The 118,215-nt window shown below is 37.0% G+C and overlaps 15 protein-coding genes, 1 long non-coding RNA gene and 3 other non-coding genes across 25 annotated transcripts; 12 read left to right on the top strand and 7 right to left on the bottom strand.

Annotated features, from left to right (window-relative positions):
- Window positions 1-1,709: 1,709 nt before the first annotated feature.
- Window positions 1,710-3,590, top strand: LOC147296353 (putative protein phosphatase 2C 25). Its single transcript, XM_086243185.1, has 4 exons — window positions 1,710-2,319; window positions 2,519-2,857; window positions 2,976-3,155; window positions 3,266-3,590. Exons 1-4 carry the CDS (start codon window positions 1,825-1,827, stop codon window positions 3,422-3,424), a joined length of 1,173 nt encoding a protein of 390 aa, XP_086099311.1. The 5' UTR covers window positions 1,710-1,824; the 3' UTR covers window positions 3,425-3,590.
- An 8,865-nt stretch (window positions 3,591-12,455) lies between these two features.
- On the top strand, window positions 12,456-13,943 carry LOC147296352 (mitogen-activated protein kinase kinase kinase 18-like). The gene has a single exon (XM_086229059.1). It carries the CDS (start codon window positions 12,489-12,491, stop codon window positions 13,941-13,943), a length of 1,455 nt encoding a protein of 484 aa, XP_086085185.1. The 5' UTR covers window positions 12,456-12,488.
- Window positions 13,944-16,810: 2,867 nt separating this feature from the next.
- On the top strand, window positions 16,811-27,470 carry LOC147296351 (clathrin heavy chain 2-like). Of its 2 annotated transcripts, XM_086230245.1 has the most exons (30): window positions 16,811-16,915; window positions 17,181-17,385; window positions 17,577-17,665; window positions 17,796-17,874; window positions 18,004-18,131; window positions 18,478-18,576; window positions 18,680-18,788; window positions 19,021-19,100; window positions 19,184-19,411; window positions 19,492-19,557; window positions 20,214-20,330; window positions 20,500-20,697; window positions 20,852-20,968; window positions 21,172-21,231; window positions 21,393-21,479; window positions 21,705-21,788; window positions 21,868-22,002; window positions 22,090-22,152; window positions 22,227-22,331; window positions 22,418-22,530; window positions 22,645-22,897; window positions 23,016-23,152; window positions 23,235-23,513; window positions 23,606-24,608; window positions 24,829-25,314; window positions 25,418-25,588; window positions 25,668-25,853; window positions 26,027-26,149; window positions 26,247-26,357; window positions 26,858-27,470. In XM_086230245.1, the coding sequence occupies exons 1-30, from the start codon at window positions 16,871-16,873 to the stop codon at window positions 27,008-27,010; spliced, it is 5,109 nt and encodes a 1,702-aa protein (XP_086086371.1). In that variant the 5' UTR covers window positions 16,811-16,870; the 3' UTR covers window positions 27,011-27,470. The 2 variants fall into 2 exon arrangements, with proteins under 2 accessions (XP_086086371.1, XP_086086370.1); XM_086230244.1 differs by having other exon boundaries at window positions 21,868-22,152.
- Window positions 27,471-30,303: 2,833 nt separating this feature from the next.
- On the top strand, window positions 30,304-33,036 carry LOC147296350 (ran-binding protein 1 homolog b-like). Its single transcript, XM_086246729.1, has 4 exons — window positions 30,304-30,604; window positions 30,735-30,886; window positions 30,979-31,104; window positions 32,449-33,036. The coding sequence occupies exons 1-4, from the start codon at window positions 30,456-30,458 to the stop codon at window positions 32,688-32,690; spliced, it is 669 nt and encodes a 222-aa protein (XP_086102855.1). The 5' UTR covers window positions 30,304-30,455; the 3' UTR covers window positions 32,691-33,036.
- A 3,083-nt stretch (window positions 33,037-36,119) lies between these two features.
- Window positions 36,120-45,558, top strand: LOC147296349 (potassium transporter 1). Its single transcript, XM_086234620.1, has 9 exons — window positions 36,120-36,229; window positions 41,871-42,114; window positions 42,455-42,700; window positions 43,023-43,073; window positions 43,176-43,436; window positions 43,528-43,580; window positions 43,702-43,816; window positions 43,920-44,174; window positions 44,254-45,558. The coding sequence occupies exons 1-9, from the start codon at window positions 36,185-36,187 to the stop codon at window positions 45,261-45,263; spliced, it is 2,280 nt and encodes a 759-aa protein (XP_086090746.1). The 5' UTR covers window positions 36,120-36,184; the 3' UTR covers window positions 45,264-45,558.
- A 1,562-nt stretch (window positions 45,559-47,120) lies between these two features.
- Window positions 47,121-50,122, top strand: LOC147296348 (pyruvate decarboxylase 2-like). The gene is made up of 6 exons (XM_086236289.1): window positions 47,121-47,732; window positions 47,915-48,078; window positions 48,298-48,948; window positions 49,302-49,419; window positions 49,532-49,720; window positions 49,933-50,122. The coding sequence occupies exons 1-6, from the start codon at window positions 47,208-47,210 to the stop codon at window positions 50,101-50,103; spliced, it is 1,818 nt and encodes a 605-aa protein (XP_086092415.1). The 5' UTR covers window positions 47,121-47,207; the 3' UTR covers window positions 50,104-50,122.
- A 2,036-nt stretch (window positions 50,123-52,158) lies between these two features.
- Window positions 52,159-54,290, top strand: LOC147296347 (CHUP1-like protein). 4 transcript variants are annotated; one of them, XR_015124235.1, is made up of 5 exons: window positions 52,159-52,841; window positions 52,922-53,238; window positions 53,342-53,457; window positions 53,930-54,061; window positions 54,138-54,262. XR_015124235.1 is itself a non-coding variant. In XM_086257154.1 (5 exons), exons 1-5 carry the CDS (start codon window positions 52,212-52,214, stop codon window positions 54,234-54,236), a joined length of 1,290 nt encoding a protein of 429 aa, XP_086113280.1. In that variant the 5' UTR covers window positions 52,159-52,211; the 3' UTR covers window positions 54,237-54,290. The 4 variants fall into 4 exon arrangements, 2 of the variants coding, with proteins under 2 accessions (XP_086113280.1, XP_086113287.1); XR_015124236.1 differs by having other exon boundaries at window positions 54,145-54,218; XM_086257154.1 differs by having other exon boundaries at window positions 53,342-53,453; window positions 54,138-54,290.
- Window positions 54,291-54,633: 343 nt separating this feature from the next.
- LOC147296346 (uncharacterized) lies at window positions 54,634-55,153 on the bottom strand. The gene is made up of 2 exons (XR_015124238.1): window positions 55,028-55,153; window positions 54,634-54,857 (listed from the first exon to the last, which is right to left on the bottom strand). It is a non-coding gene; the product is annotated as an uncharacterized LOC147296346 (long non-coding RNA).
- Window positions 55,154-56,064: 911 nt separating this feature from the next.
- Window positions 56,065-63,272, top strand: F2KP (fructose-2,6-bisphosphatase). 2 transcript variants are annotated; one of them, XM_086247053.1, is made up of 23 exons: window positions 56,065-56,393; window positions 56,489-56,552; window positions 56,667-56,962; window positions 57,094-57,306; window positions 57,529-57,747; window positions 57,852-57,947; window positions 58,210-58,308; window positions 58,420-58,449; window positions 58,797-58,850; window positions 59,598-59,651; window positions 59,735-59,812; window positions 59,926-60,017; window positions 60,091-60,148; window positions 60,240-60,314; window positions 60,654-60,701; window positions 60,859-60,956; window positions 61,292-61,367; window positions 61,984-62,046; window positions 62,191-62,282; window positions 62,402-62,470; window positions 62,565-62,628; window positions 62,725-62,790; window positions 63,020-63,272. In XM_086247053.1, the coding sequence occupies exons 1-23, from the start codon at window positions 56,193-56,195 to the stop codon at window positions 63,095-63,097; spliced, it is 2,283 nt and encodes a 760-aa protein (XP_086103179.1). In that variant the 5' UTR covers window positions 56,065-56,192; the 3' UTR covers window positions 63,098-63,272. The 2 variants fall into 2 exon arrangements, with proteins under 2 accessions (XP_086103179.1, XP_086103189.1); XM_086247063.1 differs by having other exon boundaries at window positions 56,067-56,393; window positions 57,538-57,747.
- A 1,346-nt stretch (window positions 63,273-64,618) lies between these two features.
- On the top strand, window positions 64,619-65,685 carry ATL63 (TOXICOS EN LEVADURA 63). Its single transcript, XM_086229469.1, has one exon. The coding sequence runs from the start codon at window positions 64,716-64,718 to the stop codon at window positions 65,511-65,513; it is 798 nt and encodes a 265-aa protein (XP_086085595.1). The 5' UTR covers window positions 64,619-64,715; the 3' UTR covers window positions 65,514-65,685.
- Window positions 65,686-68,218: 2,533 nt separating this feature from the next.
- TRNAI-UAU (transfer RNA isoleucine (anticodon UAU)) lies at window positions 68,219-68,292 on the bottom strand. Its single transcript has one exon. It is a non-coding gene; the product is annotated as a tRNA-Ile (tRNA).
- Window positions 68,293-69,390: 1,098 nt separating this feature from the next.
- On the bottom strand, window positions 69,391-72,222 carry ZIP6 (ZIP metal ion transporter family). The gene is made up of 2 exons (XM_086228732.1): window positions 71,460-72,222; window positions 69,391-69,924 (listed from the first exon to the last, which is right to left on the bottom strand). The coding sequence occupies exons 1-2, from the start codon at window positions 72,162-72,164 to the stop codon at window positions 69,610-69,612; spliced, it is 1,020 nt and encodes a 339-aa protein (XP_086084858.1). The 5' UTR covers window positions 72,165-72,222; the 3' UTR covers window positions 69,391-69,609.
- A 4,261-nt stretch (window positions 72,223-76,483) lies between these two features.
- On the bottom strand, window positions 76,484-78,232 carry LOC147296341 (Acyl-CoA N-acyltransferases (NAT) superfamily protein). Its single transcript, XM_086229429.1, has 2 exons — window positions 78,034-78,232; window positions 76,484-77,881 (listed from the first exon to the last, which is right to left on the bottom strand). Exons 1-2 carry the CDS (start codon window positions 78,208-78,210, stop codon window positions 76,856-76,858), a joined length of 1,203 nt encoding a protein of 400 aa, XP_086085555.1. The 5' UTR covers window positions 78,211-78,232; the 3' UTR covers window positions 76,484-76,855.
- A 6,351-nt stretch (window positions 78,233-84,583) lies between these two features.
- Window positions 84,584-87,124, top strand: LOC147296340 (BAG family molecular chaperone regulator 4-like). Its single transcript, XM_086227942.1, has 4 exons — window positions 84,584-84,943; window positions 85,486-85,742; window positions 85,818-85,964; window positions 86,699-87,124. The coding sequence occupies exons 1-4, from the start codon at window positions 84,751-84,753 to the stop codon at window positions 86,894-86,896; spliced, it is 795 nt and encodes a 264-aa protein (XP_086084068.1). The 5' UTR covers window positions 84,584-84,750; the 3' UTR covers window positions 86,897-87,124.
- Window positions 87,125-94,656: 7,532 nt separating this feature from the next.
- TRNAE-CUC (transfer RNA glutamic acid (anticodon CUC)) lies at window positions 94,657-94,729 on the top strand. Its single transcript has one exon. It is a non-coding gene; the product is annotated as a tRNA-Glu (tRNA).
- Window positions 94,730-94,950: 221 nt separating this feature from the next.
- Window positions 94,951-96,992, bottom strand: LOC147296338 (SAGA-associated factor-like protein). 2 transcript variants are annotated; one of them, XM_086229080.1, is made up of 4 exons: window positions 96,916-96,992; window positions 96,653-96,709; window positions 95,579-95,890; window positions 94,955-95,413 (listed from the first exon to the last, which is right to left on the bottom strand). In XM_086229080.1, the coding sequence occupies exons 2-4, from the start codon at window positions 96,683-96,685 to the stop codon at window positions 95,228-95,230; spliced, it is 531 nt and encodes a 176-aa protein (XP_086085206.1). In that variant the 5' UTR covers window positions 96,686-96,709; window positions 96,916-96,992; the 3' UTR covers window positions 94,955-95,227. The 2 variants fall into 2 exon arrangements, with proteins under 2 accessions (XP_086085205.1, XP_086085206.1); XM_086229079.1 differs by lacking the exons at window positions 96,653-96,709; window positions 96,916-96,992 and adding an exon at window positions 96,155-96,590 and having other exon boundaries at window positions 94,951-95,413.
- Window positions 96,993-97,142: 150 nt separating this feature from the next.
- TRNAE-UUC (transfer RNA glutamic acid (anticodon UUC)) lies at window positions 97,143-97,214 on the bottom strand. The gene has a single exon. It is a non-coding gene; the product is annotated as a tRNA-Glu (tRNA).
- A 2,042-nt stretch (window positions 97,215-99,256) lies between these two features.
- Window positions 99,257-102,648, bottom strand: FOLK (Phosphatidate cytidylyltransferase family protein). Its single transcript, XM_086247171.1, has 6 exons — window positions 102,237-102,648; window positions 101,166-101,233; window positions 100,955-101,086; window positions 99,992-100,107; window positions 99,706-99,820; window positions 99,257-99,614 (listed from the first exon to the last, which is right to left on the bottom strand). Exons 1-6 carry the CDS (start codon window positions 102,588-102,590, stop codon window positions 99,437-99,439), a joined length of 963 nt encoding a protein of 320 aa, XP_086103297.1. The 5' UTR covers window positions 102,591-102,648; the 3' UTR covers window positions 99,257-99,436.
- An 11,021-nt stretch (window positions 102,649-113,669) lies between these two features.
- Window positions 113,670-116,552, top strand: LOC147296335 (pentatricopeptide (PPR) repeat-containing protein). Its single transcript, XM_086254247.1, has 2 exons — window positions 113,670-114,837; window positions 115,404-116,552. The coding sequence occupies exons 1-2, from the start codon at window positions 114,109-114,111 to the stop codon at window positions 116,175-116,177; spliced, it is 1,503 nt and encodes a 500-aa protein (XP_086110373.1). The 5' UTR covers window positions 113,670-114,108; the 3' UTR covers window positions 116,178-116,552.
- The last annotated feature ends 1,663 nt before the right edge of the window (window positions 116,553-118,215 follow it).

Below are 118,215 nucleotides of genomic sequence, written 5' to 3'. Positions count from 1 at the left end.
ATTCTTGAGTAAAGATAGGATACATATGTGCATTGACATATTATTGGTGAGTAATAACAGTTTTAACTCCAAGAATTTATTTGTTTTATAAACATAATTGTAGTTGAAGATACAATAACAAATATGAGTTCTTTATTAATAAGTCACAACATACAATATTTTTTAGTTATAAACTTAAACTTATAATCTATTTATTTTTAAGCCACAATAAATATTTTTAAACCACAATTCAAGAAAAATCAAGTATTGAGCATTCAATACTATTCAAACTCAAGCATATCTAAATAAGGTATTCAATTATACCAAAGTTTTAGTTTAATTTTGTTTGAATTCTTTTAAAAGTTTAGGGTTTATAATATATTATTTAGAATTTAAAGTCCTAAAACCCTAAATATAAAGTCATAAAACTTAAACTCTAAATGCTTAAACCTTAAAACAATACTGCATCATTCAACAAAGTGTAATTATATACGAAATTATAAAGTGTACAAGAGTTATATACTGAATCATAACAAATTAAAATATAACTTATTACATACTGTATCAAAACAAAATAAAGTGTAACTCTGTGAGGGTTACATACGGCATCAGAAAAAAAAAATAGTTTTAAGTCACTCATTGTGGCTTAAAAATAAATAAATTTTTTATATAAGTTTATGAGTAAAACTTACAATTTTTTGTAGTTTGTTACTAATTTAATTAATATAGTAATACTTGTAATCTTAAACATTTAAATAATTAATGTAGTAAAGTGGCAAGAAGTTTATATAGACTATACCACTACAATTCTATCAGAACTAGTAGATAACAATGCAAGAAGGAAAATGCTTATTGCCTCAACTATTTGTAGAGTTTAATGTATAAATACCATAAAAATTAGTAAAGAATAGTTGAAAAAATGCTTGGGCAAATAGCATAGGCTTAATTGTGTTTTTACCACCCAAAGTTTGGGGTGATTCTCACTTTACCCAAAACTTTATTTGTCTCACTTTACCACCCAAAGTTTACATTGATTCTCACTTTACCACCCAGAACTTTATCTGTCCTACTTTACCACCCAAAGTTTACATTGATTCCCACTTTACCACCTAAAGTTTACATTGATTTCTACTTTACCCCCTGAATCTAGAGTGACAGAATAGACGGAAAAAGGTTAACTGGGACATGAAAAATAGTTTTGGGTGGTAAAGTAGGAATCAATGTAAACTTTGGGTGGTAAAGTGGGACAAATAAATTTCTGGGTGGTAAAGTGAGAATCAATGTAAACTTTGGGTGGTAAAGTGGAACAAATAAAATTCTGGGTGGTAAAGTGGGAATCAATGTAAACTTTGGGTGGTAAAAACACAATTAAGCCAATAGCATATTCCATTAAAGAACTGTGTTTTATAATTTTCAAAATAGTTATTACAAGAAAATTGTATAACAATATTTTATGCTAACAAATTGTTAAACTGTTATTGGGATAAACTCTTTTTTTTTTTTAACGAAATTGGAAGAAATTTCTAGAAACAAAACTAATTCAAAACAATCCCAACCCAAAGCGATAGAGTCAGGGGCAGATATGACTTTCTAGAATGAGTGTCCCAAATCAATGGTCAAGGCTGTGTTAAAAATAACCCAACGTGGGCCCTACAAACACGGGAAAGGCTTGAACCCACTCTGAACGCGCCCATTTATAAACACTTCTCTCTTCTTTTTTGTTCATAGAAAAGTAGAAAACATAGAGAACACAGAAAGTGGAAAGAGGAGAAGACGACGAAGCTCAAACTCGAACACTTTGGTTTATGAAAGTTGAAAATAAAGAGGAAAAAATCAAAAAACGACATGTCGTGCTCCGTCGCGGTTTCCAATTCGCCGGTGTTTTCACCGCCGTCGTCTCTGTTCTTCAACACGGTCTCCATGATCTCTCAGTCCCCAGAAACCCTAACACTAGCGCACTTAAAACAGCCCTCACAACAATCTTCTTCTTCTTCGAGTTCATCGACGGCGGCGACTTCTTGTTTGTCTCCGTCTCCGGCTTCGCCTTCATCGCCGTTTCGGCTTCGGATTTCAAAGCCTCTGAGCGGGCTGTCGGGATCGGGTCCGGGATCGTCGCCGACGGGAACGCAGTTGAAGAGGAAGAGGCCGGCGAGGCTTTGTATTCCGGTGGGATCGTCGAGCTTCGGTGCTGCTCCGATGGCTCCGTTGACGGCGGAGAGCAGGGAGGTGGTGGAGGCAGATAGAGAAGGGCACTACTATGTGTACTGTAAGAGAGGGCGGAGAGAGGCTATGGAGGACCGGTACTTAGCCACTCCTAATATTCAAGGTGATCCCAAACAGGTAACGTTAAAGTTCCACTCTTTTATATTCTTCTTAACTGGGATTAATTCGTTTTAGTGGTAATTAAAGTGTTTTAGGAGCTGAAAGCTTTGTATGGAATTAAGTGTAGTCAAATAAGCAGGGCATTGGGAATTTGTGATAAATTGAATATAGAGCACATGATCTGTTTGAGAATAATGGTGTGGCTTCAAATTTGCAGGCGATTTTCGGTGTATTTGACGGGCATGGAGGTGCAAAAGCTGCTGAGTTTGCAGCAGGGAACTTGGGGAAGAAAATATTAGATGAAGTTGTGAGCAGTGATGATGATGAAATTGAGGAAGCAGTGAAGCATGGTTACCTGAGTACAGATTCTGATTTTCTTAAAGAGGAGTTGCGCGGTGGATCGTGCTGTGTGACGGCTTTGATCCGGAACGGCACCCTTGTTGTGTCCAATGCTGGTGATTGCCGTGCTGTCTTGAGCAGAGCTGGTGCTGCTGAGGCTCTCACATCTGATCATCGCCCGTCGAGGGAAGACGAAAAGGCCAGGATTGAGAACCTGGTAAGTCTTAAGCTTTTTGCCTCTGAATTCTTATACATTATGGTTAATTCAGATGAATTGAATCATGAGGCCTCATTCGAATTTGAGATTGATTGTTGTGGTGAATTTCTTTTTGTAGGGTGGCTATGTTGATTTATGCCATGGTGTTTGGAGAATTCAAGGATCTCTAGCTGTGTCTAGAGGAATTGGAGATAGGCACCTTAAACAATTTGTAACAGCAGAGCCAGAGAGCAAAGTCCTTAGAATCACAGCCGAGCACGAGCTCTTAATCCTGGCTTCAGATGGATTATGGGACAAGGTATAATAATCCCCTTATCATAATCTTGCTTTTGAAGCCATACACTTCATACCCTTTGGATCAAATTCGTTCCAAATTAATTCAATTAGATTCTCTTTGTTTGGTTTCAGGTTGGTAACCAGGAAGCAGTGGATATTGTTCGTCCTCTGTGCATAGGCATTGATAGGCAGCCATTGTTGGCCTGTAAAAAGCTTGTAGAACTTTCTGCATCACGGGGCTCTTGCGATGATATTAGTGTGATGGTAATCCAATTGGGGTGCTACATATGATTCAAGGCAAGGCTCTACCGTTGGTAATAGTGTTTGTTGACCAGAATTTGTGAGGATGGGAGGGTGGGACTTCAATATGTTTGGGGACTTTGGGAGTAGCCAGATCTAATGCTAATATATTAACCATTCTTAATTAGCGGTAATTCTTTTTCTAATGCTAATATATTAACTATTCTTAATTAGCGGTAATTCTTTTTAACACCCGTAGAAGAGAGATCCAACTGGGTTATACACCTGATTATCTAATATTCTTGTATTCTTTGTACTTGACTTAACTTAATTTATTGATTAATTTATTCTTTATTATATTTTTCTCTGTAATTAATGGGGGTGATAATAATAAGCATGGGGATGATAATAATAAGCATGGGGATTATGGTTGCTTCAGGCCTTCAGCTTCTTGTAAGTTGTAAGTACTACATTAGAATTTTATAGACTCGTGTACTTTTTCTCCTCATTTGTTGGAGAATGAGTTTGGTACTATATGGGAAATTTTAACTTGATAATACATGGCCATCGGAAAAAACTCATTGTCTCTACGTCTTTCTTTTATCACGTGACCGGTTACATTAAAATTTATTCCACAGTCATCAGATTAACGCGGTATCATATCAATATTAAAACCAACTTTGATGTAGTACATAAACAGGTTGGATTTGTTATGTAAATGACTTGTGATGATTAATTTTCTTTCTTATCTTTTGCGCGAACAACAGAAAGAGCAGAAGATGCATAATTAGTTGGTAGTGCATTTTGTCCCCCACTCTCCTATAAGACGCCGAGAGTCACAGATCCATTTGGGCATGAATGGTTTTCAATCTAGAGATTTAATTAATATTGTTAAATTGTTTGATTAGAGTATTAAAATGCATAACTATTTACATTTGTTAAGAAGAATAAATAGAAAACACATAGATTTTAAAACGATTCATCGTATATGGATTATTTCAAATAACAAAGTTATTTGAAATAATATCTCAAATATATTTTATGTAGCTGGCTAAAATGCATTTTATCTATGAGATAAATATTATTTTGTTCTTTAGATTATATATTGCATTTGTATCAGTTTGCTCTTCACATTTTCAATTTGGAAAATTAAGGCAGTTGCGTACTTGACTTTTTTCAATTTTATCAATTGAGAGAAAAATGATAGTTACGTGCCCATCACTTATATCAATTTACTGAGTAAATTGGCAAAATTATCTCAATTAACAAAATTAAAAAAGTTAAGTACCTTAATTTTCTAAATTAGAATACAAGTGCAATAGTTAGGGAGCAAAATTACATTCATCCCTTTTATCTAGTATTTGTATAGTTTTCATTTGGGAAATTCTATACATACCAAAAAATCTTCTTATTTTACCCAACTTCTCAATTTACCTAATCATTACTTTTTTAAAATGAATATTTTCTCATTTTACCCAACCCAAATTACTATCATACCCTTATTAATAATACCCAACCTCCCTCCCTCCCAAACTTACCTTCAACCTCACTCTCATAACTAAACTTCAAACTCTAAATTAATTTTTGTCCTCATATCATCCAATCAAGGTTGTTTGACGAATAAAGAGTCAAATCGTCATTTGGGAGCCTTCAAACGAGGGTTGTGTGCAAATTTTTGTGTGTTCTGAACGCCATGAATGAGTCTGGGTTTGCGCAATGTTCGGTGGACCAGTGCCGAACATTTGCATTATGTTCGGCAGATGCCTGCTGAATATTTTCATTTTATTCGGCAGGTGCCTACCGAATAATGATAGGATGTTCGGCATATGCCCACCGAACGATGGTTGTGTGATAATTTTAGATATTTTTGCACCATTTGGTGAACACCTGCCGAACATCCTATCATTATTTGGTGGGTACCTGCCAAATATAATGCAAATGTTCAGCAGACACTTGCCGAACATAATGCAAATGTTCAGCACTAGTTCACCGAACACTGCGCGAGCCCAGATTTGCTCAAGCTTTAAATACTCATGAAAAAATGCAAAAAATTGTCACACATACCTCATTTGGAGCCTCGAAAATAATGATTTGGCTCTCCATTCGGATTAAAATACTTGATTGAATGATATGAGGTCAAAACTTTGGTTAGGATTGGAGTTTGGTTATGGAAGAAGTTGAAGATGAAGATATGATGTTGGGTATAGAAAGAAACAAAGTTTTTTTTTTGTTTTTAAGTTGCATTTGTCCTCAATGGTTATTTCATCATGGGACATAATTGTTCATTCATGGTTAAAAATTTTATTGGATTAAAATAAGAAAAATTAGCTAGTACTGTTTCTACCTATAGTGAGCATCAGCTTCTTCTCTCCACCGCACATCAGCATCAGATTGGTCTTAGCCCACAGGTTCATGCTTCCTGTTTTTTCTTGTTGCGCTTTGTTGTTGTAGAGCTGCTACTACTGGTGTGCGGTGGTTGACGGTGGTTGTGGCGGCGGTTTGGATTTTGCTTGGGTTTTCTGGTTTTGGGATGGTGGTTGAGTGTGCTTTTTGTTGTAACATAATTTGGAGTCGTTTTATGTTGTTTTTATGAGTTGTGGGCCAGATTGGACCGTGAGTTTGTTGGCCCAATACGAATCAATCATAGTTTGTTGGCCTTCCTTGTGTTGTCTTTTTTTTTTTTTAAATCTGAAACTTCAACATTTCTTTAATATTGTGTAAAGAAATATTCTTACCAATAATTAGTTGGTAGCCTTTATGTCTTTATTTATGAATGTTTTTGTTCTAATGACAAAATAAAATTGCTTTTCTTTTTCTACAATTTAGCTTTAGGGTTAAAATCTAAATTCATCATTTAACTTTATGATTCACATGTAACAAAAAAATATATTTATAATTGACATATTTGTCGTTAATGCATTTAAATGGTGAGTATTTTTTGTTAAACATTCAAATAAAGTATAGAAAACGTAAGAACTTCTAACTCCAGTGACTGACAAGTCAGATACTTATCTCCGTAGCCACGACAAAAGTTGTCGTACATATTACTTTCCATTTTCGTAAATAAAGAAAAAAGGAAAGAAAAAATAATAGAAAAATTAGTGAGGGCGTTCCCCAAATCTTTATAATAACATAGATGAGATTTAACGATGTGCATTCCTGCCGACTACTATGCCCCCACTCAACATATATATGGTTGTCATTAGAGGATTTTAAATTTTGCATATCTTCCATTTAATTATCTTTATCAGATCGAGAACAATTAACCAAATAAAAACAGAGCATGTACATGATCGTTGTCCACAAGAGACCCCCCATCATTAAAATTGACCACAAAAAGAGCACATGAAGAATCAGACCAAATGCCTTTGAGTCTACCCACATCGCATGTTCTTAATCATTAATGCTGCAGTGCCTTGCGTAGAAAGACCAAGTTGGCTTTCTCGGACTTCCAGTACTGTTGTTTGTACCAATTATTATGTCTTTTTTGTCCGTCACTTCCACCAACAATTCCTAATTGCATGCATTGTATATGGCTATTTAATTATGTAGCCAGCTCAATCATAAGATCATGTTTAATTATTTTTTATATGTTTGTTTTAAATCGTGACCAAATTAAAGAAGAGGAGGGGAGGAGGTACTAAAATACTAATTGTGAGTTGTGAGGTTTGCATGTCAGCCGCAAAAGATGGAACGTCTTGGTTCATGCATCTTGGATTGTCGACCGTCCGATTAACGTTGCTCTTCTTTTGTCTTCCTCTTCAGCGACATCGGTCCGAACCACCGCAAACCAACAACAACTTAATAAACCTCGTATGTACATCAAGTTATCAACCACCCAAAACAATTTAATTAATTTAAACATAAACCAAATTTGTTTTAGGGTTATTTTAATTGTATCATTCTAGGCTACAGAAGCATAACTTCAATAATCTTTGACAAAGTTTTTTTTTTTTATTATCAAAGTTGGCATTTTTTGAGTTACACAATAATGGGTACGTAACAAACACTTCCTTCTTAGCCTAAAATATTGCACTATAAATTAACATACGGTCTACAAGATTTGACCTGTAATACATATACTTCAATAAAATGGAAATTGATATTAATAGACCATATGATCATTGATTACCAGTGAAGTTGAGAATTACAAATTAATGATTTATGAAAATTGAATTAAGTCACCTAATTGTATTTTGGGTAACTTTTCTTACTTAGGTACATATGTATATATGGATCGGTTGGAGTTTTAGCAATGGACCTAATTAATTGTACACGTGGGTAGTACCATGAAGCAAAGGACAATGATAGTGACTCTTTTATGCATCTTTCTCTGTTTATGGTAAGTACCGAATTGATGAATCGTTCGTCTTTATCTTACCCACCTCGATCTTTTAGTTTTTGGCTTTGGCCCTTTGCCTAACGAAGCATTTGTAGATTGTACGTGGACAGCCTCATCTCTCCCCTTGCCTAAAAAATTGGTCCAACGACCTATCCCATTCAAGCATCCCCTTGTATATATTTACCAACTTGTAGTACACGTGGCTGCAAACACTCAATTCTCAATGTAAAGGGATTAACAAGCTTGAAAAGCAACCCACGAGATTGACCACGAAACTTCTTCGGTTCTTCCTACATACATATCATAATCAACATCATCTAATTCCAAAAAAGTTCAACATCCAACTCCGTACGTAGATTTCTACTATGTTTCATTACTAAGTTTTTGAAGCTTCCTTTGGCCGGCCAAAAACAAAAGTTTTTGAAGCTTCCCCAATCTGTCAACCTAATATTTTAACTTTGTCCATAAATTCGACCTGTGTAGTTGCACCATAAAAATCGGTCACTTATATACACTCATATGTATATATATTTTACTAATAATAGTGTGATCCATATATATATATATAATGGTTCTATATATGAGAATCTCACTTATATTAAAAATATATTATATAAGATAATCAATTAAGACGATGCAAACAATTTTACTTTTTAACTCTTAGAACAAAAAATATGAATTCTTTTATAGTACGAACATGAAAAAACATATAAATAAATCTAAAAATTTAGAAATCTATATCGTGGAATAAAAATGTAAAATGGTCAAAATATAAACATTACAAGTTGACAAATGTATATCCTATAAATATTGTCTGTCCCAACTCCCAACTCCCAACTGTTAAGTTAGGACATGTGAACTATGAACTGCCAAAATCCAGAATGTGTTTCATGTTAGGGGTGTCCATATATCTTTCACAATATACGAATATATATACACCCGGGTTGCCAATTTGTCATGCACACCAATTTGTCAATATTTTAACATTTTTCTGATGGACGCTACTAATGACACGTCACTACACTTCTCACTTCTCACTCCAACTCTCTCTCTTTCTTCCTCTCACTACAAAAGAAGCCACCCACAAGTAGGGCTCACCAAATAGCCCAAGGCCCGAAGCCCACCCAAAGCCCGCCCGGCCCATTGGGCCCGAAGCCCGATTTGGCCCGACATTTGGGCCGGCCCGGCCCGGCCCGAAAATTTCTTGGGTTGGGTTTGGGCCATCCCCTTGAAGCCCACGGCCCGCCCAAAGCCCGGCTCGCTTAGGCCCGCCCAAAGCCCGGCTCGCTTAGGCCCGCCCAAAGCCCGGCCCGAAGCCCAAAGCCCAAAGCCCGTTTAATATCTTCAATAAAAAAAAATATAGGATTTTGGCTATGTTATGAATTGAACTTGAGACCTCATAGAACAAATTTCAACTCTCAACCAACTGAGCTGACTAGTTTATTTGTCTAATTTGTGAATCATAACATATTTAATAGGTTTTTCGTTTGTTTACTCTAATAAATTATTAATATGCTTATTAAGTTATTATATAATTCTATAATATTAGTAAATAGTAATAGTGTAAAGTGTAAACTATACTATGTAATACCATAAATAATAAACTTTGAAAATTATATACAACATTACAAATTTACAACTATAATAAAACATAAATGTATATGTATATATACAACTTTTATAATACAACTATAATTAAAGTTATTAAACCATGATTGTTCATTAATTTAATAATTTGAACCGTTCATTTTATATGTTGATAGTCAAAGATTATCCTTACAAAAAATCGGCCAAATCGGAATTCATTTACCCATTCGATTATCATTAAAAAAACCATGATCATTCATTAATTCGACCATCGTTACGTCACTTTTACATATAAATACACTTGAAGAGTTGAAGAGTATAATTCTAATAACTTTCTCGTTGAAACCTTATTGTTTTCATAATTGTGAAGACCACAACGTGATTTCAACAATCTGAGCCGTTCATTTTCTATATTCATAGTCAAAGATCATCCTTACAAAAAATCAGCAAAATCAGAACTCATCTACCCATTCGATTATCATTAGAAAAATCACGATCGTTCATAAGTTGGACCACCATTATCTAATTTCTACATTTCCAATTGAACTAATTTTTTGCAGGGATGATCTTTGAGTGAAAAACTAAAAAATGAACGGTTCGGATCATTGAAAACTTGGAAACACGATCGAGATGTGAGCTTCTACATATAAATACACTTGAAGAGTTGAAGAATATAATTCTAATAACTTTCCGGTTGAAACATTGTCATTTCCATAATTGTGAAGACCACAACGTGATTTTAACAATCTTAGCCGTTCATTTTTTATGTTAATAGTCAAAGATCATCCTTACAAAAAATTGGCTATATCGGAATTCATCTACCCATTCGATTATCATTAGAAAAACCACAATCGTTCATTAATTCGACCACCGTTATGTCACTTTTACATCTCCGATTAAGCTAATTTTTTGCAAGAATTCTCTTTGAGTGGGGAACTAAAACTTGAACGATTCGGATCGTTGAAAACACGATCGATATGTGAACTTCTACATATAAATACACTTGAAGAGTATAATTCTAATAACTTTCCCGTTGAAACCTTGTTGTTTCCATAATTATGAAGACCACAACGTGATTTCAACAATTTGACCCGTTCATTTTCTATGTTCATAGTCAAAGATCATCCGTACAAAAAATCGGCTAAATCGACATTCATCTACCCATTCGATCATCATTAGAAAAACCACGATCGTTCATTAATTCGACCACCATTATGTCACTTTTACATCTCCGATTAAGCTAATTTTTTGCACGAATTATCTTTGAGTGAGGAACTAAAATTTGAACGGTTCGGATCGTTGACAACACAATTGCATCGTTTGTTTATAAAAATATGTAATAAAATATATAATAAAACATATGTACATTTATGTTTTATTATAGTTGTAATGTTGTATATAATTTTAAAAGTTTATTATTTATGGTATTACACTATTACTAACATAATAGTATTATAGAATAACTTAATAAGCATATTAATAATTTATTGAAGTAAACAAACGAAAAAGCTATTAAATATGTTATGATTCACAAACTTAACAAATAAACTGGTCAGCTCAGTTGGTTGAGAGTTGAAGTTTGTTATGTGAGGTCTCATGTTCAAATCACAACATAGCCAAAATTCTATATTTTTTTTTAACATATATATGTGTCTAAACAGGCTTTGGGCCTATTTGGGCCGCCCGTTTGGGCCTAGCCCGGCCCGGCCCTCCAAGCCCGCAAGCCAAAGCCCGATGGGCGGGCCTTGGGCTTGTGTATTAAAGCCAAAGCCCGATGGGCGGGCCTTGGGCTTGTGTATTAAAGCCCAAGCCCGGCCCGGCCCGGCCCGAAAGCCCTATTGGGCTTCTATCATTCAAGCCCGAGCTTGGCCCGAACCCGAAAAATTTGGGCCGGGCTAGCCCGGCCCGGCCCATTGCCGACCCCTACCCACAAGCATCGTCGTGGGTAGCCCAGACATCCAAGGCATCTTCTTCCTTCCAGTTCTCTCGCGCCGACGTGGGCCTACCAATTCCTGCCACGTCATCGGAGTGGACCCCACCAACAGTTGTTTTGTTTCTTCCCCCTCTTCCAGCCTTCCCCATGTGTTGCACTCCCACCCGCTTCCTATATTTGGCAACCAATTTTCCACCTCCATTGCAAAATTGACAATTATACTTATTTATCATTATCCTCTGTGGCACGTCCGCATCAAGGCCCATGCAACCTCATCAAATATTAACAACGGATATTCTTCTACTTACTATAGAGCCAGCGAGAGTGCAACAGCAAGACCATGAGAATATAATAAAGTCAACGAATCAAGGGTCCGGATCTTGTTGCCCACCTAACAAGAATGCTTCTACCTCCCCAGCGGCCCAGCCTTTCAGTTTCAGCCACATGTACAAAAATTCGGTTGGCACAAAGCTCCGTAGCCACGAACCTAATAACAATAACGAATTAGTTAATTCATCAATTAAATCATATCTTTATATGACTGTATGTTTTTTACTAATTTAAAATAAATTTAAATAAACTAAATACTGTAATATCACAACAATACTCACGAAATATTGACAGTGAATACTTGATAAAAAAGTGAATCCAACTTTTAATTGCATTATCCACCATTTGTTTCTGAATCTGATATGCAATGTATCTATGATTTGTATTTGAATTTAAGTCTGTGACATAGCTCTAATAACATGTTTGATGAACAAATATAATGGTCATAGCTACTCTAAGATATATTGATACCCTCATTTGGACAAGTTTAAAAAAATATAAAAATAAAAATCCTTGGCAAGGCCAAGTCAAGGGTCCAGATGAAACCGGAACTCGGTGATTGGATAAGGATAAAACCAGTATCTGCTTCCCCACTCCAATATCCAATTCCAATATCCATCCTTCTTTACTTGCTTGCGTGAACACAAGCCAAGAGGCAAGAGGCAAGGTGTCGTCAACTCGTCACCCCACACCTTTTCGCAGATTATCCATTTGGAAATTCCAGGTCGGACCCACAAAACAAAACAAGTAAATTAAAGATTTCAAAAGTTGCGCTTGGCCAAAAAAAAAAAAAGATTTCAAAAGTTGCGAACTTTCACACTTGACACATATATATGCCCAGTTGGACCCTGGAAAAGGAACCACACCACACCATAGCCAAACACAAGCAACTCAGAGACGCCTAGTTTCAGACAATTTCGGAGATGGAAAAACTCAACAACCTTCAATTTCAACACTCTCACTCCCACACGCTTTCTTGGCTTAGAGGCAAGTGTATCGGCAAGGGGTCCTTCGGCACTGTCAGCCTCGGAGTCAGCAAATCGGCTGGTCACGTCTTCGCCGTCAAGTCGGTGGATCGTGCCACGTGTCTTCCCACTCAGGCGGAGGCTCTGGAGAACGAAATTCGGATTCTCCGGTCGATGTCCTCGCCTCACATCGTCAAGTACCTCAGCGATGACGTGTCGTACGAGCCTTCTGCTTCAACGACGTCGTTCCGGAACTTGCACATGGAGTACTTGCCAGGTGGCACCGTCGCTGGTGATGCTGTCGTGGACGAGGGGACCATACGGTCGCGCACTGGGTGCTTGGTCTCGGCGCTTAGGTACGTGCACTCGAGGGGCATTGTTCACTGCGACGTCAAAGGGAAGAATGTCCTCGTGGGCCCCGCTCCCGACCAAGCCAAGCTCGCCGATTTCGGCTCGGCTATTCCCCACGCCACGTGTAGGGGTCCGATCGCGCCACGTGGAAGCCCGCTGTGGATGGCACCGGAGGTAATTCGGCGGGAGTATCAGGGGCCGGAGTCCGACGTCTGGTCCTTGGGCTGCACGGTGATCGAGATGGTCACCGGAAAGCCCGCGTGGGAGGATGAAGGGATCGACACGCTGACTCGGATCGGGTTGTCGGGCGAATTGCCTCGGTTTCCGACCTGTTTATCCGAAACGGGTCGCGATTTTCTGGACAAGTGTCTGAGAAGAGACCCCAAGGAGCGGTGGAGCTGTGATCAGCTTCTACAACATCCATTTTTGGCTTCCGTTTCGCCCAATGCGGTTACCGACTCGTCGCCTCGCTGCGTGCTCGACTGGGTCAACTCAGACTTCGACGATCACGAGGGTTTTAGTCTCGAGGAGGAGTACGACGTTTCTGCTAGGGAGCGGATTGGTAAATTGGCGACGAAAGCAGGGGCAATTTGGGAATCCGATGGGTGGACGGCGGTTAGGGACTCGGGTTGTAATGTACAAGTAGAAGTAGAATTACAAGCAGCAGGTCCGAGTTCGCCGAGTTGGCGTAATGAAGGGACAAGTTCGAAATATTCGGAATCTAGATGGACATTTTTGGAATTCGAAAATTTTGGTGGCGGTGATTTGGTAGAGTGGTGGGGAAGTAATTACTGCGATGGCGGTGGGTACGTTGTTGGCTCCAGCCTTTGGTGTCGGTGTGAAGAGGATTTGGCGGTGGTGAGAGTAGGAATAAGAAACTCTTGGTACAGCTTGTGTTTGTGTAGAAACTGTTTGTTATTTTCGTGGTCTTTGAGAATATTCTCGAATAAAATATTGTTCTTTATTATTTGTTATATACTCTACCCTTTATTACATTGGCCTAGAGATATGGTTGCGACTAACACAATTCAATTATTACCGACATTTTCATGTTGGTCCTAATTTTGGGTACTGTCATATATCCTAATAGAGTAAATATGGACCGTGGACAGTGACTCATTAAGCAAATCTGATCATTGTACAAAGTGCATGATTCAATTTTTGGTACATCCTATGCTATTTTGAGGTGAAGAATTTACATAATTGTTATTAATACTCGTCATATTATATTATCATTACGGTGGGTTGTGACTGAAATACAAGAGTTTCTTTTATGCAGATGCCTTGTATCATACATCCATCATCTAATGATGAAAACTATATCCTATTAATGGTATATCTTTAAAACTCATCTAAAGATTTCAATTGTGTTTGCATCACATGCGAGTCAACACTATTGCACAATTCTTAAAGTTTGGCATAAATATGTCGGCCGGATATGTTGAAGAATTAATTAAGTACATACATTTAATTTGTGAAGTAAGAGATGATGTACATTGCACTGTTGGCCTGGTGGACAAGGAAGGCATGCAAAGGGGATCGGTTCAGTTGGCAAGTTGTGCAAATTGGAGCAATATATGTTTCTTTTTCAAATGCGATAAGATCAAAAGTGATTTGAGTGGCAATTTGCTAAAATATCGTAAATAATCGATCGAAGTAGGCCTCAAGGAACTCAAAACAAGGGGAAAACAATGTAAGCTCATGTGTCTGCCCTGCCTTCAATGTCTCATGCATAAAAAACAAACGACATAATTTTAAATTGGATCGTAACTGATTGTTTGTAAACATATGAAATACTTGGTGGGCTCTGTTTGAAAGCTTAGTTGGGACGTGAAGCTTCCTTTGACTCAACCAATATTAAAGTAATGCGACATATGGATTATATTTCTAATTGTCTTTTAACATTTAGTACCTCAACAACACATAATCACAAGTGAATAATCCTAATTTTTTTGTCTGTGTGTTTCAAATGAAGCCTAATACTTCAAGAAATATAGTTGCCAAAATCGAATTTTGACCATGAATATGAGGGTAATTATAACTACATGCTTGAATCTTTAACACGTGCTCTTAATGGTTCTAGTCCATTAGCTCATGTGATTCCAAACAGTGTTATAACTGCAAAAATTTCAAGTCTAGTAGTTTGGCGGGTTAAATCAAGAGGTCAACCATTGGCCCAATGAGCTCGTTAAAAGGCCCAAGTCCTAACTTAAGCTAATAGAAGTCCCATATAGCTCGAAAGGATGTAAAACTATTATTTTTTATAGTTGGAATGGGGCCCAAGACCAAGAAACAAACAAAACTAGCTAAAAAATAAGGCATAAATTCAATTTAAACACATAACTATATATGCTATTTCAACGAGGTTCATGAACTTTCAAATATTTCAAATATACACCTGTTTTATTATGTAAATTGAAAAATGAAATTCCGTCCATCAATTTATTGAGAGATCAGTTAAATGTCAGCTTAACTTTTGCTAACGGGGATTAATTGGCAACGTGGCACTAACTCAGCATACATTTTCCGCCAAATGAGCAACACATGTCCACTTGACACGGGCCCACACACCCATCACCTCCTTTCCGCTCGTCGAACGCTCTTCTGACCATTTAGTCTCCAAAAAACATCACGTTTTCTCCCAAATTTGAATATAAATCTTTCACTTGTGTTCAACGAGTGAGAAATAGATGATGAGTTTGTGGACCCATGTTAGGGGTTAGGTAGACCTGTGTCGCTCATTTGGCGGGAAATGAGCGACACGGGTTCACCCAACCCCTGACACGGGCCCACAAACTCTCACTTTCTCTATTATTATTAAATTGTGGGCTCGTGTTGCTCATTCGGCGGGAAATGTTTGCTGAGATAGCGTCACGTCGTCAAGTAATCCCGGTTAGCAAAAGCCAAACTGTCATTTAACTAATCTCTTAACGAATCAATGGACAAAAATTCATTTTTCAATTTAGATAATAGATCGGGTGTATATTTGAAATATTTTAAAGTTCATAGACCCCGTTGAAATAACTTATATAGTTATGTGTCTAAATTGAATTTATGCCAAAAAATAATGAGAGAATTCATTCACTCTATATATATGCCCATTAATCGTTAAATTTAAAAATAATTGAAAAATAACATTAAGGCAATGTTTGGTGCGCGAAGAATGTTATTTTCATATTCTTATGTTTGGTTTGTACTTTCTACATGGATTGGAAACAAAAATAGTTAGTTTTTCAATTATACCCCTATTTATTATATATATATATATCAAAAAAAAAGAATGCCAATAGTTTCTTATGGATAGAATTGGTATTTTTAATTATTAGAAGGGTTATTATGGTATTGAGAAGATGTCATTAATACTTTCCCATGGGAAGAGAAAACTAAATTCAAGCTACAAGGAGAGTTTCATTTTCCACCTTTTGGGGCATCAATTTTCCATGAACAATAAATTTTTATTTTTTCATTCCCGACTCCCAAGCTTCCAATCCGCGAGCCAAACGTGAAACGAGCCTAAATAAGGTAAAATGAGAAAGTGAAATAAAATTAAATTTTGGAGGAATGAGATATGGAGACTTGGAGAGCAAGAGAGTAATGTATTGGATGTGGATAGAGCCACATAGACAAAAAGGGCATTGAAATGGTTCCTATACTTCTCTACCTTAATGCTCTAATTTACATGCAATCATAAATTGTACATCGACTTGTTAACAAATCATATTCTCCACGTACAACCCACGCAGCAGTCGATTCACAAATATTGCTTCAGAAAACGCAAACCAGAGCTCGTTAGTTCGTCGAATAGACCTCCCTCCCTCCCTCCCTCCCTCCCTCTCTTCTCTAATACATTCATACACTACTAGATCTGCAGATTCTCTCTCTCTCTCTCTCTCTCTCTCTCTCTCTGCAATTCAAAAGCGAAGGTTCTGCAGTGCCACATTCTTCTCCGCCTATCGGGTTCCTCCTATTGAAGCCCCGATCCAGACACCATGGCCGCTGCTAATGCCCCCATGATCATGAAAGAGGCACTAACGGTAATTAATTTCATCCTCGTTTTCAACCTAATTATTTCATCGTAAATATTTCTGGGCATTCGTCGTTTAATCCAATGCCTCATTGGATCCACCCAGATCCTATACTACACTGCACTTTCACTGCGTTTCCCAGTGGCCCATTTGCGAAATATGTCCATTCCTGCATTCATTCGAATTTTTCTTGTTGGTTTTGAGCAATGTGTGTGGTTGATAATTCAGTGTGACTGTTATGGTGATGTTGGTTTTGAATTCGTGTGGTTTGCAGTTGCCGAGTGTTGGGATTAATCCCCAATTCATTACGTTTACGCATGTGACTATGGAATCGGACAAGTATATTTGTGTCAGGGAAACATCGCCGCAGAATAGCGTCGTTATCATCGACATGAACATGCCCATGCAGCCTTTGCGACGACCCATTACGGCCGATTCGGCTTTGATGAACCCCAATTCTAGAATTCTCGCTCTCAAAGGTAAGATTCAATTCTTCACATTACTGTAATCAGAAATTATTGGTCATTAGCATATATGAAGTAATTGAAATTTTTGTATTATGGAATATAAACTGCTATAATTTGCACTAAATTGTTTTTTTTTCTTTTATTATTTGTTGTTCTGGTGAATGTGATTGCCTCACTGATGGATGGCTGAATTCAATTTGTAGCTCAAGTTCAAGGAACTACTCAGGACCATTTACAAATATTCAACATTGAAATGAAAGCAAAAATGAAATCGCATCAGATGCCTGAGCAGGTGATGATCTTGCCCCATTTTGGGCCATTCAAAATGTTGAATTTGAAGTTTATGAACTTTTGAATTTGAATTTGTTAAGTGGTTGTAATCCTACTTTTTATTTTTTCCCCTTTTTCTTGGTTCTTTCTAGATTGTCTTTTGGAAGTGGATCACTCCAAATATGCTGGGACTGGTCACACAGACCTCAGTTTATCATTGGTTAATTGAAGGTAACATGTCTTTACACTTCCCTGAATCTGGTTTATTTTATTTTATTTTTCTTCTCATTAGCTCATCTTTTCCATATTACGTTTTTTTGCTTAGTTTGTGCACATGCTCTTAATCTATCATACTTATAGGTGATTCTGAGCCCAAGAAGGTGTTTGAGCGGACAGCTAATTTGGCAAATAATCAAATAATCAACTACCGTTGTGATCCTTCTGAAAAGTGGTTGGTCTTAATTGGAATTGCTCCTGGTTCACCTGAGGTGAGTGGCTACCTTGTTGTTTGCAAGTTTTGCTCTTGTGCTGCTTCTATAATCCTGTTGATGGATTCCAAAATCTGGGAGAGTGTGCGAAGCGGCACCTCTATAATTGTTGATATCTGTATGAATATAATTTGTTTATTAGATGTTTAATATGTTTGGATATGACATTTGCACATTATCGATTTTTTATTTTTTTTCATTCTTTGTTTTTTAGGAAATTGCTAGAAAATTTTTTTTTAGAAGTGTGGTCAAAATTTTGTTCTCTTGACGCTATCAATGACAATTTGCCAGATTTGATGACGTCTTTGACAATTAACATTGTGCTTTTTCCAAAAATTGATTGTAGAGGCCACAACTGGTCAAAGGAAACATGCAGCTTTTCTCTGTGGAACAGCAACGCAGTCAGGCTCTTGAAGCACATGCTGCATCATTTGCCACATTTAAAGTGCGATTTCATACTTCTTACTCAATTTCTTTTGATATCTGAAAGATATACAGTTTACTGCTGTGCTGTTTTAAATCCTTACTCATTTTCATGTTACATACAGGTTCCAGGCAACGAGAATCCGTCAATTCTTATTTGTTTTGCCACAAAGTCCTCCAATGCTGGACAAATTACATCAAAGATGCATGTAATTGAACTTGGGGCCCAGCCAGGTACACTGATTCTTAATTAGCATCTTTTTTAAAATATAGATGAATACATTGGCCCACATCACACAGATCTAAGACTTATTTTCTGTTTGGCTCTGAGACGCAATGTTCCCTTGTTACATGGAATTGCAAGCAAGCTGTTTTAAATCCTTTTTTGAGTCTCATGCATCTTTACATGCTTTATTCTGCTTCAGGATTAATTCCTGGAACTGATTTATAGTAAAATTGTCATCAGGAAAACAATCATATACTAAGAAGCAAGCAGATCTATTCTTTCCTCCAGACTTTGCTGATGACTTTCCTGTATCAATGCAGGTCTTACTATAGCCTATCATTGCTTTTCTTCATCCGATATATGTTGCTTTCAATTAAACTACATTTTCATTTTTGAATTTCAGATATCAGAAAAGTATGGGTTGATATATGTAATCACAAAGCTTGGACTTCTATTTGTATATGACCTAGAGACAGCAACTGCAGTTTATAGAAACCGAATCAGTCCAGATCCTATATTTTTGACAGCTGAAGCTTCATCTGTTGGGGGTTTTTATGCAGTCAATAGGCGAGGCCAGGTCTTACTTGCCACTGTAAATGAGCAAACAATTGTATCTTTTGTTAGTGGTCAGGTATGCTTTTGAATTGTTTTGTACTTTTGGATGCTGGAGAAAAGAAAATGTATCTGAATTGTTGCTTGGTGATTTTACAGTTAAACAATTTGGGACTCGCAGTTAATCTTGCGAAAAGAGGAAACCTTCCTGGTGCTGAAGACCTGGTAATAATTGCAGTTGCTTTTGATTTCATATATTACAATGGTCATAACTTTCTGAGAATTAATCTCTGTTGTTGTCAATCCTTTTTTATGTGGAAGGAAGGAAGGGAGGGGGAGAGAGAGAGGGAGGGAGGGAGGGAGGGAGGGAGAGAGAGAGAGAGAGAGAGAGAGAGAGAGAGAGAGAGAGAGAGAGAGAGAGAGAGAGAGAGAGAGAGAGAGAGAAAGAGAGGTTACTCTTTATGAATAGAGTGGAGCTTTATTCGTTCAATTATAGTCTTCCTAAATAGAATGAAATTCAACCTCCAAGAGTGTTATAAGTATAAAATTTTATATAGATATCTAATGAGTCCACAGTAAGCCATGATGTGACTATCTTATTTCTTCTGAAAAATGTTTTGAAAGTGTGGTGAATGCAAGGTGTGGTGTTTTTGTATTGTTTGTATTTTTTCTCCTTATGCAGTGGAGATGAGTATGTAGAGATGTGTAGAAACTGCATTTTTCCCTATGGAAACAACCTTTTCCTTGGAGTTCCAGTGGTACAATCTGTAATTTTAATTGTTTCTGGGTGTTTGACAAATATGAGAATATGAAGACATAATTGTTTGCAGTTTGCACTTTGGTGATATCTTAAAACTACATTACATGGTTGTTGTTCTCAGGTTGTCCAGCGGTTCGAAGAATTGTTTTCTCAGACAAAGTATAAGGAGGCTGCAGAGCTTGCTGCAGAATCTCCAATGGGAATACTCCGTACTCCTGATACTGTTGCTAAATTTCAGGTATAGTGTTTTAGTATTGCATTCTTCTGTACATATATTCCCATGTTTGATAGTTCTTGTTCTTCTCAGTGTTTCACCTTTATATTAGCCTTGGAAACATTGTTCTTCTATAAGAACATGTAGTCTTTGTAGGAAGGTCTAATTTGCCCGTGTTGTTCATTTGTCGCAGAGTGTTCCTGTGCAAGCAGGCCAAACACCACCATTGTTGCAGTACTTTGGAACTTTGTTAACTAGAGGAAAACTCAATGCTTATGAATCATTGGAATTGTCACGTTTGGTTGTAAATCAAAACAAAAAAAATCTTTTGGAGAATTGGCTAGCGGAGGACAAGCTTGAATGTAGTGAAGAGCTTGGAGATCTTGTGAAGGTCTGATATGAAACTTATCAGAAAAAAAAAAAAAAATCTATTTAACTCTCATTCAACAATTGCTTCTGAGTGTTCTGCCGTTTTTTTTCCCTATTATTCTATTGTTATTTTTATTTTTTTCCTTCTAATATTATGAAACATATATCCAATGCAGACGGTGGATAATGACCTTGCTTTGAAAATATACATCAAAGCCAGGGCAACTCCAAAAGTTGTTGCAGCCTTTGCTGAGAGAAGGGAATTTGACAAGATTTTAATATACTCAAACCAGGTTACATCGATTTGCTTTTCTTTAAACAACTACAATGTGTATGACATGCATTTGTTCAAATTCTATTATTTTGAACAGCAATCATTAGGTTTTCTGAAACTAGTATTGTCTCACTTTTGTTATTATGATTGTAATATTATGGGTTCATATATAATGGATCTTACTGGATGTTTTTTATTAATATGATCTTTTCATTGTTTCAGGTTGGTTATACACCTGATTATATGTTCCTTCTGCAAACAATTTTGCGGTCAGATCCGCAGGTACGTCCATTCTTCTACATACAAGTTTGAGGCACTTTTTGTCTTTGCAAGGATTTTGTAGCTATGTGGTTGCATAGCTATCATCTGTTAAAAACCGTTTCTTCTTACAAGTTGAGCTAAATTGTCTGATACGGAAACAACTACAACTATCTTGATGGCAGGGGGCTGTTAATTTTGCTTTAATGATGTCTCAAATGGAGGGAGGTTGCCCCATTGACTACAATACCATTACTGATCTGTTCCTTCAGGTTTGAGATAAAGATATACTTCTATGTTGTTTTAAAACCTTTTTTCAAAAATTGTTCTTTGTTTTGTTGTTTTTTAAGAATACTAATTGATATTTTGGCCTAAAAGTTTTAGCTGTAAGAAAATATTGCTGTCTCCTTGTAAAGAAATTTTATATTCTCATTGTAGTTTTAAACTGAAGATAATGAAATTTGGGACTTCTTATTATTGTGTATTTTCTTCTTCAGAGGAACTTGATCCGCGAGGCAACAGCCTTTTTGTTGGATGTGCTGAAGTCAAATCTACCTGAGCATGGACATCTTCAGACAAAGGTTCATATTGTTTTTCCTCTCTTAAACTTTGATTTTTTTTTTCTTTTCACATATCAGCTCCATAATATATTTTGTTCAGGTTTTGGAAATCAATCTTGTGACTTTTCCAAATGTTGCGGATGCTATATTGGCCAATGGAATGTTTGGCCATTATGACCGCCCACGCATTGGACAACTCTGTGAAAAAGCTGGTTTGTATTTGCGTGCCCTACAGGTATGGTACCTCTTGAATTCTGATGACAATATCCCTTATAAAGATGGTAATTTGTTTTCTGGAGTAAATAGTATGTTTGATGTGCAGCACTATTCTGAGTTGCCTGATATTAAACGTGTCATCGTGAACACACATGCAATTGAACCTCAGGTTGGTACTTAAAAGTCTATATAACTTCAACCTATGTAAAGCAGTATATTTTCTAACTACAAGGTGCATTATAGGCTCTTGTTGAGTTCTTTGGAACTCTTTCCATAGAATGGGCTCTTGAGTGCATGAAAGATCTTCTACTGGTCAATCTTAGGGGCAATCTTCAGATTATTGTGCAGGTAATATACTCATTTTTATTACTTTTACGGGTTGTTTCTCTTTTTTAGTTTGTAAAGTTGAGTTTTACCTGTTTATTTTTGTACAGGCAGCCAAAGAGTATTCTGAGCAACTGGGTGTAGATAAATGCATAAAATTATTTGAGCAGTTCAAGTCCTATGAGGGGTTGTACTTTTTCTTAGGCTCGTACTTGAGCTCCAGGTATCTGTTTCTTTTCTGGGGAAGAGAGGTTGAAAGATGACATTAATTTGCTGCATGAGTGTTGTGGGATTCTCTTTGTTTTTTCTGTTTCATTTACTAATTATCTCTGGACAGTGAGGATCCTGATCTCCACTTCAAGTACATTGAAGCAGCTGCAAAAACTGGACAGATTAAGGAGGTGGAACGTGTGACTCGGGAATCCAACTTTTATGACGCTGAAAAGACTAAGAACTTTCTAATGGAAGCAAAGCTTCCAGACGCACGTCCTCTGATTAATGTCTGTGACCGTTTTGGATTTGTTCCAGATCTCACCCATTACCTATATACGAACAACATGCTTCGTTACATTGAAGGTTACGTTCAAAAGGTAATCATATTTTGAGGCTTTATATCAATTTCGTATATTTTCCAATTGAAGGTCATGCTTTGTCAATGTTATGATGAAATTGACCATTGAACGTAATAGATCTTATTTTGCTTGCTAGGTCAATCCAGGAAATGCTCCTTTAGTTGTAGGGCAGCTATTGGATGATGAATGCCCTGAAGATTTCATTAAAGGTCTTATTCTATCAGTTCGTTCTCTTCTACCAGTTGAGCCCCTTGTCGAGGAATGTGAAAAGAGGTGCAATTCTCTTCATGGCCCTGTTTTCCCTTCGTTGTCATTCACATTAATTTCTTATCCTTTCTGTGATTTCTATTTGCAGGAATCGTCTTCGCTTGCTCACTCAATTCTTGGAGCATCTTGTGAGTGAGGGAAGCCAAGATGTACATGTCCACAATGCTCTGGGTAAAATCATCATAGATAGTGGCAATAATCCGGAGCATTTCCTCACAACTAACCCATATTATGATTCTCGTGTTGTGGGCAAATATTGTGAAAAACGGGATCCCACCCTTGCTGTTGTTGCTTATCGTAGAGGGCAATGCGATGATGAACTTATTAATGTAACGAATAAAAATTCCTTGTTCAAACTCCAGGCCAGGTTTGTGTTTTTCTGTTTGCTACCAAGATGTTATTGGATCATGCTTCTCTAATTGGCTCTCTAATACTATTTTATTGATGTATTCATATCAGATATGTTGTGGAAAGAATGGATGATGACCTCTGGGCTAAGGTCCTTAATCCGGAGAATGAATATAGAAGGCAACTAATTGACCAAGTTGTATCTACTGCTTTGCCTGAAAGCAAGAGTCCTGATCAAGTTTCAGCAACCGTTAAAGCATTTATGACTGCAGACCTTCCGCATGAGTTGATCGAGCTTCTTGAAAAGATAGTGCTCCAAAATTCTGCTTTTAGTGGGAACTTCAATCTGCAGAACCTGTTGATCCTGACTGCCATCAAGGCTGATCCATCCAGAGTCATGGATTATATCAATAGATTAGACAACTATGATGGACCTGCAGTTGGATTAATGGCCGTAGAAGCGCAATTATTTGAGGAAGCATTTGCAATCTTCAAGAAGTTTAATTTGAATGTTGATGCTGTGAATGTCCTGCTGGATAACATTCAGAGCATTGACCGAGCTGTAGAGTTTGCATTCCGGGTTGAAGAAGATGCTGTTTGGAGCCAGGTGGCCAAGGCTCAACTACGGGAGGGACTAGTGAGTGATGCAATTGAGTCATTCATCCGTGCAGATGATGCCACCCACTTTTTGGACGTCATACGTGCTGCTGAGGATGCAAATGTGTATCACGACTTGGTAAGGTACCTTCTGATGGTTAGGCAGAAGGCCAAAGAGCCCAAGGTCGACAGTGAACTTATTTATGCATATGCCAAGATTGATCGGCTTGGTGATATTGAAGAGTTCATTCTTATGCCAAATGTTGCTAATCTTCCAAATGTTGGGGATCGCTTGTATGATGAAGCCCTATATGAAGCAGCCAAGATCATATTTGCATTTATTTCGAACTGGGCTAAGCTGGCATGCACTCTGGTGAAGCTAAAGCAGTTCCAAGGTGCTGTTGATGCTGCTCGGAAAGCTAACAGCTCAAAAACATGGAAGGAAGTTTGCTTTGCATGTGTTGATGCTGAGGAATTCCGCTTAGCTCAGATTTGTGGACTCAACATCATCATCCAGGTAGTATTCTTGTATATTGTATTCATGAAGTTATATCTGATGCTTTTGTCTATTTAGATGCTTGGGAAAATGGGAGGGGGTGTATTCTATAATTTGTCTTTAAATACTTGTAGGTTCTTAAGATTGGTGCACCCAGTGTATGGGTCATTCAACACAATTAATTGGTTGCTCTTTTATAATGTAGTTTGATTTCTCTTTAATCCTGCATGCTCTATTTTAGGTGGACGATTTGGAAGAGGTCAGTGAGTATTACCAGAACAGGGGATGCTTTAATGAGCTCATTAGTCTCATGGAGAGTGGACTAGGATTGGAACGTGCACATATGGGCATCTTTACTGAGTTAGGGGTTCTTTATGCAAGATACCGTCCTGAGAAGCTTATGGAGCACATTAAACTGTTTTCTACCCGTCTCAATATTCCCAAGCTTATACGAGCCTGTGATGAACAGCAGCACTGGAAGGAATTAACATACTTATATATCCAATATGATGAATTTGATAATGCTGCAACCACTATAATGAACCACTCTCCGGACGCATGGGACCACATGCAATTCAAGGATGTGATAGTCAAAGTTGCGAGTGTTGAGCTCTACTATAGGGCTGTGCACTTCTACTTAGAAGAACACCCTGATCTTATTAACGATGTTCTTAATGTGCTTGCACTTCGTGTGGACCATACCCGAGTGGTGGATATAATGCAAAAGGTTTGCTTCTCTCTTATGAAGTCATTAATATTGATCTCTGCTGCAACATTTCCCTTCGGGAGAGTTCTGTCCTGTTTACGTTTTCGATCCTTTTGGGTTTCAGGCTGGTCAAATCCGTCTTGTAAAGCCATACATGGTTGCAGTTCAGAGCAACAATGTGACTGCTGTAAATGAAGCTCTAAATGAAATATACGTAGAGGAGGAAGACTATGACAGACTTCGTGAATCAATAGATTTGCACGACAGCTTTGATCAGATAGGTCTTGCACAAAAGGTGAGATTGAAGTTTCTCATTTGTTGAAAGTAATTGGTTGAAACTTGTATTTATTATTGTAAATGATGCATATGAGCAGCTTGAGAAACATGAGCTTCTTGAGATGAGACGTGTTGCTGCGTATATTTATAAGAAAGCAGGGAGATGGAAGCAGTCCATTGCATTGTCAAAGAAAGACAAGCATTACAAAGATGCCATGGAGACATGCTCACAGTCTGGTGATCATGAACTTTCAGAGGAATTGCTGATCTATTTCATTGAGCAGGTGTGTGTGTTTTATATGCTTTAGTTTTTTGAGAGCTCATGCATGCCAAGCAAGGAGATGTCTACTTAAACATGCTCAGTTATTCTTTCCCTCTTCCCACCCCATGAGTTAAATTTTAAAGTATTCTTCTAGATGTGGTTTGGTAATAATCTACTTCTCTAATGTATGTGTAGGGAAAGAAAGAGTGTTTTGCGTCATGCCTCTTTGTTTGTTATGATATAATCCGGCCAGACATTGCTCTTGAGCTTGCATGGATCAACAATATAATAGATTTTGCCTTCCCATACCTCCTGCAGGTAATGTTTTTATTTCTGTTGTTCTTATCCATTGGTTACCATTCAATTGTTCCTCACTCTCTCTCTCTCTCTCTCTCTCTCTCTCTCTCTCTCTCAGTTTATTCGAGAGTACACAGGCAAGGTGGATGAACTTGTCAAGGACAAAATTGATGCTCAAAAAGAGGTGAAAGCCAAAGAGAAAGAGGAGAAGGAATTAGTTGCCCAGCAGGTATTGCTATTTGCTTTATCCTTTATTGTCATTGAGAGCCTTTTTTGTCTTTGAGGAGGAATGAGCCTTTGTTTTACACATTTTCTGTCTCCAAGAAATATATCATTCATTTGCAAGACTTGGTTTTTGGACCCTTGTTCTCACCACCTCTTTCCAAAATATGTATTCTTCTTCTTCTTCTTTTTTAATAGGATATTTCTCAAGTATATCTTGAGCAGTAGTTCTTATATTAAAATAAGTGTTTTTTATTGGTTACTTTATTATGCTCTTGGAGTGAACCTAACCAACTATTTGATTTGGATACCTTGAAGATGAGTTAGAAGCCTGCAAACTTGCCATAAGCACAAGAATGTTGTCTTAATTTAATTTACTTCACAATGAACTTGAATTTTTACAAAATATTAGGCTTTCGATTTTATTTTCTTAACATATTTTTTACTTGTTGACTAAACAATTAGAAAATAAAAGAAAAATAACTTATATTCTTTTATGATCTGCAGAATATGTATGCTCAGTTGTTGCCAGCTTTGCCTGCACCACCAGGAATGGGTGGAGGTTTTGCTCCGCCACCAATGCCAATGCCAACAATGGGTGGGATGGGGATGCCTCCAATGCCACCTTTTGGAATGCCACAAATGGGTCCCTCCTACTGATCTTTGGAATGCCACAAACGAGTGTTCTAACAGTTTCTTCAGGGTGAAGCTGGAATGTCGGGAATTTTCCTGTTATACTGAAGGTGATTCGATTTCATTTGTGGATGTGGGAAAATGAAGAAAGGTTGGGGCAAGTATTCTCCCACTTTCTTGCCAGTACATCTTCTTATGCCGGACTATGATCATATTTTTTGAAATTTTTTTGGGTCACTATGGTAGCAATTCTTTCCTTTTGGCTCTCAAGTCTGAGCCGAGTAGGCATTTTTGAGTAAAATCTTAATGAGGCCTATGATGGCAACCAAGCCTGCATTTGGTCATGGCTGTGGTTGTGGCAACTTTACCACATGTATAGGTAAATTTCATTGAACTTCCTCTTGTTCAAGAAACTTCTAAGTGGTAAATTTTTTTTTGTACAAACATCTTGTCCTTGATACGTGACAAATATCTCTGTCCTTCAATTTGGAAAGGCTTAATTATCGATTTACCACCCAAAATTGTAACTCATTCCCACTTTACCACCTGAAATTTTTTTGTCCCAGATTACCACCTGTAACTTACATCCGTGTCCCATTTTACCTTGTTCCGTCAACAATTCCGTTAATGCTGACGTGGCGCGCTGGATGTGCGCCACGTGTCACATCTTTTTTGTATTTTTTGATTTTTTTGATTTTTCTATTTTTATAAACTTTGAAAATTAATTAAAAATAGCTCCGAACTTAGAAAAATACACGGAAAATTCCTACCGACTTGTCTTAACTAGTATTAATTTACTATGGGGTCAAAATGCCAATTTTCCCTCTAAAAATTTCCAAAAAATTTGGAAAGTCCAAATTTATTTCTAAAAAATTAAAATACTCTAGACTCTTTGAAAATTCATAGAATAATCTCCCGAACTCCAAAAAATATGAGGTCTGCACCGTTAGTCTTCTAAAAACTAACAATACCTTTCTCGTGAACACTTGCTACCCAAAAGACCTCTCGGTCTTAGAGAAAAATAAAATTCTCTATAAAATAAATTCTAGAAAATTTCTAAAATTTCTGTAAAGTCTCGAAATAATTCTCTAAAACAAGCTTTTGGTAATTTTTCAAAATATTTTTGAGAATTTGTCCAAGAGTTTACGAAAATTCTAGAATTTATTTAATAGAGGAAAATTTATTTTAATTTTTTAGAAATAAATTGGACTTTCTAATTTTTTTGAAAATTTTTAGAGGGTAAATTGGTAATTTAACCTTATAGTAAATTAGTGCTAGTCAAGACGAGTCCGTAGGAATTTTTTTTGTATTTTTCTGAGTTCGGAGCTATTTTTAATTAATTTTCAAAGTTTATAAAAATAAAAAAATAAAAAAATGCAAAAAAATAAAAAAAAAATGTGACACGTGGCGCACATCTAGCGCGCCACGTCAGCATTAGCGGCCAGATCGTCAGCATTAACGGAATTGTTGACGGAACAAGGTAAAATGGGACACGGATGTAAGTTACAGGTGGTAATCTAGGACAAAAAAACTTTCAGGTGGTAAAGTGGGAATGAGTTACAGTTTTGGGTGGTAAATCGATAATTAAGCCATTTGGAAATTACCAATTTTTACTCACCAAGTGCAATTCAAAATCCTGTTTCTCATTTTTTTTTCTTTTTGTTTGCTACGAGAATTCGGCTCCCCATGATTGCATATTTGCAAATAGAACATGTAGATCAATGCATGGGTCTGTCTATTCCAACTATATCGTTATAATGAGTGGATCAATGGCGGACCTCTGTAGTTGTTTTAGGTCTCTTTTGGTTAATACGAAATTGAACTTAAGATCTACTTATGATCCCATGTCACTTAGACAAATTTCTAAGTATGTTTCCAGCATGCAATCTAACTTCTTTTATAAAAGATTCGTTGAGTAGACTGGGAAATGAAAGATCATACATTTTAGTTTAACGTTAATTAATAAACACAACAAAGTGTGTAAATTGATGCAATTTCAAAACTATAAGATTAACATGATTAAAATTAGGAATATAAAAGACCAAATTAAAATATTTAATGAGAAAGAAAAATAATAAATTTACTATTAAAAGTTTTGGTTTTCACTCGTAAATACGGATAAAACATTTTTCATTTGACGGTTTCAGTGCATGACATCACACATAGTCGGTCAATTGGTTACTTTTTGTTTTACTCATGACTTAAAAAAAAACATTTTTCATTAGACGGTTTTTGTGTACACTAACGTCACAGTGTCACACACAATCAGCCTATTGGTCATTTTTCTTAAAAATTAATGGAATATTTTTACCTCTAAGTTTTAGTCAACTTCTTTCCCAATAAGTTTTTTTTTCCCTTATCACATTAATTTCAGATTAATTCACCACAGTAGCTATTTAGGTTCATTAATTTTAACTATTAAATTTTAATAACTTTTTAGTTTATATATCAAAATTAAATAGCATTTTAGATTAAGTACTAGTTGAAAAGTCAAACAAATTAATAAAGTAAAAAGTATTAGAATTTACAAATATTACATCACATGCCACTACAATAAAAAAAATAAAAATAATATTACATCACAAATATTACATTAATTTATACTATATTGTATTATAAAAAATAAAAAAATCAATCCAGTCACAACTTAATTGTGACTGTCTTGGTAAATTGAAAGAGACAACTTACACCACTATACTATATATTATTTTGAGTAAAAATATTGTTTTGACCTCTATTTATACTATATTGTAGTATAATTTCTCTAAAAAAATTCAATTAAGTCACAACTTAACTGTGACTGTCTCACAACTTAGATGTGACTATCGTTTAGTCACAACTAAATTTGAAGTTGTGAGTATCGTACAATCACAACTAAATGTGAAGTTGAGATTAAATTAGCAAATTTTCAAAATAATATAAAAGCCTCAAAGACAATTTTGTCAAAACTTTATAAATTTTAACTAACACTCATCATATGTGGGCCAAAGGATAAAAATGTTAAATAAAAAAAGCTCAAATCAAAGGGGCCAACATATTTGTGACCTAATCTAAAAACTACATTTAAATTTGATAGTTCAATTGAAATATTATATGGTATTCATGATATACAAAAAAATTATTGAAATTTGATATTTAATTATAATTTTCTATAACTATTTATCATCTCTCTTTTTTACACTTATTTTAAATTAAACTGCAATAATCGCCGCCGTTTTATTTTTTAATCGGAATCACCGTTTAATCTTTGGGAGCCAAAAATTATAAGAAAAAGGAAAAAAAATAAAAAACAATTAGAAAAAAAAAAACCCTGCGCGAACTGACGCTCAGCGTAAACCTCACGATCTCACTCCTGCTACTATATAAACCTAGTTTCCCTGATATCTTCGCATCCCAGGCTTCCCAATTCTCTCACAAATCCCTCTCTCCAGTCTCCACTACTCCTTCTACTAGTTTCTTTCTCTCGCTAAATATGTCGAGCGCCGATCCCGAGCACAGAGACGACGAGGAGGCCCACGCCGCCGACGATGAAGACACCGGAGCTCAGGTTGCTCCGATCGTCCAGCTCGAGGAGGTCGCCGTCACCACCGGTGAAGAAGACGAAGATGCCATCCTCGATCTGTATGTTTCTCTTTCTCTGATTCGTTTCTCATTGAATACTAGGGTTTCTCAGATTTGCAAAATCTAGGGTTTGGCGTTGATTCGCTCACTTTCACTTTTTATTTTATTTTTTATTTCTGATTGTTTTTAGGAGAGCGAAGCTATATCGTTTTGATAAAGACGGAAATCAATGGAAAGAACGAGGTGCTGGTACTGTCAAGCTTCTCAAGCACAAAGAGTCGGGCAAGGTTCGCCTTGTTATGCGACAGTCCAAAACCCTAAAGATCTGCGCCAATCACCTCAGTGAGTTCTTCATATTATATCTACTTATTTAGCGTATAAATCTTAGTTTTATAGGGTTTATGGTTTTGAATTTCTATGCGTGCTCTTTGCAGTTATACCGACAATGTCGGTCCAGGAGCACTCTGGGAATGAGAAGTCATGTGTTTGGCACGCGACTGACTTTGCTGATGGCGAATTGAAGGATGAGCTTTTCTGCATTAGATTCGCATCAATTGAGAGTGAGTATTGTTTATCTGCATCTTTAAGTGATCAGTTTTTAGACAAATAGCCGTTGGATGCTACAATTGATTATGCAACCATATTGCATTGTCTTTCTTTTATGTACATAGATAAGGGTTGCACAATTTTTTCAATGGAGAAACTAGGAATTTACATGAAATATGTTTTTGGACTTATGAAATACACAAATTTAATAAAATTTATTTGCTTATAATGTTGCAAGATAAATTCTTTGTCATTTTTATGGTTAAGTTTTGAATATTTTGGAGATAAGCTAGCTGATTGTGTGCATCATACCGAGGAATGAATTTCATTACTGATTCCCATTCCCATTCGCCACTTTTATCATTTAAATGTTAATTTCTAATGAATACAGGGATATGTATATTTACTCAATGCATGTGATGAACAAACTTTTGATGAATTACAAGGGATATATACACACACACACACACACACATATATATATTATATTAGATATTATATGACAATGTACTTTTTGATGCTGTCCAAAAGTGACTGTAACACAACCAAAATTCTAGTATAGATATGGTAACTTTGAAAAGATGTACTGGGTGGATATTTTTAAATACATAAGTGGCACACCACCTATGTTAGGATGTGACTTGCTTAAGCTTGCAATTGGTATCTAATGACATTACAAGATTTTATACCATTGAATGTAGGTCTAGCCTTTTTGTATGAATGATATTTTTTGTTCATTGTCATGTGGGAATAATTTGCAGAAACTTGAAATGGAAGTCACTTTTGAGTTGTGTTCTGTTGATGATTAATCATATATTTAATGTGCTTTGATTACTCAAGCAGTGCTGCTTCATAATGTAGACTTATCTGCGGTAGTGAGTTAATACGTATAAACCATGTTTCCCATTCTGTTCTGAAATTTTTGAAAGAATACATATTGGTTAACATTAAAAACTCCTTGTTTCTGTTCGTTATAAAATAACTCATAGGTTCTGCTTATATTGTAAGTTGTGCTTGATTAAGCTCTAAAGTGTACTTACTATTTCAAAACTCTACTTATATCTTGTAAGTTGTAACGTGTCTAAGAATACATAAATCTTTTGGTTTATTTGTTCTGATTTTGCACAACTAATTGAAGAGGGATGGAATTTAGTGATTTTGAAGTCAGCATTGGACCATATTAAGTCAAATAGAATAGGTTGTTAAGATTTTAGTGATTGTATTCAAATTTCAACTACAGCGATTGTTTATAACACACTGCTACTAGATCCCAAGCATCTTCATGAAATGCCACATTCATGTGTCAGTTCATATTCTGTGTAGTTTATTGATATTTGGTTGTTTGTGTTCTGTATCAGATAACAAATCCTTCATGGAAAAGTTTCAAGAAGTTGCTGAATCCCAAACGAAAGAGGAAAACAAAGATGCTACTGAAGCTGCTGGGCTTCTCGAGAACTTGAGTGTTAAGGAGAAAGAGACCGAGGAGAAAGCTGCGGAAGAGGCACCTGCTGCAGCCAAGGAGGAGAAGAAAGACACTAAAAGCGATTCAGTAAAAGCAGATGCAGAGAAGAAGGATGAGGAGCCTTCTTCCTCAACTTGATGAGATGGATGTTCTCTTAGTTATATACTTGAGATTATGATGGGGTTAGTTTGGCTGGCCTCATTTCCACCAATGTATTGGTATACTCATGGTGGTGAAAGTTATTGGACCATGGTTTACGGGCTGGAATGTTGTGGGTCAATGAGTCCTTCAATTGGTGTCTTTGTCAAAATTGGGTCAGACTTTTGGGTCCTGTTTGCAGGTTGATGGTTGTGTGTTTTTTCACAGTTGAGTTGGTTTGTTGTCAGAGAGTTTAACTAGAGTTTCCCATCCCCTATTTGATTACTTGGGAGTCAGTTGCAGGTCAGTGAAAATTACTTATTATAAACAGAGCCTTTTGTTTGGATATGATTTCTTGATTTCCGGGTCGCGAATTGTTTTATGGACAGAAAATACGTGGTTCTGTTTGAATGAATCACATATCACACATGCCAGAAGTGATGATGCCTTTTCTGGCATAAGCATTTGAGTGCTATGCTTTGTTTTGAAAGCCAACGTGAAGGTGAAGGACATGGTTTACTTGATATCGAAATGTGCCTTGTCCATTCATAAATGAATAAATTTGCATGTGACATTTGAGTGAAGGACAGACATTTTTTACTCGATGCTGATAATGTCCCATCTCCATTTATTAAGACTTGGTTGTGTCCACTGTCCATGATCTATTTATGGGGGGTCTAGTTGCAGCCTGCTGTTTCCTGACCTCAACAGGCCTATGCCAAGGCCCAATACATTGGCTCTTTGATGAAGGAGGGCTACAAGTAATTTGGATCCTTTGCTCCTTTGCCCATATATTGTGTTCACTAATTATCCTTGGCATATTAGAATTATCCCTAATAAGAAACCAAAAACGAAATATGGTGTCCTGATATTGCTGGATCAAGACATTTGCACGTGGGAATGGGACGAGGTCTGATGGTGAGTGATGGGTACCCTAGACTAGAATAGATAGAAGAATCCATTGAAGCTTAGCACATATGTGGGAGGAGCAAATGGCTTACCTTTTTTTGTCCATGAAAGCAACTAGAAGATAATCCAAGCTAGTGTGATCTTATGATCAACTTCTCCAAGTGGCCTCCCAATCTTCATATATAATTGAATCAGCTAGTCAAATGAGGGGGACACACATATATCCCACTTATTAAGGGAGCTTTAAATGTTAGACGTAGAGAGCATACCTAACATCCTTGTAGGCTTGTTCATTTGTACTCTTCTCAATTCTCATGCAATGTACTAATAATCATTAAAACGTTGCACGGTTGGAAGCCAATAATGCTGCGAGAAACAAACAAATTAATTAACAAGAGATATGGTTGTTGTGGAGTCGAGGCCGACATATACGCAGATGATGACTAGTTAGAATCTTACTTCTTAAATATCTTTCATCTTCATTAGTCCAAAGCCATAAACAATCAATTTGCCCATAATTTGTAATGTGATAATTGTACGGCTGGAACCCATTTCTTTTGGCCTTTTGGGAATTCAACAATACGAACAAATTAAGTCTTCAGATTTGCCGATTTGGTTGTTAAGGTAGAGATATCTTCAGTTCATCAAATTAATTCTAGGACAATTTACAATTAAAATGTTTTGTCCACAGGGTAACCTCTGGCTGTGCACAGTGTAAGCTAGTTGATCATCTTCCTAAATTAGTCAACATTGGATTTAACTTGTGTGTGTGTGTGTGAGAGAGAGAGAGAGAGAGAGAGAGAGAGAGAGAGTTGAATGATCAATGACAGTCAGCATCATATCTCTTTTTTCTTTCTATTTTGGTAATGAATTAAACTCGTGTCTTGGCATCTTATGCTATTGGCAGATAATGCACATCAATGATGACTACAAGTTGTATCTTCGAGTTCCTTTCAGAATTTAACGACGGCCAACATGTTAGATATGCTCATTATCTGCTACTCTCTTTATTACATCTTTTTTATTTTTGGCCACATTATTACATCTAAAATGCTAACTTATTTAAGTTTGTGTATCTCAAAAAATTTCCGTGCTAAGTATAATTTTCTCATAAGATAGAGCAAAAAGCAAAACTAATTTGAATTTGGTCCTTTACAGTTTCCATTTGGCCTTTTGATCAATATCACCTATATTAAAACTATTTAGATAAGTTAATTAGGTCATGGTGCATATATGCAAGGTTTCACTTGATGGCTTGGGCACTTTTCGCATGACTAGTATGTTAAATGGCACTAGGTTTCATCGAAAAGCATGGTAGGATGCCCATTTTTAGAAGATGCTTACCTAATTTGCTAGAGTCCATGCCAGCTTTTGGTCAGTCAAACTTGGGTTCAATAGGGGTGCCTAAGAATTCATATATGAATTCAACAGGAAGTTGGTTATTGATCCAATTCATGCTGAGAAATGAGAGTGTTGTTAAGTTTCAATAACCTTATTTCACATCCTTTTCTTGGACTATTAGAGATTAAGTAGGAAAGTATTGCAACCTAACCTTAAACTCTACACACCATGTGATCTTGACGGCCGTTTGTCAGTCAAATCAAGTGTCTATATGCCTTGACTAAAATCAACCTACCTTCGTATAAAACTTTATTACACTTTACACACGTAAACTTTGCGGTCGATCTTACTTCATTATCTAAAAAAATAAATTGTGCCAGTTTACCACCTGAATTAAAAATTTGTTGCAATGTATCACCTCTATCTCATTTTGTATAAATTTTTGTTAAAAAAAAATGTGTTTTGGTATTTTCAAGTTAGTTTCTATTGTGTCAAAGTGGATAAAAAAAAAATCAATTTTATTCTAACAATAGGAATTTAAAAAAGATTAAAACACCTTTATTTTTAATAAAAATTTATACAAAATGAGACAGAGATGGTACATTGTAACAAATTTTAAATCAGGTGGTAAACTGGCACAATTTTTTTTTAGATGGTGAAGTGAGATCGACCCCAAAATTTAGGTGGGTAAAATGTAAAAAAGCTTCATATAATTGGAATTTGTAAATAATTGCAAAGGTCCTAAATAATGTGTTAAGCTAAAACCCATTATAAATGATTAATAAAAAACTGAGACAAATATACTCACTGCCTAATTGTTAAATCTTGATCAGCTTATTTTGTATGTTTGGATGGGGTTGTAGTGGGTATATATTTAAGTCAGGAAAGGGGGTAAAATACAATATGGGAGGAAAGATTAAAGATACGAAACTAATAAGTTTTTTTTTTTTTTTTTTGGGTCAACGAAACTATTAAGTTGAAGAGAGGCAAAAGAGCATTGAATGCCTTTAGCAACCTCTTTGGAGTTTGGACACACAACACATCACTTGCCTCTGTACTACTTACTGCACTTACATTCTCTACTCTCTCTGTCTCTCTCTGTCTCTCTGTCTCTCTGTCTCTCTCTCTCTCTCTCTCTCTCTCTCTCTCTCTCTCTCTCTCTCTCTATATAAACTCTTTCTCAGCCTTTCTTCCCCCTCAGTCACTTCTCTTGCTCTGCCCATCTCTCTCTCTCTCTCTATACCATGAACCCCTCTGCAGATTTAGTTGAACAGGGAATATCTCGACGGGTATTCTTCTTTCCCTGTCCTCTGAACGAAGCATTTAGCATTATTTCCTGTCAGCCATAACTGTTTTTATCTTATTCTTTCTATTATTTGCTGTTTGCTTTTATCATGTCATTGTTATGTGATTATTATTTTTTATTGTCTTGTGTGCTTAATAGGCTTATGAATGTCAGGCATTTTTGGAAGGTTTCTTACTTATTAGACAGATAGTTTTGAGTAAAATGCTCCTCCTTTAAATTGAATGAGGTTCTGAACATTTTATATGTATTAAATGTGCATCTGGAGCATGCAGCTTCTATGGTTTCCTATCTATGGGGGGTTCCTATTTTTGGATTTTTTAATTTCTGGTTTCTGGGTAAATTAGATTGCTCAAAATTTTTGCATATAGAGCGCATTTTTGCAGTTTTGTCAATGGCATTTACATTTTGTTGGCTTTAAAAGTTTTTTTCTTTGTAGTTTTTTTTAAGGAGTAGTGTGAATGTGTAAGAGATGTATCTTGTGCAACTGCTGTATTCAAATGTTTTCAAAACTTGAACTCTTGTTTCAGCTGATTGGTCTTCCTTAAGAATAGGGCTTCCAGTTTAATAGATAATTCTGTCTTGTACTTGTATTTATCTAGCTGCTTGTACTTGTATAAGTAATAACTACTGCCGTGAATAAAGTTGAGGATTTCAATCAGTCTTTTGGTTTATCTCTATATGGTATCAGAGCCATAAAATCTCTCCCCTGCTAATATCTTTTTTTTTCAAACTCAAATGGCAACACCTCACGCCATTCTCACCTCCAACAATCATCAACTCCTCACCATAAACACAGCTGCTCAAACTCCCATCAAACTCACCTCCACAAATTATCTTTCTTGGAAAATTCAATTTGAATCCTTGTTTGTTGGCTATGATCTTATGGGGTATATTGATGGTACGACACCCTGTCCTCCCCAAACTCTCACCACCGACACTGTCACCACCCCCAATCCAGCCTATCGCACTTGGGTACGCCAAGACAAATTAATTCTGAATGCCATCATTGGCTCTCTTTCTCCAACTCTTATTTCATTTGTTGCTCGTGCCACCACCTCCAGGGAAGCTTGGAACACCCTCTCCAACACCTATGCCAAACCAACTCGTGGCCGCATCAAGCAAGTCAAAAATCTTCTGAAAAATCCCAACAAAGGCACTATGACTATCACTGACTTTCTTCATTCCATCAAAGCCCGTTCAGATGAGCTTGCTATACTCGGTGCCCCAATGGATGCAGAAGACCTCACTGAAAAAATTCTAGATGGCCTTGGAGACGAATACAAAGAACTTGTCCGGGCTGTTCAGGCTCGTGACAACCCAATCTCGTTTGAGGAGCTTCATGAAAAGCTGCTCTCCTTTGAAGCTTCACTTCCTGTTCACTCCAAGCCCGAGCTTCCCCACCCCATTACAGCCAATCCTGCCAATCGGACATCCTTCCCCACCAACAATTGGCGGCCCAACCATTCCGGCAACACTTGGCGTCCCAACTCCCATACCTCCTCTCATCCAGGTCCAACCACTTGGCGTCCACCCTCTCAAAATTGGCGGCCATCTTCTACCTCTAGCCCCTCAAACCGCAACAACAATCGGCCTCCACCACGCCCATATCAAGGCTACTGTCAAGTCTGTGGTGTTCAAGGTCATACTGCCAAGCGTTGCCCATCCTTTCAATTTGTGGCTGTTCAATCCTCCTCTGCTGCTGGATCTCCGGCCAATACCAGACCATGGCAACCTCAGGCTCAATTTGCAGCAAGCTCTAACACCAAACCAAATTGGCTACTCGACAGTGGAGCATCCCACCATGTTACTACAGACCTGAGTAACCTGTCTCTTCACACTCCATATCATGGTTCTGATGATGTTATGATCGGTGATGGTACCAATCTCTCTATCTCTCACACTGGCTCCCTCTCCCTCTCCTCAACAAACCATTCCTTCACTTTGAATGATGTTCTTTGTGTCCCTAACATGCAAAAGAATTTAATCTCTATTTCTCAATTTTGCTCCTCAAATAATACTTCTGTTGAATTCTTACCCTCTTGTTTTCATGTGAAGGACCTTAGCACAGGAAGCATTCTCCTGACCGGCGGTACCAACGCAGGCGTGTATGAATGGCCAGCATCCTCCCCTCCTGTCACTTCCCCAATCTTTGCACTCTCCCACATCAAAACTACTTCTTCAAATTGGCATCATCGCCTTGGTCATCCAGCCTCTCCTATTTTAAAATTTATTATTTCCAATTATCATTTACAATCTTCTTCTCCCATGCCAAAAGAATTCTCATGTAATGCTTGTCATATTAATAAAAGTCATAAGTTATCTTTTTCAAATTCTTCACTTGTCTCTACTAAACCATTGGAAATAATCTTTTCTGATGTATGGACCTCCCCAATTTTGTCACAAGATGGTTTTAAGTATTATGTGATATTTGTTGATCATTTTACCAAATATATATGGTTCTATCCTCTCAAACGAAAATCAGATGTGCATGACATTTTTCAAAAATATAAACCTCTTGTCGAACATTTCTTCAAACAAAAAATAATCACTCTTTATTCAGACAATGGGGGAGAGTATATCGGTCTTAAAAATTTTTTATCCCACCATGGCATCACTCACTTAACCACACCACCTCATACTCCAGAACACAATGGATACTCAGAAAGAAGACACAGACATATTGTGGAAACTGGTCTGTCTCTCCTTTCTCATGCATCTATTCCCACCACTTTTTGGCCCCATGCCCTTGCCACTGCTGTTTATTTAATTAATAGAATGCCCACTCCTGGACTTAACTTTAAATCTCCATATGAAGCAATTTTTCAAAAGAGTCCTAACTATTCCAAGTTGAAGGTTTTCGGCTGCCTATGTTACCCATGGCTTCGACCATATACATCTCATAAATTGGAACCTAAATCCCAACCTTGTGTATTTTTGGGATACTCTCTATCCCAAAGTGCTTACATCTGTTTCAATCTCTCCACCTCCAAAACATATGTGTCTCGCCATGTCCAATTTGTTGAAACTAATTTTCCATATACATCACTCCCTACTAACCCCTCCCATTTAGCCACCACCAATCCAGCCCAATGGTTTCCACCTGTCATTCCCATTCCCGTCCCTACTACCCCGTCGCTGGTCACCACCACGTCTTCAGTGGACCGCCCTCAGGAGCTGCTCTCTTCTACAGGTCAGTCACACTCTCTATCCACTGCACCATTACTGCACAATCCTATCTCCATCTCTCCAATACCACAAACCCACACCGAGCCCACATCACTCATACTACAAACCGAGCCCATCCCACCCATGCCACACACCCAGATCACCACACCCATACCACAGACCGTGACCACCCCCCCTCTGCCACAAACCGCGACCACCCCCCCTCTGCCACAAACCGCGACCACCCCTCATCTGCCACAAACCGAGCCCACCCCACCTGCCCTGCAAACCCATGTCCCACCGCCACCACCTCCCACCCGCCACCCTATGCTTACCCGAGCCAAAAACAACATTGTTAAACCAGTTCAAAAACTCAATCTTCATGCCATTAAGTCACCATCACCTATCCTTGAACCCACCTCTATCACTCAAGCCATCAAAGATCCTAACTGGCGTCAAGCCATGTCTGAAGAGTACAATGCACTTGTTTGTAATGGAACATGGGAGCTTGTTCCTTCTGCCGGTATTTCCAATTTGGTAGGTTGCAAATGGGTTTTCCGCATTAAAAGGCTTTCTGACGGTTCTATTGACAGGTACAAGGCTCGTCTTGTAGCTAAAGGCTTTCATCAACGGCCCGGTGTGGATTTTCATGAGACCTTCAGTCCAGTTATTAAGCCCACTACTGTTCGATTGGTTCTTAGTATTGCTGTAAGTAATGGGTGGTCACTTCGGCAACTGGATATCAACAACGCTTTCTTGCAGGGTCACCTCCACGAAACTGTTTTCATGGCACAACCACCAGGTTTCGTGGACCCGGATCGTCCAACCCATGTTTGCAAGCTCCACAAAGCCATTTATGGTCTCAAGCAAGCCCCACGTGCCTGGTACCATGAGTTGCGCCAATTTCTCTTACAATCTGGGTTTCGCAACTCTCATTCAGACACATCTCTTTTCATATATAATTGCTCTGGCTCCATTCTTTATTTATTGGTGTATGTGGATGACATTATCCTAACGGGTAACAATGTTGCAGCTGTCACAGAGTTTGTTGCTTCCTTAGCTGGCCGCTTCTCTCTCAAAGACCTTGGGTCTTTATCTTATTTTTTGGGTGTTGAGGTTCTTCCTCATTCTCATGGTCTTTTACTTTCACAGAAAGGTTATATTGATGACTTGCTGCAACGCACGAACATGCAAGGTGCTAAACCGGTCCTCACGCCATTGCCTACTAGTTCTTCTACAATTTCTCTTGCTCATGGCACTCTTCTTCCTGACCCCACTCAGTATCGTGCCACTGTTGGGAGTCTACAGTATCTCTCTCTCACTCGGCCTGATATCTCCTACGCAGTCAACAAGATGTCCCAATTCATGCACCGCCCTACTACGGAACATTGGGCTCTTGTGAAACGCATCTTGCGTTATCTCAGTGGTACCATGTCCAAAGGCCTTCTTCTTCACCGCAGTTCACCCATGTCTCTTCATAGTTTTTCGGACACCCTTCATGCATTTTCAGACGCCGACTGGGCTGGTAACCGCGACGATTACTCTTCCACTGGTGCTTATCTTGTGTATTTGGGTAAGAATCTGATTTCTTGGAGTTCTAAAAAGCAATCCACTGTTGCTCGATCATCTACCGAAGCCGAGTATCGCTCTGTGGCGGCTACTTCTGCTGAACTTAGTTGGGTGTGCTCTCTTCTGTCTGAACTTGGTTTTCCAATTTCTGCTATGCCTGTAATATATTGTGATAACGTGGGTGCCACACAACTTAGCTCCAACCCTGTTTTTCACTCTCGCATGAAGCATGTGGCTGTTGATTATCACTTCATCCGGGATCAGGTACAATCTGGTATGCTCCGGGTCGCCCATGTCTCCTCTATGGATCAACTTGCTGATCTTCTGACCAAACCTTTGTCTACAGCTCGTTTTCAATTGCTCTGCTCCAAGATTGGCCTCTTTGATCGCGGCTCATCTTGAGGGGGCATGTAAGAGATGTATCTTGTGCAACTGCTGTATTCAAATGTTTTCAAAACTTGAACTCTTGTTTCAGCTGATTGGTCTTCCTTAAGAATAGGGCTTCCAGTTTAATAGATAATTCTGTCTTGTACTTGTATTTATCTAGCTGCTTGTACTTGTATAAGTAATAACTACTGCCGTGAATAAAGTTGAGGATTTCAATCAGTCTTTTGGTTTATCTCTATAGAATGTTCTTCAATGATTTACCCTTAGAAAGATAAACATTGTTCTGTCATTGTTTAGCAATAAAACAGACAGATAAATAAAAATCAGGAACAGAGCATCAAATCTCTGTAAAATAAAATTAGCTTCAACGTAGCTGCTGAATACAGGGTCATGAACTCTTAGAAACTGTTTAGTACTGATAAACCTGCTCAGGTCTTTCTAAACCATTGAATTTGTCATATATATATATATATATATGTATAAAATTTTGTGTCTTGAATCAGAATTTGCAGAGGGTATCCTGTACGACTGTGCTCACGTTGGCTTATCAAAGTCTGGGAGTGGTTTATGGTGACCTCAGTACATCCCCTCTCTATGTTTACAAGACCACCTTCTCCGGAAAGTTGAGCCTCCATGAGGATGATGAGGAGGTTTTTGGTGTGCTTTCCTTCATTTTCTGGACGTTTACTCTCGTTGCTCTCTTCAAATATGTTTTCATTGTGATGCTGGCTGATGACAATGGTGAAGGTAGAGCTTTTTTTGTTTTCATTTGAGTACTTGCAGATTGCTAAATAACCTGATTGATCTTATGACTCAAAATATCATGCTGGTCACTCAACCTTGCCAATCACTATGTAATGGGTTGCTCAGCTCTGCAAATATACCTTTTTTAACACTGAAAACAAGAATGTGTGCGGTTCATTCTTCTTGTAATTTTGTGATAGATCTTTACATCTTATAAATTAGGCACAATGATGGTAGAAAAATCTATAATTTTTCTGGAAGAGTGTTTTCTTTCAAGGACAATAACTATTGCCAATATTTTGAAAGACGGTTTCTCAATGCCAATATTTTGCAAATGATGCAGGTGGTACCTTTGCCTTGTACTCCCTTCTCTGCCGTCATGCAAGATTAAGCATTCTACCTAATGAAGAAATCACAGATGAAAAATTGTCTTACTTTGTGACAAAAGGATCCACAGATACATGGCAGAGTTCAGCTCTGAAACTATTCTTTGACAAGCACCCAGGATTTCGCAAAGGGTTATTGATTTTTGTTCTATTTGGAACCTGTATGGCAATTGGTGATGGTGTACTCACTCCTGCAATATCAGGTGCCTGAATCTTTGTGTAATCAAAACTCCTCCACAATGAAGTTTATTTTGTGACAAGTTCCATTACCTGACAATATGTATAATATTTAATATATTAATTTTTGCCCAAATTTTCTCGGATGTTGATTGAATACTATATAGGTAATTTCTTGTTTCTTTCTCCCTTTCTCAGAATTTGTTAAAAAGGTTCAAATATGTGTTGAACTCCAATGAATATCTGTTGACTGTTGGTCTTTCCAATATCATATCTGCTTTAATTATAGTCTGTTAATAAGAGACCATAATAATTCTAATAGAGATTCTCCTGTATTTCTCCTTTCAGTTCTTTCAGCAGTCTCAGGGATTAAGCTTAAGATCACCGAACTCCATGAAAGTAAGTCTGACTTCTTTGGTTACTAAATAGTATATACAAATATGTAACCTTTTAAGTAACCATGCATCACCATATTAAATCTTTTTGATTTCTTTCTTTCAGATTATGTTGTTATAATCTCTTGTGTCCTCTTAGTGGGGCTTTTCTCCCTCCAGCATCACGGAACACACAGAGTTGCTTTCATGTTTGCTCCAATTGTTACAGCATGGCTTCTGTGTATTAGTGGCATTGGAATATACAACATATTTCAGTGGAATCGGCGTATATTTCATGCACTTTCTCCAGTTTACATGTTGAAGTTCCTTAGAAACACAGGCATTGAAGGATGGGTATCGTTAGCAGGCGTTGTTCTTTCAATAACAGGTATCTCTTTTAAACTCCCGATGCAGTAATTGAGGTTTACTTGCTGCAAAACAGATCTACTGGAAACTAGTTTCCTCTGGAAATTTCTCAGGTGTAGAGGCGATGTTTGCTAATCTGGGCCATTTCTCTCCTCTCTCAATAAAGGTAAGTTTTCAGTCTGGTGAACTGACTGAATGTTAATGCCTTGAATTATTAAAAATGGTATGTACTATTAGTTCTATCTTATTTCAATACTAATGTTGGAGTAACTGGCATTGAATCCCAGGTAGCCTTCACATTCCTAGTATATCCCTCTCTGGTTCTTTCATACATGGGTGAGGCTGCATTCCTTTCTAAGCACCGTGAAGACATTCAGAGAAGTTTCTATAAATCCATACCAGGCAAGAAGTTACATAGTACCCAAATCGTTAATATTACAGTACCCAAATCATTAGTATTATCTTTCCTATCTCTTATATTGACATTACTATATGGTCACTGTAGAAGCTGTGTTTTGGCCAGTGTTCATAGTTGCCAGTTTTGTATCTGTGGTAGGAAGCCAGGCAGTAATTTCAGCTACCTTCTCCATTATAAGCCAGTGCTGTGCACTGAAATGCTTTCCCCACGTCAAGATAGTTCATACTTCAAGTAAAATATATGGGCAAATATACATTCCAGAGGTCAATTGGATGTTGATGTGCCTTTGTTTAGCCGTGACAATTGGATTGAGGGACACAAACATGATGGGTCATGCATATGGTAACAATCTGAGCACTATCTCTATGGTATTCTTAACATTCTCATGAATGAACTTTGATTGTGTTGTTGGATTTGTTAGGGCTGGCAGTCACAACTGTAATGTTTGTGACAACTTGCTTGATGGCCCTGGTGATGGTAATCGTCTGGAAGACAAGGATAATTAATGCATTAGCATTTTTAATGTTCTTTGGATCAATTGAGCTGATTTACATTTCCGCATGCATTAGCAAGATCCCAGAAGGTGGATGGATCCCGCTTCTGCTGTCTCTAATCTTTATGGGTGTAATGTACATATGGAACTATGGAACAGTGATGAAACACCAATTTGATTTTGAGAACAAGGTCTCAATTAATAGAATAGTGTGCTTAGGGCCTAGCCTTGGCATGGTTCGGGTCCCTGGAATTGGACTTGTTTACACTAATTTGGTGGCTGGGGTACCGGCTGTTTTCGGACACTTCGTAACTAATCTTCCTGCATTCCACAAGGTGCTAATTTTTGTTTGTGTCAAATCTGTTCAAGTTCCCCATGTTAGTGGAAAGGAAAGGTTGCTCGTTAGTAGGGTTGGCCCGAAGGAGTATGGCATGTTCCGGTGCATTCTGAGGTATGGTTACAAGGATCTTCAACAGGAAAACTGTAATTTTGAGAATAGACTGATCTCCGGTGTGCTGCAATTTGTAGAAGCAGAGGAACGATGTCCTCTGAAACCTATTCCTGAATGCTCTAGAGAGTTTATAAATTCAGATGGAGAAGCCTTTTATGCTCCAGATAACACTTTCATGGACTCAAATAATGATGAAAACAAGGTGCAATGCTCATGTAATCTTCAAGTGATGAAATCTGGTATCAGGCAAGTGGAAAATTCTCTTTGTAAAGATGAGTCCCTACAGATATTAGAAGCCAAAGAATCTGGTGTCACCTATATTCTTGGGCATTCACATGCAAAGGCAAAGAAATCATCATCCTTTTTCAAGAAAGTTGCTATAGATTTTGTGTATGCTTTTCTGTGCAAGAACTGTAGAGAGCCTGAGGTAGTTTTGAACGTGCCTCATACTTCTTTGCTAGAAGTTGGCATGGTTTACTATGTCTAACTTCAGGGACAAAGACGTACTACCCATCAGAAGATCCTGCATGTTGGGATTAATTGACGGAGTAAGTTCATGCTTTGCTTGAAACTGATAGCTTTTACGGTCAGATCTTTCAACACTGATATATGAGGTTTGTATGTTACACATTGTATCAGAGAATGTAAATTTTGAAATGGATACCATATAGTTGAACTAGCACCAAAATTTTTTTGTATACTCTGATTCTCCATCTTGAAGATTCTTTTGACATGCTGCTACAGAAAAGCCATGCCAAAATGCAACTGTAGCCACATAACATGAAGTTTGAACCTTGTTATATCACCCTTTGTAGATCTGAAAGCAGATAGCTCCATTTGTACTCTAGTCCTTGCTTCATGGACTCCATGAAACGTCTGCAAATAGCTTAAATAGCACTAACCTCATGAATATAGATGAAACTAAAAATATGTACACATGCATATATACATATAGATAACTTTGTAGCCTAATGAGTCAAGATCATAACTACAGCCTATGTGCAACTAGGCACTCAGCTGTGTGCTCAATATGCCTTATATTTTCTAGCATTCCCATTCCGAATATCTTCATCAGAGTAGAAGGGTCCAAACTGAAGACCTGTTGTCTGCATAAAATGCCTTATGACCATCTTTTAGTTCTACCTTATCAAATTAACACAAGGGACACAATCCAATTTGTCATTATGGCAGTTGAAGAGGATTGTTCACATAGTAAATAATGCTGCCACTTCAATTTAACAGACAACATGAATCCCTTTTAACAGCTGCAAAAGTTCATATGTTGAAAAGAATTCGAACTGTCAAATGACGCAAATGTGAGTGGTGTGCAAAACTGGTAACACAGCTTATGGTTTAGAAGTAGGTGGTTTCAAGTCGCCTTCAGGATAAATATATGGCACCTGTGTAGTCTGTTTTTCTACATTGGGAAAAAGGAATCTCTTCCTCTATAGTGGCATGGAAAATTGGAAAAGAAGCTTAATCTTATTCAGACAATGAACCCTAAGTTGGCTCATTTAGGCTCCTGATCTTGTGTGTGATATGATCCATGCAACCGCTTAACACAATTTGATTTTCTACCATTGAGAAAAGCGAAGCACATCATGAATGCCTATTTGCTTTTACAGTCCATATCAATTTAAGCGCATTCCAAGCTTTTAAGTGTCATTATATATCCTAGCAACCTTGATTAGCCCCCTAATAAAAATTTTCAATTTTAGCCGTAATTTAAACCCAAAACCCCTTCCAGTGGCACTGAACCCATTCGGATAGTACTTGAAACCCCTTAAAGTATCAAATCTTAGCTAAAACTATAATTAAAAAAATGTTATTTTTAATTATGAAGGCTAAATTTTGGTTCTTTTTCAATTCAACCCCTTGATTAATTCCTTCAATTTTATTTTTTTTCAATGTCGTCAGCAGAGTGTTTGAACTGCTTTTGCACGGTTCCATTTTTCTTTTATTATGGATGTTTAGGAAATAACTTGGGTGTCAAGGTATTAGCAAAAATATACTGTAAGTTCAGACTTACAGTGTGCATGGGATTTAGAGATTATGGGGTTGAAGTAATTATAATATCAATCTGGATCGTTCATCAAATCAATTTTTATATAAAGATTGACATCAAAACAAATATTAACACTGAAAAACACTATACAAATTGTCCTACACTTTAGCTGATCACTCCATGAGTTCCATTACCATACAACATCACAACATAACCGCGAATGGGTCTTCTTCTTCCCCAAGAAACCTCACAACCTCACAACCTCACAACCTCATTTCACGTCTAACCCATCTATATATCCGCTTTCTAACTCTCCCAAAACCTCACTTCTCCCACAGATCCAATTTTTTCTCTGTTTTTGTTTGATCGTCAACAAAATTAAACTAAACTCAATTCTTGCTTTCTCTTACAATTAATTAAGCTCACATGGCCACCAGCATTGGCTCACTAGAAGCAGTCGAGCCCTCCAACAACAACGTGGGCAGTCCTCCCCAAAACGCCACAGCTTCAGTCCAGGACTCCCACCCTCCCTCCACCATCACCAACCCCGAAACCACCCTCGGCCGCCACGTGGCTCGCCGCCTCGTTGAGGTGGGTGTCAGCGACGTGTTTTCAGTCCCCGGTGACTTTAACCTGACCCTTCTCGACCACCTCATCGCCGAGCCAGGGCTGACCAACATCGGCTGCTGCAATGAGCTCAACGCCGGCTACGCCGCCGACGGCTACGCCCGGTCTCGTGGGGTTGGTGCTTGTGTGGTCACGTTCACAGTGGGTGGGCTTAGTGTTCTCAACGCCATTGCTGGGGCTTACAGTGAGAACCTTCCTGTGATTTGCATTGTTGGAGGGCCTAATACAAATGATTATGGGACCAACAGAATTCTCCACCACACGATTGGCTTGCCTGATTTTAGCCAAGAACTCCGCTGCTTCCAGGCCGTCACATGCTTTCAAGTAAGCCCAAAAGTTCACACCTTTCTTCGATTGAAAGCCTTGTGATTGATGGGTATATAATAAAATATGTAGTTGTGTTTGTTTTTTTCAGGACAATTTGGATTTGGGTTCTTGGTTTGACAGAAATTGGATTGGATTGAAAACCTTGTTATTGACTCTGGTTTGTGTTATTTGGTGTGTAGGCTGTGGTGAATAATTTGGAAGATGCACATGAACAGATTGATACAGCCATTTCCAATGCTCTCAAAGAAAGCAAGCCTGTCTATATTAGCATTAGTTGTAACTTGCCTGGCATTCCACATCCAACGTTTAGAAGAGAGCCCATTCCATTTTCCTTGTCACCTAGGTACTGTAACTTATTTTATTTTTTATTTTTATTCTTGATGGTTTCTATAGGGTGGTTAATATATTATGTTGTTGCACTTTCAATTTCTTAGTGCACACTCAAAAAATAGTCCATCTAATCATGGCTCCAAATGACAATCTGACAACCAAAAATGATAGATTATTTGGCAAGTGAACATTCTAGTTTCCGGGTAATTAATTTCAGGATTTCTTGATACAGACTAAGTAACAAGATGGGGCTAGAAGCCGCTGTGGAGGCTGCAGCTGCTTTCCTAAAAAAGGCGGTGAAGCCAGTCATGGTGGGTGGACCAAAACTCCGAGTGGCAAAGGCCCATGAGGCCTTTGTTGAATTGGCTGATGCCAGTGGCTATGCCGTTGCTGTGATGCCATCAGCCAAAGGGCATATCCTGGAAACCCACCCTCACTTCATTGGGACATACTGGGGGGCTGTGGGCACTGCCTACTGTGCTGAGATTGTGGAGTCTGCTGATGCATACTTGTTTGCTGGGCCAATCTTCAACGACTACAGCTCTGTTGGGTACTCTCTCCTCCTCAAAAAGGAGAAGGCAATTGTTGTGCAGCCGGATCGTGTTGTTATTGCCAATGGCCCTGCTTTCGGATGTGTTCTAATGAAGGACTTTCTGCAGGCACTTGCAAAGAAAATTAAACGCAACACAACTGCCTATGAAAATTATCATCGCATTTTTGTCCCCGAAGGCCAACCTCTGAAAGCTGCGCCTAATGAGCCTTTGAGGGTAAACATTATGTTCCAGCATATTCAGAAAATGCTTTCATCTGATACAGCTATTATTGCTGAGACTGGAGATTCTTGGTTTAACTGCCAGAAACTAAAATTACCAGAAGGATGTGGGTGAGCAACAAAGAGTCTAGTAATTTGATTCTTGCAATTAGTTTGATACATATTGTTGACTCTTTTACTAGTAACTTAATCTTTTGAGGTCTAGTAGTTGTTTAATATGATAGCAGAGTTCTGGATATAGAGCTCCTGGTTCAAACCCTCCAATATTCATCCCCTACTTGGGGGTTGGGATTGTACCCATATTGCCTGCATATGTCTACCTCTGCACGTGATACTGCACGTGGGGACTCACCCAATTAGTTTGATATACATACATTAGTAACTCGTTTCCTAATAGCTTTAAGTTTTTTGGGTTTAATGGTTGTCTCACTACAATCATAAGAGAAAATAAGTTGGTGTTGCAGGTATGAATTCCAGATGCAATATGGTTCCATTGGGTGGTCTGTTGGTGCAACTCTTGGGTATGCACAGGCAGTACCTAAGAAGCGTGTCATTGCTTGCATTGGAGATGGGAGCTTCCAGGTTAGAACGTTTCAACCAATGTTAAACTCTGTATTTCATAGTAAAATATTGTTCACCTGATGATGTTGATGATTGGTCTCAAAGCCTACATATTTAACATCTTGGCTGACAGGTGACTGCACAAGAGGTGTCAACCATGATGCGATGTGAGCACAATAGCATCATATTCCTTATAAACAATGGTGGATACACCATAGAAGTTGAAATCCATGACGGACCCTACAATGTGATCAAGAATTGGAACTACACTGGCTTGGTGGATGCAATCCACAATGGTGAAGGAAAATGTTGGACAACAAAGGTGAATGATATAAACATAAGTACGATAGGAGAAATTATATAACGTTTCCCTTATAATAATTCATGGTGTATGTGTGAGGGGATTATTGTGATAAAAGCGGTTGTATAAACCTATTTTATGCAAGAAATTTTTGGTAGGGCAGGTTTACTTGCTCTATTAATGAGTTGGAGAAGCAATCATGACCAAATTTATGTTTGTTTTTGGCTCTGCAGGTTCGTACCGAAGAGGAGCTTACAGAAGCCATTGCAACAGCAACAGGGGATAAGAAAGACTGTTTCTGCTTCATAGAAGTGATTGTTCACAAGGATGACACAAGCAAAGAGCTGCTTGAATGGGGTTCCAGGGTCTGTTCTGCCAATAGCCGCCCACCAAATCCTCAATGAAAACCCACCTTGCAGATGATTTAAAATTCAAATGAGAATGAGAACACATTATATATCTTAGTGATTACTATTTCCTGTGTTTTTTAATTTCTCATTTGCAGCCAGTTTGTGTAAACATTTGGAATTTTATTTCTTCTATGCATTAGGTATTTTCTGCTTCATTCCTTTGTTTTGAACCCTTTTCCACTCCTGAATTATCATTGCCTAGCTAACCTGGACCATACATGTTTAGGGTAAGACCTAGTCTTCAGTCCCACCTAATGATGTTAGGTTATGGCTACTTGATCGTATTGGTTGGCCATTCTCCCTCTTACTCGGTCAACCCAATTGGCATCCCAATCTACTAACCTGTATGGTTGATTTTTGTTTCAATAATGCTACTGCTTTTAATTTCTGAGAACATTCATAGATCAAAGACTGAGTTATGAGTCTTATGACTGTACAAAGCTATTAATGCTTAGAACAAACGAGTGAAAGACCGACATTTGATTGTTCTGTTTCCCTTTATGTTGGGGCAGCAAATAAATTGTCTACCTATTACACAGATTCTCAATTTTTATGTACCCTTGTCTCTTCTGGTTAAGCATTTGTCTGTGTAATGCTTATCACAAACCAAAATCAATGGGGTCTGCACATTCATGTTCACCCATGCTACACTCGAGTCTTCTGCAAGTTGTTTACCTATCACCCCCCTAAGGTTCCCTTGCCATGGGGGAATTTATATTAAGGGCTATAGACATGGGTCCGCTAGAATTAAAGCTGAATTTGAAGTGGACTTGTATCAAATCAGTGAGAAGAATAAAACCTTTAAAAAGATTTAAAGATGATCCCCTATAAATACACCTCAAGTCTAGGTGAGCATTTGAGCTACCTTACAGCCCAAGTGCTTTACTGTTCTTCACCAGGACTGTGCAGTTCTAGGATTCTCCTTTTAGGGTCAATTAGCACAAAACAAATATCTGTTATATTTATTATACAATTTGGTAGGTTATGTGTAATGTTAAAGTAAATTCGATTGACAAAACATAATATGTTAGATATCTTGTCAAAGAGGATCGCTCGTTTAAAACATTATGTATTCTTTCTTTAAATCTATTCATTAGAAGGTTTATCATTATTCATGAATAATGATAAGCAACACGTATAAGAATTTATGCTACACTAGCATCCAAATAAATTAAGAAGGTGTAAACCAGGTAAGTGTGACCCCCCAGAAAAAGACCATGACACCCTCTCCATCTTTTTTTCTTTTTCCGGGGAAGCACAGGAAAAAATAAAGCAAAAATAGGAAGATCTAAATCTGGTGGGCTGTAAATATCAAACCTTTTACTTTTTCTTTAATTTTCCACTGTCAGCATCCTTCACTGTTTCTCATTTCCCCTCCCTTTTTCCTGCTTTCCTTTTGCTTCACAAGCAAAGAATAGAACACTCTATTCAATTTTCTCATAATCTCTTGGAGGACTAAATCAATTTGCATATATTAACTTAAGCATGATTTCAACATCCCAGTCTAAGACTTACACTGGGACAACAAAGATTGGCCACAGAAGCTAATACATGGCCATTAGGCAGTTGTTAATTAGCAATCAATCATGTATCATTCACTGTTTGCGCCAAGCTTCACAAGACTAGGTGTAAAATAAGAAGGAAAATGACCCACCTAGTACACATGATACTGACACAAATGCAATACCATGCTAATGGTATGGTATACAATATTCAACCCTGATTCCAAATTTCCAAGAGACTAAAAACCCCAAGAAAAGTTTATGGGTTTTATGGTAAATTTGACCAAAGAATGTAAATGTTGCACCTAAATCTAGTACACGTATACATGCAACTGTTATGCCAGCAAGACCAAGTAATCCCTCACCTGCATCCTTGTCTAAACTAATGTATTCTTTAATGCCCTAAACTGCCATTACTAACATAGAGAGGGGCACATTCACTAGAGTACGTACCACTCGTCAGGCTTACGTGAACACAACCAACCTTACTTCAAAAGCAAGACCATACATAAAAGAGGAGAAGACCCAGCAACTCAAATTGCCACCCCTACCTCCCTTGTGTTGTGTCACATCCTTACAGTGAAAGAAGAGCAAGGGAGGATGCCAGAGGAAGATGATAACTCAGAGATCATCACCTTCCTTAGGAAAGAGCTTGAAGCTTCTCTGGAAAAGAATGGTTCATTGGAGAAAGAAAACCATGAGTTACAACAAGAAGTTGCTCGTCTCAAAGCTCAGATAACTTCCCTTAAAGCACACAACAATGAGAGGAAATCTGTGCTCTGGAAGAAGTTCCAGAACTCCATGGATAACCATTATATTGATGCTTCCCAACAGAAACCATCAGTTTTTGTCGATGCATCGGAGCAAAGTCCGGCGAAAGAGAAAATGTGTGCAAGACTGGACTTCACAGAATCAGCAGCCACAAAGGAAAGACCACCACCGCCACCAAGGCCTCCTCCAACTCCTCCTGCAGCTTCACTGAAGGAGGTAAAAGAAAATAATGTGCCATCAGCACCAGCACCAGCACCGCCACCTCCGCCACCACCCTCCCAATCACTAGTTGGGTCAAAAGGAGTGCGTCGTGTGCCAGCAGTAATTGAGCTGTACCGTTCACTTACAAGGAAAGATGCACACATGGAGAACAAAACCAACCCTGCAGGTGTTCAAGTATTTGCTCTGACCAAGAACATGATTGGAGAAATTGAAAATCGTTCATCCTATCTTTCAGCTGTAAGTATATATAGCAGACCCTATTCTTCATATTTCATACAAACACCAATTGCTGACACCGTGTGCACATTCGTGGACAGATAAAGTCAGAGGTTGAAACACAGGGAGAGTTTGTCAATTTCTTGATTAGGGAGGTGGAGTCTGCAACCTTTACAAAGATTGCTGATGTAGAAGCATTTGTAAATTGGCTGGATCGGCAACTATCTTCCTTAGTTGATGAGAGAGCAGTGCTGAAGCATTTCCCACAGTGGCCGGAACGAAAGGCGGATACACTGCGAGAAGCTGCCTTCAACTACCGAGACCTGAGGAATCTTAAATCCGAAGTCTCATCATTTGAGGACAACATGAAAGAGCCATTGATCCTTGCTCTTAGAAGAATGGAAGCATTACAAGACAGGCAAGCACGTATACTGATTAGAGTAAAGAAAAGGCTGTTACCATTCCATTCCATTCCATTCATTGCATTGAATTAATTTTGAGGTCACAATTTGAATTTGCAGGTTGGAAAGAAGTGTTAGCAGCACGGAAAGGACAAGGGACAGTACCAGCAAGAGATACAGGGACTTTCAGATCCCATGGGAATGGATGCTAGATACAGGGCTGATCGGCCAGGTAGGTAGACCAATTAGCGAATTACTTATTGTTACCATCTTAACTTAAGGTTCCTTGATAGCTATGCCTTACCAATAGCTTATGAAAAGGGTGAATTTTACTATTCACATTTGACTTCCATAACATGAATACTAAATTGGGGTAAATTAAAGCTTAAGTGATTAACATCAACCTTTTTTTGCTATGCAAGTGATCTGTCAGTTTCAACTTTCAACTAATAACTAGGATCTTGAAATTAGAAAATCAGAATAGTTGTAACTAATTGGCAGGCCCACAATGCAATCCACAATATGAGAACTTTCTTAGGCTGTATACAACACATCTCTCACAATAAATAATCACATAACATAAGCAGGACCTTAGGAATTTATCGTGAGAAGAGTGCTGCATACAACCATTGCAAGCCCAAATTTTCCTACCAGCAATGAGGATTGAGGATACACATGTATTCATTTAAAAACTTTGACTGCTTGCAGATGAAATTAACTTCACTAAGGCTAGCCAAAGCGTACATGAAAAGGATTACTAAGGAAGTGCAGTCTGGTGAATGTTCAAGAGAAGAAAATCTCTTGCTACAAGGAGTCCGATTTGCTTTTCGGGTACACCAGGTAGTACACTGAACTCTTCACTTCTATTTACTACCCCCTACTTGCAATACCAAGTACTAACACACATAATATCCAGTTTGCAGGTGGTTTTGATTCAGAAACTCTACTTGCATTCGAGGAACTAAAGAAGATACGCACTCATAGTATCAGAAATGGCACAAATGTAGCACACTAGTAGTAGCACAAAATGTGTGTTCCAACATATTAAATCAATCAGAATCCATAATTCCATATGAACTTAATTTGAAGATATATATATATATATATTATGTGTATTCACTGCTCACTTCAACTAGCATATACACTAATCACCACGAGTCCTTAATCACGTTAACTAGCCAGCAATATATTTATGGCTCAAACCAACCCATATACACACAGATGCACTAATGTTCACCCAGTCAACTACCAGTAGCTGACTAGCTGTTAACCCATGGGACAAATAGTATAACAATACCTTTCCCAAATTTGACTTTTTACTCAAATATATTCCTAAATTATAGAAACCATATTCCAATTAACAACAGCTAAAATGATAAATTCATCAAACTAAAACTTCCTCACGATCAATATAAAAAACTCACACAAGTCAAATTCCAATTAAATATTATAGAATGTAACAAGAAGCAAGAGATAAGAGCACCAACAGTTTCATATTAAGCCTAACAAAGACCAAACTCAAAAGCCTAGGGACATAAACGTCATTTTGAAAGAGCTACTGCCACTCCTATCACTTAGATCTCTGCCTCATCTTTCGGCGCTTCCTCTTCAACCTCCTCATCCGCTTCTTCTTCCACTGCAATACACACCATTTATCAATTTCATTTTCAAAAGATCGGAGACTAAGGCATTGTTTGGTTAGATTCTAAGAAACGCTTTTCAAAACAGTTCGAGAATGTATGAAGGAAAACAATTTACACCCGGGAAAAATAAATAGTTTCTGTTAGGGTTTTATTTTAGCTGTACCTTGGCTCTCATGGCGACGCAGCGAGACTGGAACCCTTGCGCTCCTTCTTCGAATCCCTTCGGTGAGAACAAGCAGAGGAAATATGGGAGTTTTGCTATATTAGAGGCAGCGAGGGCTTGGCAGCGTTTATAAGCAAAAACCCTAGTTGTATTTTGGGCCTCGGATGTAACACAGTGAACTTGGGCCCGGCCCATGTAAAAATCCAAACCGGATCCAGTTAAACATTTTGTTTTGTTATAACTATAGGAAAGGGGTTGAAAACAAACATAATAATATAATACTGATGACATCACATGTTTACTAATCCGTAATCGAAATTCAATTTCTACGGAATCAAAATAAGGAATTGGATTCTGACTAAGTATTACTCATGTGTTCACTAATCATATGAGAATAAAAACACAAGTGAGGACCCACATGATATCAAGAATGCAACTCTTTATTTTGGAGAAATTGAATTCTTGAGTGAGGGGTGTTATTTTGATTGCTAGAGAAATAACTCATTCGGAGTCAATTTTTTTTTCCATTATACCCTCACATTATTTTTACAATTTCAAGTTTGCCTATTCACTTTAACCTAACTTAATTTATTTAGAACAAAGACATTTTAGTAATTAAATTAGTTTCAATTCTGAGTCAAGTGAATTAATAAACAATTTATATAAAATCAATATCATTCATATTCTGATTCAAAATAGTTTAGTAAACAGCTTCAATAGAAATCCGGATTCTGACTCCTCCTCAATTCAATTTCTCTCACCCAAATTATGGATTAGTAAACATATTATGAGAGTAGGAAGCAAAAAATGTTTTATCAAAAAAAAAAAAAAAAAAGCAAAAAATGTTGGTGGCACAAGTCCCAGAGCGGGACACGCGTCGAGCAGAAGAAGCGAGTGTATGAGAGTAGAAAGCGAGTAGTAAAGTAGGCTTAGTGTGGTAGCCAAGGCTGGCCCCATCGTATGATCTAACTATCCAAAAGCCGGGCCTTGAACCCATACACGTATACTTCCAATATTCAATCCAATCCCTCTCCCTCTCATTCATTCTCAATCTCTCACTCTTGTTTGTTTTGATTCATCCCTCCCATTCTATCCAACCCAATACCGAAACAATGAAACAACGAGTCTGAAGAAGAGAGAGAGAGAGAGAGAGAGCAGAGCTAGAATGGGGACGGGTTCGTCCAAGAGAACGGAGTACGGGTCGGATGGAGGTGAAGAGCCAGAGGAGGAATACCTGGACCAAGGAGGTGGACAGCTCTACGTGTCCTTGAAGATGGAGGACAATTACAAGCTCAAGAAAGGCGAGCTCCTTCCTCACGTCTTCGGCTCCGTCCCTCTCGTTGGCTCTTGGGATTCTTCCAAAGCTGTAAATTTAACAAATCAATTCTTCATTCCGAGCTTTTTACTTAATTTCATTTCCAATTCCTAATTTATTCATTTGCTTCTCTTATCATTTCATAGCTTTCTATGGAACGTGAATCAGCCTCCATGTGGGAATTGAGCTTTGTTGTTCCTCCGAATCACGGTAATTTATGGTTTAGCGTTGCTACTTGCTTTCAATTTCTGAATTTAAGACTAGTGCAAGTAGGATTTTAAGCAAATTCTTATCGGATATTATTGTTTTGTGTTGGGGAACTAGAAACTTTGGACTTCAAGTTCCTTTTGAAGTCAAAGTTCAGCAATGCAGCCTGCGTAGTTGAGGAGGGTCCAAATCGCCAACTCATAGGGGGGGCATTACAAGGGGATGCAAGGCTGGCTCTATTTAGGCTTAGTGCTGATGAGGTTCTTGAGTATCGAGTGTTCATTAAAGCCGATAGGGTATCACCTTTTGATCTTGCAGCTAGTTGGAGGGCTTATCAGGAGAACCTTAGGCCTTCTGCTGTTCGCGGAATTCCTGATGTTAGTTTAGGTTCAGTGCCAGAGATCGGTGCTGAGGTACATTTACATTTTTTCTGCTATAAACACTCCTTTATGGCTCAGAATAAGGTTGTTACTTTGTTTCTATACCTCTTTTAAGAAGCTTTTTGTCCTCTTCCCCCCCCCCCCCCCCCGGGTATTGTATACAGAATGGCTCTTCAGCTAGTTTGGAGCTTGATCTCGAACATTATGTTGTTCCAGCTCCTTCAACTTCTTCAGGTGTTGTTTACGCAGCTAACATGACAGAAACTCCAAGGTCATTAAGTCTTACTGGGGTTTTCACTAATGCTGATGGCTCTACCAGCTTTTCACACTCCTTCAAGGATAGTGGTGTTTCAGCGGATCGACCTGCAACTATAAAGGTTTATCTCATTACCCCTCTGCCAATTTGTAAATTTGAGTTTTTTAATATAATGTTAAGAAATAGTAAATTTGACCAGAACAGCTTTGTTGGATCTGAATGATAACTTTATAGTATAAAACTGCAAGCATATTTTGGTTTAAAGACAATATTTGACTATGGAGAATTTTAATACATTGTCCTACATCACATACAAGATACTTATAATCTGCCTAATACAAAGTTTATGCAGGAGATGGAGGTTGCCATCCCAGATTCATCCAAGGTGTATTCTTCCTCTGGGATGGTTGAATCAAAGTCAGTGGGAACATTTTCACCTATGCAAAAGCAAGATGGTCACAGGGGTCTCTTTGTGGATAGGGGTGTTGGATCTCCTAGGCTAGTTAAATCGTCTAGTGCTTGTACTTTCTCTACTGATCTCAGATTGGACAATGAAAAAAAGGTCTGTATGGAAGCACATCTTCCCTGTGAAGCTTATCAGAAGTTAAATTATCCTCTATCTGCAGTGCTTGTTCTGAAACTCTGTTTGTCTATGCTTATTGTTAGAATTCAATGCCAGAAGCTGCTGGAGCTGTTGCAGCTGCAGCCGTAGCCGATCAAATGCTTGGACCAAAGGAGGATAGACATTTGGCAATTGTCCTGGTATTGTCCTGCACAAGTGATTAGCCAGACGGCCCAGAACTTATGATAAATTCAATGATCATTTTCCCTGTTGTTCTCAATTGGTTTTATTTAGTTGTAAACTTAAAGGAATTATAATTTGGAATTGACCCTTGCTTAGTAGCCTGAAAGCTGGAACTTGGAAGGACCTGCCAGTACCATCAGTTTTGCGTTGTTTGCTAATTATTGTACTTCATGAATATAATTGAGAGCAAACAGTTCTAAAAGCTTTCGTGTACTTTAGGTTGGTTTGCCAGCTCGTGGAAAAACTTTTACAGCCGCTAAACTGACAAGGTATCTTCGCTGGTTGGGTCATGATACCAAACACTTCAACGTCGGAAAGGTTACTAGCATTTTTACAATTGACAATTCTTCATTCTCCTCATACCTCTAGTTACTGCAGTATATGAATATGGAGATAAAAATGACCTTTTTGTACTTTTTTTTGTTACAGTACCGCCGTCTTAAGCATGGGGCTAATCAGGTAAAACTAGGTTGTTGAAAGTTTGATTTGGTTGATTAATTGGCAGATGTTTTGTTTTAAAAGTCACTAGTGGTTATCTGTTGACTAATGAATGATCCTACGCAAAGCAAACCAGTGCCTTGCTTTTTCATACACTAGAATCTTAGTTTTAAAATTTTTCAAAACATGCCATGTGATACACTTGTGTTAGATTGGAGGCACACATCACCTCCAAAAGAAAATTAACATGGTTGCACAATAGTGAAGATGTGCTACGTATAGATATAAATTGAAACACTGTTTTGATTATTAAATCAAATATTTCTTGGGGGTCCTGCAAAATCTGATGAAATGTTTTTTTAATGCAGACTGCCGAATTTTTCCGAGCTGACAACCCTGAAGGCATGGAGGCACGTAATGAGGTGAATGTCTATGGACTACTTTTCTTTTTGAGTAGTTAAATTAATAATTGATAGGTTCATCTTGCTCTTAAATGTATCGTCAGGCAATCTTCATCACCGTTATCTGTTAGAATATCTTACAAAAAAAATGATGCCTTGTTTTTTAATGAGTGCTATGCTGTTGGACTAAATAATTTTTTTTTTCCTTTTAATGAATTTGAATTATTTAGGATTTCCTTCTTCCCTTAGGAATGATGATGAGAAATTATTAGGTGTGAATCAACTCAAGCAGTTTAAAATTTAGTCCCTTGAACAGGTTACTCTCTTTTGAGAATATTCCCATGGCAAATTCACAGAAATGATGAAAATAGAAAATTTATGATTCTTTTTTCCTACATCTTATGAAAAGACACATCTTGAGTGGACGTTTCTCAAGTGGAATTGATATGGGTTTAATAAGAAGCAAGCAGAATATATAATGCAACACAAGTAGTCAATGAAGACCTTAAAGAAGCAAAAACACTCTGAGAGTAAGCACTTTAGCTTACGCGAGCCATGGTTCACAGTTTGTAGCTGCCAATAACTTATTCATTTGTGCGCGTCATCCTTCTAAGAGTAATTTTTTCTGGTCCAATCCTACTCAGAGTATTTGTGCTTGAAAACAGTGCTATTTATTGTAAATTTGGATTTTCATGAGGCGATTGGCAGTGTTAACACAATATTAACCCTTTTCTTTGTACATAGTTTTAATATATCACGTGCTACTAGGTAGCAGCCCTGGCATTTGATGACATGGTTTCTTGGATGCAAGAGGGTGGCCAGGTAAGTCCTTTTATGTGAGTCATTTTGATCTTTAATGGCCTTTGTCTAATTCTTTCTTTCTGAAAAATCTAATTTGATTGTAGGTAGGAATATTTGATGCCACAAACAGCACAAAGAAACGGAGGAATATGCTTATGAAAATGGCTGAAGGAAAATGCAAGGTACCATGAGCATGGAATGGGGAGGCAGTTTCCCCTTGACATTGTGTAAAAACTTAGTCTTGAGCTCTCCTGCTACATGTTTTGTACATTTATGTTTATATTTTTCTGTGCAGATTATTTTTCTGGAAACAATATGCAATGATGAACGCATTATAGAAAGAAATATTCGTCTTAAAATTCAACAGAGTCCTGACTATGCAGAAGAGTATGGTTTACCCCTGAACCATTAGTTTCTTATCTTGATGGATTGTGATGTATTAATTGCTGTCCTTCTGCAGGCCAGATTTTGAGGCTGGATTACAGGACTTCAAAAACCGACTGACTTATTATGAAACCGTAGTTCCCTGAAACATTCCTTAATGATTGTTTGGTATTTAAGAATTCTTTCTTATCATATTGAGATATGCATATATGCTCCCATTGCCAGGTTTATGATCCAGTAGAAGAAGGATCATACATCAAAATGATTGATATGGTCAGTGGACATGGAGGGCAAATACAAGTAAGTTTCAAATCATTTTTGTTATTGTTCTCCTTGGAGAGTCTTCAATAAGTATACTTGTTCAACAGAAACATACACCTAAGACATGGTTGTGCATTGTCTGTCCTTAAGGTAGATCCGTAGATATAATTGTGCAACTGTGCAGTTTGGTCTTTCTACTTTTTCTGAAATTATTATGTGCGCTATTTTGAACCTCTTATTTATATGTAAATTCAGTTTAATGCCATTATGTTCTGTCCCCCGTTAAAAGCCTTGGCATAGATGTTTATGCATCCCTTAAGCGTGGTAGCTGTGACTGTTGATTTCTGTTCATTCAGATGGCTTTCTATTTTGGTTCAGGTGAACAATATCAGTGGGTATCTTCCTGGACGAATTGTTTTTTTCCTGGTATGTTATCCTATGAAGAATTTAGCTCAATATTTCGCATAAGAAATAATAATCTGGACCAAATATATAGATGAAAGTTGATTCTCCTCCCCCCCCTTCTGTGCCCCCCTCTGTTACTTGTTCATACTTCTGTAATGTTTTCTGCTACTCTTTGTAGGTGAATACGCATCTCACACCCCGCCCTATCTTACTTACTAGGCATGGAGAGAGTAAGGATAATGTTAGAGGCAGAATTGGAGGAGACAATGCGTTGAGGTTTGTCCTTGCTGTTGATTATCAAGATGTAATTTTACTGGTTTGCTCATGTTTCGATGTACATTTAGTAAATCTCAAACTTATCTGATTGTAAATTCTATTGATATCTTTTATAATTTTGAATATGCTGTTATTTATGTTAAATTTTATCGTCTGATTTTGTTTTGCCCATCAAAATTTCATTTCTGTCTATCATACGGGTTTGAATATGCCTCATTCTAGGACCTATTCCTTTGATCTCCTCAACTTTCTCTATGATGCATTTTAAAATTCCCTGAGTCAGTGCTGTATTGTGTGTGGAACTTACCAAAAGATATCACTACTTGTTTCAACAGTGATACTGGAGAACTTTATGCGAAGAAACTTGCTAACTTTGTGGAAAAGCGACTGAAATCAGAGCGAGCTGCTTCTGTAAGCTTCTACAATATCCAATGTGCAGTTATAATTTTGTAGCTTTTTTTTCAAAGAAAATGCTTGTTGTAGGTTGATCCTTGTTTCTTGTGTAGTCTACATATATCTCTTACTCAGTCATACACATTGACCACGAAGTGGTGTGATCCCAAAGCTAAATGTAGAGTTTAAAAACTATAATATCTGCTGTTTAACATTTCAGGACTATATAACTTTTAAATGTACAGTTTCTAACTGTTATAATAGGCTAGAAAAGTAGTCCCAAAATGTAACCAAACATAAAGCCGAATGTTGAGGATTGAAGGTTGCAATTTTCATGGATTGGGTTTTAATGCTTGAATAGATGAACAAAAGTGTAGATGCAGTCGCTTAAAACTTAAAACATCTTACTACCAAACATATCCTAACCCCTAGGTTCTTTTCCTACTGGTATGTAGCACGTGTGTTTCTGGGTTCAACCATGCCCATGGCATAATTTGTCCATATTTCTATCTGATAAATTAACCGATTAAACTTTTAATTTATCTGTTTAATTGTTTCCAAACATCTATTCTGCTGTCCGTTGACTGAATATAAAAATGTGTGTAAACCATACTTCTTTTTGCATGGTGTTTAGATATGGACTAGCACGCTGCAGCGAACAATTCTTACAGCAACTCCCATTGTAGGATTTCCCAAGGTTAGTGTGCATCTTTTAAAATTTTCATCAACTTTCTTAGTCTCTCTAGTTCAATACTTAGCCACACATAGAACATAACTGATAAAACTATAAATTTAAATATAATTTAGTATAGTTGGCTTACAGTTTTTACAATTTTGATAGATACAATGGCGTGCATTGGATGAGATATATGCTGGAGTGTGTGATGGAATGACATATGAAGAGATAAAGAAAAACATGCCAGAGGAGTATGAGTATGTTGCAGCTCTCTCTGTCTCTCTCTAGAAAAAAAGATAAAAAGTACAGAGAGATTGAAAGTAATCCATTCTTTTTATGGTTTCACCTTGTTTTGCTAATGTATGTTTAACTGCAGGGCACGTAAGAAAGACAAACTGAGGTATCGATATCCTCGTGGAGAATCTTATTTAGATGTTATCCAAAGGTTTGTAGTTCACAGCTACAATATACAATGAGTTCTCCTCACTATTTGTTGGTCAACTTAGTTCAGTAGATTTTAACTTCCATCATAAATGCAGGCTAGAGCCCGTAATCATTGAACTCGAACGACAACGTGCCCCTGTTGTGGTGATATCTCACCAGGTGATACATATAGCGTTAATTTCTTCTTTGTTTTCTTGTTTTCGGGTGTTGTGGTTGTAATATTTATAAGCTTGTTTATTGCTTTATTTTTTGCAGGCTGTTTTGAGAGCATTGTACGCTTACTTTGCTGATAGGCCTTTGAAAGAAATTCCACACATTGAGGTAGTTGATTGGAAATTACTTATTGCTCCTATATTCTGAGTCTCAAAAAGAATTTATGATGGAAATTTACAAGTACTTAATCCCTGGTTGCCCAAGGTTATTATTATTTATTGGCTTAAATTCTCTTACCATTTTATATTTCAAGTTACGATGAGATAGAATTGAAAAGTTGGGGCCATATATTATGAAGCTACTTTCCTGATCCTGACAGCTCATTTTTCAATTTCAGATGCCACTTCATACGATAATAGAGATTCAAATGGGAGTTACAGGTGTCCAGGAGAAAAGATACAAACTCATGGATTGATTGAGCATTCTTACAGTAAACATTTGTTTGTAACCTGAAAGTCTGAAACTGCTCTCAGATTTCCATAATAGATTTTTCATTTAATTCTCCATTCGTTTACAAAATGTAGCATTAGCCTAAATGTCTCCACTGTATCTACAATAATCAGTAATCTGAAATATTTCCAAACTACTAATTCTGGTCTGTTTTTTTTTTTTTTTTTTTTTTTGGTGAGGACTCATTCTGGTCTTGATTGGTTAACCTCTTGGCTAATTTGAAGTCCAATTTTCTTATTTGTCTAAAGTCCACCTTTTGTTCTTTGTTTATGTTGAGCACTCGAAGAGCAAAAGTTTGTTTGTTTTGATTGTTGAGTAGATCTTGACCTTTGGGTTTATTTGAGTAGCAGGACTTTTGCATGGGATTTGGGGGGTCCTGGTCTATATGAAGAATTGTCAAGAAAGAAGGTCTTCGGTGAGAGGAGTCACGAGGCCTACAGCCAAAAGGTAAAATCTTAATACAAAAACAGACGGCTAAAAAAGGGGGTACAAGTAAGAAGCCATTAAAGATGCACCAGTACCACCCTCTGAAGTTACAGAAAAAGATCTGGCTGGGTTTTAGTTTCACATGGGAGCCCTGAACTATGAATTGACCCCTCAACACTCAAGAATCTTACGACTTTTGGGTCCCCTCTTTCTTCTTCCTCCTTGGTCTTCTACCATAAATATATATCATCCTACGGTTATTATTTCATCAACAAAATATTCAATTCTTCTAAAAGATTTAGTATGCATGATGAGCCATTGTCACTATAAGTAATACTACTATAGCTGTAATTACACTACAAATGGGAACCCATTTTGGCCAAAACCAATTGGATAGATCTTAAGGTTCATCATTGGATAGGACAATAATGGGTTGATTAGTTTATAATTATTGTCTCAAAACTAACTGGATAGATCTCAAGGTTCTCGGGATTCTTCTTCCAAGTTCCACCACTTACCTCCAATCCGTTAATTAAACAATTAGCAGCAGCACATGAATACAATAACCCACCCACCCATATATCCACCTCCGCTAGCTGCCGTCGCCTTCACGAGTCTACCATGCATAAGTCCCCCTTGGATATTGGGATCTTCTTTTGACTTCCAACTACAATCCCCATTACTATAATTCATATATTTGTGAATGCTGAAACACAGAGAGCTGTTGCTAACTAACACACGCAAATGTAGGAGCAACCTGGCCACTTGCTTGTGTGCAAAACCCGCAATTTAATCCCTTAACCAACGACTTTAGTTTCACGTTAACTTATTCTCGGACGTCATCTCAATAACAATATCATATTAAATTTATTAATTAGTCATTTGGGTATTTCATTTCCGAGTGCAGATAGCTTTGTTAATTTTACATCACACATTCAATAAAAATAATTCAAATTAATAATATGACGACGTAACATGCGATACCGTAAAAGAAAAAAAAAACATTTATGTAAGAGCCAATTTCATTTCCTTATGGATTCGGTACTTATTCACATGACACATTACACACACACCTTCCACCTTCTCTTTCCCACAAAATCTACCTTTTCAATTCTCACCCAAACCCATCACCCCCTCAATTAGTTGCAGTCAAGAAGATGCTGAGCCCCAGTGAGTCTCCAAAGCACAACAGCAACAACCCACTGAGACACCTCCTCGACACCATTTTCTCCTACAACGGCAATGTCATGCTTGCCGCCTTGGTCTCTCTCCTTCTCGTCATTCTCTTCGTCCTCCTTCTCCACGTCTACGCCAAATGGTTCTTGGCCCAAGCCCACCACAGACGCCGGAGCTCCATGACCGTCTCCCAGCGAGTCCTCGGCCCCAACCGCTTCCACCATTTCCACACCTTCACCTTCGACCCCACCCATCTCTCTAGCCCTTCGGCCAAAGGTCTCGACCCCTCCACCATCTCCACCATCCCTCTCTTCGTGTACAAGTCGGAGGACCAAACCCACAAACAGTTGGAGTGCGTGATTTGTTTGAGCCCGTTTGAGGACAACGATGTGGGTCGGACTTTGCCCAAGTGCGCTCACTGTTTCCACGTCGACTGCATCGATATGTGGCTGGCTTCGCACATGAGCTGCCCCATTTGCAGAGCTCCAGTACTAGCTGCGAGTACTGATGCCAATACGACGTCGGATCGGGTAGTGGGTCATGAACACTTGGGTTTAATGCTTAATGGGGATTCTGCAAATGGGGAAACAGTGATTGATGTTTTGGATTCTGGGGATGTTGATCATCAAAATCAAGTTCTGGGTACTGACTGTGTATCTGCATCTTCTTCCTCTTCGTCGCCATTAATGCTGGGTTGTTCCTTGAAAAGAATGCTGAGCAGGAATAGGCCAGAAAACAAGGTGTTCCCATCCACAAATGGGAATGATATGGAAGCTTGAGGAAGACAAAGAGAAAGGGGGTTTGTTCGTTTGTTTGTTTGATGAGAAAACCAGTTGTATAGAGAGAGATTTCTTGCAAGTAATTGATGGAATCTGTGTGTTTTACAAAAGTGCTGCAATTTGCTGTTTTGGTGCACCGATCAGTCGATTCAGTCGATTCAGTCCAGTCCAGTCAGTCATGCCTTTTCTTGACATGAGTTATCGAGTGACCAATTGTTCACCTCTCCGCTTGTTATATTTTGAGCATCACTTTTGCTTAAATTTTAGGTATATCAAGTCTTTCAGATGTGACGTCGATAAATAGTGTATATTATAATGTTGAAAAATTTTAAGGTACATATGCATGTGATAATATATACAAAAATATGTAATTAGTATAAATTTATGAACGGTTACACACTTACACCTTTTAATATGTCATATCGTATCTGGGACATGAATCCTCTCCTATAAGGAGTACAATTATTAAACCAAATTTTCAACTTTGTTCAACCAAAAGTTTGTTTTTGTTTGATGATTGATTGCACATTTATAGTACCTTGTTACAAAAGTTTTCTAACACAAACATGACCGGTCATGGACTTCTAATTTTTAGGGGTGAATATTCAACTTAGAAAATCGAAAAACTAGTTTTTCCAAACTGGACCGACGATTTGCTTCGGATTGGATGATTTAATTTTGTAAAATTGATCGATTTCAAAACCGAACTACAATTCGGCTACAATTTAAATTAAAATGACAAAAATCTCTTAGTCCAAATACTCACTCTCACGTTACCAATTCCTCACTCCCAACACCAAATTACATATAATTAAGAATTTCTTCCCACTCAAGTCTCAACGACCTCGCTGCAAAAGTGGAAAAGAGGTGTTCAAACTTGAATTTCGGTTAATAAGTTGAAACTTGCCGAGGATAATAAACTCATCGAAATTGGACCCCAATGATGGTGGTTCTGATTTGAGACTAACAATAATAGACAGTATGGACTTATGTCTTTGACTGTGGTGACGTTGTTGGGAAGACAAGAGGTGCTGTCAAGTCGACCATGATTTCTGGTCAATGTTTTGGACTCTTTAGCTTCGCATATGTGATTATGTGAAGGAGAATGGTCAAAAAACGTACTGTTGATGGTGGCTATGCTCTCTACATTTAATACTAAACGTTGCCCAGACCTGCGGTCCTGCTCACTGCTTGCATTAAATTTTCTTCTATTGTCCTTGTTATGTGGACGAATTCATGTCTTCTATGCAATGTGCAAATGTCTACAAAAAATTATGTAAAAATTAATGACAAAATTTCAAATTCACATATCATACAATTATTTTTCTTGTCCTTGAATCAGACAAGTTCATTTTTTCATACTTGGGTATAATTTTTATGTTCGTATAACATATAAATTCACACTGTACGAATTTTGTAAGCTCAAGAGAGAGATTGGAGCTCAAAAAATTAATAAATTATTCTTCTGCATAATAGATCGTACTGGATATGGATCGTCCAACTACAGACATGCTGCAATTAATTTGTAGCAAATTGGAAAGGCCACCTTTATCTTTTTTTTTTTTTTTTTTTTTTAATTCTATCAATTCGGTGAATAATTTGCAAGGGTTATACTTACATGAATTGAATGACAAGCATACGTACATGTACAAGAAAGAGGATGCCACAATAGGACCTTTTACTCTTGGAAATTGATACTTAATATATATAGGATCCTCTAAACGACAACTTGGGGTCCTTTTTAGATTTTGAAGGGTTATACTTGCTTATTGAAAACAAGCATGGAAGTGAGTGAGAATTCGTGTAAAGTTTTTATTTATTTATTAATAATTATATACACATTTGATTTGAAAAAATTCATAAATGTCATGTAGTGTCACATTAAAAATAATTGCGGAAGGCATAGTAAATAGAGCATTCAATTGCCTCAAGAATATTAGTATGTTCGCCATTAAAGAAGTGTTGGTAAGCTGTCTGGAGGTGGTGGGTAAGGAAGAGAGATTGGATTGATAACAAGTATGGGCCTATAGGCTGCCACAAGGATAGATGCCCATAAAACTCACACACTTCTTGGGCCTGTGGGCCTGAGGTACTTGTGAGCAGTTGGGTTCCAATAAGGGATTCTAATGCACTCAGATTCAACCAATTCATCAGTATACCCAACGTTTCAAAATAATTTCGAAAATTCTTTATGCCTCTAAGTGCACTGATTAAACGATAAAAAAAATGAAATAGCTCTTTCTCATAAATGAGTGTGGATCCATTAACTATTTCTATGCTTTCAAGCTCTTTCTCCTTATTTTTTTTTTTCAATTGACCAAAATAAAGCTCTCTTTTTGTGTTTTGGTTTTTAATTACTTTGGTGATGAGGGATCTGAACTTTGCTTAAATTGATTTTTTTTTTTTTGGGCATTTTTCTTAATAGATCCTTGCCTAACCAACAATGAAAAAGAAAGATTAGAATTTATAGGAAAGAAGACCTTTCTAACAGAGAGATATTTACTCTAAAAATAAAAATAGACAACAGTTTAAGTCTAATAGACAACGGTTTATTAATATAAAAAAAAGTCCTATTGGGCCTAATTCAATGTTAGTTAGAAAAGATACTTCATGGGCCTCCTGTTGGGTACTTCCTCAAGACCCAGATTGTTATCTATTTTTCAATAAACCGACGAAATGAAAAAAAACTAAAACAGCTTAAATGGTGGTCCCAGCGGGGCTCGAACCCGCGACCTTCGGCTCATAAGACCAACGCTCTAACCAACTGAGCTACGGGACCTGCTTGTTCTTTAATTCCTCTAAAAAGGTTTATTAATTATGATTAATATAACAAACATGGACCCAAATAAAGTGCCTGACCGAAAAAAAAACCAATGAACTATTGCTCTAATCACCCATTATAACAGATTAAGGTTGTTTTTGGGTAATTTATGTTGCTGTGGCCTTCATGCAGGACTAAAGACTTGTCCTAATTCGCACAATACTCAACAAGAAAGTTGAGATTTAATCATGAAAGCGACTTTCTATATCTATGTTTGTGAATTAATGGATTTTATCAAAATACTAATCTTAATTTATTTTCATGTAAAATAATTTCAGTTTAACAAAAAATAGCTTGGGTCTTTGCAGAGAGCGAGAGAGAGAGAGAGAGAATGTATCTGGACAGTTTCTTGGCACTCCTTGGTCAAAATGGGGTGAATATATCATTAATTGAACAGTTGGATAAAGGAAAGTTTTTTTTTTGGCCACGGATAAAGGAAAGTTTTTTTTTTTTTTTTGGCCACTCACGGATAAAGGAAAGTTAAAGATATATAGATGTGGTAAAAACTAAGAAGTTGTTTGGCATAGCTCATAAAGGCAATGGCAATTCAGTTCTCCACTGAGCATGCACACAGTGACACAAATCAATCTTTATTTTTATTTCTTGCTGTAGTTGCATTTGCATCATGCATTTACTTTTATTAAAGTGTTATAGTTGGTGATGACATAGAAGGCAGAAACAACAAGAGTGCATGCTAAAGGTATGATCTTTTTGTCCCAGGCCAATGTTGTTTCCCAAACAATTAACTTTTTCAGTTTTTCCCATCATGTTATTGTTACCCTTAGTAATTTGACATTAATTTATTTTCTTATGAAAAGGTCCGACCTATTATATCATAAGATTATCAATTTAAACCATTGATCATGTGAATTTTGATTTGAATGTATGATTCATGTCAACAATTTGATTATATATATATATATATATATATAAATAACATGTTAAAAGATTTCTGATCAATGAGATGAGATAACATTACCCTATGCTTCCTATACATGTGATCATAATGATTCAAATGGAGGCTACTACATGCTAGGTATGATTTTTAAATATACATTTCACATCTTATGTACAGGCTTTTTACTCAAGTGGTTAAGTACTGTTTGAACAATGAGAACTGAAAACAAGTACATGAACCTCACACCCGTTGTCATTAAGGGTTCCATTCTTGCATTCTCTTCCAAATAAATAAAAAAAGCATATACATTTTACAACATGGAACCCATATGATTTTTCTTCCCCTAGTTAGTTTTATTTGATAAACAAAGCAAAACTCTAGGCCCAAAGGGCAAGGATGGACATGGAGATAGAGCCAAGAACAAGAGCAATAAATGATGTTTTTCTCAACCATGAATTGGAAGTCATCATCTTGTTGTGGAAGAAATCAAGAGCTATGAGATCCACGAGAGCCATGTAAATAAGTATACCCGAAGAGAAGGAGCCCAACAAGCCCTCCAAGATTAGGGCATTAGGGCTACTATCGTCATAACCTGTCACTGAGAATAAGATCATCCCCAACACTATCCCCATTGGTGTTGTCACCGCAAACATGAAGCACATGTAGGCTGTTGTTCCGAACTTAAATCCTGCCTGCAATTTTCACCATCCAAAGTTAATTAAGCTCTATTGATACAAGTTAACGTGATTTTTTTTTTATGGTTGAAATAAATAAATTAAGATGATATGTGGTCGATTCTCAAGTTTATTCAAACACACTACTTTAAAAACCCGCATTTAGATGATAATGTTACATTGTGGTTAAAAGTGGTGAGAAAAATTGTCCTCGCACATTGTGGTCAATTTGAGAATTTTATAAGTCACGGGTCCATATTTGGCATGAGATTGCGATTTGGACCACTATATATTGTTTTAGAATATACATAGCCTTATGCTTTGTTTTGGTTTTGCCTAGCCTATTAACATTTGATATTGTAAATTATTTCTTCGTGGATACTTTTGTGTACTTTTTAAACGCACCCTGACCGGAAAAAAAGGCACCATGAAACATTCTTTTCCTTTTATTATATTACTTTTTGTTTTCATTGGTGCTTGGCTTTTGTAGCAAAAGTTGGATAAACATCTTTATTGTTTTTTTACCCCTCATCATTATTGAATCAATTAAGAACCTAATTTCCTCTTGTCCTCATGTTCGGTTAAAGAAAAATGAATAGTCACTCTCTGCAAATAACAATATATTTTCACAATCTTCATCTTGATATTTATGCATAGAACAAAATTAATGTGTGAGCCTTCAAAATATTTTATTGTTCTCATAAGTGTGTATGCAAAGATTTTAGAATTTGAAGGACAAATTTCCGGTGCTAATCAATCAGTCGTGAATATTTTATTTTGTGCTTGTGTTTAATTGTATTTTTAGATTTTTTAGGACTTATTTGAGTGTAGGACAGAATTTAGTGTTTTTTTTTTTTTTTGGTCAACATAGGACAGAAGTTAGTATGTTTTAATGAATTTATGGTGTAAGTTTGTAACTGGTCTGCATTTAGTGTTGTTACAGTGTGTAGCTGCTAACTATTCCTCGGTGATAATGAAAAATACAATGGCTGTGGGTGTAAACTGCACTCACTAATATTTGGTGCATCCAAACTTCTGAATACAATAAAGGATGCATAATATTATCAAATATTATTGTTTCTATTTATAGCTAAAACACATACTTTTAAAAGTTTAAAACTGAGTAAAAAAACGTCATTTTAAATTCGAAAGATTGGGCGTTTAAAACATATATTAAAAAAATTATTAAGTAAATAAAATTCCAAAATGATCTACCTAATTTTGATCATAAACACAGACATCAACCGAAAAAAAAAAAAAAAAAAAATCAGAAATCAAGTTGCAACGGTTAGTCACGTGTTAAAGCCTAAAGGTAAAGACTAAAGTGGTAAACCATAGCCCGCAAATTTAGAAAAATAGACAGCAATAGGCTTAACTTATTCGGCTCTTATAGTCTTATGACTCTTATCTTCCAATTTTAATTTATACGAGGACACGTATACAAATATATATGATCCCAATTCCCGAATGTGATTAATAATGGATATTATAAACTAATTCGCTAATGAAGATTGTAATTAGAGGTTGAATTGGTTAATTAATGGATTACTTACCTGAGCAATGCAGCCTCCAAGACCCATGCCCTCAAAAATCTGATGAAACGCGAGCGCAGCAACCAAAGGGCGAATGGTGCACTGATTCTGCGACATCCCCATTGTGACTCCTATAATCACTGAATGAAATATAATCCCAATCTCCAGCACCTGCGACACCAACCTCTGCTTCAACCTCGCCACCATCTCCTCACTATTACTACCCTGCACCCCCGCGCACTCAATCCCCGCCTCCACCACCGATAATTTCTTGCTCGCCACTAATTCTTCCTGCGTCCCCACCGACTCGTACTGCGCGTGCCCCCCGCCGCCGACCAGCGCGTGGGATTCCATGTGGGCACTGGCCGTGAGGTCCACGAGGAGGGCCAGGATGGCGCCCACCATGGTGACGAGCCCCGAGAACGGGTAGTCCTTCCAGGGGTGGCGGGAGGCCACGTGGCAGTCGTTGAGGGCGAGGAAGGCGTCGGGGAGCACGTGGACGAGGGACGTGGAGAGGATGACTCCCGCCGCGAAGCACTTGATCACCAGCGTCGCCTTGTCGTATGCGGGCTTGCCTTGGAAGTAGCGCGCAAGAAGGACCGGGGAGGATATGCCCACGACGCTTGTGACGAAGATCACCGCGATGGAGGCTAGCTTCAGTTGCGCCGCCGCATGCCCGTCTCGGCACGCCAGGGCTCGAGCCGTGTCCGCCCCGCACGCCACCATGGCTCTATTGGCTCAGTCAAGTGTTCAAGAACTTGAGTGTGTGTGTGTGTGTGCGTGTTTGTGTTTGTTGTGGACTTGTTCTCTTCTAGTTCTGGGGACAAATTAAGGGAGGGTTGGGAATTGGGATTGAGTGGTGTGGGGTCCACTAGTGGAGAAGGAGTCTACGTGGAGTTAAATACTTGCGGGCCAGCCGTGGGGTCCACCAGGGATTGAGCGATCGGTGGATTGATGACATTTTCACGATACCATGCTGTTATTGCGTGTCCGTGTGATTTTCCATTTGGTTCAAGTGTGAAGTATGAAGTGTCAAGTGTGATGTGTGTGTGTGTGTGTGTTTCCACTTCCAAAACTCTTTAAACCATAAAGATTGATTATATAATTATATTGCAAGTGCTAAAAGTTGTGAATTCAAATTTATGAAGTAAAAGAAAAAGTTTTAGGCATGGCATGGAAAAAGTTGTGAATAGGTAGAGAATTAAATTTTCTTTTTATTATTCAACAACTATAGTCTATGAAATTTGAATTATGAACCTTCTCTCACAAAAGAGATCTTGAATGTCACTAGACTATATAGTCATTGACGATTCGAAACCTTTCATCTGTGTGAAATATTAACTTAGCTTTTTGAAAGCAATGAAGAGCCAGGAGCACCAAAAAAAAAAAAAAAAGGGAAAATGAAGAACTAACTACTAAGAGACCACAAGATCCTTTTCATGTTTTGGGCCTGAAGATAACAAGAGGGCAGAAGATCTTGGAAAGAGATAAAGTGGAAATGTAGGAAACTTTGAGAGGTCTTTTTGATTTTTTTTTTACACAAGCCCAAATACTAATAAATTACAAGCCCACCAAGAGCTTTGGTTAGGCCCGACGAATCACAGTTGAGCTAGCCTGGCCCATATGGTGTATTCATTTGGATCAGATCCTGACTCTTCCTAAGCTGGGCCACACATGTGCCCAAGTCTTAATCAAATGTGGTGACAAAACCCCATTTGACCGAAGTAACAACCATGGGCTTTCCTCTCTTGATTTTGAATATTCTGCTCACCGATGTCAAACTGTAGATGTGTGTTGACTTATCTTAATCGTGGTTCAGATCGATTGGCATGAAGTGGATTGAATTGGCTGCATATATGCATGTAACATGAAACCCATAAATTGTATGTACAAGATGAGGTGGTCCAAGATCGAGCTAGGCTGTTTGTTTTGCTCAGCCACTGTGAGTCTGTGACAATACAACGTTATCTGATCAACCCTTTTGTTTTCAGAAGAAAAAGGTAGAAAACTAGAGATACAAACATACATCAGCTTGGTGTGGTCTCCACTTAGAAATATTACAATGTTTTACTTTACTCTCTTTGGATCAATTTTTGCAGCTTACCAAGCCTAGCATTCATATGTATCCTGAAAAAGTCTGTGGCCTAGGAGTACGTACCTGGGAGTTGTGCTTTTAAATGGTGTTCAACGTACATATATAGGGGCCTCTAGGAACTAACTATATATTATTGTATTACCAACTACTAATAAAAAAAAGGACTCCATCTCCTAAATTCAATCGACACATGTATGTATGAGGGTAAAAACACTCGAATTTTCATTATATATGTAATTTGTGAATGATGAGGAAATTACAGATTTAGTCCAGTTATTTTATACCTAGTTCAATTTTGGTCCACAATCTTTTTTAAGTTATGTTTTGGTCCACTAAATGTTCCACTTGTTCAGTAAAGGTCCATATTTGTTTTCTCAAATTTGGCATGCTTTTTATCCTATCAAATCTCACCCAAATTCAGCGAACATATACTTGTTTTAAAGCTATGTATTTCTTCTTTACAACCATATAAAAATCATTCAAATTGGAGTTCTAAAACTCAAGATAATTGACCCCAAAGTAGGGTACCCGAAACTGCCAATTTTTCAAACTTCACCCAATCTCAATTCTTTTAGATTATAATACTCCAAATTTGTTTTTATGACTAAGAAATGATGAAATATAACTTATAGTTCAATTATAATTGAAGAAAACACAACCCAAAGGATTTAAAGTCACAAATCTGGACCTTTACTGAACAAATGAAACAATTAGTGGACAAAAACAGAACTTAAAAAAGATTATGGACCAAAATTGAACTAGGTATAAAATAAGTGGACCAAATCTGTAATTTTCTCGTGAATGATTGTACGTATATGATCAAATTTATTTTAAAATTTTAAACAAATGAATGGTTCGTTGTGAAATTTTACTTATTAAATAAAAATTCTAAATAATCCCACTTGAATATTATAATATAGAATAATGCTATACTTACCACATTCTTATACCACATTTTTATACCATCTGACGTGTCATTACTTTATTGGACAAAGTTTTTCTTTTCCTTTTTGGGTTTTTCTTTTTATTTTTTAATATCCAATGTATGAATGCCATGTAAGTTGCCACATAAGGTGGTATGAAATTATGGTATAAAAATGTGGTATATGTAGCACTACTGTATAATATAACTAGGAGCTCATGATTTGCATCACCAATATATAAAAGAACCAAACTATAATTTGTAAGTGACCAAAAAGAATGGAGAAAATAATTAGCTAATAAATGAACTTTTGGCTTACTATCATGATTAAAGAGCATTACTTTTTGCAAACCACTTAATCACCGTATATGCATTCATCACCATTCACCAGTACTGATAATAAATGTATGCTCAATTTACTGCAAGTTTTTCAATTTGTACCATGGAAAACAAAGTCACCGTGAATCACAACACACTCATACAAATCTTAGACGTTGGTTCTCTAAATTGAGAATACTAAGAACAAAGGAGTCTATAACTGTATTGTGATCTGAAGATTACAATCATCAAAAAACAGAAATTACAATCGGTGAAAGTTGTTTAAATATCTCCAAAATTTTAGATAATTCTTGAACAATCATAAATGATAAGTTTAACGGTCAAATTAAATATTAACAGCAATAAAAACAATTAAAATGTCTAAAAAATTTGAAAAAAATTTAAATGCAATTTTAGTTTACTAAACGAACTTATTTAGCCAAAATTCACCATAACTCACCGCCTTTGACAATGATTTGGATTCACTTCGTCGTTTTCAATCTTTCTAAAATGATATCGTACACAAAAATCAAACATCCAAAACCTAATAGTTAGAGTTGCATTTATTATTTCGGAGCCAATTGTGATCGAGTGCACGCATCCCACCCTAAGGAATTGAATTAAAATCCACTAAAACATCATATATATATATATATATATGTATGTTAGCTGGCTCATCTCTGTCTCTACAGTGATTCACTTTTCCATGCCGGCCGGCTTTTCATGTGTCATCTACTGTGATCAGAAATTGATGAGATTGAGTCTCCATCATGCACTGTCATACTACTGTATATCAAGATATGTACCACTTTTGTCGTCATGCATTTTGAAAATTTAAAGTATAGCGTTCTAATATATATGGCATATAAATTTATTTTAAATTTAAAAAAATTATATACTACAAGACAAATGACATATAAATACATTTTTAGTTTTTAAATTTTACTGAATTCATTTATTCATCGCTAAAATATAAATATTTCAATAACTAAATATATATCTAGTTGTATGTCATATATACCATCAACGAATTCCATTCCATGCATTATTCTACAACATCATCGATCATGTGCAAACCACCATATGTACACGTGCATGCATCTAATTGAAGACTAGGCAGCTGGATAATCATGAGTTCGATCATGACCACAAGAACAAAGAGAGGCTTTAATTGGCAGGAGAGAATCCTAGACGCCTAACCAACGCTGTTTTATCTAATCTTGGTTAAGAGTCTTAAGACCACGACTAATGACTTGAAACACTAACCAACTTTGTTTTTTTTCCTCAAAAACCAGGGATATAAATTGTGTAGCTAGGCTCCCAAATTTGGCTAGCGACAGTACCCAAAAAAAAAATATGATGGAAAACAGGAAAAGGAGCCGAAAATTCCAAGTACTTGGAGGCCGGCTTTCAGCCATAGAGCATTAATTAAGTGGGTCTAATTCATTGCATTGCATACTTATCTTTCATTCATTCTCATTCATATGCCATGTGTTGGAGTTGGACTATATAGTACTGCAGAGTGAGCTAGCTTTAGCTATGTATATATATATATATATAGGCATATAGCTAGCTCTATCTTTCATTTAAATGGCATGCATATATTCTGAAATTAATATTCTCCATCTTTAATTTGTACAACAATGGCACGTTAGGATGTCCGATCTTGATGCGACTGGACAAAAAGCATGGAGGGTCCAGCTCAAATCTTTACCTCATAAGGGGCATGGGTACAAAATTGGACCACCATGGCCTAATTGACTAGTCCGAATCATGAGACCCCAGAATCAAAGTCACAAACAATAAGGACACCCCCAAGGGTGGCACCTAATTAAGGAAATCTTTTGAGATTTTGTGTCACCGATGTGAAAGGAACTAGAGATCAAATTCCCCCAACCATGACAAACACAGAGACAGAAGAATGGGGTAGACTCATCCAACATAATAATAAGAGGTGGGGTTGAGACTTTAGCTTTGGGGTTTCATTCCATGGAAGCGTCAACGTGACAGGTCTTCGACAATCAAATATAGTTGTATGCCATATAGTTACTGTATCAAAACCGAACACCCATTTGTTTAACTTCATACCTCTCTTGGGTCTACAAAAAGAGGTTTTGTTGGGCGGGTTTTGGTCAATTCATGAAGGCTGCTTCTGCCTTCGTTTTTCAAGGCCTTTATGCACCACAAGTCCTCAGAGCAAGAGAGCAATTTCCAGTGTGGGATGTGATGCCTCAGTTCATCGCAGCCTCCAACTTCGGTCACAACAACTTTGCAATTCTTGGAGCACTCTTTGCCGGCCATATTGTGCACAAACTGGCACAGACTCCGCACCAACTTCCCCGACAACGGTCCCTCATGGTGCAACCCATACATGAAGTAAAACCCAAATGGGTTGAAAAAATCAGGCATGGAAGGCAGTAATTTCAAGCAGGGTAAAAACCTATCCATGAGTCTCCAACTTTTTGCATATATTAAGCAAGATAAGGGTGCTTTCCCTAGCCTCAGCTTAAAAAGTTCACCACTATTCCACACACTAAGCATGGCCCAATTGCTAGGCAATACTACTTGATCTTGACCACCAATGTTGGACCCAAAATCCCCAACCCTTAACTCTCCTTCTCCTCTAGGATAGGCCACCCAGGTCCCCAAACTCAGCTTATTGCCAAGCACTTTGTCTATGTCATTGGGAAAGAACTCAGTGGATGCCATACACTTTCTGTACAAGTACTCAGCTTCTTCCACCCTCAGCTTTGCAATTTCAACATTGGATGAGACATGGCAGGGTCGGTATCGTACTGGGTTGACAAGAATTGCTGGGGTCCTGAACTTTATGTAGCCGAACTTGTTCATGAAAAGCCTGACCGAGGCCTGGTTGTCTTTCTCTGTGGCCATGTACGCGTAGTCAACATCGTTGGCAATGAACCATTCCTCCAATCCACACACCAGACTCGACCCAATCCCTTTTCGCCGGTGAAGGGGTGCGACCCTCAGCCCCAAGATGTAGCCCACCCGGGCTAGATTTTTGGGTGCTGGCTTGTGGTGGTCAACCGTCACCACCTTTATCGAGCCCTGAATGACCCCAACCAACTGGTCGTTCAACTCGGCCACCTATGACCAAAATTGTTATGATAAGACTTTCAATATAGACAAGGATATATGGATCGTGGTCTGAGATCACGTCAACAGATATCTCGACGATCCATTCATTATTATTATTATTATCATTATTATTATTATGGATTGCAAAGGAACGTACGTACCAGCATCTTGTGCATCGGACTGTTTCGGATCCTACAAATGGGGTCACCCATAGTGTCCGTGAAGAGAAACACACGTTCAGATGGCCCTACCTCGCACCTTCGTTCGAGATCTTCCACTCTACCTCTATCGGCCACCCCGTTGTAGCTTCGAATTATAGCCTCCTCCTCAAACCTCATATTCTAAAATTCAATACAACAGTTGCAGCTAGATAGTAGTACCCTAAACAACAAAGATGAGAGAGAGAGAGAGAGAGAGAGGGGTGGGTTTGTAAGTTTGTGATTGTATATAAAAGAGAGAGAGTGACCAAAGCTATAGCTAGCTTAAGCTAGGCAAATACAATGCAGGCTAGCTAGCTAGTTTGGGTATGATAATTTTCAATAATGATGATCATAGAGCAAGCATTTATATGCAGCTGAGGGCACTCAGAATGTTCTCTAGCTAGCTATCATCAACATCAAACCTAGGCTTCAAGAATAATATTACTATTATACAGTCTCGACAAAAAGGCGATAAATAATACAATGTGTTTTTTGTCTCTAGCCTTTTTAATCTGGTCCAAATATTAATTTAAGTTAATTAAGCTTAAGCCTATCCACGTTGGGATAACCTCAGGCTCACGCCACTCTATCTGCACGCCTGAAAATTCAGAATACGTTGGCCAACCAATTTCATTCTATTAGCCAATTAATTAATTAAGAATCCATTAATTATAAGGTATTCACAACATTTTTTATTAACCAAACACACCTAATACCTCATTCTTATTTTGCAGGTCCCATTATAAGTTCAGAATATGTAGTATATAGTAATTAATTCATTCATTAATTTTACAAACGATTTGGCCCTATTGGGTATTATCGATCTACTGTACCCCTCATGCCTAATATCATACAGTACACGTACCCCACCTTTGTCACCAACCCCTTTCATACGTACCGTACAGTCGGCAGGGGCATAGATATCATGAAATCTTGGCTTGGAATAAAATTTATAATTAATTAAGAGTACTGCTATTTGTTTAATTTTAATTATTTTAACTAATTGATTGTGTTTTGTATAATTTTTAAATAAATGTAAGATCTATAAAAATAGAGAATAATTTATATGTTTTTGTTATAGAAATATGTGTTATTTCAATTAGAGAGAAAGAGAGAGAAAGAGAGTGAGAGAAAAAGAACGAGAGAGAAAAGAGGGGGAGAGAATAGCAGGTGGGTACCTGCAATAAGTCCTTCTCATAAAAATGAGTCATGCACTCATGCCTTTATTAAAGAAGTTATATAGGACATAATTAGTTAAACTTATAAAAATGTGATTAATTATTTAATTGAGATCGATAACATAAATAATTTTATTCATTAATCAATAAAGATGCCGGCCACCTAATTAATTGATTGAAAAGTCCATATAGTGTGTCGGCGGCGGTGCTACGTGTATGTGGTATGGTGGTGTGCATGGTACACCGTACATCAACAAATGATTAAGTGAAGGGATTTATTAATTAATCGCTTTCCAATCACACTAACCTGTTTCTCTATTTTCCACTATTTTAACTATGATTTGTTTCTATTATGTGCTTGTGGCTTTGTGTGGCCCATGCCTTCCTTTTAGACACTTGGATTCGAAAGTGAAAGTGAAACCCCACTAAACTAGCCAGCTGGCATAGCTTTCTGCTAATTAATTAGCAGATTTCTTAGATTAATGATCATCGACGTTACCTAACAACGCGCCTCAAGTGCGTGGAAAATATACAAGGCAAAATGAGAGATTAAACAAAATCTCTTTGATCCATGAAGGAAAGCTGGGAATTGGGAACAACCGAACAATTTGGATGGAAAAGTTTTGGTTGGTTAAATATATTATTTCTATTGCATTATTGAGTGGATATTCCTACTACAAAAAAGTATTGAAAGTTCAAATTTCCCAATGATAGTACATTAGTTTTGGGGTGACCAAATTTTGCAATTAATAAAGATTTTGAATGCACATAACAAAGACACATGTTCTTATCACACATCTAAAATTCTTTTTTTTTTTTTATTGCTTGAAAGAGGAATCACTACAAAAAATTTGAGCTAAGCTCACCTTCATTGGTTGTTATAAAAGGAGTGACAATTAAGCAATAGGGACTAAAGTACCTCGATTTTAACAAAAATGGATGACAATTGGACAATAGGGATTAAAGTTTTCAATTGTCATCCCTTTTATAGCAACCAATCATTGATAAGCTTTACTCACATTTATTATAGTGAATGAAGAAAAATACAGTGTGTAAGAAATAGAAGATAGAGGTTCAAACTGTGATATAAGATGGGAGAATAAATACTATAAACCACTACAAATTCTTACATCAAGATATATTAGTTGCATATCTAAACTAACAAAATTAAGCAACATCTTTTCTTTTTCTTTTTCCTTTTTCTATTTGTGAATGTCAACACGCGTTGGATTAGGGTGGTATTCAATCATTCATAAATATAAAGGGTACAACAGAAACCCCAATAGCAAATAGCACAATCACCTTCATTAAATCACTAAGCACTAGCTCTATATCACATTCACAAAATGGCTCACGAAGCCCTAACCATCGCTATTATCCTCTTTTTCTTTCTTCTTAATTATTTTCTCATGCACTATTTTCTGGCCCTTCAAAAGCCAGCTGCTAGCTACTCAGTTTCATCCAACTTAATAAGTACTTTTCTTCACTCATCATCAGACCCCCCATTATAACTAGAAAAGACACATATACCTGTATATATGCTCCATTCACCAACTGCAATGTGTACACGTGTATTTAAAAGCTCCCCCACCCCCACCCCCACCAGAAAATGAATGAATGAATCACTCTCGATCTCTTGGCCCAACCCACTACCACCACCAGGAGGTTGTGATCTTTGCCATTCATGGATCGATCTTTTACAAGAAATTGGGTTTGGGGGTCCCTTCTCTCATGATTCAACACGTACTACTGCACAAGTGCTAGCTCCTCCAAGAAGTAGTGTACAAACCTTTCTGCTTTGTGTGTTTTTCTTTGCATGCATTATGTTGTCCTCTACAAGCTTTTTTGGATGGATAATTGGATGCTTTGGAGCTTAGCTAGCATTCATAATATGCCCAATGAGTAGGGAGGGATCCACTTTTTTTTTTTGTGTGGGGTTGGGGCAAAGATAGTGGGTCCTGTCCCAATTTCACTTAAGATAGGCCGGGTTTGGGGGGAATAATTTTGCTTGTTCTGGAATTTTGTGATTGGTTCATCATGTGGGTTCTGTGATTCTTCGATCTTCAAGATCCATCAAATGAGAAATAATAGAGGGAAATCATATATTTTTCTTGGACATATGAGAATCAATGCTTTTTTTTTTTCTTGAATAATGTGTATTTGTTATATCAATTATTATGATTAGTTATTAAATGAGGCTTCAATTGTTACATCGTATAATCAATTAACTAAAATGATTAGAAAATTATATCAATCTTCTAGCATTATTTGTAAATTAAGGACTTATTTGACAATATTTTTAAAAAGCTTAAAAGCACTTTTGCTTGCATTTAGCAAAAAAAATTAAAAGCATTTTTGTGTTATATATATATATATATATATATATATATATATATATATATAAGCATTTAAAAGCGCTTTAAAGTATATTTACAAAAAGCAATTGAATTTTTTTCAAAAAAATTTATATGTTTCTAACAAAAATGTTTTTAGTGAAAGGGCCGCTGAACAAAAACACTTCCTATAAAAATACTCTCAAACATGCCCTAACTTATCTTTAAATTCTTGGCAGAAAAAAAAAAAAAAAATCTTATCTTGATGCTTTTCAACCTAACTTTTTATAATGTTTTTTTTCTTAACTCAAAGTGAGACCTATATGATACTATGAAATCAATGTGAAGCTCATCCAACATATATATATGACATGTGGAAAAGACTATTGAGGAAAAAGAAAAAAAAACTTAGATTCTATACCATCTTCTTTAAAGATGTTTAAGTAGCTAGTGTAGGGATGTTGCGGTGTTGCTTCTCAGTGTGTTCCAAAAAAGTTCTCGGCCCCCTTTGTCATTATTCATTATCCATATCCTAGTTTCAATCAATTTAAAATGTTGTAACTGCACATTCTATAATGATAGACTCAGTAAAATGAAAAAAAGTATAAACTTACTATTAATTAACTAAAAAAGTATCAAATTATTTGATGAAAAAATTAAATAATAATATTTTTCTATTACAATTCGTACGATGAGCCTATATTAATTTATGACCTAACTGTCATCAAGACATTGGAACGTGGATATATAAGAATGAGAGAGGGACCCCATGGTCCATTTCCTTATGTTGGTTGGACGTGTCCACATTTGGTGCACATATAATATAGACTATAGTCATTTAGATGGTATATATGAGAATGGGTTGAGAATACATTGGTGAGGGTAGCTAGCTACTAAACCCATATACTATTCCAAATCCAAAAATCTTGGATAATATTGGAAATGGATATTTATGGCCATAAAGAAAATTGGATAATTTGGGTTTTAGGATTGGTGATATTGGACATAAAGACATGACTCATTAGGCAACACCTACGTAACCAATTAGAAGATCAATTTTAGTACGCAACCCCCCTCTATATATATATATATATATATATAGCCACAAAAATAATATAACCTAGCAATCATCAGCAGCACCATTCCTTTGCTTTCTTGGTTTTCTTTTTCATTTTTTGGGTGACCATCAACAACATATCTTTTTTGTCTAATTCACCAAACAAACCTTAGTGGTAGTATCACAATTTAGTCATATGAATGGGCCATTGTGGGTTTTCATAGTACAAGAGCACTAAGCAATTATATATCTATTTCTTCAGGGCATGCATTGTGGTATGAGGAAAATCCATCTTTGTGCTTTTGTGGTCCTTATTTATATCAAAAATTTCGTTTTTGTAGTTTGGGTATTCAATTAGTCCTTATAATTTTAATTTCTTCAATTATGTAACTGTAATTTAGTTTTGTCTACAAGTAAGGACAAATTGAAGATTTATCAATTGGTTAAACAGAACAATGTCGATTTTTCATGCTTTAAATCGATTTTTTGAAAGTTCATTTAACCGTTAAATCCCCAAAAAGGAAGAAAAAATAAAAATCTTTTTTGTTTGTGGCATGAATGTCTTGTTGGGCTGAGTTTCTGAAATTTTCAAGGTGGTAGAAAGTAGTTGGAAGTTTTAACGGTGTCCAATAAATTGTGATCCGAAGTCAGTTAAAGGTGGTGTGGGTCTTTGGCTGGCCCATCTTAAACTTCTCTTGAATGATCGTTGGCCCACCACTGTCCACAAACAACATATCAGAATTGGGCCCCACGGATGCATGTCTCGACCGAGTACGGCCCATTTCTTTATTATGCTCATATAGTCATATTACTCAAATGTGTGGCTTTTGCTTCCTCTCTCTCTTCTGTTGTGAAATGTGTCTAATGCATATCCTTGCCTATAATTACACGTCACACCTTATATGTCATGTAGCTCATGATTTGAGAACTCACCAGTGGGCTATATGGTTTGGAAGGTAAGAATAAAAGAAAATAGGTTGGAGCCCAAGTTGTTTATGTGACAAGGGGCCAAACCCACTTGGAAGGCAAAGGGTCCAAGCCTTAACACATCAAACAAAGTGAGTTGATGAAAGTAGACTAAACTCAATTGTAGTACCCTCAACCTATGCACTAGGAAGTCCATAACCAAACGCTGCCTAAAGGCTACCAAGCCGATTCTTAAAATAAGCCCATGTCTAGAATCTTTTAAAAAGCCCATAAGTTAATTTTCATTTAAGCAACTTTCTAAGCAATTAATTGATTTTTTTTTTTTTTAAAAGCTTGCACTTGAATGTTGAAGCTAGCTCATGGAACACAGAATTTATGTAGTTTGTAAGTGCATAGAGGATAGTGGGAAGTTAATTATTTTGAAAGAATACGGTCAGGGATCAAGAATAATATGGTATTGTTTTATTAATTCATATACAGGTCTCAATATTGGTATAGAAGACATATTACTTGAGATTTAAATTTAAAATTCTTAACATTTTTTTGTTTTGAAATACATATATCCTTTAATGATATAGATTATAAGAATATTACTCACTTAATAAATCTAAATTGAGAAATAAACATGCATCCAAGATTTAGATTTATTTACTTTTTTTTTTTTTTTTAAGATTTAAGAGAAAGAGAATCAAATTTAGATGCAGAAAGGCAAACTCCACTTCGCTTTCAACCGGGCTTCCATCAACTACAGCTAGATTTATTTGCTTTTAGTGAATTACTAGTTTCTAACAGTTTTGTCAAATATAACCATTAATTAAGTAAATAATACATTATCTCTCAGTTGTCGAGTTGTCGCTTAATATTCACCATATTTTATTTTGTAAATAAAAAAGAAAGCACATATTTCTAGGAAACATCCAGTCGCACGAGTGGAAGTGTGAAGTACTCTCTTTCTCTCAAGTGTGTACCAACTTTTGAGTTGTACCGACCAACCGCTAGCTCTCATTCTCTCAAGTCCTTTTGGAGGTCCCTGTCCTCAACTCACTTTTCTTTGCTTACTCAACCCTCCAAGCCATCAGACACCCCTCTCTCAACCAACTCCACCTTTTCCATTTTCCCACAATTCTATTTCTTTTTTTCTTTTTTTTTTTTATGATTCTCAGATAAATATATTTGGTGGAGAATGAAAACAAGATCAAAAGGTGGTGTAGAAAATGATGGGTTTAATAGGCAGATAGATTGGGAGCTCAGGCCTGGTGGCATGCTTGTCCAAAAGAGAGATATGGGTGATGCCTCTTCTGGGCCTATGATCAAGATCAAGGTCTCTCATGGTTCTTATTCCCATGATGTCATTGTCCATGCTCAATCCACTTTTGGTAATTATCTCATTAATTACTTTCTGGGTTTCTCTTGTTTTCCTCGTAATTTTTCTGGGTATTTGCTTTACTTGGTGTCCTAGTGATAAGGGTATCATTGCCCATTTTCAATTTGGGTTCTTTTGTTCTCCTTGATGGAAAATTTGAGTCATTTGACGATTGCCATTCAAGCCAATTTGGTTGTTTTATTATTAAAATATGTACACTTTTTCAACATGAACAATGCCAGGAATGTAGTTGTACTTGATGATTGATTTAGGGAATAATTTGCAGAATTGTACTTTGTTCACCAAGAACTTGTTAGCATTTGTTATTTTTATTTTTAATATTTCAATATATGAAATGGGTTCTTAATTTTAATATTTCTTCAAAACATATAATCCTTTCTGATATACATTATCTGATTTTCAGAGGATACTTTGCTTCATCCTTTGGAGTGTTGGACTTGGCATTTGGATTTTATGTTGTGGGATAGACTGTAACACTTTTTGCTTATCATTTTACATTCTGGAACTGATGTTTAATTCTGCTTAAATTGCAAGGTGATCTGAAAAGAGTTCTAGCCCATGAGACTGGCTTGGAGCCAAAGGAGCAAAGGCTGTTGTTTAGAGGGAAAGAGAAGGATGACAATGAATGTTTGCACATTGCAGGCGTAAAAGATACGTCTAAGATTGTATTATTTGAGGACCCAGCTAGCAAAGAGAAGAAGCTTGAGGAGATGAAGAAAAATCAAGGTATATTGAAAGCCTATGAAGAGGTTGCCAAAGTTAGAGTAGAGGTTGACAAGCTCTCTCAAAAGGTTGGCATCTGCTGTTTGATTAAGTCCTTTTTCTGTGACATCCTATAAGCTAATTGCTCTGTAAATGATTGTTAGATTGTTGATTTGGAGACAACTCTGCTCAGTGGCACCAAGGTTTCAGATAAGGAAATTGTGGTCTTAACAGAATTGCTCATGGTGGAGTTGCTTAAATTGGATTCGATTAAGGCTGATGGAGAAGCAAAAGTACAGAGGCGGGTTGAGGTTTGTGATTGTTTTTCTTCTTCGAAAACTTTATAGTTAGCATCATCATTCATAGGTTTCCAAGTGATCTAAGCCTTATCCATATATCTTGAACAGTAGTGTTGCTTCCTGTGTCCTATTTAGGATAGATGATGCTTATTACTCATGTGCTATAAAGCTGAGGTAGACTAGTGTCATATCATAGGTGATGTAGAACTGGAAAATGGGAGTGTTACTTGCACTTTGCAGTGACTGGAAACCCAATGTCAGTATAATTCGGAGCTTGAGTGCATACAAGTCCAAGGTATATCTTGGATCCTAAATCTAATTTTAATTGTTGATAATACAATTGCTGTTGTTTCTCTACTTGAGAAAAGAATGTGAGGAAGTGATTCTTCATCATATGAACAAAAAGATGTGTTGGGGACCAGCTAATCATTTCACACGTACATATTTTGGGTGGTCATAGAAAGGAATCCCATGACTTAACCAGTACAAACAAAAAACTGCTGTTGTAGAACTGAAAAGAAATTCAGAAATGCTTCAACTTTCAGTTCTAGCAACTTTTGTCCTAGTGAGATTTTTACATCACTGCTATCGTTAAAGCATATTCATCATTATGTTCCTTAAAAGTGCCTGCTTAAGACTTTCACTCAAAAACAATTGGTCTGATTCACTCAATGCATGGATATGTTTGACTGTTAGATGTACATGCCGAGCTAATGGAGCTTTGCAATGTTTCTATTTGTGCACAGGTTCGTCGTGTGCAGAGCTTTGTCGACACACTCGACCATCTAAAGGCAAGAAACTCCAATCCATTCAGCAAGAGTAGCAATGAAGTCTCAGTCACTACAAAATGGGAGAGGTTTGAGTTGGGGGTAGGAAGCCTGCATGCCCCAAAACCATTGCAATCTTCTACCAAAATAACTCAGGATTGGGAGCTGTTTGACTAAGCTTGAGTTCAGTCAATTATACTGGTTTTGTATAAATTTGGAAGGACATATATATAATACGTATATATATTGTTATAGGACCCAAACCCATTTGGTACAATTTTGTCCACTAAAGGGTTTTGATTGTTAAAAGCTATTGTGGTAGCAACTGAGGGAAGGGTCTATCTTGAACAATTTATATATCTGTAAATATGGTTTTACTGTATATTACATAGTTCTGATGCGTGATGCCTCTCTACTATTTCTTGTGTGCATGGTTAACAAAAACAAACCTTTTCTTTGATCCTAGGTCGGTGTCATACTTTAGTACACAAATTTTATAGCTTGAGAAGATCATCATAAACAATCAATATAAAAAATTTACTTTAATAAAAGAATTTATAACTTAAAGGCTTATTTACACCATTGTCCCCTATGAGATATACTTTTTTTTACTTTACCCCCTGAAACTTAAATCCTCTCAGTTTGCCACCTGAACTTCACACAGTTGTTGCAAAAGACCCTATGCCGTTAACTCTGTCAATTTTTCCGTTAAAATAGCTAACGTGGCACTTATATGGCATGAGTGAGACTATTTTCTAGTTATGTAAGACCCATGTGAACAAAAAAAATTATAAAAAATTGACATGGATTTTATTATTTTTTAGTTTAAAAATTGTTTTTTTTTTTTGTTCACATGGATCTTACATAACTAAAAAAGGGTCTCACTCATGCCATATAAGTGCCATGTCAGCTATTTTAACAAAAAAATTGACAGAGTTGACGGCATAGGGTCTTTTGCAACAACTGTGTAAAGTTCAGGTGGCAAACTGAGAAGATTTAAGTTTCAGGGGGCAAAGTGAAAAAAAGTGTATCTCACAGGGGGCAATGGTGTGAATAAGCCTAACTTAAAACCACAACAAAATCCAAAGCATATTTCAATTCTATATTCACCACCATAAACTAATTTCAAGTTTTTAACGTTAGACAACCACTAGTGACTAGCTCTAACATTCTTCACAATTGCATGCAGTGTCATTCTTCACGTGGCCAGGCAGGAGAAAGGCATACATATTGAGAGAGAGAGAGAGAGAGAGAGAGAGAGAGAGAGAGAGAGAGAGAGAGAGAGAACATACAAGTACAGCGCCATTCTATATCCTGCAAATCAACAAAAAAGTGAGTAAGTGGATCAAATTCAAGACTTCTTGCAAATAAGGCTTGATATCGAAAGTTGATTTTGGAATTGAAAATTCAATCAAAACATGATGTTTGGCATGCAAATAGTATTAATGTTATTTACAATGTTTGAGTGATTTTTTTGGGCCAAGATTTGTGTGATGCTGCTTTTCTTTTTAATTAGAGACTAGAGGGATCAAACTTGAGCACACGTTTAGTACTCTTTCGACTAAGTTACCCCACCGCTGCTTGTGATGTTACTTTAAGAACAAATATTTAATACCTTGGATATAAAACAATCCAACCAAAACTTTACTATGAAATAGGTGAGACTTGGAGGGCAAGTGAGAAACTCTTTTTCTCTCTCTCACTTTGAGTCCGATCAAGAAGAAGAAGAAGAAGAAGAAGAAGGTTCTGGAAATTGACAATGGATAGCGACTTGTCGCTCTCAGCACTGGTATACCCGGAACTCAACACCACCCGCAGACTCGACTACAACACCAATTTTCTCATCTGGAGGAGAAAATTGGACTTCGTCTTTTTCGATAACAATGTTGAGTACGTCCTCACCGAACCCAAACCCCACGAGCCCACCGACACAACCCCAGAAGACGACGTCGCTCGCCACAAGAAATGGGTCGACGACGACTTCAGAGCCCGCCACATCATCCTCGGAGCACTCCACGACCACGTTTACATGAACTACAACCACCACAAGACCGCCAAGTCCCTCATGGACGCTCTCACGGCCACTTTCACCAAACCCTCCATGTCTCGGAGGATGGTCAAGCTCAGGCGCTACGTGGAGCACAAGATGGCCGAAGACAAACCCGTAAATCAACACATTCTGGAGATGGGTTCGATGGCTTATGAGCTCGAGTGCGAGGGATTGAAAGTTCCGGAGGAATTGCAGGCTGTGCTGCTCATGAATAGTTTGCCGGACAGTTGGGATGACTCGGTCAGTGGGGCTTTGGTGAACATGGACATGGAAGGGTCAGATGGGATGGGTTTGGACAAGGTGAAGGAGAGGCTCAACGTAATTGGGGTTTGGAAGGAGCATTACAAAGCGCGTGATGAGGCTGAGGCTGATGCGAGGTCGTCTTCTACCTCTAAGGGCAGGCCCAGGAAGTCTTTCAAGGGACATTGTTATACTTGTGGAAAGTTTGGGCATCGCAGTGCTGATTGCCACTTGGAAGAGGTACGTACGCATTGTCTTTTAATGTGTGTAGATGTAACCCATCATCGAATAGTTGTGGTTGATGTTTAATTGTTTATGGTGTTTGTTATTTGACACTTTTGGTGAATAATACTAAACCCATTAACTGAATTTGATGCTGATTGCAATGCAGAATTCATAGGGTCCAACTTTTAAAATGGGCAGAACAAGTGATTAAAATGAAATTATTTTGCTTGAACACTTTTGCTCTTGATGGTGTAGTTGAGTATAGGGATCCTGTGTGTTTGCTGTTTGAATCTAGTTTGATATTGGTGTTGGGACAATTTGCTGTAATTTTGTATGTTATGGTAGCACAAGTAGCTGTGACATTCCCAATTTCGACTTCTTTAGTACATTGGGATTGCGAAGGATGATTTTGAGGGATGTTGTACCATTAAAGAGGTGGTCCTCTCGGGGTAAAAGCCATGACTTTGCAATCCCAAATATGCTTCATTCCTTCATTATCATTCTCTTTTTTGTCACAAGTGTACAAGGTCAGCCACATGAGTTGTCTTCTTCTATTCTTTTCTATTATATTCAGTATCTTTTATTAAATCAACTTGTTTTTGATCGTTTCGTATCACATGTCGATATCCTGGTCTTTTTACTTTACTTTTAACTAGTGATCTACATTGTGCATCTCTATACCAGCTAAACCTTTTTGTCTTATCTTTTAGGATCTGTAAGTGTCACTCCCAATGTTTTTTCTGAAAGATTAGCTTCTAATTCTACCTTTTCCAGTCACTCCTATCATCCGTCTTAACTGTGGTTGCCAAACAAGGACATCATCCTTATTTGAAAACCATACTGAGAAATATATGAAAACATGAGTGAGATACAACGATGTTTATATAGATTAACAAGGGTATGAGGTCTACAGGGAAGTGAGTTTGGCTGTTATTGGGACTTTGTGAATAGTAGGAGAAAAGAAATCTGGTTGAAATGCAGCAAGGATTTTTTCAAGAATGAGTTGTAGAAATACTTATAATGTTGACTAGTCCCCAGACTGATCAATGATCATTATTATTCAATTAGGTGTTGCAATAAGCAAAGGTAATAATATGCTCTTATTTCAAATTGTTTATAACTGGTGTTTGATTCACATTCCATGGTTAATATGCTAAAGGAAGTCTTCTTCATGTTTGTTTTAGGATGATTGACTATAAGCTTGGAGCTGGGAAGGATAAAGATACACTTGATGTGGTTGCAGACTTATTTACTTCTATTTCACTTTAGCCTTCTGATTGACGATCGGTGTTGGACTATTGTGCAGGTTGCAATTTTTATTTTGACCTAAATACTATCCGTAAATTGACTTTTGCTGGTTATACTATTAAGAATTGCTGGAAAGCTCACAACATGTCAGTTTAGCATGGTATGCCTGTACAGATGTGCAGTGTGTGTGGTATGCTATCAGTAGGGGTTTTTGTTTCAGAGGATTTCTTTTAGTGATGCTATTCTGAAATCAATATTTTTAGATTAACTAAGGACTATTGGGGCGAAGTTGACCGGGAATGTTGTCATTCCCATTTTCGTCTTTACATGGCCAATGCTGTCTTAACTGAGGATTTTTAGGTTCTTCTAATTCAAGAGTGAAGGCAAGAAACTCCAATCCATTCAGTAAGATCAGTAGCAATGCGGTCTCGGTCACTACAAATGGGAGGTTTGAGTTGGGGGTTGGAAGCCTGCATGCCCCAACCCCATTGCAATCTTCTACCAAAATAACTCAGGATTGGGAGCTGTTTGAGTAAGCTTGAGTTCAGCCAATTGTACTGGTTTTGTATAAATTTGGAAGGACATATATAATACATATTGTTATAGGACCCAAACCCATCTGGTACAATTTTGTCCACTAAAGTTTGGATTGTTGAACAGCTGTTTTTGGTAGCAACTGAGGGAAGGGCCTATATCCTTGGACAATTTAAATATCTTTAAATATGGTTATAAGGTATATTGCATAGTTATGATGCATGATGCCTCTACTATTTCTTGTGGGCAGGGATAACAAAAACAAACCTTTTCTTTCCTTTAGGTCAGTGTCATACTTTAGGACACAAATTTTATAGGTTTAGAAGATGATCAATAAACAATCAATACAAATAATATACTTTAATAAAAGAATTTTTAAATTAAAACCACCAACAATGAACAAAATCCAAAGCATAGTTCAATCATGTATTCACCACCACAACCCTAAAACCTAAAAGTAATTTCTAAAGTTTACAATGTTAGACGATCACTAGCCTTAAATACTTAAGTTGTTAAATAATGAGTTAACAATGTAGTCTTTTACGTGGAGAGGCAAACAGATGGAGGAGAGAGATAAATATATAAGTACCGATTAATTCTATACTCTGCAAACCAACAAAGAAAGTGAAGAATGTCGATCAATTTTAAGGCATTTTGCAAATAAGATTATGATACTGAATTATTTTTTCATTCTAACGAAACATGATGCTTGGTTTGCTTAGAATTAGTATCAATATTAGATAGAATGTTTGAGTGATCGTTTTTGGTGAAGATTTGAGTCATATTACTTTTATGTACAATATTTAACACTTCGATATAAAATGTCCAAAGAATCCAAACTTTACTATGAAATGGGAGAGACTTGGAGGGCAAGTGAGAAACTTGCGCTGCGGGTAAACCCTTGAAATCCCATAGACTCTCCCATTGTTGAAACTCTCTCTCTCTCTCTCTCTCTCTCACATTGAATCCGATCAAGAAGAAGATGGTTCTGCAACTTAACAATGTTTAACGACTCTTTGTCGATCTCAGCACTGGTATACCCAGAACTCAAAACCACTTATGGACTTGACCACAACACCAATTTTCTCATATGGAGGCAAAAATTGGGCTTCGTCCACTTATGAACTCAACCCCCAGAAGAAGACGACGTCGCTCGCCACAAGAAATGGGTCGACAACGACTTCACAGCCCGCCACATCATCCTCGGAGCACTAAGCAACCACGTCTACATGAGCTACAACCACCACGAGACCGCCAAGTCCCTCATGGACGCTCTCACGGCCTCCTTCACCAAACCCTCCATGTCTCGGAGGATGGTCAAGCTCAGGCGCTACGTGGAGCACATTTTGGAGATGGGTTCGATGGCTTTCGAGCTCGAGAGCGAGGGACTGAAAGTGCCGAAGGCATTGCAGGCTGTGATGCTCTTGAATAGCTTTCCGGAGAGTTGGAACGATGCGATTACTGCGGTTACAGTGAACATGGACTTGGATGGGTCAGATTCAGATAGGATGGGATTGGAGAAGGTGAGCGAGAAGCTCAGTCAGATTGGGGCTTGGAAGGAGATAGACAAAGCGCGTTATGAGGCTGAGGCTAAGGCGAGGTCTTCTGCTTCGGAGGGGAGGCCCAGGAACTATTTCGAGGGACATTGTTATGGTTGTGGAGAGTTTGGGCATCGCCAAGCTGATTTTTATCAATTGGAAGAGGTACACTCATTGTCTTTTATTTTGTCTACTCTTCAGTAATTGCTTCTTGTGCTGCCTTCAATTGCTTCAATAGTAGTGGTTGGCGATTATGGTGTTTGTTATTTGGCACTTTTGGTGAAGAACACTGAACCCATTAACTAAAATTTGATACTGATTACAAGTAATTAAAATCAAATTACTTTGCTTCAACACTTTTGCTCTTGTGGATGTTGTATTTGAGAATAGGGATTCTGTCTTTTTTTTCCTATTTTAATCAAGTTTGGTATTGGTTGGGATTTTTTGTGAATTCCCAGACGACATTACAAATGCTCTCTGCTCTGTAATTTTGTATGTTATGGTGGCACCAAGTAACTTTGACATCCCCCAAATTCAACTCCCGTAGTAGTACATTGGGATTGTGAAGGATGATTTTGAGGTATGTTGTACCATTAAAGAGGTAATCCTCTCGGGGGAAGCCATGACTGTGCAACCCCAAATATGCTTCATCATGATTCTCATTTTCAATTTACTCTAACCAATGATCTACATTGTGTATCTCCATACCAACTAAACTTTCTCTTATCTTACCAATAGGAGCCACTCCCAATGTTGTTTTCAGAGATTAGTTTTTAATTCTAGCTTTACTAGTCACTCTTATCACCCATCTTAACTGTGATTGCCAAATAAGGACTTCATCCTTATTTGAAACCTACACTGAACATATATGAAAACATGAGTGAGCTAAAACAGTAATTATATAGAATTATAGATTAACAATGTGTGGTCAACAAGCAAATGGGTTTGGCTGTGTTTGGGATTCTTTCAACTGTAGGAGAAAAGAAATCTGGTCGAAATGCAGCAGTGGATTTTGTTGGGAGAGTTCTAGAAATGATTTTAATTTATAGACAACCACTAAACTCCAAAAACTTAAGTTGTAAGAGAATGAGTCAACAATGTATATCAAGCTAACACTCTTTCGCACTGTGTATATCAAGCTAACAATAATGCCGACTAGATCCTAGACTGATTAAAATTCATCTTGTAGAGTTAGGGTAACAGGCAGTGTAACATGAATTAATGGACAATAATATGCTTCATTTGGCATTGTTAGTGTTTGATTCACATTTCATGGTTAAAATGCTGATTAAAGCAAGTCTTCTTCGTGTTTGCTTCAGGATGATTTATTTAATCATGAAGCACTAGTGTGGCGCTGGCAATGATGAAGATACATTCGATGTGGTTGAGATTGATGTACTTTTATTCTTGTTTTAGCCTTCTTAGTGACACTTCGATGTTGGACTATTTTGTGGGTTGCAATTTTTATTTTGGCATAAATTCTATACCTAAATTTACTTTTGCTAGTTATACTATTAAGCATTGCTGGAAGGCTCGCAAGTATGCTTGTACAGATGTGCAGTGAGTGTGTGCCTAACACAATTCATGCTATCATATCAATCGGGGGGTTTTGTTTCAGAGGATTTCTGTTAGATTAATTGAGGACTTTTGTGTTCTTCTGATTCGGTTTGACAAGGAAACTTCATTCCTATTTTCGTCTTTACATGGCTAAATGCCCAATGCTGTCTTGCACTTTCAAAACATTTCTTTATTTCTCCGCTTTTCTCCATTTTGTCACGGCACTACTACCATGCTTAATAAAATAGATAAAGTGGGTATTTTCATAATGAACACTTAAAAAGGGTTGCTTAGATCAATTACCTATTACTTTATTACTACTTTAGTGATATTTTTCACTAACTATTAAATCAATAAATATTGGTAGGAATCCTGTGTTTAGTCTACTATATAAGCATGAGAAAAAGAGGAAGACGGATGTCAATTACAGAAATATTTTTGTTAGGAATCTTAAGATACAAGAGATAAATGCAGGTAATGGACAAGGATCACCACTACTAAGCCATTATTTAGATAGTTGATAATACAATACTCCTACCAATAATTCCGTTGTAGTCTAGTTGGTCAGGATATTCGGCTCTCACCCGAAAGACCCGGGTTCAAGTCCCGGCAACGGAACTTTTTTTTGCTGCCCATCAACTTGAGAAACCAAACTAAACTATAATCTATACATGGTCCTTAGCATTTTTGGTCAGAACTATTGGACCAATTGTTGTTGTCTTTTTGGAATCAGCCACATTTTACTTACAAGTGTCAACCTTGTTCTTTATTTGAGTCATTGATAACCCCAGCACCTCATCATTAAATTCAAAATTTTCTCGTGCTTGTATTGATACACTAACAGATTTGAATTTGAAGCCAAAATTAACTTGTATAAAATTCAGAATTATCATTCGAGTGAGACATGGTCAAGAATACTATATACTGAAAAAGAATGCGGTCACTATAACTCCAGTCAGATTATGCTGCGATGGCCCAAACCATCAGAAGCATATATTAAAATTCACCTTCGCTTTGCACAAACATGACATCCTAAGCAAGGTATATGATATGATATCTATTTGCTTCCCAATAGAGCTAGTAGAGCTCACACACTCACTGGTGCTTAAATTTGTTTCATGGTTCTTCCAATGCACCATTTGAGTACTCCTCACCTGCAACACCACCGGATGTTCCATTTGATAACCGGCTTGTGCTGTTGGAATTTGAATAAGTGGAGTATGTGGAAACATGGCTGCTTCGTGAATGCCGGTTCTGTGCAGCTGTGCTACTTCTTGTCACCTTGGGACGCGCCTTTCTACCCTGTGGTGGAGGAAAGGAACACAATATCCTATTAGTTTCCATCATAGCGAATGCAAACTGTAGATATGGCCCTCCCTGAAGGATTTTTCTTTATCTTTATCAAAAAAATAATCATAAAAGTTTAAATGGACAGCTGTCCACCATATGAAGATAACAGAGAATCACCTTTCCCATACACTTCTCCAAATGAGGAGCAAACCTCCCAGCCATGATAGCTCGACCACAATTCATGCAGTCAAATACTTCATTGGCTACAGAAGGATGATTCTGTCCAAATATGTCAACCACATACTTGCTATTTGCTTCGCCACTATTACTAGGATCAGCTACCCTTACCCGTGCTTGGGTTGACAGCCTTAGTTCTTCTTCCTCTTCTTCAAAATTACGATCGAGACCCAACCTTGCTAGTCGATGACACTCAGACGCAACATCAACAATGATAGAATCGAGGAGATCCCCAAAAATATGAGATGAAAGCTGCAACCACAAGCAAGAATAGAAAAGAACTATGAAAACTATATTGTCGACTGATTTTTACATGCACCAATGAAATATGAAATATTTTTATGTTTTTAATTACATTACACAGGATCAAGAAAGACTGAATTGTCTCTATTCTAGGTTTTGCATACACAAGAACCATTCCTCAACAAACAGAAAAACCTATGGTGCTTTGAAGTAGCAACTTATGATTATCATGAGGGATTAGCCTTTGAGCATCCCCCATATATACATACTCACATTTTGATTTTTCCATTTTTTGCTGCATTTTAACCACGAATTGGATAATCTGCAGAACAACCCTCGAATCATGGGTATTCGCAATTCACTCTTTCTCCAAAAGATGTGATCACCCAACCAAAGTATGATGTCCAAGACCATGATCAATTCCATCTACAATGAACAAATTCCTAGTACACAACAACCTGGCTATTAAACACTGATGTGTAATAATGCCAGAGGTAAAGAACATATAAATTCAATGAATTTACCAAGACTACTTGAATCTTCCCTATCGTTCCTCAATCCATAAATTGACTCACATACAGACCCAAACCAAAAATTTAAAATCCTTCAACGTCTTCTGGTGCACAAGAGGAATGACATAACAGCAAGATTTTAAGCTAAAATTTGGTGAATGCCATCTTTTTCTCATTTCCAGATTGCAGGTCAGAAACCAAAACACCAAAATCGAAAAAGAAGGAAACGGTGTTCCTTTGAATGTAAATGGATGAATACCTGAGCATGACTATCTTCATTAGGATGCGACATGAGAGAGCTAAATGGGTTTATCACCTACCGAAATACAAAGAATTTATCAAAAAGTCATATACAAGTAAAAGCAAAAGGTCATTTTGGTAAGACTAGAAACTCTGATAGAAACCAAGAATTATAAGAACCCTAACTAAATCTTGGCGAGATCGACATGAATTTACAGATCTAAGAAGAAAAACTCTGTGTGTGTGTGAGTGAAAGAGAGCTTGGTGAGAGAGAGGACTCACTGATTGTTCGAAAGGCAGAGAAAAAAAGATCCAAAGCTGGCTCTGAGTCTGAGAGGCCTTTCTATCTTCTGGTCTTTACCATTAAACGATGAATTTTGGAAGGAGAAAGGTGGCGATCCACTGCGACGCGCGTGCATCTGTTTTTCACTTGAACTAATCGTAGCGTGCCATGCCACTTTCTTAGTTTGCTCTGGCCAATAAAATTGAAACTTCAAAAAACTAAAAGGTTCCGTTGCCGGGAATCGAACCCGGGTCTCCTGGGTGAAAGCCAGATATCCTAACCGCTGGACGACAACGGATTATTGATCATGCATTGGCAAAAATTAAATATATACAATCTATTACACTCGCCTAACTTTTACTTTTTGACTTATTATATGCTCCAAAATTACACTAATATTCCTTATCAGTTATCACATTAGATTTAAAATAACATTATATTCTTTTTTTTTTGGCACAAAAAATAACATTATATTCATTATAAGGAAAACTATTAACATAATTCAACTTTCCTCTTAGAATTATAGATTAAAGCATGAAAGTTAATGACTCTCTTGTTTTCAAATCCCTTCATATATATAATATCAGTAATGCTAGATATGTCACATTTTTATATCATAATTTCATACCATTTTATGTAACAATTTACATGACATTCATACATTGGATACTAACAAATAAAAATAAAAACTTAAAAAGAAAAAAAATATTTTGTCCAATAAAATAATGACACGTAAGATAGTATAAAAATATAATAAAAAAATATAATAAGTATAACATTATTAATATAATATAGTTGACAAGAAATTGAACATTTGGCAACTTATAGCTCCAATGATAGAGTTAATTTTTGCATCTCCGAAGGTCAAAATGTAAGTTCCAATTGTACCCTTTAAGTTCTCTATTTTTTTTTCTTTAAAAAAAAAAAAAACATGAAAATATGACACGAAGTTTTCACTTTCAGGATGAACGATGAACCCCACACGGAAAAGAAAAAGAAAAAGCAAAGCCTGGCGGCCAGTTCTGTAGTCAATGTTGTATCAGGCTTTGAGAAAAGTTTGGGCTTAGGTAGGACGGACCCACCAATCCATGACCTTCTTCCTAAAAAAGCCTACAGAAAAAACAAGAGGGGAATTACAAAAGAAGGTTGGCCCACTACCAGGCCCAGAGTAGCCTAAGATGAGTGCCACACCCCTTAAATAGCGGTGAGACACATACACTAACGAAGGCAGAGAAGTTGTTGTTGGATATACTGCCATAGTCAAACCTTTCATACTCTGATTATTAATTACTTCACAAACAAAAAAACGCCCACTGGGTAGAAATATAATAGAATATAACTTAGCAAGGAAGAGATTATTATTTATTAGAGATGGTGATGACAGTAACAGCAGCAACATGGGCACCTCACAAAGCTTCCCTACTGCTAGCTATGTCACCTTCCATGGCTCCTAACACTAGTCCTAGTCCTCCTCCAAAAGATCATGATCAAGATGGGCTTCTGTTGTTGGGTGATAGGCACTATGCCTTGCATGGAGAGATCATGATGGTGGTTCTTATTGTTCTCTTTGTTTCTTTCATTATCTGCCTTGCTGTGCTTCCTTGTCTCTGCAGGCGAGCCCAATCAGGAGAAGATGACTCTGTTGCAAAGCCCCCCAACTGTTGTTTTTCACTATGCAGTAGCTTGATAAGGAAAAAGAAGAGGAGGACTCGCGATGATGATGATGCTGAACCAGAACTTCCATTGAGTTGCAGTAATGAAATTACCAGAAGGTCTGATCCACCATAACAGGCGCTTTTGCATGCCCAGATTTGGTTTTAGACTGCAGACTGCAGAGCAATTCTATTTGTCTTGTATGGCTGACTTGGATTTCTGGGATGTGGCTGTGAGCCTTCTAAATTTGGGCCATTGTTAAATGTCTCTTTAACCCCTACCACTAGTTTTAAAGCCATTATATTGTGGTTTTGATAGTAACTGAATTGTCAATCATTATTCACCAAATATCTTCTATATAGTTCCATAGTTTGCTGGCATATTTTATACTCCAAAGTCTCCTTTATTTTGAACAGTGGTTTGGATGCATGATTTCAGATATCAGTATCACTCTCATTTTGGGTTGGTAGACTGACCTAATCATCTGGATCATTAAGTAGCTATGGCTCCAAATTCGTGAGAGAATACCCCTTTATTCCATTCATTTTGGAAATTCATGCAGGCAGGAAAAAATGCTCAAGTCACCTGCATTGTCAGTCTTTTGAGCTACTGCTACTATGACCTTAGTATGTTCTGGGACTCACAAATTGCTCGTCTACCTGCATTATCATGTTAATTTTCACGAAAGAGTATTCAAAGTTCTTTCATTTATTGATACAGTATCAGTTACAAATTGTCAAACTAAGCAACAATGTTAGAGTACACATACAATACAACACCCAATCAAGTTGGCCAAATGCTATTGATTATCGCCAAACTTGCCTTCATCAACTTTTCCATGGCTTCTATTTACAAGGATTACACAAATTAGAAAACAAGACTGCCGACTAATATAGAAGCAAGTGGAACTGTTAGGTTGTCATCAAGCTCTGTGCTTATTGGGAGTGATTCTACAAGTGCTGAGGCAAGAGACACAACCAGAAAACCTAAAACCATATCCCAGCTCTCCTGAACAAATCCAAATGTGGAGAAATAGTACATATACCTGTCACAACATTAACTACCATTAAGAAACACGCTAGATTCTGAAGTTCAATCGATCTAAGAGAGCACCAAAATAAGCCAGAAAAAGTTACCCAGTAGATGCTACAAAACCAGCAGATGCCATTGCAACACTACCAGCTAAAGATTTGTTTCTGTTGTATGGAATTTTTTGAGTACCAAAACGCCTACCAATAATGTCTGCTAAACCTGAAACAAGCAAGTGAAAACAATTATAAGCCTTCATTAGCAGTTATTTGAGAGAAGTCCTGACCAGTTCTGTTGTGCAATTATTCAAGAGCTCAAGTATTTTACTAGAGAAGGTAAAAGTCAACCTAAATCAACACAAAAAAATGAACAAACTGAATCAATTAGTTATACCATCTCCAGCACACAGATTGCTTATTACAGCAATTGCAATAGGGGAAGTTCTCCAGTATATTATACAAGCGAAAGTTACTGCCGTGGCATAGTACAGTGGTCCCTTAAGAAGTTCCCTGATGCATGGAAAGGTAAAGGCAAATTAGAAATCATGTATGAAACTTAGGTAACCAATCAATGTCAAAAGCAAAAAACAAATCTTGTTTTTAGTCTTTGCTCAGGCATGGCTCAATTGTAGAAATTTGGTCACCACTGGCAGGTATTATAATTTAAACGGCCACCAAGCTGGTAAATAACCATAGCCTGTTCCTTCTGCTTTATTATGAGAGAAAGTAATTTCCTCTTAGTCAAGGTCATAAGAAAGCAATTGCAAGATTTAGATTGGGATGTGGGTTTGGGTTTGGGGGAAGAAACCAAAAGGCTTGTGAAATTGTAGAGTGTTGGCTGTCTTTTGGGTGGTATGGATAGGAACGAAATAAAAGGATATTTGAAAAATAGCAGGCAGAAAGTGGCATGCTTGTGGGATAATGTCCACTTTGAGGCATTATTCTGGACTTCGAAAGAAGGGAAGACTGTAGTTTCTTAAGATATCATTTCTTCTCTATTCACGCAGATTAGAAGACTGTTGTTTCTTAGGATGTTGCTTATTGTAGATGTTGCACAATGTTGACCAGAAATATTGTTAGATGCTTCTGGCAGCTAGAAATTACAGGATTTATATGTATATCCAGTGCAAAGCTTGTTCATTGTGTTTGTATGTGTTCCTATATAACATTAATAAAAAATATTTTGACTCATAAAAAAAAAAAAAAGGTCAAGCAGCTGGGGTTACTTCATAGCAAGTTAACAATGTAACTCTCTAGGTGGAACCAAGTCTAAGGACAGAGTCACACATATGAGCGATTATGGCAGAAATAATCTATCTTGACATCCTTGAACCAACAATTGTTTCAAAATCGCTACCTGTAGTCTCCAAATCTGCTCATTGACTTCACTGTTCCTTCATCTTTATATATTCCAAGTCCCAATAGAAGCATTCTTATAATATTGACACCCGGAATAAGAGATGCTAAAAGTGCTCCTCGATGGCCAGAGCTGCAATTATACATAGTAGCTATTATTAGGCAGATGCATCATAAAGTTATTAAAATAACCACTTTAGTCATAAGATTACCTGAATAGCGGCCAGCAAAGCATGAAAACTAGGCCAATGCTCACATGCACAAGCTTCCTATTGAGTTTCTACAAAAGAAAGGATAAAAAACTTTTAGATGTAAAGGTTTTCTAGGACAACAAGTTATGTTAAGAAGGTGAAGCTACAAGTCCCATTTTGATTGACCAATGTCGATTATAACAAAATAAATCTCTAATGATTAAATTAAAATCCTGTAAAGATTTGATCTCATAATGCAGATGTTGAAACACAACCCATGTTAGGATCAGATTTATCTGCTGCTATATCCAAAGAAGGGAAAACCCATCCACAAAGTCTAAAGCAAATAAATTTACAAGAGCAATGTAATTTCTGATAATCAGGTTCCTACATTGTAATTTGAAATCATTGTAACCCATGTATACTAAAGCTGTGTTTGTAAACTTATCATCAGAGGTCCCTAATAAGGCTGAGAATTAGAAATAATAACATATTGAGACAACAAGATTGTAAAGACTGATACAACTCCTGGATTGTAAAACCATCCATCACATCCCATCTCAATTGATCAGTCCCTTGTTTGAGGTTTAATGAGGCAGGATAACAGTGGATCCCCTTTCTTTGGCTTAAGACCCACAGACAACAAACAATATAACAAAACCCATTACAATCATGCTATTAAAAGATGGTAGTAGATAAGAAATCTGAAAGCATTTTCAGATGGGTGACTACCACAGAGGCTGTGAACCACCAAACACTCACTGGTTAAGTTTTTAAAATGCCACTCACTCACTCTTCAGCTCTCGCTTGAAGAAGAAAATATTAACAACCCTTACTAAGAATTAAGCCGCAGATACAATTTTGCTACATGTGGTATGCTTTGGATCCTACTCTTCACATCAAGAGTCTCATTTGTGAGTGATTAGTAAACTAATCAAAATCAGTGCTTTCTAACAAATCAATCAGAACCCAATAATACCCACCAAAGGTTAGACGAAAAATTGTGTACCAAAATAGTATTCAAGCATATAACACGTATATTTCATACGTTATAATGGGTAGCCAAAGAGAAACAAAAGATGGGATCTTGACCTGGTCGAAGACCCTATGCTTGGCGGTCTGTTCCCACAAGAGGAGAAAGAAAAGAGCTACAGCGCCGGAAATAGCGGTGGCGCAAACATCAGAGAGGACCGGGTTTTCTGGAAGCATAGTGGCGGGGGCTGACGTGACTTGGCGGCGAGGCTTGCTGATTGTTGTTGTTGGTGGGTATCTGAGTGTACTGGAGCGGAGAGAGTTGGTGGTGGTAGTGCCTGAAATTGATCTGGGAGAGAGAAGAGGACCAAGTGAAGAACTAGAGGTGGTGTTGAAAGGCAGTCGTAGTTGTAGTCGAGCTTCCGGCACAGGACATGGGGTGGCTACTGAGTCTAAGGCACAGCACCAGTGCATTTCTTCTCCTAATCAATTACCCGAACCAACTATACCTGCTCTGTTTGTCTTTTTTAATATTAAATTTGGGCGGCCCTAGTCTATAACTCTATATGTAAATGTAAAATGTTCCCTTTACGGCTACACCACATCCATTTTAAAAAGTTTAAAAGTTTGCTTACAAAACCCGTCCAAGATACTTAGGGGGTGGGTTCGTTTTGGTTTGGCTCAAATCAAACCTATTACAAAGAATCGGTTCAATTTCATCATTAAAATTATTCACAATTGAACCGAATCTAAACTCCATCGGTTTGGTTCAATCTATTTGGCTTGGCACTTTTTTTTTTTCACTTCTTTTAACATTTAGAATCCATTTTTAAAAATCTCTGTTGTTTTTTTTCCCTGTTTATTGAAACCCTAGAAATTCCTAGAGTAATAATAATGTCAAAAGATGCAAATAATGAAAAATTACAATCCCTTTTATAGGGCCAAAATGTAAATAAGTTGACAAAAATGCGAAATTAAAGAAAAAGCTAATTTGAGGGCCTAAACGATAGAATTGGCCGAAAATGCGCTTAGGCAGTGGCTGGTTTTGTTCAACTCATCCATTCCAATCAGCCTGCCAAGTTTCACGCGATTCCAAGTTCGAGCCGATGATTTCTACTAATCTTGTTATATGTCATCTTTGAAGCCTAAAACATCCTAAACTATTGATGGAAGTTTAATGCATCAACTAAAAAATTAAAGAAATTATAAATTCATTAAGATTACAGTGCAAAAGATTTTTAAGAAAATGGTGGTCATCGGTTCGGTTTGGTTCATACAGTTTTCTGAAGATCAAAATCGAATTAAACCTAAGAGATGGTTGGTTCGGTTCAATTCAATTTTTGGTCAACCAGTTCAATTTTTTTGTCAAAAATCAACTTTTTCGATTTGGTTCGGATTAGTTCGGTCGTTTTTACGGTTTTCAAACCTACCTATACAAGATACTAAAAGATCTTAAGCTTGTAAAAGGTAGTGGGGTCATGAGTAAATATTGAGATAGTTGAATCGAGTTCCATTTTATAAAATGTAATTAAAAAACGGATAATTAGGCATAGGTTCAATTATATAATAAAAAAAAAAACACTCATTCTTATTATCAATTATAAAAATTTCACACTCCCTCAACACATGTATTGGCTTCGAAAACATTACCGGACCATCAAGAAACGCTCATCAAACTTTCATATCATATTGATCAATTTTTATAATTTTTTGATCTCATCGCATCCACACTACAAATATATAATTTTGTCGAATACTCTAGTATATTTTGTTTATTTTATTTTTGTTATTATTTTCAATTGTTAAAGTTGGATTAATTGGTTACTGCTAGAGCATTTGGGCTCTTTATAATGATTTGGGCTTGTTATGTTATCATTCTCGTCTGCCTAGTAGTATGACTTCTTTTGTTACAAAACTTGGGCCCAGGACTATTGTTTAGTTGGGATCGGATCCACAACCTATTTATCTACCATTTTTCTATCATGTTTTAATTTTGGTCATCAAAGAGAGAGAAAGGAAAATGTGAGAAGGTTGATAGCCAAAATTAAAAGCATGGTAGACAAATGAGTAGAGGATCATGATCCAATAATTGCTTTGGTTGGGCCTAGTGCCCCGTTTATTCAAGGGTAAACTATTTTTTTGGTTCATCTGTTTTGGCTCGAAATCACATTCGGTCCTCGTGGTTTCAATTTTTTCAATTTGGTCTCTATGTTTTATGTTATTTGTAATATTAGGACAATTTTAACAAAACTCAAATTTTTAGGGATAAATTATCCACTTGTTTTCAAAAAAAAAATTGTTGAGGGATTGAAATTAAGACCATCTTATGGGCTTTTTAAAACTTATTTCAATTTTTATTTTAGTATTTGTTTGCTAAAGAAATTGAGGCTCACAAAATTTTGAGTTTGAACTTTAAGTTTGTGATTCTTTAAATTATTGTTTGACAATAAAAAATTCAAAGTTATATACATAATTTTTAGTCATTCTTAAGTAAAACTTACTAGTTTAAACAAGTTATTAGTTTTGATTTGAGAAAAAATTTCATTTTAGGCGTATAATGTCTTAAGATTGTAAAAAATATAAAACATAAGGATCAAATTGAGAAAATTGAAACCACAAGTATCAAATGTACTTTCGGGTCAAATCACATAAACAAAAATATAGTTTACCAGCTTTATTCAATAATATAAGAGAGTTTGCTTTGTTTGGGCTTGTAATTCAAATGTTTTGTTATTGACAGTTACGCAGTAATTAAACACATATTGACTGTAGATGTATTCAAGATATCAGAGTTTTTAGCCACGTAGGAATTAACATTTAATTTTCTATTCTTGTAATTGGAAACTCTAGTACTCTCTCACGGTATCACCTTCAATGCTCCTCTCGCGAAACAAGAATGTAAAGATGAGAAACCAAATGATTGCTTTTTCTAGCTTTATTGTGATAACTATCAAGAAAAAATTGAAAAAATTTATTAATCAACCCAAATATATATAACCGGCCAAAATATATATATATATATATATATATTCCCTATCTACATATATGCAGGTGGGGCGAAGTTTCGTTATGATTTAGCACTTGCCACTGGAAATTAAAATGGAAATAATTTTGAATTGGCATGTAGAGTCACATACATCTCAGGTATAGATGGCTGAAAACCAGTTACAGTCTAGTAATCAATATGCAAATATCATAAATGTCAAGAACAGCTTGTATTCCTCAGGCAATAAACATAGACAGCACTCCTACCATGTAAAAGAAAAGACGAAAATGTAGACGTAGGCGCCCGTACTCTTATCAACATAACCCGCGGATTAGTTGATTCAAATTAAATCAATTGCCGTGCGAATTAATTAACCATCTATAATTGATTAAATTGCGTATTTGTTTTGTTCGCACGTGTATGACGTTCATATATGTATTTCAAAATTCGCGCTATAATTTGAACTTATTTGTTTTACATTTACTTTAATTTTCAGGTTTGGATTTATGAATTTGTTTTTATTTAATTACCTCGATTTTATCTCGAAATAATGAAAAAAGAAAGTGTATGTTTCATGCTCTTAAAACCCTAATCTTATCCAAGCATCACTCTCTCTCTTTTTTCCCCTTGCCTAGCATCTATAAAAGGGACATATAGCAAACCCACCTACTCGCTACTCACTAGCTAGCTCTAATCATCATTTCTTGCTTATAATCTTTTGTGAGGTTAGTATGACTGTATATGCTTTGTTTTGGTGTTTTGGGTCTTCTTGGTGTGCACTAATATAGCTTTGGCTGCTTGTATTTTTCAGGTAAAAACCAACAAATATATGGAGGGCTCCAACAACAACAAGACAACCCAGCAGGAACTGCCTCAGATCCCACCACAGCTGCCACCATCCAGTAACAGTGGTAACCCTGAAAAAGGACTTGCACCGATCCCAGAAACTGAAGAACCGAACTCTGAGACCATGGAGGTTGAACTCCATGAGGGTTTTACTGAATCTGCAGTCCCTAATGTGGACTCCATTAAGCTGAAAAGGTTGCTTATCTAGCCTTCTTACTATGAATACCTCTCTATTAAAAAGTATATGGCTATTGGAAGTTATTTGAACTTGGATCACTTTTCACACTCCAATCCAGCTCTTTTCTAAAAACCTGTATATGAAGAACGCATCATATATTGTGGATCCACTCAAAAAAACATGCATTTTAATTTTCTTATCATAATTTCTTAATCTTTTTTATATATAATTTTACAATATTTCGATATGTTGTCTTTAGAATTGAGAAGAGTCGAAAATATTCACAGACGTATCGGGAGAAGCTGGAAAACTATAAATCGCAACTCGAGATGCAAGTAAAAGCTCTAGAAGTAATTTTTCACCTGATGCTACTCATATTCTCGTTTATTATAATTACATGTATATGAGTAATATTCTCTTACAAAATTTGAGATAATTTGTTTTCAAACTGTGAATCAAGAATACATTATAATACGATTTCATTTGATATTGAATGATTCTGATTCACAATTTGATAATATAATAATATGTCAGACTATTTAGTAAGAGAATATTTTTGATATTGCTTCATTTTAACTCACCATTTTTTATAAATTTCTCTATAATAGAAGTGCGACTCCGTAAACACAGGTCTATTACAGAGATGATAAAGAAGATGATGAGTTTTACAAATAGTTTATAGAAAAATAATTGTTAAAACACATGTGCGTTGTATATGTATACACCATGTGTTGCAGGCTGAAATAGCTGTCAACGGTTCAAGAGTCAAATACGCTGATGGTGAAAATAAGTTGACGAGAGCAGAAAACAGTTCATTGAAGCAAAACTTTTCTGCCTATACTGGCGAACTTTGTTTCAAAAAAGGTCCTCTCTCTCTCTCTCTCTCTCTTCATGAATATTAACATGAAGCTAGGCGCTTAACCTTGCATATATACATGCGTGTTTATATGCAGCTGAATGTGAGGAACTGAAGAAACAAAGAGACTCTCTGCTGCAGCTGTTTGAATTTCAGAGACGACAGGCGGCAGCAGCAGCAGCAGAGAGTTTCAACACTCCTGCAGGTTACCAAATGCTGAATTTGGCCGATCTGAACCAGCCAGCTGTCCATGGCCCGGTTCAATTTAATGAACCATGCCAACCAGCCGGGTTCGACCCCCAGATAGTGAACCCAAGAATGGTGAATTTGGCTGATTTGAACCATCCAGTTGGCCATGGGTCGGTTCAATTTAATGAACCGGGCCAACCAGCTGGGTTCGACGCTCAGATAGCGAACCCATTTATTGGGAATGAAGTTCCGATTCGAATGGTGAATTTGGCGGATTTGAACCCGCAAGTTGACCATGGCTCGAATCAATCTAATGAACCGGGCCAACTGGCTGGGTTCGACCGGCGCCAGATGGTGAACCCAACTACTGGGAACCAATTTCAGGATGAACCGTCGTTTGTGGATACGATCGTGATGACCTATGATACGGACATGGATAATATTGATCCTGATCTGCAGAACCCAGCTGGGTCGTCCTTCAACAAGTTCATGTGAAATTTCATCATGAGTTAATTGATGATTGCTAGCTAGCTTGGTGGAATTAATAGTGTTGTACGTTAGTTTTATTTTTGTGTTGCTCAATGAACTCTTTCTGGTGTGTTTATATAAAAAAGAGAAATGAATAATATGGAGTGCAATTGGTAGCTATATTTGTCTCATTTGCTATAGAATTTCATTAGAATATTTCAAACGTACTCCAGCCCTACTTGTCCATTATATATGTTTCAGTGAAAATTAAGCCTATGGCAATATACTGTCCATACTTCAATTATATTTACTCATAAGATCTACTAATAAAAAATAATTTCAAGTGGTTGACGTATACAGTGGTTATTAACTGCCCTAAAAATATTTAATTTCGTCACTATATGTATTCACCTGACTGTGTTGTGGTTAATTAAAATTTCCTTGAGTAATTTACTTTGTTACATGATTACATCTATTACATTTTCTGTTGCTAAAACGCTTCTCGAGTTACAAGTAAAACCGTAACTATAAGTTTCAAGCAATTAATTTCAGATTATTTGATTGTCCAATAATTTGTTGTATAAATTAATATATAGTATGGAAAAGGCCTGAATTTATTTACAATATTAATTATCATTTCCGATTTGTTTCCAATAACAACCCCTTTTGTATAGTTATTTTGAGTTAAATAAAATATATATTTGTAAAGGGCATTTTTCAATTTAATCATTTTGTCTTTATTTTAGGCTTTAATCATTTAATCATTTTGAGAAATTTCTAGCCTCCATGGCACCAAAAGAAAAATCTAATTAAGGTAATGACTCAAAAATTAGTCTCATTTTAATTATAATAGGAAATATATATGCATATAAGGAAATGTTTTCTTACCATACAATTTGGCAATTTATTTTATTAGCCAGTCAATTTGAATTATTAATTGGGTAGATTCATCGTTTGATTATTTTTATTTAAACACGTGATTCATAGATTGGCAGTTTGACAATAAAATACTACAATATATATGTGTGTGCATATGCTAGATGTATGCATTGTATTTGGGCAAATCATATTATCTTTGCTAGATGTATGCATTGTATTTGGTTAGGACACATATTGTAATGTACGTGGCTAGATGCCATATAAAGGATATGGCATACAGACATTTCTAACCTGTTTTTGAGGAGGGGGATTGAACCCAAAGAGATTTTTATGGCATATTTTATGTTTCCTGATACAAAATTTATAGCCAATTTTGTCTCAAGTTACCCTATTACCACAATATCATTAGGTGTGAATTCAAATTTCAAATGAGAAACATTGGCGGTCAAAACTGAAAATGGACTAGGATAAGAACTACTTTAGTAAAATAAAAAATGATTATATGGGCTGCAGCACATATAACCCACAACATGCATCCGTCCTTGAATAGTACTACTTAAAACATTGGCTTATTCAAAAAAAAAAAAAACCCGTAGTACATTTCTACATACCCTAGTAAAATTACCACAAAGCTTGCTAGTGATATCCAACTAATCCAAGGGTAAAAACCAACGCAAACGGGATTTGCTATCACTTTCACTAATAAACCAAACACACACATCATGCGCATGTACTATTGAGTGTGTTATTACTTGTCCAGCTACCGTAAATTTTTTAAAACTATAATTATAAAAGGGTATATTTGGTTCGTTTATTAAAAATGTTCGAATTTAAGCCATATAAAAAAATTTTGAATTTAAGAAAAGTTTGAAATGGACAAAATTCCAATCAAGCACTAAGGAAGGCCCAATTCATCAAGCCCAAATAATTTAATAAGAGACATATCATATGTACTCCCAATTGTTTGATGAAAATCCAATAGGTAATAAGAAGTACGTCATTTATATAGTCTTTGCCTTTATCCATTAATCAACTTAAAACATCATGAATGTCATATACCTTAACACTAATTCATAATATTTTATAAACATTTATGCATTACGAATTTTTTTTGTTTAAATCAATGTATTTCTTTATAAGATTTCAAGATTTTTTTTTTCTTTCTTGTAGATAAATCTAGTCAAACCAAGTGAATTTCCACATAAGAATCTAAAATTGAAAAACCTTAATGCAGATTTGGATTCACATGAGGATATACATGCTCCATTATATACCCGTACAACTTAGATACATTTGTATCAATGTTTTTTCTATTATTAGAAAAAAATACAAGATTTCTTTTTGTTTGCTTTTCATTTTCAACTGTGTTTCCCTTTTTGAAGAATAACCAATTAGGCCTCGTTTGATTCACAATTTAGAAATTGTTTTAAACAATTTATTTTCTTATTACATACATCTATAGACCCATAGATGAAGGCGAAAAATAGTACCGAAAAGAATTCCAAACAAAATAACAAACCCATAATTTCTGTGCAAGAATTTAAGTCTTTATATGGACTACTATGATTTACATAAATTACAAGAGAAAATTTTTCTTCATCTTCATCCTCCTCATGATCCAAAGCTAGTAAATTTAAGTGCATGTACTTCACTAGTACTATTAGGATAGAAAAATTTACCTAGAGTGAATGTCAGGTAGTACACGTGGCACAATTTATCTGATTCAATATTGCTGTACTGCATGCATGCGGTGGTTAGGGTTTCATACTTTGCCTCAATAGTTTCAAATTTTCTGGGACATATATTCTCCTACCGCATTACAATTAGCACAAGTGACAGCTATCATTTATTTCCACATTTATTAGAGTATCTTAATTACAATTAGAAAACAAAAAATATCTTAATTACAATTAGAAAACAAAAAAAGTGAAAATCTTAAAACTTTCTTCTCATTATTAGAGTATCTTAGCTTACATACAACGTTCTTCTCACAACCACATATTATAAGATTACCGTTAATTTGTAAGAAGTTGACGCTTGTACGTGAGATGAGAGGAGAGTTACATTTATACAACCGTTGCGGTCAAGAAATTTCTAGAGATAAACACAAACATAAAAAAGGAAAAACCAAGTTCAAAATTAAGCATCATGAGTTATCTAATAATGTTGTGCAAATTGACCAAACTGCCCAACACAACAACAATTATCCAACATAATTTGTAAAGATTTTCTCAGGGCTAGTTTTGTAGTTCACTCTCTTAGATATATTTGAAATTTACAAATGACAGCCTTGTAGGCGCCAATCAATAATGTGGGGATGGTAATATATGGTAAGTATACTGTATCTTTTCTGTATAAACATGTGGCCTAGCTAATCCCTTGTTAACATTGCAGCCAAATTACTTGTACCTATTGATTTCCAAGGGTTATAAGAATCATATCATTTACCTACTCCCCTATCGTGTTTTCTATTGCATCTCTTGTTTACTTGGAGAGAGACAAAGCTAGCTAGCTAGAGATATTGAAAATGGAGGCAAACAAGAAGGTTGGTAATGGTTGTACTAGTAGCCATGGATTGGGATCATCATGGGCCAACAACAGGCCCATTGAGTCGAATCCCTTTGCTACTATGGCACCATCCAACCTTCCTTTGATCCCCACCGGCCGTCCCTTTCAAGTGTGGAAGAGGCCCTACGGGATGAACCATTTCGAGGGTGGGGCAAGCAGCAGCGGGACCAAGGCCCAGGCCCAGGCCCCGTTCAGCTCAGGTGTCATTGCCAACAAAACCAGTACTCCTGGTCATGATGTAGCAATGAATATTGATGCTATTGATCATGCCAAAAATTCAAGCTCTGACAGTGATGACTCTTCTGCTGAAGGTGGTGATGACAATAAGACTGTCAAAACTACTGACAATGCCAATGGTACTCAATTCATAATGGGTCGTAACGTCGGCCCTGAGTATATGGATCCTAAAAAGCTCAGGCGGTAATCATCATCAACTAGTATATATATCTTTTTTTATTTTTAATATATACAACTTGTAAGATATCTGACATGTTATATTTGATATGTTTTTATTTATAGAATTATTTCAAATCGGATGTCGGCGCAAAAATCTAGATTGAAGAAGCTTCAATATGTTGCAGAAATGGAAAGGAAAGCGAAGGCTCTTGAGGTATTTAATTTCCTCAATATTAACTCTCAATTAAGTTTATTAGTATGGCGTATCTGCTAATTTAAATAGTTTCAATAATACCTGAAATTAATATTTGATATTTTATGTATGTATAGGCTCAAATTGCTGTGCTACGTCCTCAATATGAGTTCTATACAAACCAAAAATATTACCAACAAATGGAGCAGAAGGCCTTGCACAACCAGATTTCTGCTTACGCCTATGATAAGATACAGAAAGAGGGTAAACCCTAGTATCCCTCAGTCAGCAAGCTACTTAATTTATATGAGATGTTACTGAGCATTAAACCCTCACATAAAGTCCCAACTCCTTCAATATATTGAAAGTTTTTTTTTTTTTGTTTTGTTTCATAGCTGAAATTGAAGCAAACAAAAAAGAAGTGTGCAGACTAAGGCAACTGCAGCAGTTGCAGATGCAGAATCCCCAACTCCAAGGGCACACAAACAGGTTGGTGAAGCAGGAAGCTATACGGATGGAGCAAATGATGAATCCGAGTTCACATTATCCGAGGGGGCATATGGTATATTCAAATCCAAACCAAGGTAAATCCAATTCACTTTACACAATTTTATTCGTACTTCATATATTTACTTTAGTTGCACAACTTGCACTAACATATATAATTTACCAATTTTGAATAGAAACGGATACGTTAGTACCCTATTTGTCAAAATAAATAATGTACGGTTTCTACTGTGATATTAGTTAATACTACACTGTCAATAAGTGCTCACGCACGTGTATGTTAAGAGTCTTTTTCTATTAAAAGATAAATAAAGCATTTATGCTATTTGAAATTAAAATTTTGTTTATAAAATAGAAAAGAGAAATGTGGAGATGGAGGGAGAGAAAGGGGGAGAGAGAAGTTGATACTTAGTGAACAATAACTGTAGTTAGTGAGGTTTTTAGTGTTGCATAAACAAAATTTGCATACGCATAATTGCTAGTTAAATTTAATTTTTATCATTAAGGCTTACCGAGTCAAACTTGTGTACATGTAGCAACGGGTACTTTTCGTGGACTGTTTTATTTTGATGGAAAAAAATAGGATTCTCTACTCAAGATTTGCCTTAGTGTAGCTCTTTTGCAAATAATTAAGAATGAATGAATGATTTTTTTTTTTTTTTTTTTTTTTCTATCTTCTCTCAATGTTTTATAGCCCAAATGGGAGCAACTACAGCAAACATGAATATGCCAAAACAACTCGTTATGCAGCAGCAGCAACAAAAACAATGCCCACACCACCAAGAAGTTCAACAACAAAGGGCTGCAGGGAAGGCCGTGATAGCTGGTAATTGGGAAGCTGGGCCCAGGCAGACGGAAAATGTGAGCCCAAATCAAAGTGGGCCGAAACTGATTAAGATAGATGTCAACTCGGACGAGGATGAGATGGATCATATGCTGATTTTCAGTAGTCCACAGAACCAGGACCCTCCTCACCATTACTTCTTGTGAAAATTTATTACAAGGGGTGATGTCATATTGGTGCTCATGATCGACACCAAAAACATCAGTGGAGAGATTTGCTTCTTTGTAATTTTGTGTTCTCCTTAGTATTTTTCTTTTATGAATGTTGGACTTGGATTTTGTCATTATATTTTATGAATGTTGGGACTTTTTGTGTTAAATTCCTAGAGAAACTATACATTTATATTTTATTGTTGTTGAGAAAAATAGAAGACAAAATAGTATAACTATTTAGAAATTTTTAATCTTTGGACCTTTCTAAGATGGGCTTGCCATTCACTGGGCTAGCGCAACCTTTGATGGAGCGGGCTTTACATAGTTGATCCATAAAAAAAACACTGATTCACTGCCGTCCACGTGGCGGTACGATGACTTAGAACGAAAGTCTTTTCCATTTTCCCCACGTGGCAGTTAGGCGCCAGATTCCGCCGAGTTGTGCGGCTTGGGACACGTCACCAGACGTAACGGTGAAAATCACAGAAATTTTGGTGTCAGTGTCACAGAGGACAGGGCAGTGGTGGCAACGCTCGGCCATTGCAGGAGCACCTCACAATCCAAAACCCCCCCAAAGTTTTGATGATCACACACTCAGCGCATGCCACTAGGTTCTCTTCCGCTTTGGCTTTTCGAGCTGCAACCCTAATTTCCTATTTGGTGGCCGAGAAAATTTGGGAATGAAAGAAAGAAAGCTAAGGACTGAAAATCTTTGTTCTTGGTTTCTTTAGAAAGTCAATTCGAGACGAGAGTAGGCTTTACTTCGTGGATATTTGATGGTTGATATGATACCACTCTTTTGACTCAGTTGACTTGAGTTTCACTTTATTTTTCTTTTTTACTTTCTTTGATTTTATCGGCAACCAAACGCAGGGGAAATTACTTGGGTGTCTCTCAATTGACATATTTGTGGATATTCAACTGAAGAAAATGGCCTCTGCTCTAGGCCTTGCTTCGTTGACCCAGTCGTGTTTTGCAGTCAAACGTCATCGTTTTACTCGTCCCCAGGGTTTTTCAGCAAAATCTTATGCTAGGGTTTGCCCCATAATCAGCAAACACCAAAATCCGAACTTCATCGTTGCGAAATCGAGTAAAGTTCGAGACTTCAGGCTATTCACATCGGTTGAATTGGACCAGTTCCTGACTAGCGACGATGAGGACGAAATGGGTGAAGGTTTCTTTGAGGCAATTGAAGAATTAGAGCGAATGACAAGGGAACCCTCCGATGTTCTTGAGGAAATGAACGACCGTCTATCGGCGAGAGAGTTGCAACTTGTGTTAGTCTACTTTTCTCAGGAGGGTAGGGACTCATGGTGTGCTCTTGAGGTGTTTGAGTGGCTCAGGAAGGAAAACCGGGTCGATAAAGAGACTATGGAGCTCATGGTTTCGTTAATGTGTGGTTGGGTCAAGAAGTTGATTGAAGGGGAGCATGACGTTGGGGATGTGGTTGACCTTCTTGTGGACATGGATTGTGTCGGTTTGAAGCCGAGTTTTAGCATGATGGAGAAGGTGATTTCTTTGTATTGGGATATGGGTGAGAAGGAAAAAGCGGTTTTGTTTGTAAAAGAGGTGTTGAAACGTGGGATTGTGTATTCGGAGGAAGACGATGGAGATGGGCATAAAGGAGGGCCAACTGGGTATCTTGCTTGGAAGATGATGGTAAGTTTTTGCTTTTAATTAATCTCAATATTATGCTATTCAATTGTCAAATGTTTTAATCTTCACTTACGAGTTTAGGTGCTGCCGTGCTGCTAATTTACAATGTCCACACTGCCTTGTTAGTGAAAGAATTTTTGGGTTGCACCTTGTCAATGCCGAATTATTCGGACAGTATGTCCAGTTGTGATGAATTTTGTGGCTTTTCACTCATAGTGCTAATTTTGTTACTATATTGTACAGTTAAAGTTCAATAATCAAAGTATGATGTTTAGATTGTCCACCCGCTTCATGCGAATGAATTATACCCAATGAACTTCCAATTATTTTACGAGTTGTCAATGAATATTGTTACTAGTGGTTGATTATAAAACATCTATAGATAGAAAGGAAAGCTGTCTGCATTAGTTGACTTTGTAAATTTGGTTGATTGCTTCACCAATCCTTAGCACATTTAGCCGTGATTAAGTAGTAATTTTTCCCAGTTGTTCTGTCTCAACATATATGTTCTAAAATCTACATAGTTTCCGAATTTTATGTGAATGAAACTATTAAATGTGTTTCTACAGATTGAGGGTAACTATAGGAATTCGGTTAAGTTGGTGATTCATCTAAGAGAATCTGGGTTGAAGCCAGAGGTCTACAGCTACCTCATTGCAATGACAGCTGTGGTTAAGGAGCTAAATGAGTTTGCAAAAGCTTTACGTAAGTTGAAAGGTTTCACAAGGGCTGGACTGATAGCTGAATTTGATTCAGAAAATGTTGAGCTTATCGAGAAGTATCAGTCAGATCTTCTAGCTGATGGAGTACGATTGTCCGATTGGGTGATGCAAGAGGGAAGTTCCTCACTCTATGGGGTGGTTCATGAGAGGCTCTTGGCTATGTATATCTGCTCTGGACGTGGACTTGAGGCTGAAATGCAGTTGTGGGAAATGAAGCTTGTGGGTAAAGAGGCTGATGCGGACCTTTATGACATTGTTTTAGCCATCTGTGCTTCTCAAAAGCAGTCCAGTGCCATAGCACGGTTGGTTACTAGAACAGAGGTTGCCAGCTCTTTGCGTAAAAAGAAAAGCCTGTCATGGTTGTTAAGAGGTTACATTAAAGGGGGACATTTTGACGATGCAGCAGAAACAGTAATTAAAATGCTTGATTTGGGTTTGTGCCCAGAGTTTTTGGACAGGGCAGCTGTGCTGCAGGGGCTACGGAAAAGGATCCAACAATCTGGTGGTGCAGATACTTACCTCAAACTTTGCAAGCGCCTCTCAGATGCCAATTTGATTGGACCTTGTCTTGTATATCTGTTTATAAAGAAACATAAGATTTGGATCATAAAAATGCTTTAAAGATCACTGGCGAGAAGTTACGAGATTTGGTGAATTTCAAAGTATAGATTTGTGGACCAATATTATATAGCACAAGCACCTAAATTCTGGGTGCTTTTACATGTTAATTTTGTATAGTTTCGGGTAGCTTCAAACTTTAGTTGGACCAAATCCTAGAGGCAGATCAACTGTGATGGCTAAAAGTTGTTTGGTCGGACCAAATCCTAGAGGTAGATCAACTGTGATGGCTAAAAATTGTTCTTGAGTGTATTGTTCTTGGGGATCTTTCACTTGTGTATAAAGTAGCTGCTGTAAACATAATAATGAAGCTTCAACACTATATAATTAAGTAGACTTCGTATAAATGCTACAGGTATGTTTTTGCCGCGTTCTTGACTTGTTCTGCTTTTAGAGTTTCATATTCTCATGCATCTATGTCCCTGACTTGCAATTTTATGATGAAATTGAGTTATTGAAATGCGTATCACACTTCTATTGTTCTTAGGATTGATGGCTACGTGTAACAAGGAAGAAAAAGTATGTGTCTGTTAGATCTGTTCCTTTTGTTGCATACATCTGTGTGTGTGCGCTTGTGTGTACGACTAAAAAGTAAAAACAATTTTGCTAAACTGGAGCCAAAGGTCTGACTAATACCGTTTAAACATCCCCAACAATTTACTAATATTGTTTGTAGTTCTGATCCAACTCATCCTTTGTTTGTTTTTGAATGTTTGGGGTTAGGGGAGGATGACATTATGAATCAATCAGAATCAGGAATGGTTGGCTTGCTTCTTTATTAGGCTGGCAATTTTATAGCATTTAAAATGCATTCGGCTTATATTCAATTATTTTAGTAGCAGCAAATATCCTGGGGTGCGTTATTGGAGCTGGTGCTATTTTTTTCTTTCATTGATTGTTGCCTTTACAGTCAGTCACTTGAATGGTTATATATAAGAAAATTGTAGGAATCTTATTGAGTGGGTACCATACTACCATCTATCTTCACGTGTACATTATGTGATGAATTATGACGTTAATAATTGTGTGTACTTCGTAATGCAGCTGATATGGGATCTGTATAGTATAGTTGGACATCTATTTATTTTGTGTGGTTGTCTAAGAGAGATGTCTAAATGCATTTATGCTCTTCTATTTTTAAGTTTTTCTGAGTTTATTTATTCATTTGCGGGGCCGTCATGTTTGACCCTTATTGCATTTAATGTGAGATATGTCTGATAAAGAAGAATTAGAAAATGGACTCAGGAAGGTTTGTGTGTAACATGCATCACCTAAAAAGTTGAGGACAGTCGTTTGTACAACTGTACGTGTATTGTATTGGTGACTGCAACCGATAATGTATGTGGGATTTAACACATCAACTACTGGCAATCGTCTCTGTTCTCAACATTTGCCTAAGAAAACTGTGTTGGCCTGTTTCACAATTCCTGCAACTTCTGTATATTGCCAAGCATCCTTGCTTGTACGCACAGATTCGAGGATATACCGATTTAGCAGACAGTATCAGTCTGGTGATTTGCACAAGTTGGTGTAAAATGGCCTCAGCTGTCAAAAACTGATGAGACACAAAGGAGCTCCAGAATCTTCACATGGATCGTAGGCATGTGATCATATTTCTTGGCTTTTGTTATATACTATTTGTGACCTGATTCATATATATAAAATTGTTTTTTGGCTTCTGCTTTGTTATTAAGCTTGCAAGTTGTAGTGATGTCATAGACATTACATTACAGAGATGTTCACCTAACTTTCAATAATTGTTGCCATCCAATATTTTTAAGGTATAAGCTATTCGCCGAAGAAATGCCACTATAGATGTAGCCTTATTTATGTTATGGAAAGCAGAATAGAGGTGCAGATAGATCCATTGTCTTCCTAACCCATTAATAATTTGGTCTCTGAGTCCCCTGTTTTATTTGTTTATATGATAAACATTAGCTCCTTTTTTGATTAATTCATGCACGGTCCTTAAGAACCAATTTGTAGGACCAAGTATGATTTAGACATTTAACCTTTGTGTTAAACTCTTATATCATGATAA

This window comes from Dryas octopetala, chromosome 1, assembly GCF_963921425.1.
Source record: "Dryas octopetala chromosome 1, drDryOcto1.1, whole genome shotgun sequence".
In the NCBI taxonomy this organism is placed as follows: Eukaryota; Viridiplantae; Streptophyta; class Magnoliopsida; order Rosales; family Rosaceae; genus Dryas; species Dryas octopetala.
Note: the sequence above shows the minus strand (reverse complement) of the source record. Positions and strands in the feature narration are given on the sequence as shown.

What these genes read in the sequence shown, in the direction of transcription:
- LOC147296353 (XM_086243185.1), top strand. Translation starts at nt 1,825, where the DNA reads ATGTCGTGCTCCGTCGCGGTTTCCAATTCGCCGGTGTTTTCACCGCCG. An exon ending in TTCAAGGTGATCCCAAACAG is followed by an intron (nt 2,320 to 2,518) that starts GTAACGTTAAAG and finishes TCAAATTTGCAG; the next exon opens with GCGATTTTCGGTGTATTTGA. An exon ending in CAGATGGATTATGGGACAAG is followed by an intron (nt 3,156 to 3,265) that starts GTATAATAATCC and finishes GTTTGGTTTCAG; the next exon opens with GTTGGTAACCAGGAAGCAGT.
- LOC147296352 (XM_086229059.1), top strand. Translation starts at nt 12,489, where the DNA reads ATGGAAAAACTCAACAACCTTCAATTTCAACACTCTCACTCCCACACG.
- LOC147296351 (XM_086230244.1), top strand. Translation starts at nt 16,871, where the DNA reads ATGGCCGCTGCTAATGCCCCCATGATCATGAAAGAGGCACTAACG. An exon ending in TTATCATTGGTTAATTGAAG is followed by an intron (nt 17,875 to 18,003) that starts GTAACATGTCTT and finishes TCATACTTATAG; the next exon opens with GTGATTCTGAGCCCAAGAAG. An exon ending in AGCTTGGAGATCTTGTGAAG is followed by an intron (nt 20,698 to 20,851) that starts GTCTGATATGAA and finishes TATCCAATGCAG; the next exon opens with ACGGTGGATAATGACCTTGC.
- LOC147296350 (XM_086246729.1), top strand. Translation starts at nt 30,456, where the DNA reads ATGTCGAGCGCCGATCCCGAGCACAGAGACGACGAGGAGGCCCACGCC. An exon ending in GAAGATGCCATCCTCGATCT is followed by an intron (nt 30,605 to 30,734) that starts GTATGTTTCTCT and finishes GATTGTTTTTAG; the next exon opens with GAGAGCGAAGCTATATCGTT. An exon ending in GATCTGCGCCAATCACCTCA is followed by an intron (nt 30,887 to 30,978) that starts GTGAGTTCTTCA and finishes TGCTCTTTGCAG; the next exon opens with TTATACCGACAATGTCGGTC.
- LOC147296349 (XM_086234620.1), top strand. Translation starts at nt 36,185, where the DNA reads ATGAACCCCTCTGCAGATTTAGTTGAACAGGGAATATCTCGACGG. An exon ending in ACTCACTCCTGCAATATCAG is followed by an intron (nt 42,701 to 43,022) that starts GTGCCTGAATCT and finishes TTCTCCTTTCAG; the next exon opens with TTCTTTCAGCAGTCTCAGGG. An exon ending in CATGATGGGTCATGCATATG is followed by an intron (nt 44,175 to 44,253) that starts GTAACAATCTGA and finishes TGGATTTGTTAG; the next exon opens with GGCTGGCAGTCACAACTGTA.
- LOC147296348 (XM_086236289.1), top strand. Translation starts at nt 47,208, where the DNA reads ATGGCCACCAGCATTGGCTCACTAGAAGCAGTCGAGCCCTCCAACAAC. An exon ending in AGGCCGTCACATGCTTTCAA is followed by an intron (nt 47,733 to 47,914) that starts GTAAGCCCAAAA and finishes TTTGGTGTGTAG; the next exon opens with GCTGTGGTGAATAATTTGGA. An exon ending in AAATTACCAGAAGGATGTGG is followed by an intron (nt 48,949 to 49,301) that starts GTGAGCAACAAA and finishes TTGGTGTTGCAG; the next exon opens with GTATGAATTCCAGATGCAAT.
- LOC147296347 (XM_086257154.1), top strand. Translation starts at nt 52,212, where the DNA reads ATGCCAGAGGAAGATGATAACTCAGAGATCATCACCTTCCTTAGGAAA. An exon ending in ATGGAAGCATTACAAGACAG is followed by an intron (nt 53,239 to 53,341) that starts GCAAGCACGTAT and finishes TTGAATTTGCAG; the next exon opens with GTTGGAAAGAAGTGTTAGCA. An exon ending in TTGCTTTTCGGGTACACCAG is followed by an intron (nt 54,062 to 54,137) that starts GTAGTACACTGA and finishes CATAATATCCAG; the next exon opens with TTTGCAGGTGGTTTTGATTC.
- F2KP (XM_086247053.1), top strand. Translation starts at nt 56,193, where the DNA reads ATGGGGACGGGTTCGTCCAAGAGAACGGAGTACGGGTCGGATGGAGGT. An exon ending in GACTGACTTATTATGAAACC is followed by an intron (nt 60,149 to 60,239) that starts GTAGTTCCCTGA and finishes TCCCATTGCCAG; the next exon opens with GTTTATGATCCAGTAGAAGA. An exon ending in GGAGGAGACAATGCGTTGAG is followed by an intron (nt 60,957 to 61,291) that starts GTTTGTCCTTGC and finishes TTGTTTCAACAG; the next exon opens with TGATACTGGAGAACTTTATG.
- ATL63 (XM_086229469.1), top strand. Translation starts at nt 64,716, where the DNA reads ATGCTGAGCCCCAGTGAGTCTCCAAAGCACAACAGCAACAACCCACTG.
- ZIP6 (XM_086228732.1), bottom strand. Translation starts at nt 72,164, where the DNA reads ATGGTGGCGTGCGGGGCGGACACGGCTCGAGCCCTGGCGTGCCGAGAC. An exon ending in TTGGAGGCTGCATTGCTCAG is followed by an intron (nt 69,925 to 71,459) that starts GTAAGTAATCCA and finishes TGAAAATTGCAG; the next exon opens with GCAGGATTTAAGTTCGGAAC.
- LOC147296341 (XM_086229429.1), bottom strand. Translation starts at nt 78,210, where the DNA reads ATGAGGTTTGAGGAGGAGGCTATAATTCGAAGCTACAACGGGGTGGCC. An exon ending in GTCCGATGCACAAGATGCTG is followed by an intron (nt 77,882 to 78,033) that starts GTACGTACGTTC and finishes TTTTGGTCATAG; the next exon opens with GTGGCCGAGTTGAACGACCA.
- LOC147296340 (XM_086227942.1), top strand. Translation starts at nt 84,751, where the DNA reads ATGAAAACAAGATCAAAAGGTGGTGTAGAAAATGATGGGTTTAATAGG. An exon ending in CCATGCTCAATCCACTTTTG is followed by an intron (nt 84,944 to 85,485) that starts GTAATTATCTCA and finishes TTAAATTGCAAG; the next exon opens with GTGATCTGAAAAGAGTTCTA. An exon ending in AAGTACAGAGGCGGGTTGAG is followed by an intron (nt 85,965 to 86,698) that starts GTTTGTGATTGT and finishes ATTTGTGCACAG; the next exon opens with GTTCGTCGTGTGCAGAGCTT.
- LOC147296338 (XM_086229079.1), bottom strand. Translation starts at nt 96,307, where the DNA reads ATGGAATTGATCATGGTCTTGGACATCATACTTTGGTTGGGTGATCAC. An exon ending in AAAAATGGAAAAATCAAAAT is followed by an intron (nt 95,891 to 96,154) that starts GTGAGTATGTAT and finishes TTGTGGTTGCAG; the next exon opens with CTTTCATCTCATATTTTTGG. An exon ending in TGGAGAAGTGTATGGGAAAG is followed by an intron (nt 95,414 to 95,578) that starts GTGATTCTCTGT and finishes CCTCCACCACAG; the next exon opens with GGTAGAAAGGCGCGTCCCAA.
- FOLK (XM_086247171.1), bottom strand. Translation starts at nt 102,590, where the DNA reads ATGCACTGGTGCTGTGCCTTAGACTCAGTAGCCACCCCATGTCCTGTG. An exon ending in AGCAGATTTGGAGACTACAG is followed by an intron (nt 100,108 to 100,954) that starts GTAGCGATTTTG and finishes TCCATGCATCAG; the next exon opens with GGAACTTCTTAAGGGACCAC. An exon ending in GGTTTTGTAGCATCTACTGG is followed by an intron (nt 99,615 to 99,705) that starts GTAACTTTTTCT and finishes ATGTTGTGACAG; the next exon opens with GTATATGTACTATTTCTCCA.
- LOC147296335 (XM_086254247.1), top strand. Translation starts at nt 114,109, where the DNA reads ATGGCCTCTGCTCTAGGCCTTGCTTCGTTGACCCAGTCGTGTTTTGCA. An exon ending in ATCTTGCTTGGAAGATGATG is followed by an intron (nt 114,838 to 115,403) that starts GTAAGTTTTTGC and finishes GTGTTTCTACAG; the next exon opens with ATTGAGGGTAACTATAGGAA.